The sequence below is a fragment of the Eublepharis macularius genome, chromosome 1 (genome assembly GCF_028583425.1).
Source record: "Eublepharis macularius isolate TG4126 chromosome 1, MPM_Emac_v1.0, whole genome shotgun sequence".
NCBI lineage: Eukaryota > Metazoa > Chordata > Lepidosauria > Squamata > Eublepharidae > Eublepharis > Eublepharis macularius.
Window position 1 is genome coordinate 63618237 of NC_072790.1, and position 144179 is coordinate 63762415.

The following is a 144179-nucleotide window of genomic DNA, read 5'->3' on the forward strand; positions in this document are numbered from 1 at the left end:
ATGAGATTAGGAGTCTCAAGCCTCATTTTCTATGCTGCTCTCTGGGACATTGGGGCTGTCAGTTATTTCCATTATGACTCATGGCTTGGTTACTTTTCAGTCTACAGGCCAGCTGGCACCCTCTTTGCATGGGGCCAGGAAGTGACTAGGACTTATGGCAAGGGGTTTTATGATGTTTCATATCCACAAATTTCCCTTGCAGTATGGGGAAATGAATAATGTTGCCATCTTCTATGAAGTTAGACATTCCTGCCATTCTCATATAGTTCCTGCACCTGGGCCTTGATACACTGCATGCAACAGTATGAGTTAGATGGTTCTTCTAATCTACACATGGCAATACAACTGTGTAACTGTTTTAAGCTCCTCTCCAAGGTTATTTTATTCTAGGCCTCTAGACTCCCTTACAGGCTATACACCTCCTTTAATTAAAACAACTTTAATGGCACTAGAGGCATTTTTTAAATTCAAAAATAACAAAATATTTTATTTAACATAGATGAGAAAGGTCTGGTGATGAAATTAGGGTTGAAAATTTCTGAGGTAAATCAATATAGATAACTCTGAGGTAAAATCAGTACATGCGCAGACTTAAAGTCTAATGTTTAAGACTAAAGAGAGTTTCTTAGGTTCTTCATAGTTACTTACACTTTTATGTTGAGAGGCTTTTGTTCCAGTATTTTCTCAAACACTCTAGTACATTTCTTTAAGTATTATCTTAAACTTTTTGGTTCCCAGGAGGCTGGTACCCTCTTTCCAGTATCCAAACCCCTTCTCTTGAAACACCAGTACTCATCTTAAGTTTTTAATTGACCCTTAATGGCCATTTTCACACACCTGTAAACCCTCCGGAAAATCATGCAGAACTCATGGCATGACGTCTTCATAGCGTGATTTCCTGTCATGATCCTGTTTAATGCCACAGTGACGTCAGAAATCGCGCCATTAAACGAGATCATGATGGGAAATCGTACTATGAAGACACTGTTGTGCTGTGTGTTTTTTGCGATTTTCCCAAGGTTACAGGCATGTGAAAACGGCCAAGTTCTCCAAAGGTAGTTTCTAACCACACCACACCAGGGATCGCTTAACTCTTCAGAGCTAACTCCCTGTTTGACTAGGTAGAGAAATTCTCCTCTCTCTAGAAGATCTATCCCCTTTCTTTGGCCCAAATGGGAGTCTGCGCCTACTTCCCAAACTTCCTTTCCAACTCTGCCTCAGTTCTCCTGTCTGTGTTAAACTGTTCTCAGTCAGGGCTGAATCCTGAAACTGTCTCAACTCCTCTCAGCTAGGGCTGAAATTAGACTCCCCTCTCCCCAACATCCAGTTCAGAAGTCTTTCTCTGTTCAATTCATGCTATCCAGTCAGATTTCTTGGAGTAGCCTGTCACTCAAGGCTCTCTGTTTCTTTGAGGCATTAACCCTTCACAGTTCTTCAGTTGTTTGTACAGCACTTCCAAGCTTTTAAAAAGTGCAGTCCATCACAGAGGTCTATCTAGTTGTGGGGCCAGGCTAGCCCTGCTTCTGTAAGCATAGGTGCCTTGAATAACTTGCTTGGTCATATCCAGCCATTGCCCCCCTATAGATCTAGCTATACCCATGACACCATGATAAAGCAATGTATATAAAACACTTTCTAACCATAAGTATGAAGCCTGTCAAGGGGTTCAATATCGGAAGTGGACGGTAGAAAATAGTCAATGCACCTGAAAGTACAAAAATCAATACTCTAATGTATAGTCAATAAATATCATGTCACAAAAATGTATAAAGCCTTAGTCAAAAACAGTAATACAAGTAAATGAATAGCAGGCAAGCCGCTCCTTATAATCCAATCTTTCTAGTCCAACAAGTGTAGTCCTCCACTTGTGCATAAAGATGAGATAAAGGAACAGGTAAGGAAAGGAACAGGTAAGTCCATACGAACGAAAGTATAAAGTTCCACAGTAGGTAATGTTCTAACCTCTTCCTTTCAACAGGTATGTTGTCCCAGATGTAATATGGACATATGAGCTCCCTGCCCAACAACCTGGGCCAGCTGTTGCCAGTTGTTTCATGGGCAACACCTCTTCAGGGGCGGCAAACACCACCACCTGTGGTTATCAGTGTAAGAGAGTCAAAACTACAAACAATTCATAATCAACAGTATGCTCAAAGCAAAGTCAAAAGGCGGCAGCTAAGCACAAGCGGAGGACTAGATCACCTTGTATGGCATTTGAAGTAATATGATAATTAGTTAGCCAAGAATGTGTGCCCTTATCAAGTAGGGCAGTTAGCTATTGTTAGGAGATGATTTAAAAATCTATAAATATGGGAAGACAAATTAATCAAAAGCTTCTTCTCAGATGGGACCCCTTGCTCGTGACCTGCCTGTCTTTGGGTAAGGTACTTTTATGGACTCATGTAATTGCTCTCCTATAATTATCTATGTAACAATAGTGGATGGTATTGTTTGTTGGTGATCTAGTTAATGTTAAAAAGTAACAGTTATGTTTAAATAAAATATTAAAATGGAAGCAGAGTCTTGGGTACTTGTGTACTGTAGCCATAACAAACCTAAGACATTACTGAGGTGTACGTCTTGCCAGGAATTAAATAATCTGATAGAGGAAAGCTAACTAGATGCTAACTAGAAGCCTAGGGATCCCTAAGTGAATGCCTGTATCTGAATCAGGCCTGATCAGAGTCATCAGGAACAAGCTGGATGTTGATCTGATCTGGCTTTAATTTTAATATTTACTGCGTTTGATCATATGTATCTTATGTTCTTGCTCAAGCGTTCCTATGACAGAAAAAAACATAACTGATACAGGCTATTGTCAAATTAGCTGAAATGTCACTATTATGTGTGAAAGTGATGCCTACCTCACTGCTCACATTCCTGTTTGTCATGCATTTCCCAGGTGATTCATCCCCTGGAAATGTTCATTACTCCTACATAAAATGTTGCGCTTCATCTTTTTTTCCTCCTGGATGGGTTTGTAAGTGGCTGGGAAATGAGCTTTGAATTAGTTGATAGGGAGAACACAATCTAATAAATACACACTGTTTGCAGTTGAATCCTTGTTCATTTCTGATACATAAAACTGACTTCACACAAATACTGATTACAATAGGAGTACTTTTGCAATAACGCGACATTAAAGAGTAAAATATGAAAACAAATTTAACAAATCTTTGGAAAGAGCCTGATCCTATAAGTCATTATACTGGCAATTCATTGCTATGGGGATCTGTACTATCTACAGGGTGCTATGCCAAATAGGCCACACCTATGAGAATATATGGTATTTACTTTTCATTGCAACTGTTGGCATATCTTCTTTTACCAAAGCAACTTTAGATTCCCATTCAGAAGGGTATATTAGCTAGTAATAAAAGGCAATGGTTTCATTGGAACATAGTTCTTAAACTAAGCCCCTAGCAATACAGTCAAGTCTCTACAGGTTGGCTCCAGCACTGAGCTCTTTGAAAATCAGTTGGATCTAGCTACAGATAATGGCCTAAAGAACCTTAGAACAAAACCAAGACTGCTCTTTTTAGGGCACTTGATTTCATAATCAACTTTTTAACCACTTTATGGACCATTCTTAAGTTCTTTAAGACATTTCTTCAAGATATTTCTTATGGAGAATTCTTATGTTCTTTAAGATATTATATTTTGATAGTCCTTGTAATGTATATCCTTAATTTTTTGTATATTAAACCTTTGTTCCCTTTTTCCTTTTCTGTACCCCTTTATTTGTTTTTTAAATAAATAATAATAATAAAAAAGATTTATTTAAAAGCATAGATATTTTCTTAATTAGTTTCCCCCCCCTTTATTTTTGGGTAAAATGTGAAATGCTATGTAACAATTTCAAAGATTTCACTGATGACTTTTAAAAATTCTTTATTAGGCATTTATAGCTTACCTTCCTTATTGAGACTCGAGGAAGATTAAAACTAAAAATAATGCAGTACTATGAACTTTTTGGGGGGAGAGGAAAATAGCTTTACACACCAATTTTGTACTTTAATCCAGGTTTTGGAACGATCTATGGCCCAATGCAGTATTTGGAACTGCATCTAAAACTATGGTTTTAGTTAACTGTGGGAAGAAAAAGGTTGCCATGTTTTTAATATGATTATTCAGCAATTTTATGATTAAACAGACCAAAAAAAAGGTTGTGAAAAACTGGGTGTGGGGAGGGGAAGTCACATTTGTAACACTATGCAGACAAGCTTGTACCTGTTGCTAGACTTCCATGTCATAGAGGTTATTCGTTTAAGTTGAAAACATTTTTATACTCCATTATAAAAGGATTGTTTGAATTACTCTTCACCGCCTTTTAAAATAAACCAATATTCTTTTTAGACCGGGACCTGAAATAGTGGTTTATAAAGCACGCTATACAGACAGCTATTTTTTTTCCTGTGACACAGTATAGTGTTATGTCTATTCTTAGAGTATCTCTACACAGGGACGCTCAAGTGACTTACTTTCTGTGCGGTCTTGTATTCGTGTGTACTCTGTCTCCCTAGTGGTGCATGTGTATCCACAATGGAAGAACAAGTGTAAGATTTTTCACTTGATCCTACTCGTGTAAGATGTCTTGTGTAGAGAGAATCTTACTGGAGGTAGAACTTGTTCAAGATTATATTTTTATAAGTGGGGACCCACAAGTACTTGCAGAGGGTATCTAATTTTCCCATATATCCCCTCCCCCACTATTTCCTCTTTCCCTTCCCTGGCAGACACTGTAGCCTGCTTCCTTTTCTCCTTCCCACCCACCAGCCAACCTACACTTATTTGCTCCTGTCTTCAGCATTCCCAGTAGGTCCAGGCTGGGCTGTATAGTGGCTGCTGGCATGGGACTTGACCAAATTGTGTGGGTAGTGGGCTCCAGGGGTTGCTTCCAGGCCTGATCAAGTCCTCCTCCATCAGAGAAGGGGAAAGAAGGTGGGGCATTTCTAGGACTGTTTTGGGCTCTAAATCCAGCCCTGTCCCCATGCCAAAGGTTTGCTTTACAGAAACCAAGTAACGCTCAGCAATATTGTTATGATTACCTATCTCTGAGAGCTCAGTATTATTTTCTTTAAGATGCAGGTGGTATTTCTAGTCTTTTGGGGAGTTTTAATCCTCCAGTGTGTTTTTTCTATATTTCAGAATTTTCTGCAAGCCTAGCCTTCAGGTCTGCAGAGAAATCCCTCCTATCTGTCCATAGCTCCATTTTGTGCATTTATTGATCATATATTCTATGGCATGGTATATGATTTGTTTCTCTGGCATTCATGTTGTATAGTTTTAAACATTAATTTTGTATTTAATCCAGTTTTTCCAACTATCCATGGCCCAGTTGGACAATTCTTCCCTCCACCTTCTCCTTATACTTCCTGCCTCACCCATGAGGCACCTTCAACATTTCAATTTCCGTATGTGTGTAATGTTTAAATAGGATGTGCACATATAAAATTTAATGTGTCTAAATATGTATTACATACATATGTATATATGTGTGTGTGTTACAACAGTCCATTGTTGGTTCCCAAATGGGAGGTGAGCAGCCCGACTGAACACTATTATTTGAAACAGGGGTGTTCAAATGTTTTGCATTTTAGGGCCACATTGAGATACAGACCAAGATGGGATCTGCCCCTTTTACGGAGGCCATCGTCTCAATATTGATGAAAATTAAATATGGCAATGCTCTCAATTACCACACCCCAAATTTAAAATTGCACAAGCTATATAAACTATATATAACCACCAAACAATTTAAAGAACTGTGCTTATCTGAGATTCGTATTAGAGCTATAAAATGGCACTAGTCAGCATTTTACATGTTAATATGAAATGTGAAGTTGTGACTTGTGGTACAAAATCTGTCCAGGATTAATGCCTTTTTTGTACTCTACTCTCTGTCGTCACTTTTAAGTAAGGCTCAAGTGCTTCCTCTCAGGGCTTTTGGCACATGCAGGAACTAGCTGATCCCAGCAGCAACTATGCATATCAAAATCCCTGAGGAAGGGCTGGGCCTCTGCTTAAGAGGCTAGACTGAACTGACAGCTCTCCAACCCTGCTGATCTGGGTATTCTGCAACCCCTAATTTGGTCAGGGTCTTTTATAATTTTTTTAATCATCTTTCATACCATAGTTTGGGCACCTCGGGGCTAACACATGTACACTAAATTCAAATATGCCGCAGGTGGACATCTAAAGGTGAGAGGTGAGAGAAATATACCCAGTGGGCAGGACAGGAAGGTGTGATTTTACTCTTCTATTATACTTTGGGATAAGGCTGGGAATAACTGGTCCTAAACTGTGGTATGTCAACAACGTTATCAGATTCATGTTAAAGATATGAATAACATTATGCTTCATGTTAAATGTGTCTTTACAAAAGAAAAGGGGAAAAAAGAATAGCAAATTGTAAGTGCTTTTAATATTATTAAATACTCATAGCCATGAGGTCCCGATCTGAGGATACTTAAATCAGGAGACTGGAGCCATGAATGGAAGACAGATCTTTGTACACACCTGAAAAATAGCCCAAGTTTGCATAAAAATCTGAAATCTTAAAAAAAATACATTGAAGGATTTAAAAAATTCCAAAATGATAAAAGGAGCACCTGTAGCTTTAACCAGATGCCCTCAGTGACTGTTGCTAGGCAACCATAACAGTTTAGTCAATATTCCAGGCTTGGTTTTTCTCAGTTAAAGGCAGGGGTAGAGTCCTTTTCAGGGCTGTTTGGGCCTTTAAGGGAGGACTCATTGGGGCAAAGCTGTACTGGCATAGTCCCCTAGGAAAAAGGAGCCAGATTGCAGAGGCCAGTCATGACCAAACAGCAAAGAGTTAACAGAGTCCAAATGTCCGGGGTTCCAGAAAAGCCAAAAGTCAGGTCCAGTCCAAAGGTCAGAGTTCCAGAGAAGTTACAAGTCACTTCCAATCCAAGGGTCAGAGTTCCAGAGCTAGGGTACCAGCAAGGTCAGTGGAGCAGCCATGAAGTGTACTAGTTTCTTCCACAAACTACTGCTCCTTCCAGCCATTTTTATGGTAAAGTCTTAATGAACTAAACTGTCAACCACTTATTGGCAGACATCCTGAATTTATTCATTCGTCTTAGTCATTTGACAGTTGCTGTTGGCTCATGAGCGGTGCACGCCTTTTGCGCTCATGAAGCTCTTACCTGTCTCGGACAGCACCGGTGCTGCAAGGGTGTCAGCAAAGAGGAAGGGGAAGAGCGGGTTTCTGCAGCCTTGTTGGCTGCGTAAGAGTTCCCTGACACTGGGTCTGTTACAGCTGAAGGTTGTGCTAGTTGATTAGTTTGTAAGTGCATCAGACTCACGGTCAGCTGCAGCTGGGTCAGTTTGGGGAAAAACTGCAGGCAGCTCTTCATCTGATGACTCTTCACTGAGCACAGGACAAGGCTGACTTACGACACAGGCCCAGAAGCAACCACCAGGTGACTTGATACCACAAGACTTTAATGACTCACCCAGGCCTGGATGCTTGCTACTGTTTAACAGCTCCCCCCCCTCAACAAAAGCCAGTGTAGTACACTGGTTAGAGTTTCAGAGTAGGATGTTGGAAACCCAGGTTCAGATCACCACTCTGCTGTGGAAGCTCACTGAATGACTTTGATCCAGTTATACACTCTCAGCCTAACCTACCTCTCTGAGTTGTTGTGAGGATAATATGGAGGAAAGCATAATAATGTAAACTGCTTTGAGTCCCTACTGTGGAGAGAGGCAGTATATAAATGAAGTAATTTAAGAAATACAGGTGAAGATGCGAGCCACATAAAAGGTAAGTGGTTTACTGAGTTTGAAAGAGAGAAGGATGGATGTAGGAAAAGGTAAGCATGTTGAGGCTGCCAGGAAGAAATAAATGTGGGGAAGGGGATAAAGGGAAAAGCAAAGTACCCCCTGCAAATCCATGCAGGTTCCTCACCATGAAACAGGGACAGGCTCGGTTGGCAACCCGCAACTGGGCCATAGGGGAGAGGCTGTGGTGGGGAGGTGAAAATTAGGTGGGGGGCAAATAAAGGGGAGTTGGAAGGAGAGAAGGAAGGAGAAGGGGTGAAGGGAAAGAAGACTTGGTGAGGAGTGGAAAATGAGATGCCCCCCAAAGTCTTGTAGGTCCACACTTGTATATACTAATAGCCAAGTGGCCCTAATCAGCAGATATTTAAATCCATGGATCGAGGCCACCTTGACACAACAGAGATTTTTCTCCAAACTTGGAGGACCCCACCCCCCCCAGGCTTGCAGAAAAATCTGAAAATGAAAAAGGGGGAGTGGGAACAGGCCACCATTGAACTTACCTGAGGGTTCCCATCCCAGCCACTGGCCTTTGTCTTAGGCCTGGACAACCCTGAGCCTAGCCATGTTAGCAGGGAGTCAGGCCAAGCCTGGATATGATGGCAGAGAGCTGCTCTAAATCTAGGCAAAGCGGCAGTGACCCAGACATCTCAAGGCTGGGTGCAACAGCTATGAGCAGCCGAGGCCCACCTGGGAGCCACAATGTAGGAGGGAGGAACTGGGAGGTGTCTTTAGGAGTGGGGGGGGGGCAAACCCTTTGCCACTCCGAATCCCAACACCTTTCCCCTTCATACTCAACAAACATCCTTCTCCTGATGAGGGGATAGGGAGCTCGCCAAAGCTTCCTGCAACCCCTCCTGTGATTCTTCTACTGAAGTGATGTGGGCAGCTACGTGGCCACCTTGCCACTTTGCTGCTCCAGTCTCCCACCTGCCTTCACTATTTCAACTCGGGAACTATGGGGGGGGGGCTACCATCCTCTGCTGGTAGTGAAAGTGATGGTGGGGTGGTGAGCCCAACGTGGCTCTCTGCCCCCACAATTCTCACACACACACCCTTGTGACAACTGTCCTGTAAAAAAATGCTTTGGGGTATATAAAGAAACACTCTATCGGACCTGTACTGTTTAATCATAAGAGCCTTATTGTAAAACTTGCTTTTCATATCACAGCATGATCTACCCAATGATTCTTGTGGCTACAGACTCATGCAAACATGTTATGATAATGCCATCCTAAGCAGAGTTACCTCTCTGGAAGCTCAATGGTATCAACATACTTAGAAGTGCGTAACTATGCTAAGGATGGACCTGCAAATGAGGGAATTGCTGATCCCAGGAAGAAAGGATTATATGGTTGTTTAGTCAATGGGATTATCTCATGACTGGAAAACATTTAATAAGAATGAGCTGTTAAAACATATGTTCTGAAACTGGCCTGTATTCACCTTTGCCTTTGAGTATTCATGGAGACAATTTCACAATACCGCTGATGCCTGGCAATTGTATGAATGGGTGATGATGAATGAGAAGCTACATTTAGTTTAGGAAATATCAGAAACAGGAAAGGTTATTTGAGCACTGGCCTTATTAAAATGCAATTATATTTTGTTGATATAAGTTAAAGAAAAGCTGGGAAACTAGATAAAGATTTTATTTGGGGCAGTGGTCTTTTTAGTTCTTCATAGCTGCATAGTACCTTAAATACTAATGCAGGCCTGTATCACAGCATTCTGGTATTTTCCACATGGCACTTTTTCATCAGTCCTGGCCCCATACTGCACTGATTTCTCTCCAGTCTATCTCTGTACAGTTATATAGCTCTGATCTATTTTATGGAGACATAGCCTCCCAATATCCCCCCGCCCTTGCACTAGTTATTGATTGAATAGAAATCTATTCACAAGATAATTTAAAATTATATAAAAATTAGGTCCTAAAGTCCCTACTAACCCCACAAATCTGGTGGGATAAAAATACTTTTAACCTGTTTATGATAAAAGACCAGAAATGAACATCTATGGACTCTCATATTTAGAGCCATCCAACATTATCAGTTATTTTTGTGTATTAAATGCATATTAGTTATGCATTATTAAATCAAACTGGCTCCGAAGTTAGCTTACAAAAAAATTGAAATTTCAGTGAGGAAGGATCAAACTCAATCAAAAGTAAAATAGTTAATACTTGCACAGTGATTTCTTTCTTCTTTGGGAATGGTATGGGATGCAGCAAGATCTGCAGGAAGGGGGAAGAAATTGCTTCCCCTTCTGGGACTCCACTTGCAGAAGAGGGGTTTTGCACCCATGCAAGTTCAAAAGCCATTACATAATCATATATACTTGTGCTTGCCTTAGGCACAGTGGATCCACACTTTCCCTTGATCTTTCAAACCCAGTACCCTTCCTCTGCAGGTTGGGACAAGAGCAACACTGAAAACAAGATCAGAGATAGATCAGTATTTATTAACATACATGTTTGTAAATTTTAATTGTGACAACCTTGCCAAGGTTATCTGAAACTGCAGCACTGAATTTTGTGCCTTTTAAAACCATAAATAAATGCAGCAAAATTGTTAGTCTGGCATTACAAGCAAACACAACATCAGACTTGCTGTATTTGTTCATCTCTAATTATTAATTCTAAACAATTAATTCATTATAAACACAGCCTCTTGCAAAATTCAATACTGTGCGTTTTAGTCATTGAGGACTTTTTCACGGACTCCTTTCTCTTGCTAACTGGTGCATCTGCTCATGAAAACAAACACATGTCTCAGTGCCTGACTGTCCTTAGTCTTTGTCTAATTCCACGTGGAGAATTTTCCGTTTCAGCCACCCAACGCGTGGGGGGTTTTTTTTGGTTTCCACACCACATTGTCCTCCATTCTTGCCCAAGTCATGCACAGTACATTCTTTCCACAAAAACTTTAAATCTGAAAAAAAGATCTTTCCCAGTATAATGTTGCCAGGATGAACAATTTCCTGAGCCCCAAAGGGAAGGTATACCTTGTGTCTGAGTGGAAGGAAATGTCCTCTTCCTCTGCATTCACAGTGAACTACCTGCCCGAGGGTTTATTTTTAATTTTAAGGGTGGGGGGAGGATCAGGGGAACATCATAACGAAGTTGCTAGAGTATGGCAATATAAAAGCAGGGAGACTTGGGAGGGGGAAATCAGCACCATTGTTCAATGCCGCAGTAGAGCCCAAATATATAGGATGAACACATTACACAGTGAGATTGGGGGGAAGGGAATCTGTCCCAGTGTCTTGTTCAGCACTGCAAATGATTGAATGCACTTTTTAAAGGGGGGGGGGGATTATGCTGTTCTCGAGCAGCTCTATACACACATCAAAAATAAAAAAGAAGGGTGGGTGGAGAAACATGACAGCTGCAGGCAGCGGGATGACAATACAATGCACATGTGGTGTGAAAGGGAAATCATGGCTAATAATTGTGGAAAAAAACAAATTACTATGAATCGAACAACCATCACACTGGCAGCTTGACCACCATGGAACAGCCTCCTTGTGGAATCAGCCTTGGTTGTATGTTTACACTGTGTGCGTGTGTACATCCTGCATCCTTGTTTCCCCCATATATAACTCATTGCTACTATCTTGAGCTATTCCGTTAAACCCAAATGAAGTCCTTGATCCTAAAATGTCCACATATGTTTGAAAACGAAAAGTGCTAAATTACATTTAAACTGACATGTAATTTCTAAATAATAAATATGATCATAACATACACATGTAGCAAGTGATGAGGAAAGGTGCATTTGTTGAATATTTGCCTGGTCATTTACTATTATTTATCAATTTATCTATTTACTACATGAGGCAGCTTACAGCATCTAACCAAATAAAACTGTAAAATAATCAATCTATTAAAATAACTATCCAGTAATAGAACCAATCCACATCAGCAGCAGTACATTATAAAATCAAAAACAACACAGTAATTAAAATAACAGGTACTGTAGAAAACCATGGCTTAATCAGGTATGTAGCAATATATTATAAAAGACTTGGAAAACCTAAAATGGCTAAGAAATAAAATAACTAAAAGGTGAGAGAGAATTTAGGTAAAGCCCTGGGCAAATAAAAGTAATTTAACTTGGTGACTAATATCCAGAAGAATAATGAGCAGGTGTGCTTCCACTATACATAGATCCAGAGAAGTTAGCCGTGTTAATCTGTAGTAGCAAAATCAAAAAGAGTCCAGTAGCACCTTTAAGACTAACCAACTTTACTGTAGCATAAGCTTTCGAGAACCACAGTTCTCTTCATCAGATGCAAACACATCACACATCTGACGAAGAGAACTGTGATTCTCGAAAGCTTATGCTACAGTAAAGTTGGTTAGTCTTAAAGGTGCTACTGGACTCTTTTTTATTTTTCCACCATACAGTATTCTTTACCTAGGTTTGAATCTCCCTGCCCTCTGTCTCAATTCATACAACCTCTCTTCCCTCCAAAAGCAATCTCATTTTATGGAATTGGCTCATGAATGGCATCTTCCTGGGTACGCATCTGTGCTCTTTGAATCCTCAGTGACCACTAAAGTAAGCTTTTGTCTAAAGTAAGCTTCTTGCCTGCTCTAGGGACACTTAAATTTTGTGAGCTATCTGGCACAGGACATGTGGCCATGTTGTTGTTTTTTGAACATACATTATCCTCTCCCTGGACTGTTGGTTTGGACCCTACTAGACTTCAGAACTTACAGCAATAAACCGCTCTTACCCTCCACTCTGCCTCACATGAATGGAATAAGTTGCTTTCTATGAGGTACTTTATTTTTATTGCTCTGATTTGCCGATTCCCCTGTCTTGAAATTGTATTATTTCCCTTAATATTGAGTAATTTTGATATGAGCTTGTTTTGAAAAAGACCATATTCATAGTCACGTTCTAGGGCACATGTCTATTCTGACTGTGTAGTAATACAAAGAGAGTATAAGGCTAGCAGAGAGCTAGAGGTAAGTGGTGGACTGCAGAACCTCACCAGTAATTTATATACAAGATGCACACGCAATTTTTCACTTCCTATTTTATTATTTATATCATACATATAAAATTGATTGTTAATCATAGATAGTGAAAGGTATTTACATAAGGGCTTATCTGACTTTTGGTGGAAAGTCGCAAAAACAGCATTTCATCAAAATGATTTTTTAGCAAATAGAATGATGCTTGGAATAAACTCACGAGTTTTTAGGGGAATTGTCGATTATACCATGGATGGCACAGATCTTAAAGATGTGTTTTGGAACAGATGACACTCAGAATATTCTTTACTTATACAGTGCTTTTAAAAGTTATTTAAAGAGACATTTTATTGTTGGTTTTGTTGAATATGGTCTGCTAGATAAAGAAGTCCTTTATGAAAAAAGATGCTGAAACAACTGTGGGCTGCTTGGCCGCAGAAGAGGAATGAACAGAAACATGCTTTAAATAAGGAAATATCAAAGGATGAAGTTGTTGTTTCAGATATAACTGACAACCACACATTGTTAATGGGACTACCCAATACTTTCATGACTGAAAACCAAATTTAGAGTACACTACTCTGGCTTTAAATGTTTTCATAAAGGTTGAAGAAATAGGACTACATCTCAAAATATAGCGATGAAAAAAACAAAATTGGGGAGATTATATTTTCTAAACAAAAAAGTACTTGCCAAAAACCGCCCTGCTTTCTACAAATTATTTAGAAATGGTTAAAATGTTACATGACAGTCATGATAAATACTCTTATTCAATCAAATTATAATAATTGATGAGATGTTTCAATATGACAGATGGACATGTCAGTAGCATGACATAAGTGCAACATTTATTAAGATGCATTTATCCTGAAGTTAACATTTCAACAGACACATTAAAAAGCCATGCCACATAAACAGTGGAAAAAAATCAAGGGGACTTGCTATGGAACTAATACAAAACTAGCTCTTATTGAAGGCAATTCTTTATTAAGGAAACTTATCAATGCTATGGTAGCTTCTTAATATATTGACAAAGGAAAGAAAGCCAGAAATAAAATATTAAAAGCTGTGGGAAGAAAGTCTGCAAGAGGGTTGCAGGCCCTCTTGCGGACTTCATATATTTATGAAAATATACCAAGCTATACAAATGACAATTGGATAAGTATCAAGTGGTGCATACATATGATGTTATCTATTTATCATTTTCCAAACATTTAGAACTATTTGTAGAAGAGATTTTAAATGTTTCTATTCTGGGTTTGGTGTCTATCCAGCAGTGTTACCTGCTGAGCTGCCGAACAAACCAGAGGTGCTAAAATATTTCACCTGGGAGTGCAACTTTGACAACTAGTAATGTTGTTATTAGAACAACTGAATATGTTTTAAATTCAGTTGTTCTTCTGCAAAGAATTCCATGGACCAAGACATGATAAATACTTTAAAAAATACTGATTGAAACAAGCGGTCAAGATTTTTAATGCTGTCAAGCAAAAAAAGTTAGTCAAAGACACATGAAATTCAACTGAGTGGCAGGACATGATTTGTTCAGTGGACATGCATTGAAACTTAACATTGAAAAATGTTTGGCTTGTAGGAATAACATCACAAGTTTTCTGTACACATGGCTGCACATCTTTGTGAAGACCTTAACTATCTCTCCAGTTCCAAATGACACCAAAGTGACAAATAGTTCAGATTAAGGAAGAATTCTCTAGTAATACTACTAGTGATAGAGGTCTCCTAATGCAATTTTGCCACTTTGAAGCAGAAAGCTTTGGTGTTGCTCCTGAGCCAAAAAAGGCTAATATAGCTGACAGAGAACATTTAACATATAAAACACAAGCAGGGTCAAGAAGTATGTGACCTATTACTTTCTGTTCACCCAGTAACAACCCATGATTCTGCTTTCAGATTACATGGTGTTGATAAAAATATGGCACTGATAATTATCAAAAAATGAAAATTTAAAAATAAAAACCTTTTATTTCAAACGAATGAAAACGTTATCATTACTGAGATTACATGGTATAATATTTAAAAGAACTGTAAGTGGGCTTTGCAAAAACATCACCAATTTCCTACAGCAAAATCCTCTCCATACTTGTAGCAACTTCCACCAACTCCTACTGCAGCAAATATCACTAGGCTAAATATCAAGTACAAATATGGACAACAGTCAACTTGTGACTCTGAAAAATGGCAATAGAAGATCCAACAGAACTGATTTATCCAGTTCTGGATTTGCATTCATCATTATTATCACTGCTTAATGTAAATCTAACTGAAAAAATAACATTGAAAAATCTAAGAACAGTTACAGGAAAAATGTATGCAGTTACACATGTAAAATTTAGCATGGCGTGGAATTCTCTAAATATGCAAAATGTACATACATGTGTGATAGAGCAGATGTTTAGAAAATACTCATTTGGCTACTGTTCTTATTAATCTAATGCTTACAAATGGCCTTCAAAATTTCCAGTCTCCTTTGCCAGAGATGTTTGAGCAATACATGCTACAGCTCAAATACAAAATATTTCTGAAGATCAGATGTGACTGAGACCCTCTGTGTACGCATACATCAATATATAAGAATTTAGGATTGCTCACTATAATGCTTACTTCATTTCCAACTAGTATTTGTACAGGGAGCGTAAAAACAGTTCCTAGAGTAGCATGTGTGAGTGTGCTGAATGGCTGGGGAAAGAACAGTCTTTCTCAGCTCTAATGTAGTTGCTGCCCCAACTGTGATGGATAGGGAGAGGGTGTTTCATGTCCTTTCTACCAGCAGCAGCAACTCCTATAGTTACAGAAGCAGAAAGTTACAGAAGCAGAAATTGGGCCCTCAAAAAGGTATAGAAACAATCTGAAGATATGTGATACTTGCTGACACTAAGCTGTGCTGAGGCTGCCAATTATCTGTATGGGTGACCTCCTGGGAACCTATACATGCAGCCTTGAATTCCATGACAGAATAAATTACATTAAGTAAATAAATGAGGCACCCCTAATATACAGAGGGCACCAGCTCAACAAACATGAGTGAATGGGCCATGTACATGGAAAAATAATCCCACTGGGACCCTGCCCTGGAAGACCAGTTGTCCCAGAATGGCACCCTCCAGCATTGTAGACAGACAAAGAACACATAGTGGTGTCGGCTGCACCCTGCTGTCCCAGGTGCAGCCACTGAAGAGGAACAAAACAGTGCCCAGCTGGCCTGGGTGTGGTGGGACCAAGGAGGAGGAACCTGATGGCAATCAGCTTCATTCTGCCACCCCAAGGAGGAGAAGCACAGCAACAGCATCACCTTGCTGGCCCAGGTGCAATGGAGCTGGCGAAGAGGAGCTTCACAGCATCCTGGGCACAATGGGGCCAGAATGGAGAGTGATGATGGCGATATCCAGTTGATCCTGGCAAAATTAGCACAGTGGGGCTGGCAAGGAAGAGCACAGCGACTTCTCATTTCCCTCCAACCACCTCTTTGGCCATCCACCAGGTGTGTGGGGGGGGGGGGGGCTTGCCATCTCTATGCCTTCTCCAAGAGGGCTCTGCAAATTGCATATGGATGATACAGGGTGGTTTGTTACTCCTTCTCTAGATAACGTACAAAAAGATTCTTCCTGGTAGTAACAAAATCTTCAGAGTGGGAAAGTAATCAGGACTTTCTTAAATCTTTGACGTTTTCACGAGGCGCAGCCCTCTGATCAATTAAGACTGCATTCACAACATCAATGTTCTGCTTAGCAACTGTATGCAACAAGGTATTTTTTTCAGTGTGGACAAGCCAGTCTCTTTGGAGCAACATCCAACCATCACTTGCACTGTGTAATACGCCTTGGATATCTGTGAGAAAGGCGGACAATATAATGCGTGGAAACAGCAGCACCTGACTAAGCACCTCAGTAAGGCTGGTTCGAGGGTTCTCCTTCTGTCTAACAAAACTCTGTTCCAACCTTTCCTGCGGAAGCCAAAACTTCCCCCTCCCCAGCCGCGGAGCTGACAACGGGCATGTCGTACTTTGCTCGGGGAAGGGCTGGGTCCTCTGGGTTCGAACAGGTTTCTGCTCCGTTTTGGCGGCCGCCGCCAGGGCAGGGTTTGGTGTGCAACACTTCGCTGACATGTTGAAACTGGTTTCCACGCCCGTCCCTGCCCACAATGCTCCTGAGAAAAGGGAAAGAGAGAAGGACGGGAAATACCTGCGAGGAGCTTTGTTTCAACTTGACGCTCTGCCCTGTTTCGAGCACCTCCATCCGCCTACCTCCACAGTCTCATGCTGGGAACGGCCTCTGAGGGGACTGCCGAGCGCGGGGACGCTGCAAAGTAAGTGGGGGCTTCCTCCTTCCCGCCTCCCCACCCTCACCTCAGTCGGCATGGGCTTTCCTGGAAAGGACGGACAGAGTTCGCGCTCGAGCGCCGGGCTGCCTGTTTGCTCCTTGTTTTGCTGCTTAGTTTCTCTCACTATATGGCGAGCCGAGGAGAGCTTGGGGGAGCGCGTCAGCTCCCGAGTTCTGGCTCAGCCCAGTCCTCTTTGGGGGTTGCTTGACGCAGAGCAGAAATCCTGGGGCTGTGGAAAGAAGTAGCCGTTAGAGCTGATTTGAATGCGGTGGGGAGGGGGGGGGGGACTAAAGCTGTTGTATTAAAAAAAAAAAAGTAAGGGGGAGAGGTCTTAGTATAGGATCTGCAAACTCAAATCCCCCCAGCACGTAACGGACGTTCTTGTGGCTTATGGCTTGTAAAAACGGAGGATGGTGTAAAATGGGCACGCTTTCGAAGTGACTAGACGTGGGCACTTGGCGGGAAAAGGAAGGCGCACAGCCCAATGGAGGGAAAGGAGAGAACCAAGCCAGAAACCTGGGTTCATGGCCCAAGGCAGGAACTCAGCAGCCCGAAAATGCTGTCTGATAGGAATGACAGTTGACTAGCTCTGGGAACAGCTCTCCTTCAACATTGTTGAAAAGACAGTGTTTATTTATTTAGATGTTTCCCCATTTTTTCTCCCTAATAGGGGGTTCGAGCAGCCTACAATATCATTCTCCTCGCCTCTATTTTATCCTTACAACAACAAGCCTGTGAGGTGGACAAAGTGACTAGACTAGCCCAAGATTACCGGGAAGTTTCCGTGGGGATTCAAACCTGGGTCTTCTGGATTCAGATCCACTGCTTAAACAATCACCCTGATAGTCCTTGAGGTGTCACAGAAATGTTTGTTGTCTTTTCGATGAAGAAAGGGGATTTCCAATAATAAAAGTTTGAGCTCTTGTTATGCTGGATTTTATTTATGTTGGAGTGAAAAATGAAAATAAGATACATATTGAATGCAGGGTTTTTTTAACTTAAGGAGCTAAAGAGGTACACAGAAGAAAAGTTAAACCTTTATCTTTCCCACCTCCTGTCAGTTCGCCTGCCCAAGCGCATTTCTACCAACCAGTCTCACTTCCAGTACTGGAGGTTTTAATATTTTTTTCTCCCAGCTATCCAGGCTATCTTTCAATATTACACCTTTGTTGAGGAAAAATTATATTTGGTGAGGTAATTCATGATTGGGGGATAGAAGCACTCTTCACTTGCTTTGCTTTATTAAACTTAGACACATCCAATTAACCCATTTCCTTTGTGTCTGAGGCCAGTCTGACTTTAAATACAGAGATCTGCAGTCTTAACATTTACAGAGCAATCCTAAGCAGAGTTGCACTGGTCTAAGCTCATTGAAATGAATGGGCTTAGACTGGTGTAACTCTGCTTAGGATTGCACTGTTAGTTTGTTTCCTGGGCCGATTCCAGACGGCCCCCCGCCTCGCGAAACGTCGCGTGTCGTCGCGCAGAAAACGCGATATTTCGCGTTTTCTGCGCGACAACGCGCGATGTTTCGCAAGGCGGGGGGCCGTCTGGAATCGGCCCTGGTATCCTCCCAAAAACGTACTTATTTAGGTTTTATAATTATGTAATATAATGAAATCTTTACCTATTGTTAGCAGAAATTACTTCAACTTACTGATATTGTTTGATTTTGTACACTTTATTTGTTTCAGAAGGCGCAAGTCTGAATAAATGTTGATAAAGAAGTAGACTTCCTGAGGTCAAATAATTAGAGGAATTCATACAAGCTATTGGATATGATGTGGGAAATGCCAAATTAATAGTATATTTAAATATAAAGTGTAGATTGTTTAGGCAGGTGAGAAGCATATAGATCACAGGCCTTTCAGTTTACTTCAAAACCTGTGATAATAGGGCCATTCCAAGCCAATCCCATGCATGTTTATTCAAAAATGTTCACTTTTTGAAGTGGTAAATATGCATAGGCTTGCAGCATTAACTTTTTTCTTGTTGTGAGGGGTTTTTGATTTATTTAGCATACATACTTATGAATCACATGCTCTGAAAATGGGTCCACTTTTTTTGGAATGAGATAAAGACAGTTGTGCAAGTCAGTGTGGCTTAAAATATTCCATACATTATATTTTGTATATCAAGACATATGGAAATGTTTGTGCTTGATAGTGCCTATTTCCTGAGTTCTCAGCAAAGTTTTTCCCATCTGCAATGCTTTTCTATTCTTTATGCTATACCTAACATGGTCTGTACTGTAAAATTAACATTGTAGAGTTTATATCTAAGAATCTATGTCTCAGTATATTGTTCTAGTGAGAGGGTAAACTAGGTGAGACACTTATTTTAAAAATGGAAATTAATGAGACTTCAGTACAAACAAAAAGAGTGTTTAGATCTAGCTTGATCTTCTTTATAATCAGATGAATTGAGAGAATTCTCCCAGAGTTCATATAGTCAGACTACATTTACTTAGTTCAAATAAAGTCATGCTTCCTTTGCCCTTGTTTCCATTTGAAATAGATGTGTACTCAAGTCCCTTTTAATATGCTTGTGTGAAAGTAAATTAGTAGAACTTCATAGAAAATGTGCATAGAATTGAAATCTTGATCTTCTATGTTTGCCATGAAGTTCTACTGATTTACTTTAACACAAGCATTTTAAAAACATTTTTGTTCTAGAGGAAGGGGGAATTCAATTTAAAATCAGTTTTGGTTTTTTTAGGAAGAAATCAGTCTATGTAAGATAATTAAGAATGGAAATAAGATTGTGATTTATTAGTGCTGGAGTTCTGTAGTTGATTAATACATCAGTGAAGTAGATATGATAGATGTGAGAAGGTGTTTATTTATTCTGTTACTAGTGTCATTCTTGTGCAATGAGGGCAAATGTCTGATCTGTTAACATTGGTTAAAGATGCATTGTTGTAGCTAGGCCCAGAAAATCCTCCCTGAATCTCTTGTTGCAGCAGTGGATGTATCAATATGCAGAGGATCACTATATAGGTACAGTTTTCCCTGTTATGTTAAATGGCGTGGGATGTGGTGTAACTATGAATCAGGCTTGGAACAGTTGAGACGTAAGTTAATTTCAACAGTAACACCTAACCCCTCTTATTGAAGCAAAGACCCTGATCTGTAATCCTGTGTAAAAGGGCAACTTTCCTTACTGCTGTCCAGTTTGGGACATTTCAGCATCTTTGATGTTCCTTAATTTAGTTGATTTTTAGTTTGCAAAGTAAAAATTTTCAACACAGTACACAGTGAATTTCTAAGACCCAGTCTAGATGTGGAGTAGAATGAGGTGGAAGAGTTCTGGTTAAAAACAAAACAAAAACAAAAAAAACCCCAGAATTGGATGTACCACTTCAGGTGCAAGTGTGCGTGTATGTCTGTCACATGCTTAATGTTCCCCTATATACCTGCAAATTGAAATCAACACATCACACAGAAAGCTTCTATTCACTTTTGTATGCTGTGCTCACTTATAAGAAACTAGCAACAAAGCCTGTTGTGGGGAAAAAAATACAATGGGCTCTAGAAAGAGGAGGATGGGCGGGCAGGCATTCGCTCCTCGTCTGTTACTGATTCTAGCTGGTGAAGGAGGGGGGTGGGCATTGTCATCTGCTCCATGCCTGATCTACCTGATCTCAGCCATGCTCCGCTCCTAATACCAACTGGGTTAAGGTGGGGGCTGGGCATTGCCGCCTCCTCCGCTCCTAATACCAACGGGGTTAAGGTGGGGGTGGGCATTGCCAACTACTCCAGTCCTAATATCAACTGGGTTAATGCAGGGGGCGGGCATTGTCACCTGCTCCACTCCTAATACTAGCTGGGTTATGGCAGAGGGCGGGTATTGCCAGTTTCTCCACTTCTAATACCAGCTGCGTTAAGGCAGGGGTGGGTATTGCAACCTGCTCTTCTCCTAATACCAGCTGGGTGAAGGCAGGGGTGGGTATTGCCACCTGCTCTGCTCCTAATACCAACTGGGTTATGGCGGGGGCAGGTATGCCATCTGCTCCGCTCCTAATATCAACTGGGTTACGGCAGGGGTGGGCATTGACAACTGCTCTGCCCCTAATACCAGCTTGGTTAAGGTGAGGGTGGGTATTGCCACCTGCTCCGCTCCTAATACCAACTGGGTTAAGGCGGGGGGTGGACATTGCCACCTGCTCCACTCCTAATAACAACTGGGTTATGGCAGGGGTGGGCATTGCCACCTGCTCCGCTCCTAATACCAACTGGGTTAGGGCAGGGGGTGGGCATTGCCACCTGCTCCACTCCTAATACCATAGTAAACAAAGAGAGAGTATCACGGTAATGTACAAATAAACAAAAAATACCAAGCCGTGAAATCTAACTAATGAGTGTCTCTATTGTAAATCAATCAAATTAAAGCAACTCCTAATACCAACTGGGTTAGGGCAGGGGGTGGGAATTGCCACCTGCTCCGCTCCTAATACCAACTGGGTTATGGCAGGGGTGGGCATTGCCACCTGCTCCGCTCCTAATACCAACTGGGTTAAGGCAGGGGGTGGGCATTGCCACCTGCTCCGCTCCTAATACCAACTGGGTTAAGGCATGGGTGGGCATTGCCAACTGCTCCGCTCCTAATACCAACTGATTTAAAGCAGGGGCAGGCATTGCCACGTGCTCCGCTCTAAATACCAAGTGGCTTAAGTCAGGGGATGGGCATTGCCAACTGCTCCGCTCCTGATACCAGCTAGGTTAAGGCAGGGGCGGGTATTGCCGCCTGCTCCACTCCTAATACCATGGGTTAAGGTGGTGGTGGGCATTGCCACTTGCTCCCATCCTGGGCTTTCCACCATGGCACTTTTTCTGGAGGGACATGGTGCCTTGCCTAGGCTTCCCTTCATGGGAGCGCCCTCTGGTGGTGCACCAGGGTATAATGTGTGTTGTCTGAAATACGCTTACTCAATTATATAGTAAGATTATTAATGTTGATATACTTTGAAAAATGTAATCTCCTCACCTGCAATCGAAAGTGGTATAGTCCATTGTGCTGCTTTAACATTCTGCTACCTCATTCTGTTGCATGTATAGACCAGCCCTAATACTATACAAATAGCATGAGTTTGCATCCTTGTATATAAATATTTTTACTTTGGGCTTCAATATGTCAAAGGGGTTTACCTCCATGTTCTGGAATTTAAACATGTATCTCCAAATCTCCTTGTTCATTAACATTAAGGTCCTGAAGCTTTTTTTCTTGCTACTGTTTTCATTTCAATGCAGGAACATTTTACTCAATTTCGTTAGAAGTTCCAGTGACCTTCATCCTGTTTTATTATTTAGTGGAAATATCATTTCAAATTACATTTTTGCAGTTTTCCATATAGCAGTTTTCGTAATTAAAATAAATTTAATAGAGGAATGTTTTTTGTAAAACATATTTTGGCACTGTTTGAGGAATCCCTGTTTTAAAATATAATTGTTGTTCTATAGGAGACTAATACAGAAGGCTAGCAGTTTTGTAAAATGGTATGAGGTATGCCACAACTATATAAACTATGATCTGTCTTCAGACACTTGCTCCAAACCAACTCTAAAAACATATCCCATAGTGTTGCATATGGTGGGTCCAAGGAATGGGAAGTATGATCTGCTGCATATAGGAACAGCCTTGTATTCCATTCTGCATCAAGAGATTTTATAAGTTTGTTCTAACAAATCTAATAATGACTCTCTAAGCAATGATTCCTATATATGCATCAATAATGAATCCAATGAGAAGAAATCCTTCAATTTATAATCTCCTTCCTTTGCTCATGTGCTGGGCCAAGATTGAAGACATGGTTTAGAATCCTAGTTTCTTGGCAAGAAACAAACTACCATTTGTTAAATTACCCAAACCAGGAAGTCTTCAATTCTGGCGCAGAGACCATAGGGAAAAGGAAAGAACATACATGTCCCCGAGGGCTTCCTGACTTGGTATTGTCTATAGGGCAGGAATGAGCTGTGCACCAAGAAGACTGCATCACTGCTACAAACTCATTATGCAGCCTTAAGACAGCTCACCATCTCTCTGGCTGTATTATAATCTCAGACTAAAAAAAAATAATAATCTGTTTTGAACTCAGTGATTGTGGGTGCAATGGCTCTTACACCTTAGCAATGAACTTAAGGTAACTTTAATCTGTGTTGTTGAATAAAAATCGAATAGTAAAGGAGGTGCTCTGCTCAACGGCTTCCCATATTTGCACATATTTTTATTTATTTATGTCATTTATAGTCCGCCTTTCTCACTGAGACTCAAGGCAGATTACACAGTATGAGATTAGTACAGTCAATATCAAGGACATTTCCATAAAAAATGTCATAGGGTAAATAAATGCAAGTTTACAAAGACATAGCATTAGCAAGAATCCAATTTAAGTCCATATTCATGAGTTTCTCTGTAATGTCAATGCCATATTGGTGCCAGTGAGTTGGATTTGGGTAGTTTGAACCTTAGCTTTATTAAAACATAAATTATAACCAGTCTGTGAATAGCTCTTTCCCCAAACTGGACCAGGGTCATATGAAATAGTACCCCTTCCCATCTCTCACTCTCTCATAGGAGGAGTTGGCTGCTTAGTTTTTAACACGGTGGCTAGAGAGACGTGTTCAAATCTAGCTTTAGATCTCCAGCCACTGTATGAGGTATCTGTGACAAAGTGACAAAGCTCAAAAGCAAGTCTAGAATGAAAACAGAGTCTGTAATAGTTGGATAAAGGGATAGATTATTGAATGAACTGTCAAAGCACACCTAGAATAATACAGCGTGTATCTAGCAGTGTGTGTAACAGGGTATAGAGTTAAGGAATCAGAAAGGGCAGCAACAAGAATTACATCACTTATCCTACTCTGGGTGTGAATGTTACTTGAGTTGGTTTAGGTGTCTGAAGATCCAGGTGGACCTCAGAGCAGAACAGACCAGGAGTTTTGGAGTCCCAGGAGAGCAGGCTTGGTGGGAGTGCCAAATGGGAATCCAGGTAGAAGTTAAAGGCAATAATCCAGAGAGAGAGAGAGAGAGATCCAGATCCAGAGAGAAAGAGCATGTGAGCAAAACTGGGTTAAGCAAATAATTGAGCTAGACCCCGAGATACACATTATTTGAAGCTGAGCACATTTTTGAAGCTGAGCACCTTTTGGGGGAGACAAGACAGCTCTTGAGAATTTTTCTCTGGTCCTTTTTTCCCCTGGTCCTTTTTTCTGTATCCCTTTTATTGTTTAGAAAATAAATATATATATATTGCAAAAAAATTATAGAGGCCAAAAAAAAGAAAGAAAAGAAAAAGAAACAAAACATTGGGGGTTTCCAGGCTGGAGGAAGGTAGAGAATTCAGGTGAAGTCAGAGGTATAACCAACAGAATCTCCCAACAGGGAATTTCCAAATAAGGAAGAAGGCAGGTTTTGAGGAAGGAGATGTGCTAAAAGCAGGGACTCCACTAGAACAGAGGCATGGTCCTACCCTGCAAATAAATTGTAAGGCAGGGTAGACAAGATCTGGAAAACAATAGCACTATACGTAAAATCACTTTGATTTAACTAAAGTGCCCTGAATAACAATTTTAAAACCTTTTGAGAGTAATTGGGTCATTTTCTCTGTGGGCTTTCAATTGAGCTAGGTGGCATTTTGTTACACATATTCTGGGATAGCCATTATGCTGCTGCATCCTTGATTAAAGCAGGTGGCCAGCTCTTTCCTGTTCTCTTACCAACCTGCCTTCTATTATTCTGCAAATACACAAGCCAGGGCTTGCAAAAAAAATTTCTGCAACCTGCCTTAGACTGGGACTTTACCAGATCCTGAGTTTTTGGCAAAATGACTGGTTGGTCATGGGCCCAAGAGGTAGACAGTACAAACCTACTCTAATCTAAGACCATTGAAACTAGCAGGATTAGAGTGGAGTAACTCTTCATAGGAGTGCACTGAGAGACTGAGGCCAGCAAAATGGAATCTGGTTATGGCAACTTTCCTGGCAAAGTCAGAATAGTTGTATAATTTATTTATTTTTCTAGATGCTAATTTTCACCCCTTACTCCTATGCATGATACATAATGGTTTGTATCCAACTGCTGTTTTGTGACAGTGGGTGAGCACTTCTGTTAGTGCAGGGGAAGGATTTTCACTGATTACTTTTTCCACTGCAGAACCTCCTGATGCTGCTCCTGCTGTTTATGAGGGTCCCTGAACCTCAGGAACAGAATTTTAGGAGGCTCATTGGGCTGTGATGGGAATGAGATGGAACAAAAGTTCCATTATGCAAGTGGAGCAAAGCTTGAAGTTCATTGGATGTACTCCCTAATGTATAAAAACAGCATCAATACTCCACAATACACCACTTATTCTTTTTGCACAGAGAGATGTAAGATTTAAAAATAAAATTGATATCTTTTTCAGTAATTAACATACCAGCCATCGGTTCACATAAAACTATCCATCAGCTCAAACATTTACATATCCATGGCATTACCAAATAAAAGATTCAATTACGGTATCACTTTACCTGGTTTGTTTCATTCTCTTTATCTGTTTTGTCATTTCTAGGGGAAGAATATTTGTCTACACCTAACAAAAGTGATATACAATTTAAATTCTTGCACCAAAAAAGAATTAAGTCCTCCAGATCAAAAACCTTTGAGAGTTACAACCTTATATTAAATTTAATTTCTAATCTAGTTACAGTGATTGTCTATATGATTTCTACCAGTAAGACCTTCCTAAATAGCATTGAATTCTATCTGTCTGCTGCAGTAATTCTTCTCCCTTATGCTTAAGGGCAGAGAATCTGAGATAATCTCATTTTCTTGATCTTGGAAAATGGATTGTTATTCAGGACATGCACTGACACCTTTCGTAGAATTATCATGTGTATTTACAGTGTTTTGGCCTTGCAGAACTACTGTTAAAATTTATGAAGTTTTTATTGTGATAGTTCAGAGTACCAGCTTTAATTAGCCGAATTCTTGCATATGTTGGCTGGTAAGGGCAGGATGTTGTTAATCTCTGTAAGGGCCTGACAGAATGTAATCTCATGGTAACCTTAAGATCTATATTAGGCCACTACTTGTTGTGGATATTTGGAATGAGATGTCATCTAATGACGTGCCAGTCTGTTTCTTCTTATCTGACTTCTGCTTTTGTGGTTTCATTTTTTAACCAGTGCCTGCCTATGGTCAGAGATTTGATGTTGGTGAGCAAATTGAAACTGAATACTGACAAGATTGAGGTCATGGCGGTTGGTAACGCAGTGCCTGTTAGGCTGCACTGGCACATACTTATTACTAAACCACCTGAGAAGGCTGAAAGGTTTTTCTCATTCCTTATAATTTCCAGGCTTGACAGCAGTAATGTGTTGTATATTGGACTGCCCTTGAAGATCATTCGAGGTGCAGAATAGAATGGCACACCTTAGAAATTTCTGTTTTCACTATGACCTCATTGTGCTTAACCAAGATCTTGTTAAAATATTATTCAAGTACCTCATTGCTGTAGCAAGGGCTTATATGCCACCTTCCATAATGAAACCCAGGGCAGCGTAAACAGGGTTCTCAGGAAGTTGCAGGAACTGACCAGACTTACAGTTGCTTAATGGCTCAGTAGTAGAGCATCTGCTTGGCATGCAGCAGGTCCCAGTTTCAGTCCCTGTCATCTGCTGTTATAAGGATGATATAGGAGGTGATGTGAAACGCCTTTACCCAACACCCTGAAGAGCTGCTATCAGGCTGTGTAGGCAGTACTGACCTTGGTGGACCAGTTATCTTACTCAGGATAAGACAGCTTCATCTTTCCATGGGCTTAGTTTCAGCAAGGGTGCCACATCGTGCACGTTCAGACCTAGAAACACCCTTCATGAGGGCAAACGTTTTCTGAAAACAATGTAGGACCTTTTGACCATTTGTGATTTGGAGTTAAAATAGCTTGAGATTATTTAACTTCGCTCTCTTTCATGTGTTTTGTACTTGAACTTGGCATACCATGAATCTTCAGAAACTGAGACTTTAAGATACAACTGAAAATTTAGAAAACTGTCAATTAATTAAATAATTTGTTAGCAGTCTGTCTTGGACTAATCTATTGACTAATTGACTAATCTATTGACTACATTAAAATTATGTATTGCATGACTTTTCGAAGATCCTCAGGGTCAAGGCTGGTAGAATAGCAAGATTGAAGTCCAATAGTACCTTAACGACCAACAGGATTTTCAGGGTATAAGCTTTAGAGACCCAAAGCTCTCTTCATCAGATATCCTGAAAATCTTGTTGGTCTTTAAGGTACTTCTGGATTTGAATTTTGCGTTTTCCTGCACAGCAGGATAGCTATCCAGTTGAAACTGCTCAAAGGAAAAGGTCAGTTTCTCTAAACTGTGATATAACTTGTCTAAAAGTTAATATTGCTACTCATGCTTTTAAGGAAGGGTTATTTTAATGGGTTTTTTTCTTCTGAAAAATTAAGAATAATTACAGTGAATTGCCAGAACCAAAAAGCCTTCAAAACATACAAATACAGGCCCATCAATATTGTAGATGATCTGGGTGTAGAAAATATAATTTGGTCTCTTGTTTGCACATGAACACCCACTGGGAATTCAGCTGCGGTCCAGGACAGAAAGCTAGCCTATTGTTACCATCTTTGACAAGTGAGGCTCCTCAATCTAGGCATAATTGATTTCTGACTAGTATTTGGAGCTCAACGTTTCTAATGATTCATATACAATCTGCCTGCCCTGAAAAAGAAGTATTTTTATACTGATAAAATTGTAGCTTTATGTGTGTATGACAATATTTTTGACCACTGAAAAAGGCCTCCAAGGCTGAAACATGTTTGATCTTTTGGTCAACATGTATGTGCAAATTTATTCTTTGCTGTGATTGGTATATACCATGTTCTGAATTTTTAAAGGTATTTCATTCATAACGTTTTAAATCTTATGAATCTGCACTGTGCAATAAATTGCTATATTTATTTTATTCTGTTTTTTTGTTGCTCAACATTTTGGTTCCTGACTGTAAAAACAAATTGACATTGATTTCAACTGAGCATTTGCTTGTGATCTTACACAGCAAGAGTAAAAATGGAAAGTATCTGCTACCGGTAGAAGCAAGGTGAACTAATCTATAAATTTCATCCTTTAAATTATGCCTGAAATTCAGGAATCCTACACACAGACAGGAGTCTTAGCATGGTGCCAATTGCCATAATTAATTGGGGAGGTAATTTTCAATCTTTATTCAAAGCTCTAATTAATTGTCATTTAATAATCATGTAACATGTGCAGCTTTGATCCTCTACTTTTAGGTTGACAATCCTTGCTAATGAGAATGATCTTTACCCAGTCTCTTATATAAGAGGTCATATTAAAGTTGTATGGAGCTCTCTACAGTCTGCATAGACTTCAGAAAGAAAGCAAGTAGTCTTGCAAAAGACATTGGGAGGTTTTTTTAAAAAAAACTATGATTCACAAGGGCATTCTGGCAGGACCAATTAAAACAGGAGTTGGAAAATTATAGTTCTAAATACATCACCTATTCTTAATAATATCTAGCAATGAATCATTTATATTTTGCATTGTGGGAAATCTATGGAAATGGTCTGAATTATATTGAGAAGTAAATTCTCAATATATGGTGTATACAGTGTCTGCATTTATAAAATATTGTGGACATGTAGTGGTAGATATTTTTGCCCCTATACTTGTCTTTAATATTAGTGGACTGAAGTTTCATTTTGTGACATTGTGCTTGAATTGTTTTTGGTAAGCTACAGCCAAAGTAATGTGCTGGTACTTAGTATATTACAGTTGGCATATAATTTTGGCTTTCAATAAAAGTTATTTGTATGCTGTAATAATGTTCTGGTTCACTTTCCTTTTTGTGTTTATTCTGTCAAATCCATCAAGTGTTCTTCAATCCAATCCTCAATACTTTTTGGCCATCATAAAATAAATTGCAGAACAAGAGCTATTGGTTTGAACTGAACAGATGCAACAGTGTGTCATTTTTGTGTTTCTGTCTGCCTGAACCAGAATATATAGACCATGCGTTTAATTACAGAATTCTGAAAGAGTTGCTGGAGTTGGTGAGACTAGTGCAATAAACAAAAAACCCTGCTGCACCAAGTAAACAAACAATCACCTGGGTCTTGGATTCCTATTACTGTTCATCTATAGATTTACTGGCCTCAAATCGGCAAAGAGAGATCTGCTTGTAGAAATGATTCTTTTCACTCAGATCACACTCTTCTTCTCCATACATATGAAAGCAGCCCACCTTCAAATATGGAAGTGGGGGGGGAGGGTGGAATTGGCTTGGTTCCCAAGCTCAAAGGGGAGGGGCCTCAAATTTAGACATTTGTTAATTTTTTGGACATTTAATAAGCAAATAATAGGGACCTGCAAAGTTGGACATGGTGCAGGCTTCTCTAGACCTCTGAGAGGGTCTGGAGAGTCCTACAGAAGTCCATACTCATAGCAACAGGATGAACAATAATTAATGCATTTTGGATTTCTCCCGTCACTGCCTTGTTCTTGGTCAAGAGGAAGAACACAGGCAAAGTCTTTGCTACTCTCCTCCCACTTATCCACAAGTGGAGGGGTGATATTGTTTGTAGGCTATCCATCTGTTGAATACCTTGACAAAATACTCTTTCCCATCAGCAAAGGAAAAAAAAATGAAACCTACCTTATAGAGTTGTAAATATGTATGAAATAAGAATTGTAGCAGGGGTAGGCACATGCTGACATCAGAACACCAGGCTGTTCTGCTTGGTGCCCAGGGTTGGATCTCCCCCCAAGAAACCAAGGCACTGGCAGCACTGCTGGGGCCTACAGGGTAGGAGAAGGCAACAGGGCATGGCCTCATCTCCACCCTCACCTCCCAGGCCTGCACAGTCACCAGCTGAGTCCAAGATGAATCTCTGAGATGATGGCATCACGATGTGACTTGGCTAGCACCAAGTGTTGTCCAGCCAAGTCACATCCTCTTTGTTTGCTGGCACACCATCTTCAAAGGTAGACATTGCATTGTTGTGTACTTTAGCCAAAAAACGCTGCCAGATCTCTGTTATGGAGTCTTTCATAAATCATGTGCTATGAAAAAAATTAGACAAATTTGACTTCAAGATTAACTCTAGTAGACAATCATATATTCTGCTCCTCTTTGGCAAACAAGTGTATTTTCTTGAGGCAACAGTACATTTTTTTCTGTAACAAAAGGGTTCCCCCCCCCTTAAAGAACAAGTTTTGACTAAACAATAGCACTGAAGGTAAAAGTTACTACTTTTGAGAACAGGCAGGGTGGATGTCTATCGTCACCTTGCTGATTCTGTGTCTTATCCCAGGTGTGGGAGAGGGAAAAAATTGTTAACAGTAGGTCTATTAATTAGTCATGCCAATGATGTAGGCAGGTCTTGGATGCGAGCAGAGGTGGATTAGATCAGCATGGGAAAAACAGAAAGAGAAGAATACAATTATCTCAGGGAAATGAGTTTGCTGAAACCAAAAGCCTGCGCTGCTTCTAGAAAATTATGATTTGAAGAGTGGTTCCAGATTGAGACTGTTTCCATACTATGATGCTGAAGGTTGACAGGCTGGTTGCTGATTGGGAACAGCACTATGTAAGCTGAATTCCTTAAGCTGGATTTGAGGAAGATTTCCTTTGCAATTAGATTCTACCTTGGCTCTTGTCAGTTTCAACTTGGATTCATTTCTTTAGAACCACTTTATTTCTGTCACAATTTTGAACAATTCTTGTTCTATGCTTGTAAATGATTTTGTTAATGCTTTGTATCATAATTGCTTGAATAATTTGTGCCTCTGATGTATATATCATTATAGTTTTGCTATATGTTATAAAAGTCCTTGTGTCATTGTTTTTTACTATTGTATAAGAATTTCTGTATATATAAGCTCATTATTTAATAGGAATTTTCCCCAATGGTTTTTTTTGTCTTATTGAGAGTATTCTAACAGCGTAAATCTCAATAAATTCTCCTAGCGTCCCACAGGCTTCAGAACTGTTATTAAGGGTGCCCTACATGTACAGTACAGTAGTGGTTACACAAGGCATGAACAGTGGACTCATCTGGAACTGAGAGGAAATACTACATCAGGACTGAGTGACTAATGAGTGTTAAATGCGATCCGTGAGAGGGGTCCCCATATCCCTCCCCTGACAAGTAACAGCAGCTGTCAGTCACATTCGTCCGGCATTTAAAAAAATGTTTTAATCTAATTTTGTCTAATCTCCAACCATATCTTAAAACTATCAAAAGCATGAAGGATCTGGGATATATGTGTCAGTAATGTACTGTTGACATCAAACTCTATATATCTTTAATACCATCTTACAGCTTCATTCAAACGAAGGCTGTCAGAAAGGGGGCGGGGAGAAGATTGGAATCAAACTAAATCATATTTGGTTTTACCAATAATTTTATTTCTTTTAGTTATGTGTTTACCTTTGTAACATTTTAAATATTTATACAGACTAGAATCTCCTGGCAAATCAGGTCTAGGTTAAAAATGCAGAAGTAAATCATGGAGTGGATCCAAGGAACCTTCCTCCATCTTAAGTGGCTCCCTCCAATATAAGAGCCACTTAAGTTGGAGGAAGTGTCTGAAAGCTGGAGGGAGGTTTCAAATTTGGCTCTGTGGAGTAGTAGGAGAGAGGCAGGATCTATCCCACTGTATATAAGCAAGTGTGGGAATATCACAGGATGCTCCCCTTTTCACCATTTCCCTGTCTCTTTCTGCCAGAAGTGCTGTAAAACAATCCCTTGAATATCTTGTCACACAGCTGTGCCATCAGAATTTCAAGATAAACATTATTAAAGGCCATTGTGCGGTCAACAAGGGTGTCGTAGTCCTTATCATTCTCTAGCCCGAGATTGGCAACCAGGGGCACGTGCAGTCTCAGACTATGCTCCACCCAGAACTGGACTAGCAGAGATCTAGCCGTGATAATAGCCTGGTGTGTCAGGAAATAGTGGGCGGTTTCTCAATTTGCAGTCTCACTGAGACATCACACAGACTTTCACCCCCTCCCTTATAAATTGTCTCTACCCTCATTAAAAAAAAACCTTTAATACCTAGTATATTTTGTCTACAGCAGATAACAGCAGTGTAGCAACAATTCACACATCGTATTTCTCCATCGGATCACATAACCAGGAATGGTCAGGAGGGATTATAGGCAGTGATTGGGAGACAGGACATAACTATGTTAATAAAAGTCAAAGGGAGTTCTGCTTCACAGATGCAACATTCCCTGGAATGCATAGCCTTGAGAACTCCTGCAGATCTCCTCTGACTTCAAGTGATCGACCAGTGAGGCTGAGAATATTGTGCCGTGCAATCCGAAGCAGAGTTATACGTGTCTAAGTCTGTCGACATCAATGGAATTAGAAGAATATAAGTCAGATAAGGGTTGCACAGTTGATCACTAAGCCGTCAGCCTCCTGAAATGCAAAGCCTCTTAGCAGCATCTAACAGTAAAGCTTCATTCAAGAACTGACCATTTCAGATTCTCCCAGCCCTCCACTGATGGACATGGCATGGCTTGTCATGAGCTCTGCTCCAGAGATTTGGGGGGGGGGGGGCTGCATGTGTGGAGCATTTTCCATGAAACATTTTCCAAAGCAAAAAAGATGCCATATTTTTTCCCAAGAAAAATATCCTGCCCCACATATATAAATATATTTATCTATGGTTGTTAGGGCTGTTGTGCTACAAATCAATCATGTTAGATGGGACAAATGTAGGAGATAAAACTTGGACAGTGCTTGTACATGGTTGGTCTAATGTCAGTCCTAAAATTGCTTATGTTCTGTTTCAGCATTTCTTCAACTTTCTATTGGATTATTGCTAACGCTATGTCTTTTAAACTTGTATTTATTTACCCATAGTATTGTTTATGGAAATGTCCTTGATACTGACGGTACTAATTTCTCACTGTGTAATCAGCCTTGATTCTCAGTGAGAAAGGCGGACTTTGAATGGCATAAATATATAAAATTTGCCTTCTTTTGCTAAGATTTACATTTTGCTAGTATTATTTATTTAAATTTGCATTGGAAATTTTTCTGATTCAGATTTTCTCAGAAATCCACATCACTGCTCTACTCAATGTTTTGAGCAATGGCTGCTCCCTTACCACTGACAAGCTTTTGATTTTATTAACAGCTTGGGGTTGAGTAATTCCTAAAGATTTGGGGGATGGAGCCTGGGGAGGATGGAGTTTGGGGAGGGGAGGGAGATCAAAGGGGTATAATGCCTTAGAGTCCATCCCTCCAAACAGCCCTTTTCTCTAGGGGAACGGAACTCTTTCATTTGGAGGTCAGTTGTAATTTTAGGAAATCTCCAGGCCATGCCTGGAGGTTGGTAATCCTTTTTGGACTGGATCAAAGGTGCCCTAACTTTGCTTGTGGAAAGATGTCTGATTTTCCGCTCACACACGGAGGAGTTTGCAAGTTCCATGTGTTCCTGGAGATGCAGACTATGACACCTTATGAGAGGGTCCTCTCAACCTCCAGGAGCAGCTTTTTGGGTAGCATAGGAGGAGGGCTGCAGAAAACCAGGGATTTGCACGAAGAGACCCTAATACAGTTCTTGGACTTGCAACTGTGGTTAGCTGGTTTCACTACTCCATTTTATTTCGGGAGGTGGGCCTGTGTATGGCCCTTCAGGAACAGTTAGCGTGGAGAATGTCAACCATCCCTGCTCGACATTATGTGATGATGATAAGTTCATCATGGGCAGTCACATTTCTTTCAAGGACTGCCCTGGTGTGTTGAAGAGACTATTAGTGAGAGACTCACATGGCTAGACTGTTGTCCTTTTTGCCATTGTTTTCCCACATGTAAAATGCTCTTTGACTGATGAATTCTATGATTATATCTGTTTCTGCTTAGATGTTGGTACCCTGGTTTCCTCCCACACCAAGGACAGTGACTAATATACCAATGAAAGAATGCAAAGCTTTCTTATTACAAAGCATTGATACTTTTTTTCCTCTCTGCTGTGTGGTAGTTTAAAATATCATTACAAATATACTGACAGTTTTCTGTTCCTGTTGTAGATATATCCCATAACGCATTAATGGAAGTTTAAGAAGAATTGCAGTTGAATAACAGAAGATGGAAACCTCATCTCTGCTGTCATCACTACATGATGACTGCAAATCGGACAGCTACCTTGAACCACACTACAAGGAATGGTACAGGCTTGCTATTGATGCTTTAATTGAAAGTGGTTTAGAGGCTTACCAAGAATTTCTTGCCAAGGAGCGATGCTCAGATTTTCTGGCAGATGATGAGATTAATTATATACTGAACACTGTTCAGAAAATCCCCCAAAACACAGTGTACGCCCCTGACAACACAGCTGATGATGCCTCTTCCTCGGGAACTTACTGGCCCATGGAATCGGATGTGGAAGCTCCTAATCTTGACTTGGGTTGGCCCTATGTAATGCCTGGAATATCTGGTGGTACAAATATTGAGCTGCTGTTCCATCCCCCGCGAGTACAACCTTTTACAATTAAGGAAACTGTTAGGAAGATGATAAAAGAAGCAAGAAAGGTAAATATTTGCATAATTCTTTAAAAAACACTGTTTTGATTTCACCGGGAAAGTTCTGATGAAGATTTATTTTCATGCCAGTAGTTGTCACAGTAGAGTCTCTGAAGCAGTTGTGAACTTTTGTGAGAGAGTCCTGAGAATGCACCACTTTCAGAAGTTTTCCAGCCTTCATGGTTGCAGTGATAAGCTGGAAGTATAAAACACCAAAATACACAGAGGCAAGCACAAGAAGAAATTCGATTTCCTTATTTTCTTGACCTTTTTCAAGCTGTGTTTAGTCTTAGTGTTTTTGATGAAGGCACCAAACATGTATTTACATGGAGCTTCAAAAGTAATTAACTCTGAATTGTAGAAGAGATTTAGAAGATGTTATTGCATAATGAAAGTATGTTTGAGTTTGTGGTTAGTAGAATGCAGTCCAATGTTTTTTAAATCTCTATTAGCCTATGTCTCCTGAGGATTGGGTGATCAGAATATGTCCTTGAGCCAATTTGAAGCCAATTGGTCATCAATTCAAAAATATGGTTTCTAGGTTATAAATTAGGTGGTGATGAGAACAACATATCATCTTGTTTATCAGGGTTTTAAAAACCTGAAGGATCCACTAGATCAGATGTAGTAGTTCCTTTAAGGAAAGTTTTTGTTAATTACAGTGGTATTTCTTTATTAGATCTTGTCAAGCTGCTGAGTTCATAACACCATTAAAATCTCCACCTACAAAAATGGTACCCGATGAAAACCTCTCTACTTTGATAGAGGACTATTTTATATAAAGTCAATTGTAAAAAAAAATCCTATATTAAAGTAAAGAGATTACTTATTCAGGCCATAAATGCAAACAAATGTTATATCCTGTCTACCTACTATTTCCTTAAACATTTTATAGTTACCTGTATATACTGTATTATATAGTTGCCTGTGTACTTCTGAAGGGTAAAATAACTTGCCTTAAGTCTAATGGCCATCCCTTGTTTTTTGCTTGCTGTGTGTGTGTGTTTGTGAGTGATGTGCTGTCAAGTCACCTCCAGCCTATGGTGAGCCTATGAATGAAAGACCTCCAAACATCCTATCATTAACAGACTTGCTCAGATCTTGCAAATTGGAGGACATTGCTTCCTTTATTGAGTCAAGCCACCCAGAGAGTCATTTTGGGTCTTCCTATTTTCCTACTGCCGTCAGCTTTTCGTAGCATTATTGACTTTTCCAGAGAGTCTTGTCTTCTCATGATAGCCTCAGTTTTGTCATTTTAGCTTCTAGGGTGAATTCAGGCTTGATTTGATCAAGAACCCACTTATTTGTCTTTTGGTTATCTATGGTATCCGCAAAACTCTCCTCCAGCACCACATTTCAAATGAATCCATTTTCTTCCTGTCATCTTTCTTGGCTGTCCAACTTTCACACCCATATGTAGTAATGGAGAATACTGTAGTTTGGATTATCTTGATCTCCAGAGAAACATCTTTGTCCTTAGGGATCCTTCCTAGTTCCTTCATGGCTGCCCTTATGAGTCTCAATCTCCTTCTGACGAAGAGAACTGTGATTCTCGAAAGCTTATGCTACAATAAAGTTAGTTAGTCTTAAAGGTGCTACTGGACTCTTTTTAATTAATCTCCTTATGATTTCTTGGTTGCAGTCTCACTTTTGGTTAATGGTTGAGCCAAGGAAGAGAAAGTCTTTAACAATTTCAGTTTCTTCATTGCCAACTTTAAAACTGTGTAATTCCTCAGTAGTCCTTACTTTTGCCTTTTTGATGTTCACCTGTAATCTTGCTTTGGCACTTTCTTCTTTAACCTTCTTCATTATTCAAGTCTGACTATTTTCTGCCAGTAATGTGGTGTCATCTGCATATTTCAAATTGTTAATGTTCCTTCCACCAATTTTCACTCCATGTTCTTCTAAATCTAATCCAGCTTTCTTTACGATATGTTCTGCATAGAGGTTGAACAGGTAGGGAGAAAATATACATTCTTGTCTAACACCTTTGCCAATTGAAAACCGTTCTGATTCCCCATATTCTGTCCTAACAGTAGCCTCTTCTCCAGAGTACAGGTTATGCATCAAAACAATCATATGTTTTGTGGCACACCCTTTTCTTTTAACCCTATCCATAGTTTTTCGTGATCCACACAACCAAAGATTTTGCTGTAACGCATAAAACACCAATTTGGTGTCATCTGCAAATTTAATGAGTAATCCCTTTACACCTTAGTCCAGCTCATTTATAAAAATATTGAAAAGCACTGGGACCAGAACCCAGTGGCACTCCATTGGATACTTCCCTCCAGTCAGATGTGATGCCATTGACAACTATTCTTAGGGTGTGGTTATCCAGACAGTTCTCTATTCATTTAACCATCCTAGAGTCCAGTCCACAGTCCACCAGTTTACCCATCAGATTGTTGTGAGAAACCTTGTCAAAAGCTGTACTGAAATCCAGATAAACTACATCAACAGCATTCCCGCAATCCAATAAGCCTGTCATAGTCATAGAAAGAGATGAGGGACAAATCCATGCTGACTTCCATGTATCACCATGTTGTCCTTCAGATGCTTGCAAACTGAGGCCTTTAATATCTGTTTCAGTATCTTCCCTGGGACAGAGGTCAGGCCGACTGGTCTGTAGTTCCCAGGATTGTCCTTTTTCCCTTTCTTGAAGATTGGGATGACATTTACCCTCCTCTAGTCTTGTGGCACATCATTTGTCCTCCAAGAGGCCTGGAAGATGAGCAACAAAGAGTCTGCAAGTTCTTTTGAAAGTTCTTTCAGCACTCTCAGGTGCACACCATCTGGCCCAGGGGATTTGTACACATCAGCTAGGTGCTTCTCTGCAACTTCTCTGCCCATGTCAACCAGCAGCCCCAAAGCCATGGTTTGTCATGTTTTATAATGCCTTGCCTTTGAATCTTCAGTTGCCCATATTTGAGGCTTTATGTTTCATATCAACACAGATGTAACCTGCTTAAAGAAAGCTTGCATTTATTCAGAGTTATCCAAATGTATAGCTACAGATTTTTTTTAGTCAGTAAAGCTTCCCTTTTGTATCCACCCTGCAGAGTGCGTATATTATCCAAAAAGACATATATTTTCCTCCTCCTGCTTTTTTCTGGTACAAGAAGTGGCCACCCCCTACCCAGGGCCACTAGGTTTTTGCAATTTTTAAAAAATAATTCTAACTTTCATATTGCTATATCAATATACCATTGTAATAACAGACACAGCAAGTTCTCTAAATCCTCAGTTTTCATTAGGAAAGAAGAATAAGTCTCTAGTCCATTGCATTGCAGAGAGCTGCCTTTTTCCTTGGGCTAGAGACTTCTGTGTAAAAAAAGCCAGGGAGGGCTGGGGATTCAGAACTATTATTACAATGGTACAGCGAAATGAAAGTGATATGAAAAATGAAATCTGAAGAGGAGGGTAAATAAAGATGGAGAAGGAGTGGTTTGACGATGACAAACGTCCAGTCATCAAAAAATAGGGTGAACTGGATGGAGTGGGTGGAGCAAACAAAACTGAAAGAAACATTACATATGAGGAACAAAGGCCACTCGGAATTGATTTCAAAAGATTGGGGTAAAAATCGTCTCAAAAGGGGAGGACCGAAGTGAAACCTAAAGGCTAGAAATTGCATGTGGAGATCAAGGGATGAACTGAAGCAGAAGCAGAACCTGTGCAGTAAATCCCTGTGTTCTATATTCTGTTTTCTTGCTTTCTTCAAGAAGGCAGGAAATGTATCGTTCCTGTTCCAGCCAAAAACAAATACAGAGGCTACCTCTTTCAAGAAGCTGGAACAAGCTACTGTCAGTGTATTAGAATGCAGTGGCCTGGTCAATGGGACTCAAACACAGTGTTCTGCATTGTGTCTCTCATTAATTGACCCCTGTGCCCAATAAACAGTGAGGCTGGCAAGACACATCTCTGGAATAGTGGCCAAGTTGATGCACCTCAAGTCCCCTGGGACCTGGGACAGTCTACTCTGCTCCATGTTCCTTCTATCCTTCTATCTAAGAAATGTATACAATATATGCTGTAAGGTACCTGTCTAGCCTAATGTGGGGTTCTAGTCAGCCTTCCACCTGTTTTCTGCTAGCTGAAACATCCATTAGAAGGATTCCCAGTGTTTAATCTTACGGCCTGTACAGAACACTGTGTATCGTCACGGGGCAGAGGGCCATACAGATCAGGTGAAAAATCCTTGGCTCTGCTGCTGTCTAGCCAGGAGCAGAGGCTAAACAGTGTCTCACTTGGAGGCAAACAATTCCCACTCAGTCCCTGCCCTGACTTCCCCATAAAGGGTAGGGGATGGGAGGCTAAGCTGAGTCAGGCAGGAAAGAGGGACATGTGGACAGCTTGCAGATTAATGCTGACAGGAACCACACCTCCAGCATGAATGCCCTTCTTGGCATGGCCTATGGCCCTTCCAATGACTAATGCAAAAAACCTTCTCTGGCTAGGGGGAGGGGGAGGGAGAAAAGGCATTCCTTGTATGATTTCTGTGACACTTTAGAGCCCTGTTTAGGGAGGTGCTGTTCATTCTCCCTCCCTCAAGGGGTGCATGCAGGGTTTGGTGGGCTCACTGTCTTTCTGTTAGATCCCTTGTAGTCACCACAGCCATTCATGCTCTCATATTTTTTTGATCTAGACAATCATTTAGACTCTTTTCTCAGCACCCTGTAAAACAACCCAAGGGGGGGGGGAATACAGTAGGTAGGAGTAGACCTTGCCTGCCTTCTCGATATTACCTAGAAAACCCCAAACATCAATGTGATTGCAGCAATGAAAGTATTTTCTAGGAGCAGTGCAACTATTCAACATGCCATAATACATGTTTCAACATGTATTGTGTTTTCTTTTTTTGCTTTCTTAACAGAGATGTGTTTTGCAAAAATTGTGTATATATATTTATTTAATTTATGCCCTATCTTTCTTCCCAGAGGAGACCCATAGTGGCTTACATCATTCTCCTCTCTTCTATTCTATCCTTACAACGACTTTGTGAGGTAGGTTATGCTGAAAGTGTGTGATTGGCCTGAGCTTCCATGGCAGAATGGGGATTCGAACCTCGGTCTCCCAGATCATAGTCCAACACTACCATGACACCATACTGGCTCTCTGCATGATGAGTTTCTCTGTGACAGTCCCCCTCCTTTCATTTTTACCGAGGCACTTTCTGTTCTGCTGTAATCGTCTTTCTGTGTTTCTGTTTCTTGAAATTTCGTGTTGGCCAAGTGCTGATGAATGCTTCCGCTGTGGATTATTTGGGTAGTGATAGCATTTTTATGGGATCAATGCTTCTTTACTTATGCAAGAATCAGAGGGTTTTTCCTATTTGTTGTTTATTATCGTAATAATGCAACATTTCATTTCAAATTAGAAAATGTCACAGCATCATAAATCTATTTCATTATAATATGAAGGAAACATCAGTATGTATGAAGAGGAAAGGAAATTACCAATAATGGTTTCCTTTATCTTACCAAGCATGATGGTAAAGCACATTAAATTATATTGGGCCTGATAAGTATATGCTATAAAAGAAATAGATGGCTGATTATGAATGGGTTATAATAGAGAACAAAAAGTAAAACAGGAACCCGTCAATTGTCAGTTAATGCACTGAGATGGGTGTCATTTCTTGTGCTCCTGATCTTAAGGAAGCATGGATATGTGCTAGCATCGGATAGGGTAAAAGTTCCTCCCTGACTTGCTTGCAACCTGTGTTTTGTGTGACTGGGCTTTTCAATCCTGTCCCCCCTGATTGCTGTAAACGTAGTACAGGGCTATCCTAAACAGAGATACGTCCATAGAAGTATCCTTGTTCCCCCTAAATGTACAAATGAACAGTACGGCAACCCCCTATTATTTGAAGAATTCTTGACAGCCTTTCCCTCTCTGATTTTACAGCCCAGTGTGGCTTGTAGATGGGAATCAGCACCACATAGTTGACTACCTTGGCTGAAATTGAGATACAGTATGTGCAAATATTAATTTCTGTGCAGTAACAGGAATAAAATTCCTCTTTCTGCTACCATAGTAGTAATCCATACTGCTAGTTCAGTTGTTGTAATCAGTGCTTTATGGTGGTACTCACCAGTACTGAGTACTGGCACTGGAGGAGGGGGGCTTTCCCAAGTCTTTAGGAAGGAATTGGTGGAATTAGTACAACCTTATATATGAGAACCAGCACTAAAAATTTTTTAAAAGCACTGTTTGTAATGTAATGGACCAGAAATGAAGACCTCACTGCTAGGAGGAAAAACATCTGCTTACTCAGATTTTGTAATTGCTAATCTTTGTGTGTTATGACCTGGATAGCTCAGGTGAGCCTAATCTCATCAAACTTCAGAAGCTAAGCAGGGTCAGTCTTGGTTGGTAATTGGATGAGAGACCTCCAATGAAGACCAGAGTTGTAGAGGCAGGCAATGTCAAACCACCTCTGTTTGTCTCTTGCCATGAAAACCTCACTAGGGGTTGCCATAAGTCAAGTATGACTTGAGGGCACTCTCCACCAATTCTTATGTGTAATTGCTTTCCTGAGATCCCTGTAAATTTAATGGCAGTAATGAAATTGATTCAACATGAATTCTGGTCTGGTCTAGTCGTTTTCACTATTAAACCTCACAACCGAATTAACTGGGTCGGGGGGGGGGGCGTTAAATCGGTTCAAAATTGCTCCAGGCAAAGAGAAAGCTGTTTGTCAACATCATTGGCAGTATCCATTACATGCCTAGAACTGAGTACACAGTAACAACAGCTTTTTAGTGGTCTGGAGCTTTCTTTGATATTCCCAGGGATCAGCATGAACCTATAAATAAAATCATTTTAAGCTGTGTAATCTATTTTCCCAGTGGTAGTCCACAATAATGAAACATGTATTGTAGGCAGTGGTATAGCCACTGTACTGCCATGTTTTTGAAAATCTGTTGGTTCTACACAGCCTTAGGCTACAGTCCTATGCATACATACTTCGTTAAAAAAAAAGAGTTCAGTGGTAGTTACTTTCAAATAACTTTATATAGGATTGGACTGCCTGTTATCTTGGAATGACTTCAATTTTTGTTGTTTTTCTTTTAACTTGGAAGGGCAACTCATAAAGTGTGAAAACCTAGGTTCTTTCTATGGATTCAAGTATTTCCTTCTTTTGACTTCCTCCTGAAACCATTTGGATTATGGGATAGAATCGAGTCATTTCAAGTGCAGCGTTATGACCAAAGCTCAATATTTAGCAAGGTATTTTTCTTCCCTAGTCTAATCATTATTTTATCTAAGAATTTGTGTTGCAATGACTACTTATATCCTTCAAGATTGACACAAAGCTTTCTTGCATTTTTGTCCAATGTGACATCAGTGACTCACCAAGGAAAGCTTTCTTTGTTGATCCTTATTATTGTATGTGCAACCTGAATGCTTATGTTAGTCTGAAAGGGGCAAAACATAGTTAGAAGTTTAGCTAGACGTTAAACTTTCTTGGAAGTTGTGCTATTCAAACATTGTAATGAATACGGAAGCACTGGGTTTGGGTTGAAATACATTGGCCAAATTACATGTCAAACAAGAAACCCAATCTTAGTTTTAACTCAAAGGACTTTGGCGGGAGAGCTGTGCTGGCAGCCAAGCCCATGTGGAAGCACTATTTAAATGTCTGGCAATTTTCAGTGCAATCCTAAGAAGAGTAACTCTTCATAGGATTCCACTGTTAGTTTCCTTGACGAAAGTTTATAAGGAGCAGGTGGAAGAAGGTGTGTTGAGGGGTAGGGGGAGTGAGCCAAGAAGAAAAGGTTAATCACTTCTGGCCATGCCACTGCTCTTAAAGAATTCAAACATGAATTTGATTAAAGTTGCATTGGAACAGAAAGAAGAAAAGACTAATCAAGACACTCTCTCCCAATATGTGTCGTTTGTGCCCAATAATTTTGCTCACTTCCCCTCTGATCAAGACAGCAGGAATACAATAAGGAATGCTAATAGATCTTATTTAATCTTGGACATTTCCCAGCTCTTTATATAACCACAGAGATCTGCCATATTGAACTTTTGTGCATGGGCTTTTGCTTTTAAAAACTCTTAATCGCCAGAATAAATATGCATGTGTCCCCATGAATTAAACCACAGAAAGAGCATGTATAGAACGTAATATCCCAGCTTGGTGTGATTTGGTCATATTTTTATTGTGTATTGTTAAATACAGATAAGCAATAATTTTGCAATGTTCAGCAAACAACAACAATTTATAGATTTTGGGTCTATAACCAAATGTTGTATCCCAGCCCCCTCTCCTATTGAACATATCAATAGACTTAAGAATCTACCCCTGCAGAATTGCAGACACTGCCATATTTCAGAAGAAATAAAGGTAACCAAGTTTTGGGGGGCTGGGACTGCCGATTGCACGGAGTCCCCTTCCTATCTACCAGTGACTGAGCCAGGGTTTTCAGAGTGTGTGCCCCTCCCCCATCACCCCTTCCAGGAACCCATTTCACATGGCAGAATCAAATACAGAACAAACCGTGAAGTGAAATCTTTGCTGCAGTGTGGCATCTGTTTGCCCTGGGGTAGCGTGTGTAGGTTTTTCCGCCGTAGGTATTTCATATTGTGGTGCAAATTAAAATCTCTCAGCTATTTCTGCTTGGAGCCATAGGTTGCATGTATCTGTAACTTGATAGGTACAGGTCCCCTGTGGCTCTATTCCCCCTGCTCCAGCCTTGCTTTTTTAAAGCCTTACATACCACTGGTCAGTGTAGTTTTTTGTCCTTTAAGTACAACAGCTGTGTATCCTTGGCAGCCTGCATTGTTTCACTGTAAGAATGGCCATCCCCATTTTCCACACAATGGTCAGCAGACGAGCAGCGCAGTCCTGAGGCCCAGTAACCACATGCCAACATAACTGGCACCATCCATTCCCTAAGGACTGTGGCAGGAGAGCTGTGCCGATGGCCAAGCGCAAAGCAGCCTGCAGAGAATGCTGCATAGTTGCCCTGGCAACACCAGCAGAATCCATCCAGGGGGGACCTCATCCTAGGGAGTCTGAATGGAGCTCCGGCATGGGCTGCTAGAAGCCCTCTCTCCTGAAACAGCTGTGTTGAGCACAGCTCCCTGGGCAACTGCCTCCTTGGCAGGCACAAGCCATGCTGGCTCGCAGGCAGGAGCTACCCCCTGGCGGTCCTAAACCGTAAAAGCCAGCGTTGAGGGGGCACTGGTGAGGGGGGAGGGAAATCCAGTGTGAACAAGCAAGCTGGAGCAGCTGTCTCCCCGGCTGCTTCTTACCTGTTGGTGCATTCTCACCCCTCCCCAAGCTGGGACTCAGGAGTCAGGTAACCTGCAAGGCAACTTGCGTGGTAGTTGTTAGACATTCTGGACTTGGTTCTCCTCCCCAAGTGAGTGCAAAGTATTCCCCGAATTTTGCAAAGTTCGCCCAGCGCGCTCGTGCTGTGCCTCTGCAAGTAGCCTCACGCCTGGTACTCTAAGGCCCCATGGCAGGGGGCTCTCATGCAGAGCCTCCAGACACCCACCTCTCGCCCTCTCCACCCCCGGATTGCACTGTAAGAGTATTTTTTTAAAAACCCCTTTTTTAAAATGTGGGATTAGGCTGAAGGCCAAAAGAGCTTTATCAGGAAAGGCAGGAAAGGAGTTGATGATGCCTCCTCTGATGATGCTCTGTACAAAGGAACATTGCACAGTCCTTCACTTCCAGCAGCAACTGTATTAATGCTCATCCAGTGTGACTTTCCAGTTCTATCTACAGTTGTTGTATAGATCCAGAGATCAAACCCACAGTGTAAACAAAGGACCAAATAGTCAATAAAAGTCTGTCTTAGGAAACACATTTAATGACAATGCTTTTATCATTGGAAATTATAGCTGTACGAGTGTATTTTGTTCCATGAGTGATCAGACATCCTTTCCCCAATATAATTGATGCCATCTAATGGGAAAGATTTTTCCAGTTATGATGCACGTGCACTCAGGTATAATATTACCAAGAGATATGAGCATTTACATACAAGATTCAAAAAAGAGATTTATTTTATTAAAATGTATCTTGCTTTTCTCCTGCTTCTCTCCTGCAGCTTACAAAAGTATAAAATGAGCAGTGCTCTAAAATCACAACAGTTAATTTCATTTATATCCTGCCTTTCCCCCCAATGGGAGCCCAAAGTGGCTCACATCATACTCTTCACCTCGACTTTATCTGGACATCTGTGACTGTGTGTGACTGGTTCCGTGGTCACCCTGCAAGCTTCCCTTGCAGAGTGGAGACTTGAACCTGGAGCAATACAATAAAATAAAACAAGAAGAGAATCCAGGAGGTGGGGCTGAGCAGGTAGAAAAACTCAGCACTTGATACGAGCAGAGCCACAAGTGACAAAAGGCACAGGTTGGACACTTGTCAGCTTCCCTCAAGTTTTGATGGGAAATGTAGGCATCCTGGTCTTGCAGCTTGGCTCTCCGACTGCTGTCCAATGGACTTTTCAACTGTCACTTGTCCAACATTCCGCCAAGCTGCCTACATTTCCCATCAAAACTTGAGGGAAGCTGACAAGTGTCCAACCTGTGCCTTTTGTCACTTGTGGTTCTGCTCGTAGTCTCAGGACTTGAGGGAATAGTCTAAATATTTTTTATGCCTTTACATTTCCCCACCCTTTCACAGTAGAAATGCTACTTTCCCTTGCAATCTACCTGCCATGTTGTTTTATCTTTTTTCTCATTTGCTGGCACTGCAGCGTATAATCATGAGAGGAATGGAGAGAGCAAAACGAGGCTTGGTTTTTCCTTGTAACCTAAAGCTTTGCAATTCCTATGCCTCACCAGAGAAGTCTGTCTGTTCCATGCCTCCCTTGGTGTCTGACCTGCCGCAAAGCAGCAGCCTGTTCACCTCTGTATGCTCCCTTGGCTTGATTTCTGACTGGCTGTTGGCATGCAAGTTAACCAGACAGCAAGAAAGCTTCCCCTTGCATCTGAGAAAAGACGTATCAGGTGGGGCAGTGAGGAGAAAGAGCTCACGCTGCCATTTTCCTTCTCAGTCAGTGGGAAAGAGTGAGCCCTGGGATACCCAGCCCTTGCTCTACAGCAGCTACATCCATAGTGGGAGTGTATTAGAAACAGATGGGGGGGGGGGGCACACTGGATCTCTGTTCAGGTGTACAAAAACCTGACATGGTTATTTATAAAAAAAAATGCTGTATTTAAGAAACTAGCAATGCGGTTCGAAGCACAGTTATACCCACTTCAATGGATTTTAAAGGGTGCAACTCTACTTGGGATTGCACTGTGACGACTGAATTCGATATCCATTTTAACAAACTATTATCAGAAAATAATGTTTCTTTCAAATGCTGAGGAGGCATGATGAAACTTCTGAAGTTGCCAGCTTTTCAGCAGTCCTCTCTTATTAAGTGCTTGTAATGGTAGTGGCTTGGTCTGCAACGATAAGATGTGGTAATATTTCTCTCTCTACAGAGAAAACTTTTGCCTGCTTATCTTTGCAACCTTTTTTTTTTTGAAGCTGTGACAGCACTGAAAAAGAAATACCATTTCTGTATTATTTTACTTGACAAAGATGCAAGCCCATGTAAAATATAGCTGTGTGTGCTTTCTTTAAACTCATTAGACTCAATTAAAAAGATCTATGTGTCAGCAATATAAACCATAAGGGGAAAAAACTCTATTTTTTATGAAGCTGGAAAGCCTGTCTACATTTGTTATTTTCCTTTTATACCTGTTGCGGAATTCAACTATTTAAAATATCTGTAAGTCCAACTTTTTTTTTAACACAGTGGGACCCTGTGTTGCTGATAACAAATATTGTTTAAAAAACAAGAATAAAAATACAAAATCCGATGGAAATGGAGACAAAAATTCAAAAAAACATTTTCTCAAGATTCACATTTTCCAAAGTCTGGTATAAACTGAATATATTATTAATTAAAAAGTGAGACTGTATTTGTATTAAACGTATATTTTTTTGTATCCAAAAGGAAACACATTGGAGGAGACAGATATGGAAAATTGAGTAGATCAACGTCCTCTCACCTTCTTAACATTACTCTTTGCCAGCAGTTTTGAATCTCATTTAAGCTCAAACCAGAACTATGATAACAAATTCTGCTGAAGGCAATGCTTGTGTTAAGCAAAGATGTCCTTTTTTGTCGGAGAGAGAATCTCGTTTTTATCATTTCTGCCCTTCCTAGTGAGTAAGGCCCTTGTGCTCGACTCTGAAGACTTCTGGTTAAATCTTTACAGTTCACACCCCACAAAAAGGCTATCTCAGTTGCAGACAAGAATCAACTGTAAGAGAAAACTCTACCAAGAAAGATAAAGTGTTTAATTTTTTATAGATATAAGTCACTCAATATTATTAAAGTGCAAGTGCCTAAAGTGCTTTACAAGTAAACCTATACATTACATAAATATCAAAATTCAATGAATACAATCATAAGAATCATCAGGACAATATTTCCTAAGTTAAATGGAAAGGGATGCAGCTTATGTATATGGCACTTTGCCCATCATCCTTCAACCAACGTGATTGTGCACCAGTTATGTTTAAGATGAAGTGAATATGAAGAAAACAAATTGCATGTTTGCATAAGTATTTTATTGATTGATGGAAACATTAGGATTATTGTACATTTTGTTGCAGAGTATTGCCTTGTAAATTGGGTTTACTGCCCATGAGGAAGTGATTTTTACACGCTGGCAAGCCTATAGGCACGTTTAGGATTCCAGTCAGTGAAGGCAAACTCAATGCTGCGCTGGGATAGCTGATTCTGTTTCTGTAAAAAAAAAAAAAAGGAGGCATTACGTCATTGTAATTCCTAAGACTATCTTCCCAAAATGAATGAATGAAATCCTGCCCTCAAGGTTTAGTTGACTTATGGCGACACATGGTGGGGTTTTCATGGCAAGAGACTAACAGAGGTGGTTTGCCATTGCCTGCCTCTGCAACCCTGGACTTCCTTAGAGGTCTCCCAATCCAATCACTAACCAAGGCCGACCCTGCTTAGCTTCTAAGATCTGACAAGATCAGCTATCTTCTCCAAAGTTTAATTTTAAATACAAATGGCATGGTGTACTTCTAGCCAGTGTTCTCTGATTCTCTAAATCTTCCTTTATTTGCACATTGAGAAGATATGTGTGAATCTTAGTTAAATCTTAATTAAATGAAAAAGAATTGCAGCTCAACATTTTCTATTTTGACCCTATTTTCTGGCACCTCTGGAAATAGCCTGTGAGGATTTTGTTAATGTGAATTGTAGGATTGTTGTGGGGTGGGGAATTCCTTTCCCCAAAACTCACTTTTTAGATATAGAATTGCTAGAGTTGTCTTTCTTTAATTCCCAACCTCTTTCCCTGTGTCTCTATATTTTCATCTTGGAGTGGAATGCATCTGGCCTCCAGTCTCCATCCCATGCATGTACCTCCAGTATCCCTCCACCCTGCCATACCATGCACTGATGAAGCTCATTGTTGATAATTATCTTTTTCTTCTGTAAACCTTCTCAGCATTTAGAGTACAGGAGGACAGTCCATTGCAAAACGAATGCATCAGAGTACAGCCTTCAACAATAGGTAATTGCTGCAGGGGTGTAATCACTATATAAGAATAGGAGCACAACCCTATTTTTATCTGAGAATTAGCAATAAGGCCTGTTGTTTTGGAAAATACAATGGACCCTAGCAGCGCTCCCCCCCACCTCGCCCTCCCCTGAGGCATCAGTTGAGGGGGGGGGAGAGATCAGGGACTCCCTCCTCCTACAGCCCCTCAGCCGCCTCTTGGTTTGTGTGGCAGCAGGCTCCTTGAAAGCCCCGAGGCAATGGGAAGGCCCAGTGCTGTGCCATCCTGCAGCTGCACTGGGCCTTTCCAGGCCTCTGGAGACAGCAGGGAGGCAAACCATTTTGCCCCCAACTGGCTTCTTATCCCTGAGTACTGTACTTGTGCGTGGATAAGAAGTGAGTTGTTGGAAACACGGTTTGCCTTTTATATCGTAGGATGTGAAATGTTGAAGAGGTATGCAGAAGAATAAAGTGCTTTATCACTCTCTGGATTTTGATACATTTCTGATATCGATATTTCACAAATGTTTGCCACCAAATCACTCTTCCGTTCATACAGTACTGCACATAGTCCAGCATCAGTATATTACAATGCTATCCAAAGCAAAGTTATATCCTTCTAATTGTATTGAAGAGTGCAGCTTTGCTTAGGATGGCTCTGTTAGTCTACTATGCAGATCCTGTGCAGAGAAATTGCTCCAGTCTGAGTAATTGAAATAAATGGGTTTATGCAAGAGTAAGTCTATATAGGATTGCACTATAAATCTAATCCAACACCTAAATGTTTATATTGTCAAATAATACAGCTCCTTCTCCATGGTTTACTGAAAACAGTGTGCTGAATGGTTAGAGTGCTGGAATGGTTAGAGTGTGGGAGAACCAGGTTCAAATCCCCACTCTGCCATGGAAGCTTGCTGGGTGACCCTTGGGACCTTTTCAGCCTAACCTATCTCACAAGGTTACAAGGATAAAATAGAGGAGAGGAGAATGAGAAATGGAAAGAAAAGACGGGGAATAAATAAACTGCCCTGTCATCTAGTGACTGTTTTACTTAGGTGCCAAAAATAAAGTTCGTCTCCATCGGTTGGCTTCTGTTGTGCATTTTGGTAAAATTAAAAAGCAAGTTCTGATACAGCTTTCTCACACACACTCTTGGGTAATTAGTGTTTATCAGCATGCAGCTGAAATGTTCTATTCCTTTAAGCAGGAATGATTCACTCCTTTGTCTGGAATGTTCATTTTGAATGTTTGCAGATGGACAGACTAAGCAGAAAGCTCATAAAGAGTGACCTTCTACTCTTATCAGAAAAGCAATTAAGGCCTTAACCTGATGCAATTCAGAAGGCATCTGGTGATGTGTAACAAGCCTCAGCTTTCCCCCAAGTTTCAGCTCTGAATTTCACTTCTGCAGTGGTGTGTGTGTAATAGGAGTAAACTATATCATTAAAGTAAACAGGGAAATTATGCATAATAGTCTCCTAGAATGTCATGAAAAATGGACTTGAAATACAGGATGGCTTGTTTATCAATAATTAACAATCCAGCGATACATCTGTTTAACAGCTGGCAAGTGGACGAAATTATTGGCAAAGCATACTGTCATTAAAGGAACGGCGATGGTCTTATTTGTTTATGCTCACATGTATAGGCAGCTATATCCCTAATCCTTAACGATATTAACAGATACTTCTTTTCTCCAGTGTTTATGTTTGCAAAAACCTTCTGATGTAGGCCCTGCTCATCCTTTTGTTTCCTCAGTAATCAATTACAAGACTGTTTATTTTTTAACTCCACTTTAACCTAAGAGTAGTTTATGGACTGAGTCTGAGATTGAACAGAACGGTCTGATACTATGTTCTGCTCGGCTGCTAACTAAGTTTCTTCTTTGGGTACTATAACTTTGGTCTTTGCAGATAGAGCAGCCGCATCCACTGGCACAAATGGATTTTAGGTTGTGGAGAACAAGTTGAATCTAATTCTGAACCAGGACCTTGGTGTGTAGATTATTAAATGTGCACACTTGGGATCAAGAAGGGAGGGGGGGTTTGTACAAACTTGAGTCAGCCCTGAGGTTGGCACAACATCCCCCCCGCCAAATTTTAAAATTCAATTCAGGTGCAGAAAAAGAGATCTTGTGATGCTAAACCATGATATCTTTTCAAGGAGCAAAAAAGGGGGGAGCTGCCACCCACTGCCACTTGAGCCAGGTAGGTGGCATCACTGGCACAGTGAGGGAAGGAGCAGAAGCCGCCACATGCCCACTGGTGCTGTGTGAGCCACTTGGTGGTGGCCCAGGAAGATAGGTGTAAACAGTGGGAGCCACCCACCCCCTGCTGTGTTAACCATTCAGGCTGAGGAGAGAGGAGATAGCACTGCAGGTGTGCAGTGGAGGGGAGTACAAATCAGGGCCCTTGCTACATGAACCAGGCAGTGATAAAGACAAGCAGGCTGCCTGCCAAGTGGCTTGGTGAGCAAACAAGGGGGGGGGAGGATGACATCCCCAAACTCGCATGAGTCTTGCAGGTCCTCCCCTTGTCACATGATAACAAAATGTCAGATTAGCCCACTAGTGTGGCAGATTGTCTTGCTGCTGTATTCTGTTTAGTAGAACTAATTCAGTGCTTCCTGTCCACTGTCCACCATAGTCATGTATGATACTGTGTTTTCATTTTGTGACATTTCTGTTGTGTTCTACTGTGAATTATTTATTCATTTTATACATTTATTTGAGATGAGATTAGCTTGATAAAAAGCAGTAAACAAACTGTGCATGTTCTCGGGCAGTGAGCCATGTGGATCTCATTGGTATCACTCTTACCCAATTGCCTAGCACAGGTTGCCTCTGTTTGTGTCACTTCAGCTAACAGCATAACAGCAGCCCTGCTGCACTGGATGACCTGTTTAGCCCAGCATCCTGTTTACAGTGCCCAACCAGGTGTCTTTGGAAGGCCTACAAGAATGGCATGGAGGCCAACACCTCCCTGTGCTGGGAGCACTGTACACTGGAAGCACTGAACACTGTACTGTGTACAGTATACACGGCACTGAATTCCAAGTGTAATGGCTCTGAATATAGAATTTTCCTGACATTATTACAGCTAATAAACATTGATTAACCTATCCTCCATGAATTTGTCTAATACCCTGTTGAAGCCAACTAAACTAGTGGCTATCATTACATCCTGAGGAAGTGAGTTCCACAAATTAGTCTAGTGCAGCAGCATAGAATTACATTACCTGACACAATTCTCTCCAACAAATGGCATAGTTGACCATTGGGGATAAGGGCATACAGTTCTGGCATGCATCCATCCTTCCTTTGGTACTGCATTCTGACTCACTGATTCTGTGTATACTTGTCCCATAATAGTTTATAATGTCAATGATAATTGTTGATGTGTGCACAACACTTTTCAGAACAAAATAAGCAACAGGACAGGCCCTGGCTCAAAGCTGTTTGTAATCATGTTGCAGACAAAAAGATTAATGGTCTTGTAATATAATTAATCCTCTTTACCTCTGGGTTGTCACTTATCTTAATACCTACTGCCAGGTTTATGGTGCATCTAAACTCTATTTCCTAGAAACAGATGACAATAAGCAAATTGTCTTTTAACAGATATTACAGATGATATTGTCTTTTTACAGAATTTTTTTTTAAAAAAATAAACATTCTTAGAATTGCTTAAACTCTGTTTCAGCGTTTCTTCAACTCTGTATTAAATTTCTGCAGGTTTTGAATCTGCAAATTTCCATTTATAGACCTTATTAAATTGTTTATTGAAATGTTCTTGAAATTGACTGTACTGACACACTCTGTTATCCACCTTGTCTCAGTGAGAAAGGAGGACTATAAATAACATAACTAAATAAAATTTCATTTGATGCTGAAGTTGCATAATTAGAATTCTAGGTATGTAATTTTCCTCTTAAAAACAGCTGCAGGAGAACCCATTTAGAATTGGGGCCACAGCACTGTGGATGGAGATGTATGTTTACCCTCCATACCATTTTCCTGACCAGAAATGCTTCCTGTCTGCTGTTAATCACAACAGGAAAAAAAGTCTTGTGGCTGTACACCTCCCCTCCCCCCCCCGGTGTCTAAAGCAGCTGGAGGGGAGCCTTTTTGTACCTGGAAACTAAATGGGGAGGGGTGATGGGGGGGAGTTAAACCCTCCTTTCCCAGTGTCGTTGCCTGATCTACCTCTCCTCCCCCACTCCCCAGATAATACATCTGATGTTCCAGTTATGGAATTTCACCTTCACATATAATTTGCCCCTAATATAATTTCTACATGGTCATTCTTTTCATACTTCAGGGGGGAAAGGTAAATAGTTCTTTATCAAATGTGAAATTAACATCATAATGATTTAAATTGTATTTTTAAACCTAATTGGGAAAATTGAATAGTTAACAAAATGGTAACTGGCTCCTGCATTAAAATCTACAGGGTAATGCGAGTAAATTACATGAGCATAGATACAACATTTGCATTTTAATATAAGGAACAGAAATCAAACATGGAGAAACTAACACGCTTTACCTGAAAGAACCCAGGCTACAATCCCATTACTATGAAATGATCTATCTGTTATATTTTATCCCATCTTTCCTCCAAGAAGCTGAGGATTCTTCATTCTCCATTTTATTCCTACTACAGCCCTGCAAGGGAGGTTAGATTCAGAGATGACAACTGGCCCAAGGTCATCAACCAAGCTTCATGATAGAACAGAGATTTAAGTCTCCTCTCTCCAGTTCTAATTCAACTTTAATTGCTATACTATACTGGCTTCCTTTTTATCATTTCAGAAAGAAAACAAAACATTTTTTTTCATGATTCATGGAACAGTATGTCTTAGGATCATGAAAAGAGCATGTGTTAAAAGTTTGTACTGGAGCCGGAAAAATTATATTTGGACCAAAGCAAGTGAATAAATTTTTCCCTTGCTGCCTCCTTCTGTTTCACACTACTGTACACATGTAATTTCCATGCGTTCGGTATCTTCCCTTTGTGGAGTCCTTTTCCCATGTGTGCAGAACTGAGCATGCCAACTTGAGCGTTGCTAAAGATGGAGTGGATCATTATCCAAGCTTGTTTTTTAAAAAAGGATAATGCAGTCTAGCTGTTTGATATTTTGTTCAGGCTCAAGCCTCTCTTGCTAGCCCTCAGTTACTTCTTTTTACAAATATCTACTTAGAGGAAACACTTTAGAGGAGAAGACATCTGTTTTCTCAGAGATAAAATTACATTATAGAATTCAGAGCATGCAGCACAAACAGGTTGTATGAAAATTATGCACATGTGCCCTCTGGAATTTAATTAAAAGAATTTACTCTACCCATCTGCCATTCTACCTGTTATTAACACATTCAGAGATGTCAAGCACCTATCATTGTAGCATATGTCAATAACTCCATTAAAATGGCTTATATGAAAATAAATGAACACTTTGTATAAACCTTTGAGATTCATTTATGCGCAAATTTATTTGCATCTCTCATTAGCTGATTGGGCCTCCTTTATATATTTATAAAGTGAGAATGAATAAATTTCATGGCATAGTTCAATCATCCCCAGAGTGGTAGTGATAGAATTGATTATACAAGGAAGAAAGGCTCAGAGAACAATCAAGGAGTGTTTAGATTTCCTAGTGATGCAAGGAGTTATACTCTGAAGGCCAAACAAATGCGCATTTGGAAATCCCCGGTCTCCCAAAGTTTAGATTTTCACTTAATAGTATCCACAGTACCCACCCCGGATGGGAGTACAGCAGTGATACCAATGGGGGAAGAAGGGTGGGGGAATCACCCTTTTTACCTACACAGTTTTCCTAATCTCAATAACTTGTTTGAAGCTGATATTAGATGTACAAGGGAAACCATATGGGTACGTACGCGGTTCCTGCATTTTTCCTTCAATGAATAGTTTTGAGCAGAAAAATGGTGCTGAAGGGAAAAGGTTAACTCTGCTTCCTCTGGTGCCACACCCCCAGTCCAAGGCTGCATTAACCACTATAATCTGTTTTCCCTAAACAAGTTAACATGCCCTCAGTTGTGGAGACCATGAGAAGTACCCATAGGTACATGAATTGCCAACCCACAGAATTCCACACAGCATGTCAAGACCATGTGCTGATGTCAACTGCGAAACTTCATGCTTCCATGCTCAGAGGTTAAGGATAGTGAGATATTCAGTGTCAAGGATTACATCTAGGACAGTAGCATCACAACTCGAATTACAACCAAAAACTGACCTGGACATTTTTCAAACTGCATGCTGCGTTTCCAACTCCTGTGGTTTAACGTGTGTGCCTTTTCCTAATCCATCTGTTAACTTTTTGACTCAGTCTAGTCTCATACCTATTTAGGAAGGGAAACACTTTGTGCTGGCTTCTTGTTAAATTGGGTTGCTTGCTACTTGTTACCGGGCGTTTAAGAAATGTGAGATAAGAACTTCTAATCTGATCATTGCAGGCATGTTTTTCATCGCTGTACATTTCATGTCTTGGATGTGTGGTTGGTTAGCACTAAGTGGTTTGATACCCTCTGGTAAAAGAATTACCAGGTACACAGGTGCACCTTTCCTCCATTTCCAATCATGTTGCAGAGCAGCGTAGCATCTAGGGTAAAAACACTGAGGTGTGGCTGCTTCTTATAGATTAGTTTGCATCATCTGCTCTGTCATCATATTGTAGCAAGCAGAGACTCTCTGTAGGTTCATACAGTAGGGGTCAAACTAGATGTGCAGGTTTTTAATGAATTGGGTCTGGATTCCCCAGGCCCAGCTCGGGTCCCCTGCAGCCACACAACAGAGCCCAAACTGCCTCAGAATGCCACCACAGTGGAAGAAAGAGCTCCTGCCTCCCTTCCCCCCAAAGCTGTATTCCCATGTCAAATTAGCACAGGGGGGAAGTTTATTCCCCTGTTTTTACTGCTCCACGTGCACAGAATACTCCACATGGAGAAGCAGAAACAGAGACCTCTCCCCACTCACTGTTTTGGAAAATAGCTTGAAGGGGGGAGGGAGAAGCCCTTCCTCAAACTGTGGTGGTGTTCTGAGAACATTTGGGGTCTCCTTTATTTTTAAATAGCCATTCCCCACAGCTGCTGTATGGCTGCAGCGAACCCAAGTTGACTCTGAGGAACCCGGACCTAACTCTTTAAAAACCTGCAGATCTAGTTTGACCCTAAGGCAGTTCCTGTTGGGATGAATCGCCATGGGAAATCCTGACAGGAGCAGTTTGAGCATTGTCATTAGATCTGTATCAGGAGATACCACTGTATCTAGGATCTAGGTCCCTATGAAGCATACCTGTCACCTGCAACACCCAATCCACACCCAACTCTCTTGTTTGTAGAAGAGGAAAAAAGCATCTGTGCCTGAACTTGGCAGAATGCAATACCTCTGGGCTGTTGTACATGTTACAGTTGAATTGGGTATTCATTGAAAGATTTAGTTCATACATATTTTCTCCTCCTATAGAGTCTGTTCATTTTATTTTTATTATGTTTTCAGCTAGGAGACATTACAGGGAGCTGTGACTGCCCACAACACAGCACTCCATGTTTCTGTAGTGGATGTGTGCTGGAATAAACATGGCCTTCTGCAAGCTGTTGCAACACTGGCTCAGGGAGGTGCCATAGCATGGGCTCCTCCGACATAACCTGCATGGTGGGGAACAAAAGCTTGGCCCAGCAGCAACATCACTATGAATGGAACATGAGAAGGACCTTTCATGCATGACTAACGCACAATATTGGTGGGCACAAAGAATTCACCCATGTGATGCTACATCCCTCTTTTAAACTGGACTGCCCTTCATGTTGCTATCCAGAGATCCAAATCTTTGTTGGCTGATGTGCTGCCTTGCTGATGTTGAACACATTGAGAGCTGCATGCATAGTGGCCAGCTTAAATGAAATTCTGTGCACATGCAATGTTGCATAGGCAGGTTCTTCTGGCCTTGAAGGCTGTCACCATGTTGGCCCGGGCTTCAGTCTGCCATCTCACTTTGCATAATGTTTAGAATAGCTGCCTGTTAAGCAATCATGAAGCAGTCAAGGTCACCTTATTCATGAGAAAAGCGTGCAAAAGAAATGTAGGGTGTTTAGTGAATTGGCAAGGCACAATAGTCATGGTTTCCTTTTAGATGAAATATTTTTCATATTATGTATACTATTTTTGAAAGTTCAGCTCACAATTAGAACCAGAATCCTATGGTCAGAAGAAGGCTAAAAGCCAAATTAAAGTGAGAAATCAGCTGTGCTTTTCAGAAGGTGATAGAATTTCCACAGACTTTTTCAATAGATCAGAAGACAAAAAAGAAGGGATTTAATTAACCTTTTAAAGAAAATGTTCTCTATAAAGTCTAAACAGTGGACATTTTTGGAATGCAAGTCAATATCTCTTTTAAATGCCTTTCAACAATCTATTCATATTGGATTTTTTTTCATTCATTCTTGTCTGGAAACCTTGGCTATTTCACAAATGTCATAGCATGTGGCATAAACTACAGAGTGGAAAAGAGTATTAAGTATTTTTATATCAGTTGAGGATCTTCTGGCAGCAAGTGATTAAAATGCTTGAAAAGAATTTATTTGAATTTCTTCTTGTAATGTTCACTTGTTAACGCTGAATGATTTCTTCAGGATTTAATGATACTCTGCTGCTGCATTGAACTTGCTCTTTAGGGACTTTTCATCTTCCTTTTTATAAGCAATGAACCTTTCCATAATGCCTTCCAGTGTACACATTTCTTTTGCTTTTCTTTTTCCTTGTGTATGTGGAAACTAACTAACTAACTAACTGTCACATTTACACCAGTCATTGCAAGCATGTGATTCACAGTGCAATCCTACGCAGAGTTAAGATGGTGGACAGAGAGCCTGAATGTTTCTCTAAAGGAGGTGGTAAGTTAATATTGCCTTGGTGTTCTGTAACAGAAAACAGAGTTGAGGGTCAGTGTTGCCAGCTCTAAGTTGGGAAATTACTGGAGATTTGGGGGGAGGAACATGAAAAGGCAGGGTTTAGGAGGGGAGGGATCTCAGCAGGGTATAATGCCACAGAGTCCACCCTCTAAAGCAGCCATTTTCTCCAGGGGAATTGATCTCTGCCAACTGGAGATTGACTGTAATTCTGGGAGATCTCAAGCTACCATCTGGAGGCTGGTAGGAAGAATTTTTCAGGTGGGTGCTGTGATTAGAATCCATATATTTGGTAGAAAGGGTGAATTTCAAAGGTGAAATGAGAATGATGGGAAGCTTAGGCAACAAGGGTATAATTTAATTTAATTTATTATATTTATATTCCGCCCTCCCCGCTTTCTCAGGCTCAGGGCGGATAACAAATACAAACATCACCCAACCATTAAAAACATTTAAAAGCGCTAAATAATACATTAAAAACATTTAAAAGCATTAAATATTACAGTTCATACTGCATAGTAGTTCATACATGCCTCTTTGTTTGCATAGGGGCGATGGTTTAACCCCCCCCTCCACGGGGGGGGCACCGCCCGGCGTCAACCATATGCCTGGCGGAATAGCTCTGTCTTACAGGCCCGGCGAAATGCAAGCAAATCTTGCCGGGCCCTTGTCTCGCAAGACAGAGCATTCCACCAGGCCGGGGCCAGGACTGAAAAGGCCCTGGCCCTGGTCGACACCAGGCGGGCCTCCCTAGGGCCAGGGACACTTGAAAGATTTTTCCACCAGAGCGGAGAGTCCTCTGGGGCTCATAAGGTGAGAGACGGTCCCTCAGATACGTCGGTCCCAATCCGCGTAGGGCTTTATAGGTTAACACCAAAACCTTGAACCTGATTCGGTACTCCACTGGCAGCCAATGCAGCTGGCGTAGCACCGGTGTAATATGCTTGATATATGTAATATATCGAGGCTGGCATACAACACTGCAGGACCAATAGTAGCTTAGGAACTTGAGAGAGTGTCAGTTAAAAGAGGTCACAGTTGTGACTACAGTTTTAAAAAACATGTCCTGTAATAATGGTGTTCCCATCACCATAAATGCTCTGAGATTCAAGATGCCCTATGATAAGGCCTTTAACAGAGCGGATACTCTTGACCTGAGTGTTATTGGACCTTCATGTGTATCCTTCCCACTGAAACCAAGCATTTCCCCCTCAGGGTGCATAGACCTCCACGCATTAGTAGTAAACTGTCATCTAAAAAGTAATTAGTATGTTTATGGATCCAACCCAAAAGTTATGACAAACGGGCAGTCTCAGTTAGGAATCAACTACTAGGCCATATCCAGTCTTCTGGCCCTCCAGTAAAACTAGTTGCTGGTGAGGGGTTTAAAAGGGAGCATAACCATCTCACAGTTACTTTCCTCTTATGGAAGTAACAGGGATAGAGGTAAAACACAGAGTGCGTCAGCTGGCCAGATATCCGCCCCCAAACCCACTCTCAGTAATTGGGAATACAACATTCTATTTTATATCTAGAGCTCTTAGGCATTGTTTCAATGTACCCCTTCTTGCTAAACTTTAGTAAGAGAGGAATCTTAAGCAGGTCAGCTCAGAATCCTACTCCTAGGAAAGTGCTCTTAGAATTGCACTATAAGAGAGTTACTTAGGAAACTATGAATTCATGGCGCTTTGGACATTCCCCCCCCCTCTAAGCAGCCTCTTTTGCCATTGGTGTATGATGCAATGCAGGAAGTGGCTGCTAAAAAAAACCCCTGAGTTGGAAATTCATGGGCCCGCTTAATGCCTTGTGGGGCTTTCAGACTCACAGCTAGAGGTGGGCACGATCCCAAAAAAAATACCGATCAAGCCGTTTGTGAATCCGGGCCGCCGCTGAACCCAGGTCAATGATTATAACCGATCAAGTCCTGTTTCGGATCCGGAATCGGGGAGGCCAAAGCGGTGATGAGCCGCCTCCCCTCAGGGAGGGAGGGGACGTTCACACACACATACACACACTCTTAGAGCAGGGGGGGGAGTTTTTAACCCGGCAATGAGCCGCCTCCCCTCAGGGAGGGGACATTCACACCAGGGCCGGATCTACGGTTGCCAGCGCCCAGGGCAACCGTAGTCAGGCTCTTGCGCGTGCACTCCTGGGTCCCCCCCCCCCGCCCATGCAGCAAGCCGGCTGTCCCGGTGCGCTGCCGAGCTGGCGGCAGCGCGAGTGGCTTGGAGGCTGCCTGCGCCATTCACCTGCCCCACAAGACAAGGGGTGGCCGGCTTGCCTGCGCGCCCCTTGTCCTGGGGAAAGACGAACGGCGCGGGCAGCCTCCCAGCCACCCGCGCTTCCTTTTGCCTTTCCCCAGGACAAGGGGCGGCTGGGGAAAGACGAACGGCACGGATGGCCTCCCAGCCACCTGCGCTGCCTTTTGCTTTTCCCGCAAGCCGGCCGCCCCTTGTCCTGCGGGAAAAACAAAAGGCAGCACGGGTGGCTGGGAGGCCGCCCGCACCATTCAACTTTCCCCAGGCGCGCTCCTGGGGCTGGCAACTGTGCCCGGCGCCCCCTCTTTGGCGGCGCTGGGGGCAGACTACCCCCTGTCCCCCCGTCGATCCGGCCCTGATTCACACACACACACACACACACACACTTAGAGCAGGGGGGAGATCTATCCCTGCCTCTCCAAACAGAGAGAGACACCCCGTCAACAGGTTTCAGCCAGCTTTTTAAAAAAAGCAGGGACAGAATCCTCCGTTCCTCCCCACCCGATTTTAAAAGCAAGCAGCCAGTCTTCAAAAAGCATATTTTAAACACACACACAGAACCGTGAATGAGGTTTCCCCACAAAATACAGTGTTTTAAAAGCAAGTTAAAAACAGAGAGTGACAGACAGAAAAACACCCATTCCTCCTACAAAGCCCCGTTTTTTTAAAAAGCAAAAAAACTTTGTGCCCATGGCTTCAGAACACCCCCTTCCCCCTCCCTCCCCTGAGTTGCTGCTCCGTGGTTGGAAGGAAGCCTGCTAATCAAGGAAAGTTGGGCTTCCATTCGGTTTTCTAGGGTGACAGAAGAAGGGCAAACACAGCTCAGGCTTTCCCCTGGCTCCATTGCTAGGGGAATAGATTATTGGCACCTGAGTGTCTGGCTCTCCAATTAGATCATGATGCCCCCCCCCCTGATCAAGCCCCCCCCAAACGCTGGATCAGTCACCGTGGACGGAACCGATTAGCTGAGTCCCGATGGCGCAAACACCATTATCGGGGTTTTTTTCACATCGTGAGTCCGATCGTGCCCATCTCTACTCACAGCCCACATTTCAAGTTATTCTGTGAATTCTGTAACTGAAATCTGACACCCTGAGGGTAGTAAGATTATGAGGTCAGCAGCTTTACTTTTGTGAGGTACATGAGTAAGCATGTAGGATTTAATCATTATTCATCTATTGCTGCAAGGTTTTAGAGTTCATTGGTTAGCTATCACTGACACACAGTCGATGAATAAGCACCAATTTCAATCCCTGTATTTTGTTGTTGTTGGTAGTTATCCTATTTTATCTTCTCTCTCTCTCTCTCTCTCTCTCTCTCTCTCTCTCTCACTGAGGCTGAAGGTGGATTGTATTAAATTATAGTAAACATCTGGGACATTCAATAAGCAATAGGGTACAGATTGCAGAAATTTAAAAATAGGTAGGAATCTCATACAGAGCTGAAACAATGTTGGAAAAAACAAGCAATTTGACATGATATAATTAGCCGCAAAAGCCATTAGGGGAACGGTCTCCACAACCGAGGAAAAAATGAAGCAAAGCCACACAGACCGTTGTGCTGCAAAATTTGAATCCTTTTATAAACTTCAAACGCTTAATATCTCATTTACAGGCATAAATAATCAAAACTGCAGTTGTAAGCATGCTGGAAATGATTTTTCCGCCGAGGAACACCCGAGTGCAATCCTGGGATTGCTCCCGGTGGGAGAAAGGCTACGGGTTTGGTACCCCGTTTCGCTGCAACAACGCTTCTTCAAAAGCCTTTACAAATTGCCAGTGTTTATAGTTGCCGACCACTAGACAGGAACAAGATAAATCAATGCATTCAAAAACGTCATCTACTTTCATTCCATAAGCCAATTTCTTCAGAAAATTGTCTAGTACATCATTCCCAACCAAAAAACTCTCTGATTTCAACTGTATATTAATCTTTAAAATCATCTGGGTTAATAGTTGTTTGCGGCCTAATTTTTTTTTTTGCTTTATTACAAATCCACCACATATGGTAAAAAGATGCTTCATGCTGAGCACATTTCCAGCATAAGTTCGATGAACCCTTGTACATTCTAGCCAGTTTCTCAGGAGTCATATACCAATTATACATGGCCACAAACCAGAAAAAAACCGGACCATGGGGTTGGGGTTTCCACAAACCACAAACCACGAACTGGCACGGAACTGGCCCACTTACAAACCAGTTCGTGGTTCAAGGGGTTTAAATGCCCCTTTCCAGCAAGGAAAGGGGCATTTAATCATTTAAAGGGCCCTTTCCTGCCACTTGCAAGTGGCAGAACCCTTTAAACTATCAGCTGGCAGGTGGGGGAATCCCCCCTGCCAGCTGATAGTTTCAAGGGACCTGCCGCTTGCAAGCAGCAGGGCCCTTTAAACTCCCCAAACCCCAGCACCCACTCTGAGCCCCCAGCCTCCCCAGCCCCTCACCCCCCCCCAAGCCCCAGCCCCCCACTTACCTTCCCTCTGATGGTGGGGTGGTGGAGGCCTCCGCTGCCTTGCAGGCCCGCGCAGCAGAGAAGGCCAAAAACGCCCTTTCCGCCCCTCAGATGGCAGCTGCAGCTGCCATTTGAGGGTCGGAAAGGACTTTTTCGGCCTTCTCCGCTGCCCTGCGTCCCTTAAATGGCAGCCGCAGCTGCCATTTGAGGGGCGGAAAGGCTGTTTTCGGCTTCCTCTGCTGCCCTGCGCTTCCACAAACCCTGGTTCACGAACCCCAAACCGGGCTGGTTTGTGGGGTTTTTTGGTTCATATTTAGGTTCGTGCCCATCTCTAATACCAATGGAACGTCATCTTGTAGAAATTCTCCTTTAGACTAGAACTTAATGTAAATTTCAACAGTTTTAACCTCATATTTTCCTATTGGTCCATTAATATATCCAAAATTTTGCCTAGCTCCTGAAAATAGTTGAGCTGCAGCATTTTGCGCCAACTGGAGTCTCCAAGTTAACTTTGAGGGGAAACCTATAGAGCTTATTGATTGCAGCTCACTATGTGCATAGCACCAGTTCCTATGATCAGTGATAATTACAGTAAAAGCATCGTGGAGTGCTGCAATGGCAAATCTTATCATGATGCAATTTGTAACATTGTGATGCAATTGTGCACATATATGCGTGCATACATAGACGTACATACATATATATTCCACCCTGATTTTCATGTCATGCTCAGCATGATCAATGTTGTACAAGTTGTAAAAAATCACTTTCTTACCAATCTACCACATAATTAAATTGTGTGTGTGAGTGTTGCATGTACTGTTGTTTGGCAAACACCGTAGGAATTTATTGGACACTTCTATGAAGTGTATGGTGGTGAGCAAGATAACCTGCCCCTGCACTGCTAATATAATTTTCTGAAGCCTTTCAATACACATACAACCCAAACAACAGGGCAGGTAGCGCCCCCCTGAGCCATTTCAATTTAGGAAAACAGCATGGTGGGGAAGGCTGTCTCCCTCTGCTCCATGATTCAAACCTGAATTGGCGGCCCATATACTTGGGAAATGTTTCCTTGCACCTGACGTGACTGCAGGCACTATACTGACTGACATTAAATCCTTTGAAAACCGAGTTCTCATGGTGAGGGAGGACTTTTGCTACGGGGAATTTGTTGCTCCCGTTACTTGACGGAGCCCAACTATCTGCTGTGGGCTTCATGAAGAGTTTGGGGGTTTGGCTTGATTAAATTTTCACGAAGTAAATTTCATGGAATGGAAGAAGTCAAAGAGAACTCACTTAAGGTAGACACATGAACAGACCAAATATATTATTTATTTATTTAGACGTTTACAGTCTCTTTCTAGTGGAGATCCACTCTATATTCTGGTCTATTTTATCCTTGCAACAGTCCCATATAAGCTGGGCCAAGGCTCCATGATTGGCCCAACATCACCTAATAAACTTCCATGGCAGCGTAGGGATTTGATCCTGGGTCTCTCAGAGTCTAACTATACAACACTGGTCCTCAATATAAGCTTAATATTAATGTTAGGCTATTCCCTAATAAAAAGGTCAGCACTAACGTGAGGAAAACTTCAATTGATAAGCCTATCATGTGATTAATTGCACTGATCTTGTAGCTAATATGATACCTCTTTCTCTGTGATACATTTCAGATTTACCAGTTTATTCCCAGCAACTTGCAGAGCACTGCTCAGGGAATGGGACTTTCCCTCCTCCTCTGTTCACTGCAGCCCACCATGCCTTTTAAATACTGCTTTCAGGTTTCAGGAGATCCCCAGGAACAGCAGATACCACGTGGAGGTCTGCAGTGGTAGGGAGGAGCTTACGGAAATTGCCTCCCTTCTGCCAGTGGAAGTGGTAGCAGCTATTGGATTCAAGCCGTTGTTGAAGTGGAGAAGGTGACTCTGTCAATCAACTATAAAGTGGTCTATTATTATTTGACAAGGCACACGTGGGTTATCAAAGCTGTGAACAAGACGCGTCCTATTCATATTTCATTCAGCTGAAGAAATAGATGAGAACTGTTTCATTTCCCTGTCAAAATAAGATAGAAATCATGCTGTTTTTCACTCCTGTCATACTTTTTCTACTGTTTTTATTCACTTCAAAACAAAGAGCTTTTTGACGGTCTGTCACAAAATTGCCAATATTTTTTAATGTTCATGGAAAAGCATACTAATTTTGTTGACCCAGATTGTCAGTTTATTATTTTCTGTGATTAACACAGTAATGTCAGTATATCTAATTCTCAACATGACCAAATTTGTGGATACTTAAATCTGGAGATTGGAGTGATGAACAGAGAAGACAAGATCTTTCTATAAAGCTTTGGGTGTGCATAAAAATCTGAAATCTAAAAAATTAAATAAATAAAAAACACTGGGAATTACCGCAGCAGCTATAGCTTTACAAAATCAATGCCTTCAGTGGCCATTGCTAGGCAATCACACAGTATTGCCAGTCTTTAAACCTTTGCTTCTGTCAGGTCAGGGGCACACCATCTCCAGGGATATTTTGGCCTTTAAGGCAGGTAAGGGAAGACTAGGGGTGAAAAACAGCCCTGGAAAAGGGCCTCACTCTGGCCCTGCCCCAGAAGCAGGAAAGGAGAGAGGATGAGGCCATCTGGGGTTTGGAGCTGGAACTCAGGGCTTGCTCTTAGTAGACCAGCTGATCCAGCAATGCAGCCCTCTCAAGCCTCAACCCAAATAGGCTGAACGCTAATCTGGCTCAGCTGCATTCATTGGCGGCGCCTGAGGCTCTTGAGCCTGGACTGTGCTTTGGTCAGAAACCTGCAAAGAGGCATGGCTGGATCAAGGCTGGGTGTGTGTGCTGCTAGTCTGGCTCTTCACTTCCATTACACTGCCTCAGCCCATGCCTTCTGCTAATGTTCTTGAGGCTTGGGAGCAGGTTCTGAGGGGCTATGGGCCCAGGTTTGTGTCCTGCCCGGTGGAGGCTTGGTTAGTGTTTGTGTCTTGCCCAGTGGAGACCTGGTTAATGGCGGGGTCTCTGTTGCAAGCTACTCTGCCATGGAAGTTCACTGAGCGACCTTGTGCTATTTGCTGTCTCTCAGCCTAACCTACCTTACAGAGTTGTTGTGAAGATACAATGGAGGACAGGCTAATGATATAAGTTGCTTCGGGTCCCCATGGTGCAGAATAGCAAGGTATAAATGAAATAAACATAGCGGAAGACAGAGAACATATAAAAGGTTGGTGCTGATTAGGTGAGTGGGAGGGAAGAAGTGAAGAAAACAGGGATAGCTGAGGGTATAGGAATTGCCAAAAGCAGAGAAAGATGAAATATTATGGGGAAGGGGACACACAGGAAAAATCCTTTGCAAGGCTATTTACATTCCACACTATGCAACTGGGCCTGGCCCGACTGCCGGCATTTCACAACTGGGCCTCTTCGGTAGAAGCTGCAGGTGGGAGGGAAAGCTGAAGATAAAGGTAGGTTGTCTAGTGAGTTGGAAGGTGAAAAAGAAGCAAGAAAAGGAGGAGGCTATAGAGGCTTTCAGGAAAGGGGAAGAAATTAGATACCCCCCCCCCCCCGCAATACTTCAGGTGTCTCCTTTCCATCCTTATGTCTAATTGATGGTTGTTGTAGATTTTCCGGGCTGTATCGCCGTGGTCTTGGCATTGTAGTTCCTGACGTTTCACCAGCAGCTGTGACTGGCATCTTCAGAGGTGTAGCACCAAAAGACAGAGATCTCTCAGTGACACTCACACTGTGACACTGAGAGATCTCTGTCCTTTGGTGCTACCTACACCTCTGAAGATGCCAGCCACAGCTGCTGGTGAAACGTCAGGAACTACAATGCCAAGACCACGGCGATACAGCCCGGAAAATCTACAACAACCATCGTTCTTCGGCCGTGAAAGCCTTCGATAATATTATATCTTATGTCTAATTCTTAACACAGTTGACAAATCTTTCTACAGACCTGAGAAAAACCCCACGTTTGTAGAAAAAAATGATTTTTTTAAAAAAAACCTGCCTGGGGGTGTTAACACCCACCCACCCCGCACACACACACAAATGATAGAAGCAGTACCTGTAGCTTTAAGAAGCTAATTCCCTGTCAGTGGGCACTGTGGAGGTTGATAGGCAACCATGACATTATTGCCAGCCTTCAAGGTTTGCTTTCTGTCAGTAAAAGGCAGGGGAAGATGCAGGCCTTTCCCAGGGCTGTTCTGGCCTTTGAAGAAGGATTCCTTGGGGCCACGCCCATCAGGAGCCACTAGGCAACTTGCAACTGTGCTATTTGCATGATAATCTAGGCCCAGCTACTTATTGCTGCTCAATTGCAGCAACCCCACGAAAGCCAGTGTTGTGCAGCAGTCAAAATTACTGTGAACCCCAGATTCTAATTCCCACTGTTGTATGGTTGACTGAGTGACCTTGAGCCGATAACACATTTTCAGACTAACCTACCTCACCAGATTGCTGTGAGGATAAAATGGTGGCATGGAGAATTATTTATCTTATTTATGTCCTCATGGTGCAGACTGAAAGGGTTGCTGTTGGAGACCAGCTATCTTCCCATATCTTCAGAATGGGAATTATCTTGTGCGTTACCGCAGGGCTCCATCTTATTCCCTGTGTTAATCAGCCTCTGTGTACAGCCTGTAGTAGAAATATTTCTTGGCTATGGAATTGGGTGTCATCAGTATGTGGATGACACCCAGCGCTATATCTGTTTATCCAAATCCCCTGGTGATGCAATAGAGGTCTTGAGCCGCAGCCTGTGGTAAAATGGCTGAACAAATTGAAACTGAACCCCGACAAAACAGAAGTGATGCTGGTCGGGGAGGTGGAGATATTGAAGGACAATGTGCTCCCCTTTCGATGGGGTTCAGCTGACCGTTTCAGACTCAGTTAAGAGCCTAAAAGTTATGGTGAATCCCAAACTGTTGCTTGAGAAGCAAGTTAATGCAGCTGCCAAAAATGCCTTCTCATTCTAGCCTGGAAGATATCCCCCTACCTTGATCTGGCTGATCTGGCCATGGAGACTACAGCAAAGCACTCTACGTAGGTCTCCCTTTGATGTCTACTTGGAGGCTCCATTTGGTGCAGAACACCACAGCTTGGTTATAATCAGGAGCTAGGTGGAACATGCATATTACTTCCATTCTGCAATCACTCCTTTGGCTACCATCAGTAACTGGATTCTATTCAAGGTATTGGCTATACATACAAAGTCCTTCATGGCCTTGGTCCTTCATAGCTACAGGAATGTCTCTCTCCCTGTGCCACACCATGACAGCTTTGCTCATCTGAACATGCATGTCCTCTATTCTGGCCTTCACCTTCGGGAATGGAAGGTTAGGAAGGTTGCCACTAGACATGGGCATGAGCCAAAAAAATTTATCAAACCAGCAGATAGTGGTTCGGTGCGGACCACGATCCCGAATTCCCGAACAGCAACAACCATCTCCCGTCCCCGAACCAAACCCGGATCGTGGATCGTGGAAAACGCAGCGGGGTGCGCCGCTGTTCCCAGCCCATGGCTATTTATAAGCATCGGTCCCATTCAGCAACACAGGAGGTCTGTGTTTGGCCGTCAGAGCTGCCTATCAGGGTTTGCAGGGATGAGATTGGAGTGCCCATGGCTACAGAACACCCCCTTCCCCCTCCCTCCCCTGGGAGTCTTCTCCCAACTTGTAACCGCTTTGCAGCTCCGTGATTGGAAGGAAGCCCTGCTGATCAAGGAAAGCTGGGCTTCCATTTGGGTTTCCAGGGCGACAGAAGGAGGACAGACAGAGCTCATGCATTCCCTTGGCTCCGTTGCCAGGGGAATAGATTGTTGGCCCTGAGAGTCTGGATTTCCGAACTGAGCCCGAACGCCACGATCCAGGCCTCTCCCGACCTCTGGATCGTTGGCCGTGGACGATCACGATCCGCCGGGTCATGATCGCGCGATTGCCATTTCGTGGGTTTTTGATGCTCGTAATGCGGTTCGTGCCCATCTCTAGTTGCCACTCTTGTAGCTTTCCATAAACTACGCAAAACTGAATTTTTCAAGAGGGCTTTTTATACAGGTAAAAGGGCTACACTGTAAGGAAATAGTGCAGAGAGATGCTGGTAAAAGGACAGGGACTGTATACTATACTACTGCATACCTACTGAGTAGTTTCTGTATTGCTTAATATGTCATGTTAAGTTGCTTAAGCTTTGTTTCAACATGGTTTCAGCTCTGTATCGGATTTTTGCTTGTTTTCAAATTTCTGCAATCCATACCATACAGCACTGGGGTTTTTAAAAATGTTTGATAGTTTGAAATGTTTGACCTACACTGTAATCCATCTTGGGTCTAAGTGATAAATGCAGGCTTTAAAGAAAGTAAGTAAATAAATAAATACCTAAGGAGGCAAGGCTGAAGACAGAGGGGAAGATAAAGCTAATTTAGCTCACATGTAGGAAAGAGAGAAGGAAGCTGGAAAAGGGGAGAACCTTATGAGGGCTTTCCAGGAAGAACAAGAAGAAAAGTGGGGAAGGGAGGAAATGAGAGCACAGGGGGCAGGGAGAGCAGCCAAGGGGCTTAGGGTTGGTCACATGCAGAAACCATCCTCATTCACCTTCACACCACTGCCTGCTGCTTCCACGGCGGGGGTTGCCTCCCTCCCTATGCAGAAGCAGCCTGTGACACGCTGTCATTCATTTCCTACCATTCTGTGAACTTTTAAAACGGTGTTGTTATTACTTCTATTTAGAAGTGTTGGTGATATGTCCCCCAAGCATTAGAGTGCTCACTTGGCCCCTTAAGTGGGGGGATTAATGGCAAAATTTCCTCTTCGTTGTTGGGAAACTGTAATCTTGCTCTAAATCTCTTTGGAGTTAATTCAATACGCTGATAAATAAAGGAAGCTTGGTTGTGTTTTGCTGCTGTTTGTTGAACTTTGACTATATGTTTATCATTCACCCACATTGCCATCTCATGTGGATACCGACATCCACAGTTATCCACCCTGCAGTGCACTAATGGTATACACAATCGATTGCTCGATTTAGAGACAACTGCAACAATGCTAGTTGTGTTCTCTGGTTGTGGTTCTCAAATGATTCTGTAATTATATGCTCTGTCAATCTTAGAAGAAATGTTAGTAGCCCAGTACATTGGAGACTGGGCTGTGGGGAAACATCTTGTATTTGAAAAATTCAGTCCAGTGTGTTTTGTAGGTTGAAATAAATAGTAGCATTAAATTGCATTCAAGGGAGAAGGAAGACATTAAGCACATTAAGAATTTGCTGTATCAAATTATCCTTCAGGAAGCAAAGACATCATTACAGATATGTTTTACATTATGTTGAGATTTTATGAGAATTTCCAAAGTGAACCGAAAAGCAACCTCTATTTGGACTGTGCAGGTTCCATATTGTATTAGCTATGGCTCAGTATGCTGTCTAAGCTACAGAAAATTGAAGAATTTGTATGCCACCGTTGTGGAATAGATAAGGTGTCTTCAACAAGTTGCTTGTGAGCTATTGGTAGCTTATTGGTTGCTGCAAGGTAGCTTGTTCATCGCGTAGTAGACACAGGAGAAGAGTGCAAAAAGATCTGCTCTAAGCTTCTTTTTAAATTTCTGTTTCATAGGATTCTTCTCTGTTCTGCTTAGCTGAAAGCTTCATTTCTGATATTCTTCCTAGCAGGGCTTTTTTTCTGGGAAAAGAGGTGGTGGAATTCAGTGTGTTGCCCTCGGAGAAAATTGTCACATGGCTGGTGGCCCCACCCCCTGATCTCCAGACAGAGGGCAATCTAAACTCCCCTCTGTCTGGAGATCAGGGGGCAGGGCCACCAGCCATGTGACCATTTTCAAGAGGTTCCGGAACTTTGTTCCACCGCGTTCCAGATGGGGAAAAGCCCTGCTTCCTAGGTCTAGGGCAGAACAACATTAACAGCACAATCCTAAAGAGATTTACGCACGTCTAAGCCCACTGATTTCAATGAGCTTAGACTGGAGTAACTCTGTTTAGGATTCCTCTGTTAGTAATGGTGGGGGGGGTGGAGGGGAGCTTGGGATTTTTTTCATTACTTAAAGGTAATTCTCATTAAAGAAAAAGTTGGTGACCAATGGTATAGACTCTTAACACATAAAAATCAAACCTCTCTCCAAATTTCCTTCAGTTTCTGTCTCCATTGTCTGCTGTTCTGATTGTTCCATCTGTTCGTTCTTTATTTGTGTGTGCGTCGTTAAGTGAGAGAATGCACACACTGAGAAATTTCCTCTTCCTTATATCCCAGAGCAAATACATGGCTAAAAAGGAGAGATCAAAACTCCAACTATATGGTTTGGGACCAACATGCCTGAAGGGCCATCTATTCTCTTATGAGCCCACCCTACCATTGCAGTCATCTTCGGAAGCCCTGCTTCAGGTGCCCCTATTCTGTGAAACTAGTCAAGTAGCAGTCTTACACTTTTAAATTTCACAAATATGCAAAATAGTCTGATTTTATATGCTAGTTATAAAGGATACATTGTATGTTGTTTAATCCGTAAAAGAAGTTTAGGTTTGATAGGAAAGTATGTATTGCATACATTTCAAATCCCCTTCCCCCCAAAAAACCTGAGGGATTTTTCCAGAAAAAAAATGCAGGGAAACTCTCCCCCACCCCCTGCCCATGACTTCAAAATTTATGGAAATTTTAATCTGACCCCCTCAAACAGTTACATGAGCCGAAATAGATCAAGTGACATCACCAGTCAGAACCAGGCAATACATGGGGCAGCCTATTTACCTCCAGTCAAACTCCATTATAAACATGCAAGTTTTACACCATTGGAGTAAGCCATGTCTGCTACTTCCATTAATGAAAGGATGCTGAGAAGTCACTCAGTGGTTGGGGAATAGTCCTCTGTGGCTCTAACTCTGGGCTTGTTCCTCAGTACCGTACACTTGGTACTCATGACAGGTAAGTGTACAGGTACAGTCTTCCTGATGTGTGATTGTGATTCACACAACTCCCTATTGCTTGCTTGAGGTTCAGTCGTTTATGCATGGTGGATCTCAAATCTAGAAATATCGTGTCCTTTGTCACTTTTTTTTAGCAGAAATGCTTTACCTTCATAAAATTATTTTTCCTTTTAGTTACTCCTTGTTAGCTTTCTAAAGAAAACTCTTGAACATCTATTCATTGGATTTTGCAAGTTATCAGTTCGTTAATTACAACTCAGTAATTAAGAAAATCTACACTTATGATGAATATTTAAACAAAAATTCAGAAGAAGAAAAGAAATATTTCATGCTTGGAGAGGTTAAGTGTGGTTCGTTGGAGAAATGAATTAGAAGCGTTATGTGTTGTGTACATTTCAAATGCTGTATCATTTTGTGTGTGTGTGTACATATATATGTGTGTGTATTTGTGTGTGTGTGTGTGTATTTATCTTTACTTTGTTTTTACCCCACCTTTCTCCCCAGTGAGGGGATTCAAGGTGGCTTACACAATTCTCCTTTCCTCCTTTATCCCCCAAACAACCCTGTGAGGTAGGTTAGGCTGAGAGTATGTGACTGGCCCAAGGTCAACCAGCAAGTTTCCATGGCAGAGTGAAGATTTGAACCTGGTTCTCCCAGATCCTAGTCTAACACTCTAACCACTATACCATGCGGGCTTCATAATACCTATTATCAGCCTATAATATGGTGTCATTCTTTTCTGTTCCTTTTTAATACAGGTTATAGCCATAGTTATGGATACATTTACAGATGTGGATATTTTCAAAGAAATTGTAGAAGCTTCTACTAGAGGAATCTCTGTATATCTCCTGCTAGATGAATCTAACTTCAGCCATTTTTTCAAGATGGCAGAGAAACAGGGCTGTCAAGTGCAAAGGCTCAGGGTAAGTAATTTAATCTACAAGAGGAGTAAATATTTATCACTCATATGTTCCCAATTAATTAATGAGGATTTTAATTGTAGAACAGCAAAGCAGAATGTATATTTAGCCATGGAAGCAGGGAAACGTTTCTGCCACACTTTCCAATTGCCACTAGCTTGTTAGCTCTGGAAAATAACAGTTGCCTTTAGAGTAGGCTTGCCATCCCCCCACCTGGGGTGGGAGAACCCCTGCCACCCTTCGGCCCCACCCACCTGGCCAGTGGGGTGGGAGGGAGAAGTGCATGGGTGTGCTGAAGCCCAGTGGAGTAAGAATTATCTTCAAAGAGGTGATTTTTACTGAACTGGACTTTAGCGCATCCCATGACTCCTCCACCATGTTCATTTTTGTTGTTGTTGTTATTATATTAGATTTTTTAGCGGGCTCAGGGCGGAACACAACATTTTAATTTACATAAAAACACATAAAAGCAGATAAAAACATTACAATAAAATTTAAAACATACAATAAAAACTTCTCAGATGGCAATGGAAGAGTTACTTCATTTCAGAAATGGCCCATATATCCATATCTATATATATATAGGGTGGTGGACAGATCTTTTCAAGTCAAATCAAGTATGGCCGGCAGGGGCCCAGCCTAGCCTCCGCCATATGCCTGGCAGAACATCTCTGTCTTACAGGCCTGGTGGAAGGTTAATCAATCCTGCCAGGTCCTGGTTTCATCAGACAGAAAGTTCCACCAGGCTGGTGCCAGGACCAAAAAGGCCCTGGCTCTGGTCGAGGCCAGGCGAACCTCCCTAGGACTGGGGACCACCACCAGGGACCATTTTCTGGTGCAACGGATTACGCTGAAGCCCACTTCAGTAAAAATTGCCCATTCATAGGCAATTTTTATTCAACTGGGCTTCAGTGTGCCCATAGCTCCATCATGCTAGAAAATGATGTCACAGGAGGTAAGTACCCCTCCCCCCCCAGCTCCCTGCACTTTAATTTTGGCTCCCAGGGCACCTGGCAACCCTACTTTAGCATGATTTAGCAGGAAAATCTAGTAAAGTTGGTTCTTCTTTAAGGTTAAATGGGGAAAGAATTGAGACATTTTTTGGAATGGTAACCTAATTTTATTTTGTGGATTTTTAATTGTCATTACTTACCTTATCTGTTGTTATGGGGCAGACTTACCTAAATAAATAAATGATGGGCCAGCACCACGCAGTTTTGATGATTCTATACTGATCCCCTCCCAGAACTCCCCTATTGACCTGAAAGCTTTTGATGAATTATTAAAGTAGAATGCTACTAATAGGAAGAGATCTATGGACCACATGATGATTCTTGTGTCTCAGTCACAACTGATTGCAGAGTCTTTGCAAAAAAATATTTGAAAAGATTAATTTTTTAATGGATCAATTTCAGGTCCTCCTGGCTAATTTGCAGGTGGGCAAGAGGATTAGACATGAGAGAGAGGCAACTAAAAGAAATACAGTTGATACCATGAAGTAGCCGGGAGTGCAAAGAATAGCAAGGATACCAGCAAGATAACAAAGGTTAATCAGAGACAATCTCTCTTAGTTCTGGAACGCAATACAGTTGTTCTAAATATTATTCAATACAAGGGACGTACGATCAATTGGTCAACAAAGCAGATGGCAAAATAATATCTTGCTTTTCTTCTGCGCTGTCACTTTTCATCAATTGATTTAAGATATGTTTCATGGATTCCTGGGCTTCTGAGGGGGGACAGGGTTAAGTTAGAATTTTTTTCCTCTAGGATTCCTTCACTAATTTTTTTAAGGCAGGGCTTGCTAAAAACATATGGGATTTTTCAGGTACAATCCTTTGTTCAAAGGGCAAGGACCCTGCTTTTTTCAATGCCATCTGTGAGAAAGGAATTTTGACCGGAAATAGGGGGACTACTGCCAGAGCAAATTGCGATTAAGAGTAATCCTCAAAATAAGGCACCTAGCTCTACTGTCCACTTGGCAGAGGATCAGGAGATGCTGATAGATTTGACCTCCCCTTTCCCTGAGGCGAACAAGACTGCTCTGCTGGCTAGCTCTCCTGCACAGGAAAGTGTACAGGGCCACCCTGAGGGCTTTGAGAGAAATCTGTTGGCATCCGTTGGCCTACGTCCCATCTTTGAGCAAAATGATATGCTTTCCAGATTGCAAAATTTAATAATCACTCTGGAAAATATTAGGGCACAGAAAATTCTGGATATTGAAAAGTACCATTTATAAGCTGTTGACTAGTCCCCAAAAATTCAATTCATACAAAGCTTCCAACATTTCAAGCCCCTTTGCCCAATTGGCCCTTTTTAGTAAGCCCCAGCTGGAGATAAAGGGAACCTTGCCACCTCTAGAGGCAAGAATGATTGACTAAATAAACAGAAAATACACTTTCTCTCTTGGAATATGAATGGATGGAATAACAAAATGAGCATGAAGGGAACAGAAGAACTCCTGAAAAGCTACGATGTAATAAATTATTCAGTTGTGTGTAGCCTGATGGGTTATTAAAAATGCTTGTTTGTAGACTTCTTTGCAAAATAGCTTTGTAATCATTTAATATAATGGAAAGTTTTTTTCTCCAGAATACTGCTCCCTGAAAGTAATCTGGATATTACCTCTCTGAAAGTATCGTTATTTGAAAGCCATATTTGTGTATATCTGAGATTATGTTGTTTCAGAAACTGCATATTGTAAAAGATATTTTCAAAGTAGACAGATTTTGATGGCATAATATTTCATCTTTTATCTTTGTTTTTTCTTATTTTTTTTCCTTTCATACAGTATGTGCCATTGTGAATATAGAAAACAGCTATATGCAATAGTCATAGTGTTGAATCACATCTAAATTCTGTGCCCAGAAGCACAACTTCCCCATTACCAAAACAGCCCCCTGCAATACAGCTCCTGGAAGGCAGGGGAAGATTGAAGGGCAGCTACAAGCGGGGACAGTTCTCCACCCCCCCTTACACACACACTTGCATTTGTAGATATTTCAACAAGATCCAAGATATAATTTTCCATGGAGGATGAAGAATGCACACTCGCCTGACATGCTGATATATAGGGGTGTGCGATTCGGGATTCTGATTTGAGATAAACACCCGAATTGGACTGATTTGGAAAGCTTCGGGATTCCCAAATCAGTCCCAGCATTGTGGGCCCAATTTAGAAATACCAAATCAAAGCTTTCGGAAGTGATTCGGATCACTTCGGAAAGCTTCAGGTCAAGTGGGAGCAGCCCGCAGCACTTTTCTGGCTGTTTGCATTTGCAAACAGCAAGGAAAGTGCTGCTTGCTTTCAAACTTCCCGCTCTTTCTTACCACAGTGGAGGGGAAGGAGGAATGAGTGACTCACTACCTCCTCCTTCCCTCTCCCATCTGGTAAAAAAAGGTGGAAAGTGCTGCTTGCTTTCAAGCTTCCCACCCCGCCATTTCCCCCCCCCCATGGAAAAAAGTGTCGGGGCAGGAAGTTTGAAAGCCACTCTTTTCTTGCCTCTTGCAAGCGGCAAGAAAAGAGTTGCTTTCAAATGCCCCGGCTTCTCCCCCTCCCAACAGTTGAAGAAAACAGTGGAGCGTTTGAAAGTGAAAGCGACCCTTTCCTTCCACTTGTAAGCAGCATGGAAAGGGTTGCTTTCAAACGCTCCACTGCTTTCTTCACCTGATGGGCAGGAAGTTTAAAGCAACACTTTTCTTGCCCCTTGCAAGCGACAAAGAAGTATTGCTTTGCACTTCGGTGTGCTCTATAAAGCTTCTCAAATTCCAAATTGTATTCCAAATTGCTTTCCCCGCTTCGGGTTTACCCGAAGTGGGAAAACCCAAATATTTTTCGGGTGCACCCCCCTATTGATATATCTTATTAGTCCTTCTGAGCTATTACAATTCAGATACTTATCCTTAATATCTGTCCAATTTAGCACATATTGTGCTGTACCAATGATACTCTACGCAACATTAATACTTCTGTGAGATCTTGTGACAGTAGCTTCCCTTCAGGATTAGTGTGCAAGACCTTTCAGTAGCTAATTGAGTTTTCTTTAGGTCTGTAATGAAGGATGGCAAAGATTGAAATTTTGCTTCATTAAACTTGCTGGCTAGTGCTCAGTAGGAAGAAGCTTGCGCTGCAATTTATTTCATTTCTGGTCCAACCTTTCCAGGCCTTCCAATCAATTGTATGGTTATTCAGATGTTAATTCTACTGTGACACCATTAGAGCTTATTCCTAAGGTGTGTTTATGCATAGGCTTACAGTGTTGCTTGGATAACTCTTAGATACAAAGGAATGATGTGTTTGTGGGTGGCAGTGTCTGTTTCTCTTCTGGACGTTTTTAAAACTGCTGGTGGCAGAAGGCTGATCCAAACATAATTGACAGGTAGTGGATTGCTAGCTTTATATGTGCATATTGTTTTCTTCTGGTGGCTGCCTCCCACAGAGATAATGAGCTTCCAAGATCTCTATGGCCACGATGAACAGATTGCCCATGAAAATGGTATGCTTTCTGAGCAATTATAGGTGGAATTAGTTTCCAGCATTTTCTCCTAGTTAACGATTACACTTTGTATAGATACTCAGGACTGACACTGAGCTCAGTTAAGGGTGCATAGGATTGGAGCTTTGATATCATAAATGATCCCATAACACTTGTCATTTACCATTAAATCCAATCTTAAGCATGTATAAGTACAAGTGCTGGACCTGTTTTGTTTTTTCAAATCTATAATTCCAGAGTGGTAGCTGTGTTAGTTCATTATAGCAAAATTAGACAGAAATCCAATAACACTTTGAAGATTGACACAATTTATTCTAGTGTAAACTTTTGCAAATCCGAGTTCACTGTCAACAATGTATGAGGTGAAATCCCAGTTGATGCTGGAATTGTTGATCTTTCAAGCACTTTAAGACTCATGTTCAAAATAATCTGTATTCATTTCTTAAATTATTTCTAGATTAAATGCTCCAGTTTGTTCTAGGTAGCAACATTTTAGTCACTATTTAGGCACCACTTGTACCCATACCATCAGTTAGGAGTTTGGGCATGATTCTAGACTCCTTGGCTATGGAGGGCCAGATTGCAGCTGTGGCTCGAGTGGCTTTTTTCCACCTTTGGCAGGCCCGGCAACTGGCACCCTACCTCTCGGCCCAGGACCTAACTACAATGATCCATGCAACAGTCACCTCCAGGTTGGACTACTGTAACTTGCTGTATACAGGGCTGCCCTTGGGCTTGATCCGGAGACTTCAACGGGTCCAAAATGCTGCTGTGCATGTCCTAACTGGAGCTTCGTGTAGGACACACATCATGCCTATCTTGCAGCAGCTTCACTGGCTCCCAGTAGAATTCCTGATCAAGGTGTTGGTTCTGACCTATAAAGCCCTAAACGGACTGGGACCAACATACCTAAGGGACTGTCTCTCCCCGTATGTGCCCCAGAGAGCGCTTTGTTCAACCAGAAAACATCTACTGGTGGTCCCTGGCCCTAGAGAGGCTTGGCTGGCCTCTACCAGGGTCAGAGCCTTTTTGGTCCTGGCCCCAACCTGGTGGAACTCTCTGTCTGAGGACACTCAGGCCCGCCAGGGTCTTGTATCATTTAGGTGGGCCTGTAAGACAGAGATGTTCCGCCAGGCATATGGTGGAAGCTAATTTTAGTCCATCATTGCCGAGCCTTCCACCGGTCTCCCTCTATGAGGGGTTATGGAGAGTCCACTGCTGGCTGCCCCGAAAAGGGGTACAGTACTCTAACTGTCCGTTACTACCTCCCCTTTTTGTGTAGTGACAGGCAGGAGTGCAGGATTACTTCGTCTTGGAATGGTTTTATTGATTGCTGTTTTTATGCTGTAATTATTGTTTTTATGTTGTATTTTAATCAATGTTGTACCTTGTCCTGAGCCTACTTGCAGGAAGGGAGGATTAAAAATATAATTAATAAATAATAATAATATTCAGCTTCTATCAAATAGAAAGAATACTTTCTTTCAAATAAGAAAGAAGTATCTAGCACAAGGTCACCGAGTGAGCACACATGGCAGAGCAGGGGTGTGAATTTGGGTCTCCAAGTACTGGTTTGACACTGTAATCACTACATCACACTGGGAGGGGGCACATGGAGGGGATGAGCTTTGGAATTGCTTCAGGATTTGGGGAGGGGGGTCCATTGTAGCTACAGCAGAATCCACCAGGTAATCCTGCCTGTCATTTCCATTGAGCGAACAAGCAAAGAACCCACTGCTGCAGCCACTGTGCAGTCAGTGCCCCCTTGAAGTCTAGCCCATGAAGGTGTATGGGTAAGTAAGTATCAGCCTTTAATGTGCCATGTAACTCCTTTTTGTTTTTGCTGCAACAGATTGACATGGCTACCCCACTGGCATTTTTAACCAGGGGATAAGCTAATATGGACATACCTGCAGCCAGAAGCCTATTGGTTCTTGAGATTTCCCAAGGGCCATCAGCACTGTGGGACAGACTGCTGGCTCCTTTTATCTTAAGGGACTGGCAAGAAAGAGAAGAGTAGGACTTTCTCCCTTTTTCCTGTTTCTTCTACCTAAGTGAATTTTCCAGAGCCCCACTTATTCTTAATCTAATAGATCTAATTAAATATACCACACTTTAATCACTGGAATCTATACATTTAGTTTACAACAACAGCCTGTAGTTCTTAATTCAAAAGAAAGGTGGAATAGGCTGGGACTCCACTTTCAAGTTGCAAGAAGACTGGTTTTATGTTGACACTTTAAGGCTGGAGATATCTAAGCTGCATCTCCATGCATGCAAATTAATTGGATTCTGTGGTATGATTGCATTGATGTGACACAATTGCCCTTATGTAGGTTGTTCCAGCTTCTTTAGCAGGATATAAGCACATGTTTCTGTTTACTGTAACCATACAAGCTATTTAAATTACACACTTTGTACCAAATTTGTAAGGAGTCTTACATCTGTCTATCTGCCCCACACTTTGTAAAACTTATACAAGGTGGCTTTACAACAATTTCATTAGAATAATAAAATAAAAAAGCAATAAAAAAGCAAACTATAAAATATCAGCCATAAAACATTCCCATGGACAACAGATAAAATAGATGACAAGGCTAAAACAAACAGCAGTCTTGTGACATCTTAAAGACTAACAAGTTTTTATTATAGCACATAAGTTTTCATGCACTTGTGGCCACTTCATCAGGTATATGTAATGGGTTGTTATTAGGCCTAGAAAGAATCCACAACATGCATCTGACAAAGTAAGCTCTAGTCCACACAACATTATGCTAGAATAAAATGTGTTAGTCTTTAACTGCTGTGTAGGGTGTTATAGGTTATAGCCAGCACTTTGAATTATGCAGACTGGTAGCCAGTACAGATTGGCAAGATATGGTCAGATATGAGAGCCAGTTTGATGTAGTGGTTAAGAGCAGTGGGACTCTAAACTTTGATTCCCCACTCCTCCACTTAAAGCCAGCTTAAACAGATGGAGGGCAGAATAGAAATTTTTGGGATTCTGTATTTCTACAGCCAAGAGACAAAGTAATTGTCCTCCCAGCACCACCTTCTGAAATTGGTCAGTCATGTAGGAATCGAACCACTGGAGTGTGGTGCCCCTTATGCCAGAAAGATGCCATGATCTGTGGTATCAGACTTGTATGCATGAAGGGCTCTGTTCAGATCTTCTACTGAATGAACAGGGACTGAAAGCAGGAGTGGCAGGTATGGCCTTCTTTCACTCTGTGTATGTTTTGTGTACATACAGTGAAATACCTTTGCCTCAAAATGCAAAGCTTAAGGAAGGCTAAGATTTCACTGAGACTGCTTATGATGTTGATCTACAACTTGCTCCAATGATCTTACATACTACACCCAGAAATTTAGGTAGATCATATTTTAATTCATTGGTTTTAATCTAATGGTCCACAGCTGCATTCACAAAGCCCAAGTTGTAGTCAACAACAGTATCAAAGAACCCAACCAATCTCTTGTTAGTGGTTCAGGATTGAGAAATAGGGTGCGCATAGTTTTCTGGATGCTGCCTTTGTTTGTTTGTTTGTTTAGCCTGCTGTTAGGTTAGAGATTTTTAGATGGTTGTATTCAGCAGAGGGTCATTGTATCCACCTAGCCGTTGGATATGTTTCTCTCTTTTCTCCCTCACCCGCCCCCTTACAAATGAATGCAGCCTAATCCACCAGAACAATTAGGTTTCTCAGTGTACATCATAAGAATTGCAATGTGTGCAAATAATTGCCTCTGAAGTTGCAGTCCTGTGCACACATACTTGGGTTTAAATCTTGCTGAAGTATTTATTTATTTATTTATTATTAAACTTGTATTCCGCTCTCCCTGTGAAATAGACTCAGAGCAGATCACATTAAAGTATAAAACAATAACAAATAATTAAAAATAATTTCAGTTAATAAAACCCAATGGCATTCCTATTTCACAATCCCTCAGCAACCAAGAACCCATGGGGTGGGGTGGCAAGCTGCTTGATGTTCAGCAGACCAGTGGGGGGGCATGCCCCCTCTGACAGGAGGCCATTTGAGGAGGGGCACTCACCTCAATCACTGTACGCCTGGTGGAATATCTCCATCTTACAGAAAGATAATAGATCCTGCCAGGCCCGCATTTCTACAGACAGAGTTACACCAGGATAGTGACAGGGCTGAAAAGGTCTTACAGTTAGTAAGTAAACACAGAATTGTAAAGAAAGTTCTTTAGTTTTTGTTATTAAACATATTTAACCCTTTTCATATTATATATTATCTCTTTTAGAACATGAGAGTGCGTACAGTAAAAGGACAAGATTATTTCTCCAAGTCAGGGGCAAAGTTTCATGGAAAAATGGAACAAAAGTTTCTTCTTGTTGACTGTAAGAAAGTCATGTACGGTACTTACAGGTGAGAACCTATGCGTATGTTACCATTACAGTTAATAAAAGGTTACAATTCATATTTTCTAAAACTTTAATATAATTTAAGATACGAAAATGCATTATTTGCTGTTTTATATATATTGTGTAATTCTCGTGTTTGTCTCTCTCTCTGTGTGAGTAAGATAATTTCTATCAGTTCCAGCACAAAGTGGGAAGACTAGTTTCTAAACTGGAATATGAAACTACATTTTAAACCAAAATATGTGGCTGCTCTCTGCTGAACAACAGAATCCAGTAAATAATTATCTACTTAAACTCCTTTATGTTCATGTATATATTTACCTCTTTCATTACAATGTTTATATCCCACCTTCCTATTCTAAAAAGAATGCCCAAGATAACTAAAGAATCATAAAATATCATCAACATCCACTGCTTCATAAGAACATTTACAAAGGTTTACGTGGAACTTGCCATGAACTAATCTGCTTAGCATCAGTGCAGCAGTAGAATTGGGTTCTCCCAGCTCATTCACTGGACATATGAGATCGTCCCATGGACACCATCCTGAATTCTTTGGAGGGAATCAGTAAAATACTTATTATAATAATATTTCAAATCTCACTGCATTCAGTTACTCTTGAAATTATGATTATTTGATACGAAATCTAAAAAGGGATAGCGTGTTGCGTAGTTTACACTTGCAATAATACTATGAACCCATGATTCTTAATTTGCTTCTCTTTTTTTTGTTACATTCGGATAAGACACAGGAGGTAAGGTAAACTATATTCTCTAACCTTCAAATTCCTGCACAAAGTATATCTTTATTTATACTGCAAAGTCAGATTGTAAAAATAAGGCAGTTTGGGGCTCCAGTACAAATTGTATTAAAAGTCTCTGCCAGCATAATAATGTTTAAGACTGTTTCCCAAAATTAGCTGTTATATAAAACTTGCTGGTATAATGTATAAGAATGTTAAATGATTAGATATCTCTCAACAGAACACTCAGTATTTTCATCACTATATTGCTATTTCTTAGCAACATGCATTTTGGAAATTTATTAATTTTTGCAAATGTCGGACCCTCTCTATCCCATTAGATTGCTGTAGACAATTACAATATTAAAATATTTGAATTATTTCAGTGTATAGATATATCTAGTAAATATGCATTACGAAGTTTCTTCTTCATTGTTACATAAACAAGAATATATTTTCTAACATTAATTTAGAGTTCTTTCAGATTCTGTGAATTCATCTGTGATGTTTTCAAAGACACTTTGGTATGTTATTTCAGGATCTGCTTCATACTTCAACTTTGGTATTTCTTGCTCCTGTGTGCAGAGTTTCCTATCAAGCAAAAAGCAGGATATCATGTTATGTTGTACATCTACACTTCACACACTGCTAGTATAAAGCAACTTCATGTCTTAGCTAGCGCTCATTACTAGGATTAGTCTGCAGTCAGTGTAAATTAAATCTATGAAAACATTTTATTTATTTATTCAATTTTTATACTGCTTCTCTTCAGTTAAGATCTCAAAGTGGTTTGCAACAATTAAAATGGTTGAAAACAATACAAAATATAATATTCAATAAAATCACAATAAAACAGCCTAATAAAGTAATTCAAAACCACTCTCTTCCCAACCCCAGCCTATAAAATCCTGCAAATAACATAAAAAATTGAAAGCAAATAAAAATGCACATCAATTTGCTCTGCCTCACAAAAGAATGTTAGATAGCAAAGGCATGCCAGAAGAGTTCTGCCTCACACATTGTCCAAAACATCAGTGGGTCCTGCTGAACACAATTGCCTTCCAACAGTGCATTTCAAAGGGAGGGTGCCTTAACTGTAAAAGCCCTTTTCCTGGTGCAAGAAAGTTGTGCCACCCTGGGGCAAGAAACCATCAGCAAGCCCTGTAAAAATGAATGAAGCAGGCAGTGGGGAGGGTATTATGGGAAAGGCAGATCCAAAGCTATGAGGATCTCAGAACATGAAGGGATTTAAAGGTGAGGACCAACATCTTGAAGGGGATGCAGAGGCTAATTGGTAACTAATGCAGCTGCTTCAAAATCGGTGTTATATGAGCTGACCGTGGTGACTTGATCAGCAATCTAGCAGCCATATTCTGCACCACTGAATTCTCCAGAACATCTTCAAGGGTAGCCCTATGTAGAGCGAGTTACAATAGTTTAAACAAGAGGTGATTATCACATGGATCGATGTGGCAAGGTCAGATATAGGAACAGTTGTTGGAATGGCGATGCTGGCAAAATGCTGTTCTAGCCACCATGGACACCTGTTTGTCTGTCTCTGTAGAACCCTCATAGTATAGTCCCCGTTGGGATGAGCTCACACCCCCAATGACCATCCTTATTGAATGTCCCTGAAGGAAAGAAGCAAACCATTGTAAGATGGTAGCTTTTACCCCCAGTGAGGCTAGGCAGTCGACCAGGACCAAATGGTCAACTGTGTCAGATGCTGCTGACAGATTTAATAAAATCAGCAGCTGAAGCTGAATGTTATCAACCAGAGCGATTAATGCAGTCTCAGTCCCAAAGCCCGCCTTGAAGCCAGACTGGAATGGAATGGATCAAGAGCTGATGTATCATTCAAAACCCTCTGAAGTTGGTCAGCCGCTGCCCTCTCAATAACCTTAACCAAGGAAAGGCAAATTTTGACACTGGGCTGTAAGTTGCTAGCCACCCTTTATCCAAAGAAGGCTTTTTCAACAGAGATCTCACTATCACCTCCTTGAGGGAACTCAATGCGAGAGAACAGTTTTTAAAGTACTAAAAAGAAATATATAGTACAATCCTAAGTAGTTACTTACTGCTTTAATGATACTGCTCATTTGACCAAAAGGCCTTGAGCAATGCCACACTAAATACTACCAAAATAAATATAAAAAATAAACCATTTTAAAATGTCCTGACATTACCACACCTTTGAATTTAAAAGCATAAGCAAAAAACTTGGCTACAGCCAGTATTACTCCTAACTAGGGCTGTGCGCTTTGGGTTTTGCTTCGGGTAAAGTTACCCGAAGCAACCGAATTTGGAATGCTTCAATATTCCCCGAAGCGGGGCCAGCTTCGGAATACCAAAACAAAGCTTTCCAAAGCATTCGGAAATGCTTTGGAAAGCTTCGGGGCTTGTTTAAAGGGCCCCACCGCTGCTTACAAGCAGCAGCAGGGACCTTTAAACATTAACCCCCCCCACCTCCCCCGCCACCTACCTTGCGGTGGCTCCAGGCTGGCTCCTCTGCCGCCGCCGCCCAAGCCTGCGGGGTGGTGGGGAAGGCTGGAGCCACCTCCTCCGGCCCTTCCTGCCCCTCAAATGGCCGCAGTGTGCCAGCACCGCGGCGACCATTTGAGGGGCAGGAATGGCCGGAGGAGGCAGAGAAAGCCCTTCCTGCCCCTCAAATGGCTGCCGCGGCGCTGGCAGGCCATGGCCATTTGAGGGGCAGGAAGGGCCAGAGGAGGCGGCTCCGGCCTTCCCCACCACCCCGCAGGCTCAGGCAGCAGCGCAGCAGCAGCTGAGGAGCCAGCTGGCTCCAGGCCACACAGCCTTGTGCTGCTGCTGCCGCCCAGTTAATAACCCAGGTAAGTGGGTGGGGCTTGGAGGGATCTTCCCAGGGTTGGGTGGGGGTGGCTTGCCGCTTCGGATTTCGGGGTATTCCGAATCAGTTTCCCAAATACCGAATCTACCCACCCATGCACAGCCCTACTCCTAACTCCACACCTTCCAGAAGTATATTAACCTTGTCTGGTATGGGCAACCCTTCATTGTCATAGAAAATAGAAAAATCCACACATCCCTTATACCACAAAAATGTTACATTCCAATAAACACTGCTTCAACATTTCTTGCATGACATGAGAAGGGATAGAATTTAGTCTTGCAAGGATAACTGTTCTGCTGTATGTGGAACAATTAAAAAATCTAAGTATGGTAAAGGCACCTTTGGATAGGATAATCCAAGATATAAAAAAGAATACCTTACGGGCTCTCTGCACAGTACTCAAAAGACCCAAGATATACAAGTATTCACCAAAAGGCATGCTGTTAACCTTCCCATGCTCACTAAGTCACTGCTGTTGAGCCCCAACAACTGAAGTCTAGTCTCTATTAATTTCCTCCATGGAGTGTCATATAAATCAGATTTTAATAAATAGAGACATCTGTTTGCTTCTGAAGCAAATAGAATTTTTAAACAGAGCCCAAAGCCATTGCCCAAGCCCACGCTTCCAGAGATCGCAGGCCCAGTTGCACCCTTAGGGAGACATTAGCTACACAATTTGGCACACCTGTGATCTTCCGCAAAAAAATTAGCAAAAGGGAATCTAATTTCTCTCTGCAGGCCTTAGTCCATATTGGAGCTCCATAAAGAAGATGACCACTTATTTTTGCATTAAAAACTGAAATATAACAGCATGGACAATCTGACCACCTTTATTACAGGAAAAAATGTTGCAACCAAGGCGCGGTTATCAGCATTCTTAAGATGGGCACTCCAAGCCAAATTAGCTTGAAAATAGACTCCTAAAAAACAAAACCATTACTTGCTCTACAGGTTTCCCATTAATTTGCCAGTTGTATATCTGTATATGAACAGATTTAGAAAATACCATATCCTTAGACTTCCCATGATTTATTGTCAACCCTTCTGCGTTGCAATATTCTGAAAAGGTCTTCAACAAATGCCAAAGGCCCACAGGAGACCTAGCTAGCAAAAGTCATCTACATATAACAACACTGATATTGAGGTATCAGCTAGCATTAGTGGATGAAATTTCGGGTTTATATAAAAAAAATTGCCATATCATTTATATAAAAATTAAATAGTAATGGGGCTTGTTGAATGCCTTTCTGTAAAGGGAAAGAATTGGACAAATGGCCTTCCAAACTATAACGAACCCAAGCTGAAGGATCATTGTATAACTTCTTTATTAACCATAGTAGACTTTGATCAATTGAAGATTTCTCAAGTTTGTCCCATAGATGGTCTCTTGGAATCGAATCAAAGGCTGCCTGGAGGTCCATCCTAAGCAGTTGCATCCTTCTAAACCCATTGACTTTGTTGGAATTAGAAGGGTATATTTCTGCTTAGGCTTGCAGTGCCCTTGTCCCAGACTGTACAGATGTGCCTCTCTGTCCTTAAATCACCACTAAAAGATTCAAATGGTCTTGCAAATTTTTAAACCAGGAAAGATTTCTTTTGCTATACAGAAAGGTTCTCAGGGGTCATTCAAGATATTCGTATCATGTGTCTGCCTATTTCTTATCTAATTATTAATTGTCAATTCTTTATGTTTCAGCTTTATGTGGTCATTCGAAAAAGCCAACCTCAGCATGGTCCAGATTATTACAGGACAACTTGTCGAATCTTTTGATGAGGAATTTAGGACACTCTATGCCCGTTCTTCTGTCCCTAGTTCATTTGCTCCAGAATTAGTTAGAGTTAATAGTCGGCGAGCTCTCTGGGACAATGATGCATACCAGCGTTCACAATCATCCTTAGCTTCAATTTCTAGCCAGCGTAATCTTTTGGGGAGGCAAGACAAGATTCACAACTTTGATCCCAGTTTTCTGAAAACCCGAGGAAGATATGGAATGAATGACATTGACAAATTTGGTAACAGACACCAACTCTTTAATAAAACTCAGTTTCTTCCAGGTTTTCATATGCAGAATAGGATCCAACAACTTCAGTCCAATGAAGAGCACTGGAAAAGACACAGTTATGCAGGGGAGAAACCCGAAAGGACTCCATACCTGATGCTCAATAGAGCAATTAACAGGACAAAAACCCCATCAAACGCTTGGAAAGTACCCTCTGATAGCCTCAGTAATGTATCTTCATTGCATGGAGGTCATACAAACCAAAATGTACCTCAACAGAGTTTAGCAGATCGATTTCCACAGTCGAAGCTCAATTCTGTGGGAAGGAATTCAATTGTTCGGAGGTCTTTCAATGGAACAGACAGTCACATCCGCCATCTACAGCAGAAAATGCCTACACTTGAACATACTACAAAATCATTTCTGCGTAACTGGCGGATTGAATCATACTTAAATGATCAGTCAGATTTTCCAGCAGATTCTAACACTTCAGGGGTAGGTGACAGATGTGAGAGTTATGATGCCGCCGAAAATATCAAAGCTCATGCCCTTTATGCCCATTCTCGCCTGCGTTCTTCATTTGTTTTTAAGCCTACGTTGCCAGAACAGAAAGAAGTAAACAGCTGTGCAAGTTCTTCTAATTCAACTATCATTGGTTCAGAAGATACCGAAACACCTAAAGGAACACCCAATCATCTTCCAAAACTGGAAGATGTGACTAATAACACAGAGATGGAACCAAACCCTAATGTCCCCTTGGAAGTTGATATAGTAAAAAGCCAGAGCTCACAAGTCTCAGGAGATAAAAAACTTAGTTTTAGTCCTCCTGTTATCAGAGAGCAGCCTGCCTACTTAAATACAAGTCCAGGTAAAAGCAGACCAGCAGAATTTCTGAAAAATCATAGAAATGAATATATACTGAAAAGGCGAAGTTTCCCGATATTTGACCATACAAAATCTGCTTTGGATAATGGGGATAATAAAGAGGAAAGTAGCTATATCTACAGCACTCTAAATAGGAACAGAATTAAACAACTGCCTATTGTAACTCCTCCTCCAGAGGATGCACTAAAAATCTCTAAAAGCTTGCACAATGTACCCAACCATCTAGTAGATGATGCTAAAAACCTCAGGACTGAAGCAAAAGGCTCTTCTACTGCCAAGTCCATCTCTGTTGCTGCTTTAGTTGAAGTGAGCAAAGAAGAACCTAGTAAAGATGCCTCGCCAAAGAAAGAGAGCAAGCATTCTCCAAATTTCCTAAAGAAGGGATCACAGAAGCTGAGATCATTGTTGAATCTAACTCCAGACAAGAAAGAAAACTTGTCAAAAAGCAAAGCTCCTGCTTTTTACAGAATGTGTAGCAGTTCCGACACTTTGGCATCAGAAGACGAAGGGAATCAAAAGCAAAAAGTGTCAGAGTTGAAAGCTGAATCCTCTCCAAGAAAAAAGAGAATGTCATCCTCTAACTCACAAGGGAGTTTACATAGGAGTAAAGAGGATGTTACTTTGAGCCCAACAAAGTCCCCCAAGTCTCCCAAGCCCCCCAAATCTCCCAAATCCCCCAAGCCACCAAAGTCTCCCAAGTCTCCAAAATCTCTAAAACCTCCATCAGATGAAAACCTTAAAAGATGTCCTGTTGTAAAGCCCTTGGAAAATATGCTGTTAGAACCAGCAGGTGATGCTTCAACACCCAGATTTAACACCGAACAGATTCAGTATCAAGATGTCAGAGCAACGTCCACAAACAAAACCCGGGCACCTGCCCATGCTGCTGCTGCTGTTCTTCCACAAAGAGCCAGTACACAAAGGGCCAATGCAGTGACAGTTAACCCTTCCAGCACAAAGCCTAAAGATGAGCTAATAAGATCTCGCTTGAGTGAAAGGCGTGTTTACAGTCGCTTTGAGCCATTCTGTAACATGGAAAGTTCTGCTCAGCAGCTGGGAGGAACTCAGCCAGGAGGCAGCACACCAAAAAGCAGTACTCAACTCTCAGAGACAAATAGCAAGACCTCCAGAAACAGTTATTCAAGGAGCAATCAGGTGGCTAATTACAACCCTGGCTTATACCATCAATTACACCCAAATGAAAACAAATTTCGGGGATTTATGCAAAAGTTTGGGAATTTCATATACAAAAACAAATAAACATAGATATGGAACCTTTTTAAAAAACTATCAATGCTTTAGATTGATAGGCAGCTTTTGTAAAGCTTCACTAAAGTTACTGCAGGGTTTAGATAACTGGTGCACATGTACATAACTTTACAATATCCAGAACTTTTGTTCTTCAGCTCAGGATAAGTTTCAAAATAGGAAGATGTTTTATGTATTTGCATTTTTTTATGGAGTTTGAGATGCATTGGTTGGCTTACAGTACAATATGTATGTTACAATTCCTAAGAATAGCAGCAAACCAAAGGAAGCACTGAAGACTGTATAGCCAAGGATAAAACCACTTGTAATACTTTACAGCCTTTGTATGCAAACATTTTCATGTACAATACATGCTCATTTGTTGCCCTTTTTTTAACATAGTCTTCCTGTCTACTCAAGGTTATCCTTCGTGAGGGAATGTCTCATTTTCTGAACACTAGATATACTTTATATTTGTACCAGAAAGAACTAAACCAAGGTCACCCATTATACACACCGTAAGTCTATGCAGTACATTCCTACCCCTGTCAAATAAGTCAGTTCCCTGTTCCTAAGGTATTTAAAGTATGTGAAATGTGATTGTGCATGTATCTCAAGCAGTGACTAGATATTCATTATGACAATGGAGTGTAAACCACTGAGTAAAGTTTGAAGCCGTCCTCCAGCAAAAGAAGACAATATCCAACTGAAGTAGATCTTAAGTGGAGGAAGGCTCTCTGAAGGAATGGTTGGGCCCATCCCATTATTGGTAACAGGCAATTCAACTGTTTTATAACCATTATGTGTACATTCTTTTTAATTTTATTTTTAAATGTTTGAAATGGTTATCAGAAAGGGTTTTACACTCAGTAAGCATTGGCTTTCCCAAAAAAGTGCAAATCATTTGAGAGAAACCCACACAATTTAACGCCTTCCAAACACCTTTTTGGCAGTACACGCAGACGTTTCACAGCCACATGGAAAAGCACATCAGGGAAATGGCCCCCACCTGGTGCTATGTGAATGAAAAGAGACCCATGTGATCCCTCCCACAGAGCAGCATGTCTGGTCCCCCCCCCCCCCAGCAACTACTCTTGTGAATATGGACAAATTATTATGCTTAATGGTTTTAAGACAGTGTGCTTCCTATCTCATGTTCTGGAATACGCATCCAACATAATTGTAAAAGGATGGGGGAGACACCACAAAGATTAATTGCAGCAAGAGTGTTCTTTCTAGAGATGGGCACGATCCAAAAAAAATTAACGATCCAGCTGATCATGGATTGGGGCCAGCAACGATCCCAAATAAACGATCCACACCGATCACCTCCCGTTCCCGATCCGTGGATCGTGGAGGGGCGCCCCGCTGTTCCCAGTGATACAGGAACGGTGGGTGATGCCGGCAGCACCTGTGTTTGTGTTTGGCTGTCAGAGCTGCCTATCAGGGTTTGCAGGGATGAGATTGGAGTGCCCATGGCTACAGAACACCCCCTTCCCCCTCACTCCCCTGGGTGTCTTCTCCCAACTGGTGACTGCTTTGCAGCTCCGTGGTTGGAAGGAAGCCCTGCTGATCAAGGAAAGCTGGGCTTCCATTCGGGTTTCCAGGGCGACAGAAGGAGGGCAAACACAGCTCAGGCATTCCCCTGGCTCCGTTGCCAGGGGAATAAATTGCTGGCACCTGAGTGTCTGGATCCCCGATCCGAGCCCGATCGCCTCAATCCAGGCCCCTCCCAATCGCTGGATCGTTGGCCGTGGACGATCACGATCCACTGGGTCACGATCGTGCGATCGCCATTATGAGGTTTTTTTATCGTAATGCGGATCGTGCCCATCTCTAGTTCTCTCCTTCCATTTTGCACTCATTATGTACTATTGAGTTAGTAAATTTTTCTCACTGGATAATGGCTTATGGGAATAAAATGGAAAGATGACCTTTATGGATGAGGAGCTTTTGCCTAATAATGTAGAAAAGCATTCAGCCTATGTTTATTAACTGGAATTGCCAACAGGCCTAGAGAAAAAATGTCCTATACCTTTAATAGAGGCTTAATGGAATATTATTTACCTCCATGTCTGAAAAGCTTCAGCTGCACATTTCTGCACATTAAGCCTCTGTTAAAGAGACAGGGCATTTTTCTCCAGGTCTGTTGGCAACCCTATCACTAACTCCCTGCATTTAGACTTGTCAAAGATTTCAAAGCAAATTACAATAATGAACTACCTCTACAGTGAAGTGACAAGCTATCTGTAAATTGTGAAGCGTAAAATTTCTAGAGAGATGTAGTGCATTCCTCTTCCAATAGATGAATTGGGACAAACACTTTTTGTCTAATAAGAGAACTGGATGCTGAAAACAATAATCTTCATCGTTTCCAGCAGCGCCCAATTGCTTTCCACTACAAAGTTCTTCATTTAGCATTAGATATTATTATATGTATGCAGCTGTTGCCAAAAACAACCATTTATCTAGTTTTTTCCTCTTTCTCCACAATTACTACAACTTTACCATATCCTTATGTCATACGGTATGTTTCCTCAACCTATGCCAGCATAACAAATGATGTTCAATAGGGATGGGGAAGTTTACAACACTGAGATGATAGAGCATGGAGAAGTTGTATTGCCATTTACCAGGGGTCATTTCCTAGAAAAAGAACTGCAGGAACTCATTAGCATATCTCATTAGCATATGCCACACCCCCTGCCATCACCAGAAGTGTGTCAGAAGGCAGTATCCACTCCTCAGGCCCCTTTCCCCAAAAATCTCCAGGTATTTCCTTAAAGCAGAATGAACTCAAAGTAGCTTACCCTCTTCTGGAGAGCCAGCCCTGCTTGCTTGCACGCATGCACGCTCTCTCACAAGTCACAAATGAAAATAAAGCAGCAGAATGAATTCAAAGCAGTTTACATTCCTTTGGAGCCCAGCCCCACTCAGCTTGCACTCACTCCTCTCTCTCTCTCCCACCAGTCACAAATGAAAATAAAGCAAGCAGCAGAGCAGAATGACTTCTAAGCAGCTTACGTTCCTTTGGAGCCCAGCCCCACTCGGCTTTCACTCACTCATTTTCTCTCTCTCTCCCACCAGTCACAAATGAAAATAAAGCAGCAGAGCCTGCTGCTAAAGACGAGGACAGCCAGAAGGAAAAGGAATCACGTGGGTGGGGCCAAAACCCACGTGACTTCTTTTCAGAGCTACCAGAATGCCATTCCGGCGCATTCTGCCTCCAAATGAGCCCTGCCATTTACAGCGGGCACCACGTGTAATGTCTAATTCCAGCAGTGGTAGACTGCATGTACAAAAATTAATGTGCATGTAAAGTAGGCTGTATAATGTTTAAATATGTTCTAATAGACTTAAAAGCTGCCCCTTAAAATACGTAAAATGCTGAGATAATGTTTGTAGGTAGAGATGGGCACAAACCAAAATACGAACCAAAGTTCGTGATGAACCAAGCCGGTTCATGGTTCGCAAATTGACAGTTCGTCAGAGCCCATTTCTGATGAACCGCCACGAACTGTAGGCTGGTTCTTTTTGGTTCATCACTGCAGACAGCCTGGCTCTGATCAATCAGTTTCCTAGGCAACGGGCTGGACTTCCTGCAGACCTTCTGCTGACCCGGAAGTAGTCTTCTGCTGGCCCAGAAGTGACCTTCTGCTGACCCAGAAGTGACAGTTTGCTGACCTGGATGTGATATTTTCATGAACCAAATGAACTGGTTCGTGAACTGGGGCAGTTTCATGAAAGTTCTTGGTTCGTAAAATATAATGAACCACAAACAGCATGGTTCGGGGGGTTTTCCGGTTCGTGCCCATCTCTATTTGTAGGTAAAATGGGGCTTACTCCTAGGAAAGCGTTCTTAGGATTGCACTATAATTCTGAGTGAAATCAGTAGGATGTATGTTTCATTAACCCAGTTCAGATGTCAGAAATGCAATTCTCTAAACCTTTGGAAGCTTGGAAATATGCCAGTTTCCTCCTACTCATCCTCCATCCTATTTCACATATATGATCTCTTCATTTCTTGATTTTCTCTAACAATAGTTTATCATGATGTCTGAATTAACTTGCAAACTAGCTTTAAATCAAGGTTCAAGTAATAGCAAGAAACAGACTATCGTTTCTTGGTTCATACATCATGCAAAAACCAGGAAGAGGAAACCTGAAAATCCTGGCCCTGTGTCATGTTTCTCAGATTCAGAGTCATGGTTTATACTTTACAGGAATGAGTTTGTGATGTTTGAACTGGGCCATTGTGCACTGAACCACACCTTACTGCCTTTTCAGCATTTAAGCATTCAAAAGAGTGAAAAGTAATTTTATTTTAGCAAATGAGAATTGGGATGATATTCATCCAAATTTAAGCACTTTTAAATCCCTCTGATACACTCAAGCGCAAACTGAACTCTTCATTTGCAGTCCAAGTAATTGAAAATTACTGACCTTTGGCTGAATAATGTTCTTAACTTTTAAAACTAATTTTGAATGCTTCTTAGCTGTTTATGTGATTTTATCCAAGAGGGGCTATTGATTTGTAAGATCAAAATAATAAACAGTAAACCTACCTTACTTTTAAAAAAAAATACTATTTGTTTGTTTGGTTGCTTTTCTTTTTTTGCAAATCTTTTGATTCCTCAAAGTTGTCTTCTGAAATGTTAGTGCCATACTTATTGTTTACACTGTCTATGTAGATTTTTTTAAAAAAAATATATTGTTTCAGTGGCAGCTGCCACCACAGTGTGGGTTTTGTTTCCTATCTCACATTCTCTCAGTGTAAAGGTATGTAAGGTATGTAAAGCCCCGTGGCACAGAGTGGTAAGCTACAGTACTGCAGCCCAAGCTCTGCTCACAACCTGAGTTCGTTCTGGGCGGAAGCCAGGTTCAGATAGCTGGCTCAGGGTTGACTCAGCCTTCCATCCTTCTGAGGTCGGTTAAATGAGTACCCAGTTTCCTGGGAGTAAAGTGTAGATGACTGGGGAAGGCAATGGCAAACCACCCCATAAAAAGTCTGCCAAGAAAACGTGATGCGACGTCCCGTCATGGGTCAGTAATGACTTGGTGCTTGCACCTTTACCTTCCCCGCACTTGGGTTTTGTGTCTGTGTGTGTGTGGCTTTACCTCCAGCAGCAATGTTTTGCAATTGGTTCCATCTCTTACGGCTGTCATTTTGTGATAGCACCTACCATACTGTGAGAATTTCAAAGGTAGTCACAGTCTCAAAAAGGTTGGGGACTTCTGGTCTGCATAGTGGTAGATACCAGATTCCTCTACAATGCACACAGGAAGAAAGTGCAAGATTTAGATAGCCATCCCTAGAATTAATCCAATTTATATCTCACCAGTCTCAGGAATTCTGGATGATATAAATAGGATTATCACATTTTTATGTCTAAAATAACCTATCCCTACTTACTCTTTCCTTGCTAGATTTCTCTCAGGGCTGTAGACCACAAAAATAACCTTCATAGAAAGCAACTTCCTCCTAATTTAAATTATTGGGAGTTTTTTCCTGTCTGGGAGCTCAGGTAGGTATATGTGATGCTTCCTTATTTTCTTCTCTCAACAACCCAGTAAAATATATTAAGCTAAAAGTGAGTGGTTTATTCGAGAGTACCCTATGAGTAGTGAGGTACAATGGTATTTGACCTCAAGTCCTCCCAATCCTAATGTAACCATGATACCACACCTGGAAAATTAAGAAACAAAACTAAAATCTCTCCGTTGAGGATCATGCCCTTGAGGGATATGGGAATGGAAGGCCTAGAAAAATAATATAAACATCAGAACATTCCATAAGTTCCATTAAAAAAAACACTTGAACCTCAAGAAACAAAACTACCTCTCATTTTTGTTGCCTAAATAATATTATTACCTCTTCAATATAGTATAGGCAGTAATCTGCATTAAGAAAATGTAGGGTGCTCTGTGTATTGAGGAATCAGTTCCTACAATCCCACATATTTTCAAAGAATGTCTCGGTTTCTTCTTTGCAAAGTTTGGTGATGGAGCAAAGTCTTGTGTCGAATGTAAGTAAATTCTACTAAAAACATCTTTATATGATTTTTGAAGAGATGTTATCCATTTTTTTTAAGCAACAATAAAAGTGTCCTTATTTAGAAATCTGTCTTGATTGCCATGCTTTGGAAGAGTCTTATTCCGCCCCCCCCCCTCCCGAGGAAAATAAAAGGAAACTATGTTGAAAGAGATTCTCTCTACTATAGTCATTGCTTAATTTTTTAAAAAAGAGCCTGTTATCAAAAAAATGAGACTGGAAACCGTTAAAGGGTTTGGGTGATAGGAGGAGACAGCAGAGTTTGAAATTTTCACTTCAGATAGCAGCTATCTTGGGCAGGATTTGAAGACAGACATAGCAAAAGATAGTTTACAGGAGAATATAGGTGTATGTTCATTATTCTTTATTTTCTCACATAAGATAGCTGAGTTAAAGCTATTCCACAGAATGTAAGACATTCCAGAGAACCATTTCCCCACACAAATGGTGTCAGTCTCTCTACAGAGATATCCAGGTTCCTTAAAATTCGGGTGAAAAGAGACAAGTAACACCAGCAACTTTTCCCTAGACTTTTATTTGAGGTTGGCAAACAGATAAGCATATTCAAATAACCAGTAACAATACATAATTCCACGTTATTCATATGGAACTTTCAAAATATTTTTCTTTTTGCCAATAAAATATCTTTTACACTGAACTAGCAGCAAAGCCTGTTGTGGCAAAAAATACAACAGGCTGTAGAAAGGGCAGGCTGGGCATTGCTGACTCTGCTGTGCTCCAGTGAGGGCCGGGGAGGGCAGGGCTGGCGGGCCTTCATTGCCACCTTTTCTGCACCCTGATCAGGGCTGGTGGCAGGCAAGGTATTTCTGCCTCCTCTGCGCCCCAACCAGGGCCAGAGAAGGGCGGTTAGGTATTGCCACCTCCTCTGCGGCCCGATCGCAGGCAGGGGAGGGCAGATTGGGCATTGCTGCCTCTGCTGTGCCCTAACGGGCTGAGCGGAGGCAGAGCAGGCAGGCATTGCCGCCTCCGCACCACGATCCCAGCTGGGAGAGGATAGGCGGGCGGGCTGGGCATTGCCCCCTCCTCCGTGCCCCAGTTGGGGCTGGGGGAGGGGAGCACAGGCATGCTGGCCCTTCCCACCGCCTGTGCCTGCACAAAAATAGAAGGTGAGTTGTTGCCAATGCAGCTCACCTTTTATATAGTAGGATTAGAAGACTACAATCCAGAGACCTGATTTATGTGCATCCAAACACTAGACAGTTTGAATAGTATTGTGGCCATGATCTAACCCTTTATACACAGTAGTGGAAAATGAAAAGTGGCTGATAAGGTGGTGGGGAGAGGAAGAAGCAGTTTATTGCCCCTCATTCATGCTGCCCTTTCCATGTTGTGTCTCAGAACTGGTCTAAACATTACATTTGCTATAGGGATTGGCGTTCCGGTGGCCAGCCATATAATTTTATTATTATTCATGTATAGCTTACTTCTCAGAAATGCTACATTATTTGGAACCATCATATAGTGAGTAGACTCTTGGGCAAATGGATATTGTTCTACATGTTAACAAGAAACTTTTGCCTGATCCAGCACGGGCTATGTCTGTACAATCTATCTTGTTGCACAGTTTATGGGTACTGCTTTTCAAGCAATGAGACCAGTGCCTGGAGAGCAGGTTATGTAGTACATTCATGCTACCAAATGGATTTCTGGCACAAATAGTATTGATCACCAATTTAGGGAAGGACCTCTTCTGATCTTCTCAGTGTAGCCAAGTTTGACACCTTCCTCTTGTGCAGTACAAATCATGAACAAGATACAGCAATATACACAAGGATGTCATACACTTCCAAATTATCACACACAAATCTAATCACTAGACCTGCTTGGTCATTGGAAAGTGATCTGTATGACATCCTTGTGTGTATTGTTATATCTTGTTCATTATTATTATTTGGGGTCTGGTCCTGACTGGTATGACGCTGAGCCAGCTATTTTAATGTATTTTAATATTTCAACTTAAATTTTGTTACTGTTCTTATGTTGGTTTTTAACTTACTACATTGTTAAATGTTGTAAGTTACCTCAAGATGCTAAGATGAGTGGCAACTAAAAATATAAATAAATAAAATCGGGTATAGATTTCATGAATTTGAAAACAAAGAGAGACTTAGACATACATTGTGAATGTATATGTAGGTCCATATTGACCCTTAACAATCAGAACATACTTTGTCATAACAAATATCTCATGGCTTTCACAATATTTTAGTGCAGAAACCTAATCTTTTAAAGTGAGAGCTATGAAAAATACTCCCAACAATATCTAGAAAATCTGCGGCGATAAATTTTGAAATCATAATACTGTAAAGGAGGACTGTTGGTGGTTGGTGGTTTTATTACCACTCATTTGGAGTGCTGGCTTAGTTCTCTTGTGATATTGCAGCTCATAAATTACGAAGAAGGAAGAGAGTTGGAAACACCAGTCTTCAAAATATTTGTACCAACAGGATCTTGAAAGAAATCAGTACAATCAGAGTTTCCGATCCCAGAAAAGCACTTCCTTGAGCAGTGTTAAGGTCTCATCTACTGCCTATTGTTCGTTCCTGAACACTACCTGTTTAGGAAGTGTGTTGACAGCCCACACAGGCACGCTTGACTTTTACCTCACAATTTTACCTTGTGGTTTTGAATGTCAGGGTAACATGAAGTGGAAAATTGCCTCTCAATAATAAACAGCCACTAATTGATATGGGTTGGTTCTCTTTTTCCTTCCTGTTTACAGCAGCCTCCCTATGGTGGCCGTAATAAGTCTGACTTGACTGACCTCTTTACAGTAAGAGGTCATGTCAGACTCCAAAGGGAAACCACCTGAGCAAAGAAAACAGTAGAGGTTGATAGCGCCAGGCACTGCACGGGGGGAGGGGGGAGGACTAACACTTTCTCAGACCACTAACACTAGTTCTTCCTTTAAAAAAAAATTATTGGTGAGCATAATTTCAAACAATATTTCAATTAAACCCTATCTGATTAAATCTAACCTAACCCCCACCCTTTCCCCCCCTCCTTCTTGACTTCCAACAGCTTTCCAACCCTCTACCCCCTTTATTACTTAACATATCCTATATTAGACAATCAAGCATCCCTACATAGCAATCCTTACTCTAAGCCCTAATTACTCTATAATCTATACATACAATATTAGTTTTACTGATAATTCTTCCCAAAATTAATAACATACTTATCAAATTAATTTTACTAATACTTCTTCCCATAATTAACAGCATACTTCTCATATCTTATACTTAACCATAATTCAAACTTAATGATAGTTAAGTTAATATTCTAACTTAATAACATTTATTACTCTAAATAATTTCCTCTTCCCTTACTATATGTATGCTATATTACTTTTTCTAGTACATCAATCCCACTTCTAAGTATCAGTTATAAATTCTACCCCTCCTATAGTTAACTATAATCCTAGTTTAGATTAATATAAACACACATTTCTTCTATTGGTAAAGTCACTTCTCTCTTCTGTTTGTAATATCATAGTTTAAAAGTTCTCAAACTGCCACAGTTCTCCTTTCACATCCCATTTTTTCTCCAAATATTGTTTCATTTTCGCCCAGTCTGCCATAAATTGTTCTGGGTCTTGGTCTTTAAGTTTTCTTGTCATTTTGTCCATTTCTGCCATGTACAGCAATTTGTAAATCCAGTCCTTAACACTAGTTCTTCCTAGGGAAAACGTTTGGAGTTTGAAATGGAAATGGCAGGTGGAAGAGTGCGCGCGCACTCACCCACGTGCCATTTTCCCACTACAAATCCCTTCAAGACACTTTTTACCTTGAGAGTTCCAGACATTTATTTGGGGAGCCAAACCCCATGGGGGATATTTAGGGATAAAGTCTACTTCCACCATTTCTTTAGTCTTCCCAAAGAGTATTGTCCCCCCTGAGAAAAGCCAGCATTGGGCATTTGTTACCTATTTAAAACCTATTGCTCAGCTCTCAGAGCTGAGGCTGTTGCCCTTTGAAACCTCTTCCTTGGGCAGTTTTAGTGGAGGTAGCTGTGTTGGTCTGCAGTATAACAGCAGGATTTGAGTCCAGTGGCACCTTAGAGACCAAAAGATTTATAGAGTGTAAGCTTGAAGAAGGGAGCTCTGATTCTGGAAAGCTTACACCCTATATCTCTTGTTGGTATCTAAAGTGCCACTAGACTCAAATTGTGCTCTTCCTTCAGGACAGCAGTTTTCAAAACACCTTTACCAACTTTCTCTTCTGAAATCATTTTATTTTGCCAGACGTGGAGTCAGAAGGGACTGCTGAAGGAAGCTGAAAGTGGGCAGATCCACATGTATGATTGCTTTCCCCTGGTGGATTACTAGATCCAACTCAATGTCGTAGAGCCAGTTTGGTGTAGTGGTTAAGGACTCTAATCTGTAGAACCGAGTTTAATTCCCAACCCCTCAACTTGAAGCCAGCAGAGTGACCTTGGGTCAGTTACAGCTTCTCAAGGGCTCTCTCAGCCTCACCCACCTCACAGGGTGATTGTTGTGGGGATAATAATAACATATTTTGTAAACCGCTCTGAGTGGGTGTTAAGTTGTCCTGAAGGGCAATATATAAATCAAATGTTGTTGTTCTTATGTTAAAAGATCCCCACAGGGAGGAAGAGTAAATCTATCATCTGTCCCAGGTTTGCAGAAAAATTTGAAAACTAAAGCCGGGGGGGGGGGGGGGAATTAACAAAAACACCAAAATATCAGAAAAGTTTACTATGCTAGTGCAGAGAATTTGTGTCTCTTAAATTTGAAACATTGCATAGTCATGGTCTTGTTGTACATGTCATTAGCTTATGGAACTGCTGTGTTGGTTTGGGGTAAATGTATTATCTACTTTGCATCCTTGGGAAAAATAGGGAATAAATCAAATAGTAGTAATTGCTAGGATTAAATCTGTTTTATTTTCACTTGCTACAACTAAATGTGTCTCCTGCTGGTACCATGCAATTAAGTTAAGCTTACAAATGTACACTGCTTGGCAAAAGATGTGTACTTGTGCAGCAGTGCTTATTGATTGGCAATTCCTGGAAAAGAAAATGCCATAACAGCCTGAAATTATTTCTCTTGTTTATATTCATTGCAACTCACCATAGAATATTTCATTATGCATTGCAATTAAGATTGTTAATCTGTCTGGTAATTTTGATTGTGCTATTGTTTTGATGTTGATCTATAAAAGAGCCTAACATTTCAAAGTGCTATCTCTGCTTAAGACCATCAAAGTGTATGGACTGACCTGCCCAAAGTTTGACAACCCTTCCATTTTTACAGTCAAAATCCATTTTACATCAAAATCAGGTAATTTATAAGTCTGCATCAATCAAATTATCAATGACAAACCTGTTGGTTGACTGAAAATGTTCCCCCTATTAACAATTTGTAACAATAGAAGTGTAACAATTTTACAAAAACTGCAAATGCCAAGTGCAATCTTAAGAAGAGGCATGCCTTCTGTCACACGGGAGGAAATGTCTCCTCCAGTCTGGTATTTGGTGTGACAAATGCATCAACTGTACAATAGCAAAGAATACTTTTTAAATTCAGAAGTATTATTTTATTTAGATGCAAATATAGGTGTAATGAATTAAATGTAAAGGTAGTCCCCTGTGCAAGCACCAAGTCATTACCCATAGGAGGACGTCGCATCATGACGTTTTCTTGGCAGACTTTTTGTTACAGTGTAGTTTGCCATTGCCTTCCCCAGTCATCTACACTTTACCCCCAGGAAACTGGGTACTCATTTTACCGACCTCGGAAGGATGGAAGGCTGAGTCAACTCTGACCCGGCTACTTGAACCCAGCTTCTGCAAGGATCAAACTCAGGTCATGAGCACAGCTTGGGCTGCAGTACTGCAGCTTACCACTCTGTGCCACAGGGCTGCTAATGAATTAACTAATGAATTAATTAATCAGTAAAACTTCATTGACTAAAATGAAGGAAAAATGTTTAGAGCTACCACTGGTTATGCTGTCTGATGAGCCACTATACATTGCTAGTGGCCTGCTTTTTACCTTTGCAGAAGGGGAAGTCACAAGTTGCGCAAGGCTGTGCTACTTGCTAATTTATAAAGATCTTTTCATTAAAGATTAAATAAAGAAAGCTAGGCATTTAAATGATCGTAAACATAAACTTTAGTTCCTACACTTATTGTTTCCTAAGATTCATTCTCAGAAGCTGTTTGAATAAATGACAATCGTGCCCAATACTGCCGTTTGCAACATTTTATCAGATTGGGAAGTCAAACAGATAACATTTATTCCAGGATGCGCTGAGGAAATCTTTGGGTGTTTTCTTGTGTACATCTGGTCTCCTTTCCTAGGACCCGTTCACATATTAGAAAAGGATTGTATGAAACTTCGTCTTAATGTTCGCAAGGAACATTATTTGAAAGAAGCCTCCTATGGTTGCATCTACAGCTTTGCACTAGTATTAACCAAGATTTCAGCAATATAATTTTCATTTTTTATAGCGACTGGGATGACCTCCAGGAAACTGCAGATATATCTATGGAAGGTCCAGTTCCTGTGTGATAGTTTTTAATGTGAATGTAATTCTGAAGAAGGTTATGGAGCTAAACTGGCTATTTTCATCCTTTTTAACATATGAATTTTAAAAATTGTCACTGATAGAAAAAAAATCGAGTCCAGTGGCACCTTAAAGGCTAACAAAACTTTCAAGTATATAAGCTTTCACAACTCCAAATTCTCTTTGTCAGATACATGAACACACATGAAGCCTTATACTGAGTCAGGCATTTGCTTTAACAAGGTCAGTATTGTCTACTCTGATCGACAGTGGTTCTCTATGGTCACAGGAAGAGGTCTTTCACATCACCTACAAACGGATCCTTTTAACTGGGGATGCCAAGGACATAACCTGTGTCTTCTGCAAGAAAAGCAGATGCCCTCCCATTGAGCCATGCCCCCTCCCTATATATTGGTTCTTGGTATCTGAAGAACTGAGCTTGGAATCATCAAACCTTATACCCTGGGAAATTGTGTTGGTCCTTAAGGTGCAACTGGATTAGAATTTTGATCCACTACCACAGACTAACATGGTTACCCACCTGAAACTGTCAGATATTGAATTTTGAAAATCATAGACTGCCCTGTTCTTACATGATCTGCTGTAAGGAACTTATAACCGGCTGTAATTAAAAAAAAAACACAGATTATCCCTTTGCTTAAATTACCATCTCCTGTTTTATATGCTGATGCTGAGGGACTGTTCAAAGATGGGAGATGTAATGGCAAAGTTGTACCAAAGCAGTAAACAAAATATTGTTACAAATTCAAGCAAGCTTCCTTCTCCCCAGAGAAGAGAAATATAACATTGCTGTCATGATGATCATATTATCCCCATGCTATTTCAAATCAGAAACGCTTTTGTAATACCACACCCTTGCTGGCTAAGGCACCAAGCCTTCTGTTTACAGGCATGACTGCATAAATCTGAGGAAACTCCCTGCTGAATCATCTGAAAATGCAACTAGCAAAAGAAGTGCTTAGGCGCTGCCAGAATCTTAACCAGCTCATAAATGCTCTATAATGCAACAAAGTCATACAAAAGTACAATTCTGTGTAGGGCAGCAGACAATACCTCAGGAAACAAGACTTCTTATTAAGTCATTGTACAGGATTCCAGTACAAGATATAGACACTTTATGCATGAATTCCCCCTGACACAGATACTATATCTATGTATGATGGAATTACATGTTACTAGGTAAATGCAGGCCATGTTTGCTTCAGAGCTATAACACAGGGATGGCTAGGGAACATTTGCAAGGAATAATTAGCAGGAAGGAGGGAATGCTTGACCTTTCACCTGCCAATTAATGTTTCCACCTGAGGAGCTCTAAAGCCAGGAACACACTGAGCCAAATTACATGAGATGCCAGAAACGTGTTCTTCACTTGTTGGGTCCCGCAAGGTTCCCTGGGTAGTGTAGTCTTACAAAGAACAGCCACTTGATGCAATTTTCCACTGGGGGAAGAGTGATCAGAGAGATTCTCTCTCTTTCAAAAAGCCTTGGCTCGAGTTTTCCTCCAGGAGCTCAGGGGCGGGTGAAGGGACGTAACAGAAGGCAGGAAAGCCAGGGCGGTTTTTTCAAGTGAGAAAAAGAATCCCTCCCACTGCTCTTCTCAGCAGAGAGTTGAATAGTGGATTCTCTATCTTGCAAAAAGCCATCCTGGATTTCCCGCCTCCTGTTACAACCCCCAGCTCCCAGAGGTAAACCCAAACCAAGGCTTTTTGCAAGAGAGAGAGACAGATTCCTTCCCATTTCTCTTCCCCCAGCAGAGAATTGCATCAAGCGGCTGTTCTTTGTAAGACTACATCACCCAGGGAACCTTGCGAGACCTGATACGCGCCCGGGCGTCTTATGCAGTTTCCCTCATTGTAAGGTCCTAAACCAACATTCTAATCACTATGCCATGCTGTAGGACTGCAATAGTATGGTAGTGTTCACTTAAAGATTGCCCCAACCTATGCATCTATGGCAATTTCTCCTAAAGGTTAGAGAGCAGTAAGGTCAGAGTCCAGGGCATTAGGTAACTACATTTCCATGATTTAGAGTCTTGCGTTCTTCTTACAGTTTGAAAGTTCATGTAATAGTGCTTGGAGAGGAATAGCTACCTTTGAAAAGTGCTATTACAGCTGACTTTTAAAAAATGTTATTAATAGAGAATAGATCTTTCAATTGTTATTAGTCATGATAGCTCAACAGAACATTTATTTACGTTAAATGATGGAAACAAAAGTAGTGATGACTCCTGTGGAAGCAAGGTGTAAACGGGTCTCCACCTAAATGTATCCTGCTACTCCTTTTGCCTTTCATCATCAACATACCTAATTCTCAACATAGCTCCGTCAGAGAAAAGCCTCATTGTTTCTCACGCAATCTAAAGCCCCTATATCTGTTGCCTACGATGTCTATCATATTTACTCTTCAAAAAACCTCTATTTGTATCAAAAGAATTCCAGACTGCACCCCATCCCAAACCCACTTTCAAATATCGTTATAGCCCAAATAATTCACTGTATGCAGTTTCATCCTATTTGGTCACTTGCCGACTTCAGACAGGTTATGAGAGAGCTGCCGTCCCCATAACCAAAACCATTGTTTCTGACCAACTGCTTCTTTATTCTTCCAAAAGTTAAACATTTCAGCCTAAGATCAATGATGACTTGAGCAAGTTCTCATGGTATCATAGCATCTTTTATTGCAAATAGTGCTTTATTTTTAAGCACTTCTTTGCTTTACATGAATCTTATGGGAATGTGAGCAACATTGCTATTATGCTTCTTCATTAGCTTAGTAACAAGCAATACAGAATTCTTTGCATTATACAAATGATCTGCTGAAACAAAGATACTGCTTTATTATGACTTCCTATGATTCTTTGTATAAAGAGCTCATCTACAATAGAAGGTTAATTTAAACCCTCATGTGCCGGTAAATAATCATGTTACAAACATCCTTCGAATTAGATCAGGAAGAAAACATCCTCCATATACAGATTATTTCTTATCTGTTCACCATAAAATTTCCCTGCAACTTCCTTCAGTTCTGGCTTTTAGAATAAAGTATGACACATGAAATAGTAAAGAAATGGGTGCCATATGTCCTGGGTGTCTATATAAGCCTCTTCTTGTGCTTTGGCTGCCACGTCACACTTTTTCTTCATTTTTGGTCAAAATGTTCCAATGACAATTTGTAGCAGCTAGGAGAATCTAGGAATCCTAATGAAAATGGCTGATATTTCCCTTGATACAAACATTTTACCATGTGTGGTAGCTATCATGTGGGAAAGGGCTTGGATCCAGACTAATGTTTCTGCGGACCCAAGACTTCTATCTGTGGAGTGCAATTTCCACCCTCTCCTCTCCTGTAACAGCTCGAAATGCCCCTGAAATCTTGTTCCTATATGTCTCCTCTGTGTTGCCATCAATACAAATCAACTGAATTTCATTTTGGGCTGCCATAGAAAGGGAGAGGTAGATAGAAGCCCTTGCACCCATGGAAAATGTTCTGCATCCAGCCCAAAATATCAAGCAGCATTTAACTGGTGGCTATTTATGTGAAGTGGGTCTATCTTATTGAAGTACTAGCGAACTTACCATTGTTGATTTCTACTGCAAGTGTCCTCCCTCATTTCACAGATAAAAATAGACACGCTGTAATGTTCGTATTCTCAGATCAAATGTTACCGTATGAATGCTTTTTTCCCCAGTACATATTTGCTAAAGAATCTTCTCCATCTGAAGTATACTTTACTTATTTTATGATAATCTGACCCACAGTGATCTAAAAGGAAACAGGATGCTTCTCCTTCTGGTTATAAGTGCACTAGAAAGACATAAGTATCCTGTGTTACTATAATTGACAGTCCAGCATGAACCTCATTTGCAGCAGCATTTGAAAGAAAGCTGTTTGGGAAAGGAAGGTTTCTCCTCTAAATGGATGTATATAGCAATATAGGAAACTTTGGGTGCTCTTATGAGTCTCTCTCTGTCTCTATAGTGGAAAGAACTATTTACATTAGAACTAGTGTGGTGTAGTAGTGCCAGATAATGGTGTGCATTGGTTTTAAAAACAAAAGGAAATGGCAATGAATAAGCCTCATTTAATTCATTTTTTCAAAAGAAATGAATATGGAAAACAAAAATGGAATATAAATTACAAACCATATATTTTTTTCATTCATTTCGTATCTTTATAGTGACAATGCAAACCAATACAAAGGAGGTATTTTACACTGTGTACATTGCCTGAAATAATACGTAAAGTTCACGCAAAGGGTAGAGGGAGAACAGGGTATAACTAATAGACTGGAAAGTCCTCTGATCTGCAGCTGAGACAAAAGATTTCATAGAGATCAAGGAATTACAGACACCAGAGATTTATACCCCTCCTTTCTCCCCAATGGGGAGCTTACATCATTTTCCTCTCCTCCATTTTCTCCTCACAATGAGCTTTTGAGGTAGGTTAATCTGAGAATGTGTGACTGGCCCAAAGTCACCAAGTATACCTCTAAGGCAGATTCCAAACTGGGTCTCCCAGATCCTAGTCCAGCAGCACTCAAACCACTGAATTACTTAAATATATCAAAAAAAGTTAAAAAATAATTAAAACACAATTAAAAACAGAGTTAAAGTTAAAATCCAACCCACATTAAAAAGCTGTCCTGAATAGAACAGTCTTCACCAGCCTCCTGAAGCTAGAGAGTGATGGAGATATGCTCCATCACTCCAAGGAGATCGTTCCACAGTTGTGGAACTGCCACTGAAGAGATTCTCTACGGGGACCCGGCAACCCTCTGTATGGGGAGAAGCCGGTTTTTCAAATATCCTGGTCCCAAGCCATGTAGGGCTTTGAAGGATAGAACCAGCACCTGGAAATGGGCTCAGGAGTGGATCGGTAGCCAGTATAGTTGCTGTAATATCTGGGCCACCTGTTCCCAGTAGCTGGCCCCAACCAGCAATTGAGCCAGAGAGATCCAGCAAGATTAGCAGGGTCACACTTCCCCTGTCCAGCTCTCAATGGAGGTCATCAACCAAGGAAACAAATGCAATCTCTGTTCCAAGTCCTGACTTGAAGCCAGATTGAAATGGATCCAGAAAATCAGCCTCTTCGTAGAGCTGAGAAGCAGCCATTCACTCTAACACCTTGCTTAAGAATGGAAGATTGGAGACTGGTGGAAATCTCTCCAGCATAGTAGAGCTTGGGGGGGGGGGGGGTTCAACATAAGTCAAATTACTGATTCCTTGAACATGGATGGTGCCATTCTCATTCTCAAGGAAGCATTTATCACTCCCCTTAAGCAGTCAGGAAGGACAAGAGTTGAGAATACAGGTAGTCAATCTCACCTTAGCAAGTATCTTGTCCACATCCTTGGGCTCCACAAGGTGAAAGGTGTCATATACATTGAACAAGCAGATGTCAGAGGCACATCACCTGGCCATGCATCCATGCCAGCATTAAGCTCAGAGTGGATATGGGCTATTTAGTCTACAAGGTAAGCAAATTGTTCACAGCAAGATGTTGGGTGGACAGCGTCCAATTCTATGGGGCCATAATGCACACACAGTGTCTCCATAAAAAATATCAAAGGTACAAAACAAAAAAATACACGATTCCTAATACCTCCATGTAATTTTGGGGAAACAGCAGGCAATTCAGAACTCTAAAATCTATTGAAAAATTTAACTGATGAGAACCACAGAATCGTATCTAATAACAACAGTAACCTGCTTTATAGGTTGGATGCTTTTATAAGGATTACTTAAGACAATGCATTGGATCCAGTCTCCATTTCCAGTGGTGAAAAGGGGAGGAGGGGTTCCCTTTAACCCCCAGAGAAGCCATGCTGGAAATTATGGTACATACGTGAACAAAAGGCATGTGGCATGGGGACTGCAGTACGGAGGGGAATTATGTGAGATTGATGTGAGATTCGTTGAAAAAGTTGACTGGACCCAACTCAATATTTGTACACTCTTTTAGTACTCAAAAAGTTCTTCATAAAAGCAAAGTATTAGAGTCATCAACTCCAACCTGGAAAATTCCTGGAGATTTGGCGACAGTTTCTAGGGAAGCCAAAGTTTTGACAGTGGACTCAGTGGGAAGTGATGCCAGACAGTCCACTCTCATGTTCTACCATTTCCTTCAGGAGATCAGTTGTAATGCTGGAAGAGTATCAGTCCAAACCTTTAGGTCGGTAACCCTAATTGCAACGATCATATAGATTCCAGAAACAGTGGTTAGCTATACTTCCTTGCTTTAAGCTCCCCTTACCCTCTGCAGAGATTTGTTTTCATTTTCTTCTTGATCATCTTCAGCACTTATCCAAGTTAAGGGGGTTCTCTGGCACATGTGTTCATATCTGCATCACAGTTAACAAGGAGTGGGTGTTCCGTGTGATTTCTATGTACTATCTCACTGTGGTCCCCAATCTAGATAGCATGATGCCAAATAATAGCTCTGCAATGTGTTGGCAAATTGCATGGGTTTGTTCTATGATTGGGTTGCCACAAACAAGCAATGCATCTGCTGTGTGTTTGTCTACAGCAGCTATCATCAGGCATGCAATCAGGATGTCATAGTAATTACACTTCAATTATCTTTCAATTGAGACCTCAGTTCAGATACTAAGAATATTTTATTACGCACTCGCTTCAGTGCCTGCTTGTATTTAGAGCTATGGCACTGTTTAAAAATGGAAGATCAAATTCCAATCAAACATGAGTGAGTGTAGCTTGCTACCTTAAACATAGTGGAATGGATGTGAATTATGAATTATATTCATAAAACTATTATTTATATTGATTCTGCAGTTTCTAAGGCAAAGATACTGTTGCGTTTTTAGTTGCCGTTCATTGGCTGATGTATCAGTTAAAGCTTTTTGTTGATTAATCAGTATAGGTTAATATTAATCAATGGATTAGTATTTGGGAAAGGCTGTGGTTGTTTTCCTGCTTTGTATGTAGAAGGCCACAGGTTCAATCTCTGGCAATTCTAGTTAAAATGATATCAGGTAGCAGTTATTGGGAAAGAACCTTGCCTGCCTAGACTAGTTGCCAATAAGAATAGACAGTACAGAGCAAGATGAATCACTGGCCTGACTCATAACTAGGACTGCCAAGCATGGCAACTAGTGGGAGATCAGGTGGGGCAGGGGCATGGGGGGAATGGGGCTGTCAGGACGGTGTCAGTCTTGTCTGTGAATCACCCCAAACTCTATGGTTTTACTATAGAGTTTCTGACAATTCCTAAAGTGGCATGACATCACTTTGGGGTTTTCCTGGAAGGGATGTCAACGCTAACTCCAGCATCATTTCCACTCCACTTTATCCTGCCAGCTGCTGTAGTGCCAGTGGACAAGGCCTTCTGCATGTAGGAGACGTCTTGCCCACCCACCCCCAATCCGTGGGCACATAGCAACCTTCATTAGAAAGCCGCTTTGTACATTCATGTATCATGAGAGAAAAGTTTATACCGTGAAGTAGGGAACTGAAGAGACACTTGTTACATCCTATTTTGGTGGTGGTTGCAATAGTAACTTTTGACTATTAAAATGAAGCATCTGTATTTCAACAACAGACATATAATTTGATAATACGCACATTTCTTTACATTTAACAGATATGTAATAAGTCCTTCTCTTAGTTGACACCCTTCATAAAAAACCAATAGGTGCAATATTATTTATCTGGAGCCCTTTTACAATTTAAATGTAAAAGGTAATGAAGAAGCAGTCTTCACTTCCATGAGTAGCAGTCCAGAGTAACTGTGGAGAAAACGTCTGAACAGGTCATCATCAACCAAGCCTCTCGAGGAGGGATCACTGAGAAGATGCTGGTGTGATGATTGATGAAGCTGGAAAGTAGTTCCATACAAGGATGTACAAGGACAAGCTGCCCTTCAGAAATATGGATCCCAGGCTTTAAAATGAGCCCAGAAATTATTTGTTTTGGTCAGAAGGTGAGCCATTGTATTCTGAATTAACTGAAGTTTTTGAGCTGTCTTTAAGAGCAGCCCCACATTTAAGGCATTGCAATAACTCGGCCTTGAAAGCAACTGAATCAAGGATGGGCATTAATTTCCACATCAATTGCCATCATTACTGTACTGACACTGAAAGGCAATTTTTAAAAAAAAATGCACAGGAAGAAATTTAATTTCTTCCAGGGAAGGGTCACAGATTGATAATGATAACATGCATTTATGCAGAAAGGCACCACCCTGAGAAACTGGTTTCTTCCGGGGTAGAAATGAATGAATGAATGAATGAATGAATGAACTTTGCTCAGTGGAGTGGTAGGATAGGGGTAGGATTCACCCCAGTATATTGTGACTCAATCATAAAAGAAGGAAATACAAGAAAAATACCAAAAGGCAAGAAACAACTGAAAACAGAACACTGAACATTAATCATAATGAAATCAGAAAGCCCTCATTTATATTCGAAAACAAGACTTAACCACTAGCTTTGAGGTTTCAGACACCATCTGTGACTAGTGCACTGAATTTTAGTAGACTGTCAGCTGAAGCAGTCAAAACATTCAAGACTTCACTTAATTCTGGAAGGAGATGTTTATGTTTCATGTTTGCCTTTCACCGTTTTGCATACATTACCCTAGCTTCAGTGAAGACATATAATAGAGGGAATTAACTGAACACAGTACAATGAGGTCTAACCAGAACAAAGTGATACTATCACTTCATGTGATCTTGAAACTATACTTCTTTAGATGCAGCCCAAAAGCACTACTCTAGCACACCACTGTCTCATGTTCAGTGTATGTTCTACAAGACTACTAGATCCTTTCCACATATACTACTGCCAAGACAAACCTCACTCACCCTATAATTATACATTTGATTTTTTTCCTACCTAAATGCAGAACGTGTTTATTGTTATCTCTATTGAAATTTATTTTGTTAGTTTTAGCCCTGTTTTCCAGCTAGGGTTGCCAGGTGTCTGCTTTTCTCCCTGACAGTCCAATTTTTGTTGGACTGTCTGGGGGGAAATAGTAAAGAGTCCAGTAGCTCCTTTAAGATTAACCAACTTTATTGTAGCATAAGCTTTCAAGAACCGCACTCTCTTCATCAGATGTCTGGGGGAAACAGAGTTAAAATACTGGACACCTGAGCCAGTCTGCCTGCTCAGCTTTCTGTGCACCAGGGAAGCAGCCAGCCCACCTGGCTTCCTGAATTCCAGGGAAGTGGCCAAGCCATCTGGCCTCCTGGGTGTCAGAGAAGTGCCCCACCTTCTTACCTGTCGGGCCTCCTGTGCACAAGGGGTGCAGCTGGCTGGCCCACTCACCCAAACACCTGGCCCCCTGTGCACCAGTAATGACATCACTTCATCACACTGGGACCAGGAACAAACATGCTCCTTGTATGTGCAAAGGCATAAAAAGGGAATGCAAAGGCAAACCCATTTTCCACCTGTTTGGTTCTCTAATCTGTAGCTGAGGCCTGGATTTTCAACCAAGGCCAGGAAAGTGGCAAACAAAAATGCATGCCTATTTCTCCCCATTCAGTTATCCACTTCAGAGATGGCTCTTTGGCTTGAATAATAAAATAGAACTGCTTCTGCTGCCATCTGTAGGGAATATAAGGTTGTATGGATAAAGAGTCTATCATCCAGTCTATCATTCTACTTGGCCAATGGCCAGATCTCTAGGCTTTTTACAACAAAGGTCTCTAATGAAGAACCTTATTCTCCATTGACCATTCTCGGACTCCAAATGTCAAGATTTGGAAATGAACTGTGAACTGCAGTGATCCTTCTGAATATCCTGTGCAGCTGAAAGCTTATGAAAGTGGCTGATTCTGATTGCGCCTAGACCCATGTTGGTGCTGGTCTTTTGAGTTATTACCTTCCCCGCAGCTGTAGTTATTTCAAAACAGCCTACAGTCATGGTCAGTGTTTACTGTTTGGATTTCTTTTATTTGTGAAAACTTATTTTATGTATTTGGGGGAAAGAAATAACTGGATGTTATGGAGAGAGGAGGAGAAAAAAAAAGAAAAGCAGGTAGGGCCAGTGATGTCATTTGGGGGGGGTGGATGAGTGCACACACGTGTGTGTGTGGACATGTATGCAGGTTTTCGGAGCTCTTTGTAAAATGCTGTCCAGTAGGCTCCCTTCCAGGTGTGGCCATGATACAGAAGCAGTGGTCAGGCAAAGAAATGGCAGCTGATGCTTGGAGTTGCTATTGTTTCACGATCACCTGCCTGGGAGTATGATCAGCTGTCATGACTAGAAACAGCAGACCCTTAGTGGCTGCCAAGGCTGCTCTTGATAATGATCATTACTCCGTTTGCAGGCGAATGAAGAACTGACAGTGATATTTATTTATTTATGTTGTCATTGAGATTCAAGGCAGATTACACATCGACATCCATTAAACAATGCAATGGGGTATAGATTTCAGAAATTTAAAAACATGTAGGAAACTGATATAAAGCTGAAATGATGCTGAAACCACACATAAGCAATTCTGGCATTAAGTAACAAATGCCAGTAACAGCCAGTACACAGTAGTGTCCCTATCTCTTCATCAAAGTATCTCTTTACGGCACAGCCCTGTTACCTGGGTGTGAAAGCCCTCCTGAATAATTTGGTTTTGCAGAGTCGGCAGAAGGCCAGGAGACTGGGAGCTGACCTCTTGTGGCAAGCCATTCCATAAGGTGGGGGCCACTACAAAAAATGTCTGTGAATGGGTAGCTATTGATTTGCAAGGCTACGTCCTTGTTAAACACAGACTTCTCTGAGCCAGTCGCCAGGCGAAAAATTAACACTGATGGAAGTCCTCTTGTTGCCACTGTCTTGCCTTTCCTCTCCTATTGCAATCCAAATCCACACCCCCTACCCCCGTAGTGCTCTAGGGGATGGACAGTGGAACAGTATAGTCAGAGTTAAGAAGAGGAATTGACAAAAATCGCCCCTCCTTCCCTCAGTGGAAATGTTAGGTAGGATCCAACCTAGAGTGAACAAGCCTTTTACACTGAAGGAGCTGCCCCTAGTCCTGATCACAAGTTACAGTAAACAAATGTACAATTGGTACACAGTGTACACTTGGTTGTTGTTTAACATATGCAGCAGGGTTGCCAATCCCCATGCAGGGCCTGGGGATCTTCTGGAATTACAACTGATCTCCAGAAGACAGCAATCAGTTCCCCTGGAGAAAATGGCAGCTTTGGCTAGTGGACCTTGTGGCATTATACCCCACTGAGGGCCTTCCCTCCTCAAACCTCACCCTCGCTAGGCTAAACCTCCAACTCTCCAAGAATTTTCATTCCCAGAGTTGGCAACTCTGAGTAATTCTCGTATTACACTAAACATGTGATTTAAATCCCACATTTATCCAGGCACTGGTCCCCGTTTCATTTGTAAACATGACCATGTGTTTGGTCTTTCTTAAAAACATGTAGAAAAGAGTAAGAGTCCAGTAGCACCTATAAGACTAACAATATTTGTGGTAGGGTATGAGCTTTCATGAGTCACAGCTCATAGCTTCTACTGCTACAGACAGACTAACACGGCTACCCATCTTAAGAACATGTATACACATATACAGGCAGGGTATAGGTGCATTCAGTGTAATGTGTGAATGGGACTGATCTCTGCCCCCTCTGCCAGGATATGAACGTGTGGTCATATATCTGGGCTGTACCTATCTGAACATTTCCCATCTAGTCATGTTGCTATTCTACTTACTGTTAATAAATTTCCTTTTTGTTGTATCAGTGTGATTCTTGAATGTGTAGTCTTCCTGGGAACTGAATTACACGTAATACTGCCTGAGTTAGTAGGACAAGAATGAGTAAAGGAGGTAAGAATTTGGGTGGGGGGGGGATACTGGAAAATACTTGCTAGACATTGACTATCTAAATGGAGATATGTTAGGTTGCCCTCAACATTAAATTCTGAACCATTTTTAAGAAAGTAGTTGAACGATGCCTTACTCAAATGTTGGCAAAATATGTTCTTTTCCACATTCTCCTTCTACATACACCTTTTATGTTACGCTGAAATTTATGAGAAATCATTATTAAAGGCCGAACTAGTCCTTCTATGGGAGATTCAAGATTTTTAAAAAATAAAAAACAGTCTGAAGGAGCAGAAAAATGGTAAGGAGGGCCTTACCGACTGTACCATTGGATTGTGCAAACTCACCCTCAAATTGCTTTTCTCTCCATGGGAGAAAAGGTACAGGGACTTTTCTGGCAGAAAAGCAATTAGCTACACCATGGCTGGTGAGATATGAGGTGGGCCACATGAACTAGTCTGTACTGGAACTTTGGATGATAAGTATGCAAAAGTAAAAGTTTTAATATTATTCCCAGAGTCCATCATAATAATTTATCATGCATGAATAGCTCTTGCCCAGACAGTGGACGACACACAGAACTAGATGTCTACCTTTTGCTGGCTTTTATTCACTTTCAAGATTTTAATGAAGAATGTCATTAAAAATATCAAGGATTTATTGACTGGATTTATTCTTCTCTTTTTACATGGCTCTATATGTGTATGGGTCAAATCAGGGCCTTAATTGCTCTGCTGTTTCTGATGGAACACAGGTTAGGTAATAAATAAATTATCCAGAAATCTCTGGAGCCTGAATTTGGTATTCTGTGTGCCTTCCTATGAATTACCAGTCTAACCTTCCTAATATTGAACACCATATATTAAATCCTGTGTAACGAAGCATACATTTCATGGACTGTTGAACATCCCGCTGCTGTATCCATTTGGGAATAAAAGCAGCTCAAACTGAGTGACTCCTCCAATTTAAGCATAGGAAAATAGTCTTTAATACCAACATTGCCATTTAGAGAAACAGATCTTGGTGGAAAGCCCCACTAATCCATGTGCTTTCTCTATACTGTTTCTCTGAAGCTCTAGTAGAATCTGACACTTTCAGGTTTACACATGTAGGGACTGTGTAAATGGTCTAACACATAGGCCAGGACTAGAGATGGGCACGAACTAGGAAAGTGGCAGTGCATTGCAGTTTGTGGTTTGTTGCGTTTCATGAACCATGAACCAGCATGAAATTGCCTGGTTTGCGAACCGGTTCGTTTGGTTCGTGAATATGTCACTTTGGGACAGCAGAAGGTCTGCAGAAAACCCATTCCCCCCCCTCCCCACATTGCCTAGAAAACTGATTGGTGCCAGGTTGTCTTCAGTGACGAACCAAAAAACGAACCAAAGGAACAGGACTAAAAATTGTTGCGGTTCGTCACGGATTGTCAGAAATGCCCTCAGATGGACCACTGGTTCACAAACCAAAAAAGGCCCAGTTTGTGATATAATTAAGCATATTTCAGACAACTCACTTTATACCCTGGTGTACCACCAGAGGGCGCTGCCATGAAGGGAAGCCTAGGCAAGGCACCATGTCCCTCCAGAAAAAGTGCCATGGTGGAAATCCCAGGACATGAACAAGATGGGAGCAGGTGGCAATGCCTGCCTCCCACCTTCACCCAGCTGGTATTAGGAGAGGAGCAGGAGGCAATGCCCACCCCCCGCTTTAACCCAGTTGGTATTAGGAGCGGAGAAGGTGGCAATGCCCACCCCCCATCTTAACCCAGTTGGTATTAGGAGCAGAGCAGTTGTCAATGCCCACCCCCCATCTTAACCCAGTTGGTATTAGGAGCAGAGCAGTTGTCAATGCCCACCCCCACCTTAACCCAGCTGGTATTAGGAGCAGCAAGTAAGGAGGGCACCTCACGGGAAACACAAAATAACTTTGTGGTTACAAAGGTATAACAAAGTATATTTAAAGTGCAAGTGCTACATGTGTTTAGCTCATTTTGACAAAAGAAATTAACCAAATAACAAAAGCTTCATAGCTAGCATGATAGAACAATCACCGGGTACAATCTACATCCATGCTTATCGAATGGTAAAGAGTCCAATAAATATTTCAAATTTGGTTGTGTCTTCACAAACGGTTATTATTGCTTAGAAGCGGTCATCTGTAGAGCCAAAGGCAGCGTTTCACCTCACACTCAATCTCTCTGGCGCGAGAGAAAGCTCAGCCGCCATGCTCCGGGTTCATGCTTTGAATTTTTTGCCTTGATTGAAGAGGAATACATGCTCCTGATGAAGCGAGGCACGAAATCTGCATTTTGCAGCCGGCCTCAGATTGAGCGTGAGGTGGAACCCTGCCTTCGGCTCTACAGACGACCGCTTCTAAGCAATAATAACCGTTTGTGAAGACACAACTACATTTGAAATATTTATTGGACTCTTTGCCATTCGATAAGCATGGATGTAGATTGTACCTGGTGATTGTTCTATCATGCTAGCTATGAAGCTTTTGTTATTTGGTTAATTTCTTTTGTCAAAATGAGCTAAACACATGTAGCACTTGCACTTTAAATATACTTTGTTATACCTTTGTAACCACAAAGTTATTTTGTGTTTCCCGTGAGGTGCCCTCCTTACTTGCTAGTCATTTACAAGAACAGCCATTCCCCCCACCTGGGTATTAGGAGCAGAGCAGGTGGCAATGCCTTCCCCCCTCCTTAACACAGTATTAGGAGCGGAGCAGATGGCAATGCCCACCCCCATCTTAACCCAGCTGGTATTAGGAGCAGAGCAGTTGTCAATGCCCACCCCCACCTTAACCCAGTTGGTATTAGGAGCGGAGAAGGTGGGAATGCCCACCCCCTATAACCCAATTGGTATTAGGAGCGGAGCAGGTGGCAATGCCCGCACCCCCTTCACTCTTCTGGGATCAGGAGCAGAGCAGGTGGCAATGCCCGCCACCCATCTTCACCTTTAAGGATCAGGCTCGGAGAAGTCGGCAATGCCTCCCTTTACCCAGCATGTATCATGCACGGAGCAGGTAGCAAAGCCCACCACCCCTTCACATGGCTGAGATCAAGCAGTTCAGGCATGGAGCAGATGAAAATCCCCACCCCCCTCCTTCACCAGCTGGAATCAATAACAGAGGAGGAGAGAATGCCTGCCTGCCCACCCTCCCCTTTCTAGAGCCCGTTGTATTTTTTCCCCACAACAGGCTTTGTTGCTAGTTGATTCATATTTTGGTTTGTGCCCACCTCTAGCCAAGACTTAACCTCACATACTTACATGCAGTAACTCTTAGTGCTTGAATTGCATGAAAAGGGCACAACACTTGTCTATAAAGGAATCTAAAGTATATTCTCAGTTGGCTAATATGTAGCACCTCAGTCTTTTCTGGATTGATCCTCAGTTTATTAGCTCTCATCCATCCCATGACCAATTTCAAGTATCTGGAGTTATTCAGAAATATTCATCTTTTAGCATGCCAACAACTCCCAGTCCGATTCACACAAATACTATAACATGGATGAGTGAGATCTTTCTTTCTTTCTTTCTTTCTTTTTCTTTCTTTCTTTCTTTCTTTCTTTCTTTCTTTCTTTCTTTCTTTCTTTCTTTCTTTCTTTCTTTCTTTCTTTCTTTCTTTCTTTCTTTCTTTCTTTCTTTCTTAAAATATAGGCTGCTCTGAGAAGAAATGAATCAGGCCTACCAAACACAGTTTCTCTCAAGTGCAGATCATAGTAATTTGGCATCATTGCTCAACCTACCTAACTTCTTACCTCATTTCATACGTTTCTGGCAGCAGAAATGGATAACCTGGGAGTCAGTCCATCTCTGTTATGCGCTTCAAAAAACATGTGACCCAAAGCCTCCACACTGAGGCCCAGTCATATTGAAAGTCCCTGCTTATAGTGCTTTGAAATTTGTGATTATGTTGCAGATGACAGATTTGCTGCTTAGATTTGAGTGAGAAATATTCCCTCTACATTCCCCAGTGTTAATAGCCCTAGAGTTCCTAGTTGCTCCATGGGGAGTGGGGGCATTCAGGTACAATATGAGAATATGTGTTCCTCTACAGAAACCGCCATTTGGAGAGGGAATTTAAATTGGGAAGGCAGTACATGGAAAACGATTTACTTCTTCTTTCCTGGCAGTACCATTACACCAATCTCCTGGGATAAATTAACATTTTTAAAAATGGCAGATCGTGGATCTCTCAAAATCTTGTCAAATCTGACCCCTTAGTTAATACTAACTTATAATCATATGGGCCCATTCCAAATAGGAAGTTTTTCAGTAAACAAGTTAGTAACCAGTCTTGGATGAAGGCCCATGGAAACTGTACAACAAATCTTTCAAATTGTATGGAGAACCTCGTTCTTTGTGCTGAAATCACTTCATAGTATAAGAGAGAAAAAAACATATTCTCCTGTTTCACAGATTAATTCTCCTAATTGGACTGACACTTCCCTCTATAATAATAATTAAAATAGATGTTTCATATTATAGTGCATGAGTGAATAAATCTATTTTATGGTGATTTTCACAGGCAAATTAGTTCATTAAGCTAATTTTATAGCATTCATCTAGTTAATAAAAACAGAGAGCTACTAGTAAGTAACTGCTGCCCAGTGAAGTGAGTAAATCAGCATCCTTCAAAGTAATTCATGTTGGGCTTAATCTTTTTGACCTATGAAGCTGTCTTATACCAAGTCAGGCCATTGATCCCTCTAGATTTAGTGTTGTCTACTCTGACTAACAGTAGCTCTCCAAGATCTCAGGCAGAGAAAGGTCATTTATAACACCTGCTACCTTAACTGGAGATAATAAAGACAGAACCTAGGTCCTTCTGTGTGCAAAGCATAAGCTCTATCACAATATACTCCTGCTATGTCTAATGCTGTCCATGGGAGGGCATTGTATGTATGAGGTGATAGAACTTCAAATTAGAATTAGTTCCGTGATGGCCCAATTACATATGTAAGTTATCCCTGTATGTTGCAGTTACCAAGTGTTGAGCATGAATTAGATGCAAAGGAAAGAGGCGGAATGCAACTGCCCAATCTGAGACTTTATCATGATGCAATCTGCCTAGTTTGGTTGAAAGAATGGATGACATTAAAGAACAAGAAACTACTAGCCCTAGAGGGATATAAAAAAATATTTGGATGGCACGCATACCTATGGCATGACAAAGTAAAGGTCAACTCGATGTTCCTGCACCATTTTATACGGAGAAGTCTATATATAATCTGGAAGAAGTACAGAATTTATTTACAAGAAGGAACTCCCTTGTGGGTGGTTCCATATGAGGTGATAGACCCAAGAGCTGTTGATAATGAACAACAATGTTTAACGTATAAAGAAATAACTAAAACGGAAGCATCCAAACTTAGAATAAAGACGCAAGAGGAACTATCACCTAATTACGACTGGTTCCAGTATAGACAGATTAGAGACTTATATAACTCGGACTCTGTAAAGGGAGGTATACGAATAGAGAATTCGGAACTAGAGCAGACCCTTTTTAAAGAAGACAAGAAAAGAATATCCAAGGTATACCAAGTACTGTTGAAATGGTATACCGAGGATGAGACAGTTAAAACACAAATGGTGAAGTGGGCTATTAATTTTAATAAAGAAATAACAATGGAGGCATGGGAATACTTGTGGAAAACTACAATGAAGACAACGACATGTACTAATATCAAAGAGAACATTTACAAAATGATTTATCGTTGGTACATGACACCAAAGAAGATTGCGCTAGGGAATCAGAACACTTCTAATAAATGCTGGAAATGTAAGAAGCATGAGGGCTCCCTCTATCATATGTGGTGGTCGTGTGAGGTAGCCAGGCAGTACTGGGGGGAAATAATAAGAGAAATGAGTGAAATTTTACAATTTCAAATTAATAAGAACCCAGAACTCCTGCTACTGAACTTGGGAATGGAGGGAATCCCAGCTCAACACAGGACGTTGATATTTTACATGACAGCAGCAGCTAGACTTTTGTATGCGCAAAAATGGAAAATACAAGAAGTGCCAACTATTGAAGACTGGATTTACAAATTGCTGTATATGGCTGAAATGGATAAGATGACAAGAAAACTGAGAGATCTGGACTCAGGGCAGTTTAACACAGACTGGGAGAAGCTGAAACAATATCTGGAGAAGAAATGGGAGGTGGGAGGAAAACTGTGGCAGTTTGAGAACTACTGAAGTATTGAAGTTGAGGGGGGAGACTTTACCGAGGGGAGAAGAGATAAATGTGAAATAATAAGCAGTTAGATTAATAGATTGATATATATATAGATATATGTAGGTTAACAAACAGAATATAGACAGAAAATAATTAACTATAAGGATTAAATATAAGGATTGATTAACCAACAATATTTTCTTCTTTGGTAAGATTTGGAAAATGTACCAAACTGAATGTCTGAAGATATAGATGAGTTAAATTGATTGTGATGAGAACTATACAGAATTATTACAAAAAGATAGAATGAGTAATATATAAAGAATAAGTCAAATTGTTTGATTTAAATGAATGTATGATTTACATGGTTTATGATATATAGAAATATTTGAAATTGAAAAATGGGATAAATTGTTTATCTAAGACTGAAACATAGACTTACAGTTTGGGCATACAAAGTTAAAAATAGCTAAGGATGTACTGCTTAGATTAATGGAGAATATATATTTGTTTTAGATAGATGAATCTAATAGAAGTAAGGGAAAGGGGACAAAGGGTCGGAAAGCTGTTGGAAGTCAACAAAAGGGGGGGAAAAGGGAGGGGGTTAGAGACGAAAATTGGGGAAAATTGAATGTAAATGTAAAAATAATGGATTCTAACCCAATAAAAAATTTTTCAAAAAAAAAAAAAAGAACTTCAAATTAGAATTAGTTCCGTGATGGCCCAATTACATATGTAAGTTATCCCTGTATGTTGCAGTTACCAAGTGTTGAGCATGAATTTGTGAATCAGCTCACAGATAAAAACGAGTGTGTTTTTATCACACACACAAAGACTCCTAATGTCAGTCCCTGGCAGTTAGACCCCCAAGTTCTCCACAGTTAACACACAGGTGTTCCAGCTGAAGTAAGTTTATTAGAGATGCTCAGACAGTGGAATTGGCAGAAGTGAGATACGTGGGGCTAGCAATGTTAGTTATAGGGAATATTCCCGCCTTTGGGAAAGAGGACCATTAACAGGGCGGGTGTTGGAATGAGACATTGTTTTATAGTAGACAGTGAGAAAGATGAACTTATCTTTGGTTTTCAAGAACGATACATTTCGAGCCAGCTTCAGCTGGCAGTCAAGGACACTGGCTCAGCGGAGCAAAAAAGAGAAAGTAAACATTTGAGAAATAACCTACTGGCATTGCAGCAATAAAGAACTTCCCATACTCTCAGAGACCAGAGGCAAAGCCAATACACATTCATGGCAGATATGCAGGAGGTGTATATGACACCTTCCAGGAGCAACAGCCTGATGTACACAACCAATACACAACACACACGAAACGGCTTTTGAACTACTTTTCAGGTGAGGGAATCCTTGATTGAACGTTCCTTTGTATGAAAAAACAGAACTCCTGCATGGAGGGAAATACATATAATAAATGACAAGAGCGCTCTGCTAGTCTTTTCCCTAACATGCTTATTTTCTGTGGGCCTTTTCACACATTCATTGAACATATGATCATGTCTGCTTTCTCTGCTCCCAATGTATGCATATTAGCTCAATATGGAAGCTTCTATGTGTAAAAGTTGCATGCTTGCTCTCCCTGCACTTGAGAACTATCCAAAAACCCTACATGCATACAGTTTATGTGCCAGTGTGAATTTATCTGCATGTAAATGTTATGCTGTTGTTATGCCCTGGCTCATTATATGACATCAGCCTGTTTTTAAACAGTTTTTAATAGTTGTGTTTTAATGACTTTGTTGTATCATCATAGCTGTAAACCACCTCAAGTAGGTGTCTAGAGAGGCAGCATATAAATTCTCTAAATAAATAAATAAAACAAAAAGTAATGAAAAAGACATGTTAATATAACCTCACTTACTATTTGCTTCTGTACTCCCAAGTTCTCATTATTATCTTTTGAGTCCTCTGGAACCTGGGATCTACATACTTGAAGGACCACTTCTTCCTGTATGAATCCATTTGTTAGCTTAGGTCCTTCAAACAAATGTTGTGAGTGATACTCTCCAGCTAGGGTTACTCAGTCCCCTTACACTCCTGGCGGGAGGCACTTACCTTCTCAGTGTCCCTCTCAAACATGCGCCCCTGCACCTGCGTAATGATGGCATTTCTGGTGATATCACTTCCGGTCAATGTTATCATGCAGGCATGCTTCTCAGCTAGGCACTGTTGCACTTATAGCACTTTAAAAAGGTTTATAAAACTTTACAATTATTAGATTGATTGTTGTGAACTCTGGGATTTTTTTCTTGGCTATGCTTCTCAGCAAGCCAATTTGAGCCTCAAACAGGCCCAATATGGCCCATTTGGGGCCCAAATTGGCCTGCTGCAAAGCGCGAGAGCACTCTTGGGGAGGCGCAGTGACGTCACTCCTGGGAAGTGATGTCACACAGTCCTGGGAGTGTGCCTGGGAGGCCTGTTCCTGCAACTTTCCTCCTACTGGGCAGGTCAGTGGGGCGGAGGGCAGAGGTGAAAGCAGGGGATCCCCTGCTACTGCAGGAGAACTTCTAACCCTACCTCCATCTGCCATGTCCATACTTCATCAGCAAGGTATCATTGCCTTTTTGGTTGTCACTCCACCTCTATGGAAAAGAAAAGGTGTGTGTGGAGGGCACTGCCGGCGCCAGGATTTCTGGCGCCTGTGGCAACCACTGTGCGTGCGCACGGGCCACAGACTGCGCGATGACGTCATCGCACGATGATGTCATCGTGCAGCGCAAGCCAGGGTCATTCGCTGGTGGATGGCTGGGGTGGCGGGCGGAGGCTGTTCCGTGCTCTGCACGCCACCCCGACAGCAGCTCGTGGCTGCTGCGCCCGGCTGGGTCATGTGGCGGTGGCGGCAGCGGCACGGGGCTGGCTGCAGTCGCTGCAGGCCAGCCACACCAGCTCCACAGCACACGCCTCCGCCCCCGACACCCCCTCTGGCGCCTCTCCAGGGCCCTCGCACCTGAGGCCACCGACTACCTGGCCCTGGTGGAGGGTCACCCACACTGGCACTTGTTTCAGGCTGTTCTCTTTCAAGGGACTTGGCTTAGATTGATCTTTTTGATTAATCTGTCTGTGGGCACTGGAACATTTGTACTCTGAAATGTTACTGCATTAAGTATGACACATTTTCCCCATTTTTAGAACATGTATTTATCCTTAGAATATGTAGAATTCTTATATGTCAACCATCTTGAATATGAGAGAAGGCAAGGTACAGCATTTTAAATAAATAAGTTCACCACTGATGAAATTTGAAAGGTTCTGGATAACACTTTGGATGTTCACACCCAGATAAATTTAAAAGCAGTGTGTAAATTAGCACTTAGAAGCAGGAAATACTTGGTCAATTAAACTATATATGGAGAGAGATTTGAGATACATGCAGATAAACTCAAAAGAAAAGAATCTAGTTTTTGCTAATCACACATGAAATGAACATAATTTTCTCTTAATTTTCTTTATAAGCAGCACTTTCTGGATTGCACCATAAACGAATATTCTGACTCTATTGCACAATTCAGTTTTCAGGAGCTTCATTTATGGGCTTATAAATATTTATTTACCTATTCATGTGAAAAATGTTTTAATTAGAAATGCAGTTCCATTCATTACCAAATATCATGTTAACTACATAAATGTCAGATCAATCATTATTTTCAAAACAAAATGCAAAATTTAAAGGTGTATTTGACACTGTTAGCAGGAAATTAATGTCATGTTTGTTAATACTACATGTAAATGAGTCAGATTGCTTATCAACCAGAGGGGGAACCCACCAAATCCCTAGGCAGCCAATTCCACTGCTAAATTACTCTTAACTAGAGATGGGCACGAATTCAATTACGACCTAAAAAAACGCACGGACCAGGCCGGTTCATGGTTTGCAAACCATGGTTCGTGGAAGCTCCTTTCTATGAACTTCCATGAACTGGTTACTGGTTCGGGTTTGTTTGGATCGTATTGAGAAAGGGACAGTTTAAACTTTTCCTGCAGCTTGGAAGTGGCAGGTCCCTTTAAACGGCCCACAAACCCCAGCCCCAGCCCCCCACCCCACCCCAGCCCCAGCCCCAGCCCCAGCCCCACACTTACCTTGATGCCTCCTGCGGCATGCAGCCTCATCCTCTTCCTTCTGCAAGGGGCTGCAAGGCCATTTTCGGCCTCCTCTGTACAGGCCTCTGTACAGGCCCGCAGAGCGATGGAGGAGGCTGAAAACAGCCTTCCTGCTCCTTATGGGAGGAGAGGGAGGACGCCGCCCACCGCAGGGGAAGGTAAGTGTGGGGCTGGAGCTGGGGCTGGTGTTGGGGCTGGGGGCTAGGGGGATGGGGTTTGGGCAGTTTAAAGGGCCCTGTCATGGGCAGGTCCCTTTAAACTATCAGCTGGCAGGTGGCAAGGGGGAGATCCCCCACCACCTGCCAGCTGATAGTTTAAAGGGACCTGCCGCTTGCAAGGCAGGAAAGGGCCCTTTACATTGTTAAAGGCCCCTTTCCCTGCCACTGCTAAGCAGCCAGAAAGGGGTATTTAAATACCATGAAACACGAAACACAACCTGGTTCGTAACTGGCCCGAGTTCCGTGCCAGTTTGTGATTCCTGGTTCGTGAAAATCCATGAACCACAAACCTCATGGTTCGGGGTTTTTTTTGGTTCGTGCTCATGTCTACTCTTAACATGAAGAAGTTCTTCCTAACGTCCTGCTGGAACCTTCCCTTCTGTAGTTTGAACCCATTGTTTCAAGCCCTATCCTTTGCTGCCAACAGGAATAGCTCCCTTTCCTCCTCTAAGGGCCAAGCTACACATGACGAAAGACACTTGCCTGGCAAGTGGATTGAGTGGAGGGCAAGTGAACAGGGAGAAATACACTTGCCGTTCAATTGTCATTTGTCACTTGTAGCTTGGCCCTCTGTGACAGCCTTTAAATACTAAAGAGAGCAATCATGTCTCCCCTCCATCTCCTCTTCTCCAAGCCGAACATTCCTAGGTTCCTGAGTATTTCCTCATAGGGCTTGGTCTCCAGGCCACTGAACAACCTTGTTGCTCTCCTCTGCAACCGTTCCAGTTTGTTCACATTCTTTTTGAAGTGAGGCCTCCAAAACTGCACAAAATATTCCAGGTGTGGCCTGACCAATGCAGTACATAGTGGGACAATGACATCCTGTGATTTAGATGTTATGCCTTTGTTGATACTTCAAGACTGCATTTGCCTTCTTTGCTTCTGCATCACACTGACTGCTCATATTTATCTTCCCATCCACCCATACCCCAAGATCTTGTTTTAACACACTGCTATCCAGAAGTTTATCCCTCATCAAGTATGCATGCTTCGCATTTTTGTTACCTAGGAGGAGAATATGGCACTTATCAATGTTAAATAGCATCTTATTCAAATCTGCCCACTTTCCTAGTGTTTTCAAATCTTGTTCTATTTTGCAGTTCCAGCAGATCCCATGGAAGTTGTGGAAACTATGAACAGGTGCCTGGAGGTAGTTTGGGGATGAATGAGGGCTAACAAGCTGAAACTTAATCCCAGCAAAAATGAAGGTGCTACTGGTGGGGGCGGGCAAGGTTAACTGAGGGATTGGAGATATCTCTCATTCTGGATAGGGTTGTACTCACCCAAAAGGAGCAAGTTTGTCGCTTGAGGGATGTTGTCTGACCTGGACCTCCTGTTGCATAAACAAGTGGCAGTAGTGGCCAGGAGTGAACGGGCTGTAGCCTTCTTGGACAGGAAAGGTCTTGCCCCTGCGATGTATACCCCAGTAATGTCTAGATTAGATTACTGCAACGCACTCTATGTGGAACTGCCCTTGGAAGCATACCTGAAGAATTGTCTTCTCCAATATAAACTTACCTGTCTACCTTCACTCATTTCTGGAGGCCTTGCTTTGGGTGCCTCTGTCATCTGAGACTGGATGAGTGGCAACTCAAGAAACAGCCTTTTCAGTCATGGCACCAACACTTTGGAACTCCATCCCCAGGAGTCTGTCTCCCTGTATCATTCTATTCCATCTGTGGGTGAAGATTCTGTTTTGTTTTGTTTGGCGTACCCCCCGTAATTTATATAGGCTCTCTTCCCTGGTTGGTTTGAGTTTGTATTTCTGTATGTTTTTATTGAAGGTTTAAATATTTTATATATCCCCTATTTTAAATGCTGCTTTAATGCTTTAAATGTTTTAATGTTTGGATGGTCGCTGCCTTGGGGAAACTGGGTGGAAAGGCAGCACTGAAATGTTTTAAATAAACAAACTTGGCTATGGTCTGCTCTGAGGCTACATGGTAAGGAAAAGTGACTATCACTTTACTTGTATAAGTAACTTTAAGGTGTAATGTTTCAGTGTTTGGTCTTGTCTTTTGTCTTTGCATATTGAATGTCTTGAAGGGAAAGCAAAATTATTATTTGGAATAATATATTATGACACAAATCAAAAGTATACTCTATAAGACCTCTTTCAATGTTATTGTTCTCTATAAAATATTAAATAAAGATCAATAATTTCAAGCTAAATTTAGGATCCTTTGAAGTGTTGTTGGGAATACAATTGCCAACTATTTCTGAATCCTTCCTTTGATCTATTGTGCTCAAAACATATTTTACAAAGTATATTGTGCATGAAATGGAAACTGGTCTTTGATCCTAAGCTGCACAGCTCCTTAATAGGTGGATTTGAAAAGCAACACACAAAACAGTACCTCTGAGAATAAACCATGGAGGAAGAGATTGCTGTTCTGGCAGAAAATGCTATGAACCACAAAATTATTTTGGATAGCATCTCAAGAATTCTCATGGCTTTCGATTTTATATAAAGCTTTTTCATCTTCGTTTACATTGACGGAATAAGTGACGCTTCAAGAATCTATGAGCTCAGACACTTTTTCGATAGATAGTTTGGTTCTCAGTTTCTACTGGAAATAAGATGGTTTTTATGGCGGGATTTCAGCACATTACTACCAGAATTCAGACAAACTAAACAAAATTCTGAACATCTTGTGTTAAGGCCATGGGAGAGATGTCAAGTTAGGTGTCAATAGCAGCAGATCACTGTTGAGATAAAGCACTGCTGTTTACAATTTGACCAGAGTGGCAGAAGATCAACTCTTCATATGTCAATTGCAAATAAAATAGCTGGAACTTGGATGGAGGGCAGAATTAGATTTCAGCCTTAGGTCATAGAGACCCACGGATTTAGATTTATGGCTTTGGATAAGGGATTTATGCCTTTATGGCTGCCCTAGCCTCCCATCAGAACCTTAATCTTTCTGAATCAAAAAGAGTCCAGTAGCACCTTTAAGACTAACCAATTTTATTTTAGCATAAGCTTTCGAGAATCAAGTTCTCTTCGTCAGATGCATGATACAGAGACTGGTCAAACACAGAAGAGCAAGAGAGGGAAGAGGCAATTAGGGGGGGAGGGGGAGGGAGCAATCAAAACATTCCTTTGCTAGTATATGTAAACATCTCCTTTTGGTGTGTGTATCAGTTGGCTTCAAAGGAGTTTGCCCTGTTAGTTTGTAGAAGCCAAACAGCTAGACCATCCAATTCCAATGCAGTATGGGCCTTCGATAACTACAGCTCTCCCTGCCAGATGCATCTGACAAAGAGATCTGTGGTTCCCGAAAGCCCACTCCAGGTACCACTGAGCTCCCCCAGACCCCACCTCTGTAAAGGAAATCTGTTACCTGTGGTAATGTGATAACCATTCATAGTCCCTATTCAGTCCCAGCTTGACAGAGTCAAATTTGCATATGAATTCCAGTTCAGCAGCCTCCCGTTGGATTTTGTTTTTGAAAGGTTTCTGTTGAACTACAGTGACCTTTAAGTCTTTGATGGAATGTCCTGGTAGATTGAAGTGTTCTCCCACTGGTTTCTGGACGTTTCCATTTCTAATGTCAGATTTGTGTCCATTTATTCTTTTGCGTAGAGGTTGGCTGGTTTGTCCAATGTACAGAGCAGAAGGACATTGTTGGCACATGAGGGCATATATCAGATTGGAGGATGAGCAGCTGTAAGAGCCAGAGACAGTGTAGTTGATGCCATTGGGTCCTGTAATTGTATTCCCTGGGTAGATATAGGGGCAGAGCTGGCATCTGGGTCTGTTGCAGGGCCTGGTACCTGTGCTGGTGACTCTGCTGGCCGATTCATGGTTGTGAGTGAGAAGTCGTTTAAGGTTGGGGGGCTGTCTGTAGGCAAGGAAAGGTCTTCCACCCAGGGCTTCTGAGAGAGAGGTATCATTTTCCAGGATGGGTTGTAGCTCACTGATGATACGTTGGATGGGTTTGAGCTGGGTGTTCTGTTGTTAGTTCCTTTAGGCTTGTCCTGGAGCAGGCTGTTTCTGGGTACTAGTCTGGCCCTGTTGATTTGTTTCTTCACTTCATTTGGTGGGTACTGTAGTCCCAAAAATGCTTGTTGTAAATCTCTTAAGTGTGAGTCTCGGTCGAGAGCATTGGAGCAGATACGGTTGTAACGTAAGGCTTGGCTGTAGACAATAGACCGAGTGGTATGTTTAGGGTGGTAGCTGGAGGCATGTAGATATGAGTATCGGTCTGTTGGTTTCCGGTATAAGGTGGTATTTATTCGTCCATTATGTAGTTGTACAGTGGTGTCCAGGAAGTGTACCTGTTGTGTAGCGTGGTCCAAGCTTAGGTTGATAGTAGGGTGAAAGTTATTGAAGTCTTGATGAAATCTCTCAAGAGCTTCCTTCCCATGGGTCCAAATGATGAAGATGTCATCCAGGAATCTTAAGTATAGTAGTGGTTCCAGTGGATGGGAGCTGAGGAAGCGTTGTTCCAAGTCCGCCATGAATATGTTAGCATATTGTGGTGCCATGCGTGTGCCCATGGCTGTGCCATTAATCTGTAGATATAAGTTGTCACCAAATTCGGAGTAATTGTGAGTGAGTACGAAGTGACAAAGTTCAGTGGCGAGGTGTGCTGTGGTTTTGTCCAGGATAATATTCCGTATGGCTTGCAGTCCATCCGCATGTGGGATATTGGTGCATAAAGCCTCCACATCCATGGTTGCTAGGATGGTGTCATCAGGTAGGTTGTCAATGGACTGTATTTTCCTGAGGAAGTCAGTGGTGTCCCGTAAATAGCTGGGTGTGCTGGTGGCATAGGGCCTGAGGATAGAGTCCATGTATCCTGAGACTCCTACCGTGATAGTGTCTCTTCCTGAGACGATGGGGCGTCCTGTGTTACCCGGTTTATGGATTTTGGGTAGTAGGTAGAATTTTTCTGGCCGTGGTTCCTGGGGTGTGTCCGTATGGATGCATTCTTGTATGTCCACGGGAAGAGTCTTCAATATTTTATTGAGTTCTCTTTTATATTGCTCTGTAGGATCAGCAGGTAGTATTTTATAGAATGTTGTGTTGGAGAGTTGTCTTTCTGCTTCCTGTATATAATTCTGTTTGTCCATGATGACCACTGCTCCACCTTTGTCGGCTTCCTTGATTACGATGCCAGAGTTGTTTTGGAGGCTGTTTATGGCATCTCTTTCTGCATGGCTGAGGTTCTGCTTTAGGTGTTGTTGTTTGTCAATTATTTCAGCCTGGGTGCGTTGACGGAAGCATTCAATGTAAAAGTCCAATGAAGAGTTCCGGCCCTCAGGGGGTGTCCATGTGGAATTCTTTTTTCTGGAGTTTTGTAACGATGATTGTGTATTGCTGGGTTGGGAGAGTGATGGTTGCTGTGATGGTGTCTGTTCAGTGCTTTGTTCCTCATTTTGTTCAGCAGAGTAGTTGAAGAATTCTTTCAGTCTTAGGCGTCTGAAATAGGCCTCCAGGTCTCCACAAAGTTGTATGGTTTGTGTGGGTCTGGCATCTGTTTTAAAGCTACTTGGTCTGTCTCTGAAAGAATATCGTTTCATTTTTAGTCCTCAATCCTAAATGTTTAGCCCTCAATCCTAAATTCTTAACAGTGTTTTTTTATACATGAATGATCTCCCATATCATTGTGAATCCCTCATGTGAAGTTTTCTGGCAAATGGCAAATGCCATGTTATAATTTGCATCCATCTTGCATTGATCAGAAACTTTTAAACATTATTTTGGATAGGATTATGAGTAATCTTATATCTAATTCTGAACTGGTACTTCAGCTTTTGGATCATTAAATCCTCACATTGAGGTTAGGTACAGAGTGCAGAGAATCCACCCATCTCCTGTCATTTGCAAGGGACAATTGCCCCTGTGAGAGAAGGATGGTGGACATTTCCTCAGCCACAATAAGTTGTTAAAATATTTAAATATATATTTTTTAAAAATTAACAAACACACACACAGAGACCAGATTGGCCAGGGATCCTGGAGGTTTTGTTGCCTCCTCTGGGCATAGAACAGGGATCACTTGAGGGAGGTGAGAGGGGTGGAAAGATAGCTGTGAATTTCCTGCATTGTGCAGGGGGCTGGACTAGATGACCCTTGAGAGTACCTTCCAGCTCTATGTTTGTATGTTATTCTATGTTTATTTATTTATTTTTATTTATTTATGTCATTTATAGTCTACCTTTCTCATTGAGACTCAAGGCGATAGATATAGTGATAGATGGGTGATAGATGTAGGAGCTTTGGCTGGCTGCTGTGTGTGTGTGTGTGTGTGTGTGTGAGAGAGAGAGAGAGAGAGAGAGAGAGAGAGAGAGAGAGAGAGAGAGAATAACGAACTTACATTTAGCATAGGTTTAGAAAAGAAATGAGAGTTCTTTATTGTAGAACTCCACAGTTTGATAGGAAAAAGGAAAGATAGATTCCTCTCTCTCTCTCTCTCTCTCTCTCTCTCTCTCTCTCTCTCTCTCTCGCCTGCCTGCCTGCCTGGACTCAGGATGGGACTGGATTGCAGGACAAATCCTGCATCCATCGTTCAAGACAGAGAGGAGAGAGGATTGTGAGAGAAAGCATGTCATGAGGAGGAAGTCCTGAGATTAGCAATCTACACATCGAAGGATAGTAAAGAGAGTAAACAAATGTTCTGACCTTTCTCACTTTCTGGTTTGTCCCCCTCTGAAACCTGAGGAAAGAGACAGTGTGAGCCTCCTTTTCTAACATTCCGTTCCCCAACTGTCTTTTCCATTTTATTCTCAGGATTGTGGGGCCCTCACAGAGCAATAGCCATACAGGTAGGGAAGCTGTAATGGGAGGGGGCTGAATGCAAATCACTCCATCCTGCTTCTTATGTGAGCTCCACTGATGAAGGAAGAAGTCAATGATATTGCCTCTATTCTAGGGCTGGAAAAGACTGCTGGGGAGGGGAAAGCCTGGAAGATCACCAATCCTCACAGGGTCCTTGAGGCAGACCCAATCCATGAATAAAAAAATTGGTCTAGGATGTGGAAATGCTACTCAATAACTGTGTATTGGTTTCAAATCATATAAATAATCGTTTGCAGTATGCAGCCATGCTTTGAAGATATTTCTTAGCAACCAAAACCGCTGGAAATTTCTCTGTCCATTTTATCAGCGAGCACCTTCGATTCTCAGACTATTATTTCCAGGAGATGCTTTGTAACAAATGTGATTTCATCTTTGAATCGACAAGCCTAAGCTCCAAAGCAAACAAGCAAAGGCCCCTCTTGTTGCATTTGCTGTTTGAAATTTAATCCTGCTGACTACGGTAAACTCTATACAGATTTAATAATGATGAAATATCTGCTTATGACTGGAATTTTAATATCGTTTCAAGTACCTTATCTTTTCGTATATGGAGAAAAATATACTTCTTCCCCCCACCCCCAGACTATGCTCTCTCTCTAATCTAATTTATAGTCTTCCTGTGCCAGTGATGGCATGCAGGCAAGAAATGAGTCTCTTGTTCATGTTACCATTCTGCTGCTGCTGCTGCTTTCATTACAATGGATTGTTCTACCTGCCTGCAGGTGGATGCTGTTGAGGTTTCCCATTCATGCCTTTTTGATTTCACCGGATAAATCAGCTCAATGTCTCTGGGAGGAGATGACATTATCTCATATACTGAAAGGCCTTCCTTGGGATATTTTGGTGCTCCTACTGAATGGTGATTTTTCTAGAGTTGTTGTGTTTGAGTAGCATAATTAGCTTGTTACATAATATAGGTTTCTTTTGTTTTTGGTTTAATGCTATTGAAAACTTTCCAAATCAAAGACAGGCTGAGCAAGGTTAAGTTCTAATTTCTAATATTCAGTCGATTTCCATATTGTATCCTGTTTGCTACATGTTCAGAATGTCAGCTTAGGCTGTAGCCACACAGCAAGATTTCTCTGTTTGCCCATCATACTTGCCACAAATGCATTTGCCACAAATGCAGAGGTAATTTTGCACTGGCAAAAGAGCATCTAAACTGAAACTTTGCATACATTGTAGTTCTTCAGCCACCATTTCCCCTGCTTCTTCTTCCCCATGCAGTGCAATGGGAGATCTTTAGTCAGAAATTGCTCCATAGATCAGTTGATCTGTTCATATTTCAGCCTTCATTTTCAACAAATTCTGTAGCCCTTTTCCTTGCAGAGTTATAAGGGGAAATGTTTATTTATTTTCTTTTAAAAGCCTGAAAAACTCCTCCACTGGTGTAGGGGAGACTGTGCCAGTGGAAGGCTGAGACAATAAAATGGGCCAAAGTGGGTGGAACCTTTAAAAATGCATACCATCTTTGACTATGATCTCTCCAAAGAGGTTGTATTAAGTTAAATTTGAAGAATGGAGCTAAACACAGGAAATTCCAGAAGCAGCCTCTTTTAATATGACTATATAGGGCCAAAGTTGCCATGGACTAGTAACTTGGCAGTTACTAGTCACTGATGTTGACATACTTGAGGAGGTTACTTCTGTTACTGTTTGGTGTTTAGATAAGATTAGAAGTGTTTTATACTGAAACACATCATGTAATGTAGACTTAAATGCAAAACCATGGATCTCTGCACAAAGTTTGTCAGTTATCAAGAAGTACGGTTGGCATTCCCCCGATGGGGGTGGAGGATCCCCTACTCCCATCCTCTGCCCCCACCACCACCACTCACCTGGCTGGCAGGAGGAAAGATGGGGGAATAGGCCTCCAAGATGTGCTCTCAGGGTGGCGCGATTGTCACTCCTGGTGGCATTGTTGCGTTGCCCCAGGAGCGCTCCTGTGCTTTGCACTGAGCCCATTTGGGTCCAAAACAGTTGAAGACAACAAAAAAGGTGAGTGCCAAGTTCCCCCTCCCACCAGAAGGGAAAAGAGACCTGGCAACTCTATCAGAAAAACATCAAGGTAATTACCATTTATTCCTTAAAGGTTTTTGCTGATTATCAATGCTGTACATTAGAGATGGGCAGGCAGTTCGTATATTTTGGAAGGTGTTGTGTCTTTAATGTCAGATTTAGGAATAGCGAGGCAACATTGTTTCCAACAGGTTCAGTTTAATTCAGTCTCCATTCCTTCCCTCTCTCTAGTTGCAGCTACAAGGACTTCCTTCCACTGTCCCTGCCCACCCCTAATCCTGGAGTGGACTAGGGCAATCTCAAACATGGGAATGTGATTGCCAAAACACAGAGAAGGCTACTCTCAATTCAGTGTTATGAATGTACGAATATGTCCTTTTTGTTGGTTTTTATTTCTATATGTTGTCACTGTGAGCGTTTTTGTTTGTCCAGTGTTGTTGTTAGTGTTCCTAATTTATTTGTTTCTTTTATAGAAATCACACTGATTTTGCGCCATTTGATGCAGTTGACACAGGCATGCCATGCATTTAACAGGAAAATAGAAAACAGCCCAAAAAAGAATCATGTACTCAATTCACACAAGGAGAAAACAAGGGGAAAATGGGACTTCAGAAGTGAAACAGCAGGGCTGTGAAATTTAGCAGCATCCCTAGACGACGGCTCTGGGACCCAAACTGAACTTTTCACAGGTAGTAAGTCTCCCTAATAAAGGTAGCATCGTAGAGCAACCCGTGCATCAGGACATCCTAGTGGGTCACTGAGCCCCTCTTTGTAAGCCGTTACAGAACTGTTTTGTTGCCTTTTGGAAAGATCTGCAACCTAGTAACCTCGTACCTCTCTTTGCAGGTCAGTGAGTCTCATATTGAGGGCATTCCAGGGTTGGAATGGGTTGAAAGACCTCTGAAACTACCTCCCTGCAACCCTCATGCCACCATATAACCTTTATGAGGGGGTTAGTTTTAAAAAAGTGGCCAATAAAAGTGCTTTTTAAAGCAATAAAAGCACAACAATTACATATTTACATATGCCTCATATGCTAAGAAATAACGTGGGCCAAAAGGAGTTTGGAAAACTTACTGGGTGACTACAGTCAAATTGTAGCGGAATTATAGTGCAATCCTAAACACTGCCAATGGACTTAAGATGATATAACACTGTTTAGGGTTGTGCTGCATCCACTCACAGGCACACTTGAGCACGTATATACCTGATAGACAGAGCAAACACATGCTCTCTCAGTCTTTAATGAATGCACACACAGACAAACCATACATGGCCCTCTCTGTCTTTCTCGGCATGACAGTCAGCAGTCAACGGGATTGTTTTAAAGATGGGAGGGGTGGACTCCTTGATTCAACTGAAAGGGGCATTTTTTTACAAATTAAGGACTACTGCGAAACTATTGTTGCTATGACAACCAATTAAGTGTTAAGCCCTGTTAAGGATGTAAATAAACAAACCCATCTGTTCTTCTGTAATCCTGTCATTTGCACCTCAAGTCATGTTTACAAATAATTAATCATTCTCTACAATAACAAACCCACATTAATACTGGTATCCAAATAAGTCTGGGTTGCAATGGTAGGCTTGCAAGGCCATGCCTTGCAACCCTACCATTGTTACTTACAGCTAAGATAGCAAGAACTCACCCAAGGGGCTGAAGTGGAAACAATGCTCTGTTCATACAGCAGTGTAGGGTTTGAAGTAGCAATAGGATTGCCAGGTTCTCTTATCCTCCTGGCGGAAGGGTGGGAGACCTGGCACTCACCTTTTTGGGTGTCTTTGTGCAAACTGTGTGCACATTCCCCAAGGTGGCATGATGACATCACTTCTGGGAAGTGATGTCATTGTGCATGGGCCAGGAACATTCCTAGGGAAGCACGATGACTTTATTCCAGGAACTGATGTCTTCATGCTGCCCTGGGAGTGTGCCTGCGGCCTATTCCCCCCTCCCCCCCCGCTGGCCAGGTGAGTGGCAGCAGGGGCCAGAGGATGGGAGCAGATGATCTCATGCCCGCACCAGGGGACCTGGGGTCCCTAAGTAATAAGTGGCACAAAGCTCCATGATTGCTGTTTGTATTTGTTGCTTGTCTCTTATGAAATCATACAAAGATGGCTAGTCTCCTTTATTATTCTGCCATCCAGTCACTTGCACATTTTCAGGGAGTCTATTTCAGAAGATGGCCACCAATCAGAACAAGTGTTTGCATTTATATTCTTCATTGCTCACAACAGGACTGGCTCAAACGGTGTTGATTTGACAGCCGTATTCATAATGTCGCTGCTGATGTCAGGTCTGATCTCGTCACCTTCTCCAACAGAAGACCATTGCATGCAGACAATTTTTGAATGTGTGCATGTGAACCACTGATCGACAGGCCACCAAGGAAGAAAGGATTATGATGACGCCCATGCATATCCTGAATAAATAAACATCCTACGCCCCCTGCCACCCTTCACTTGGCTATCTAAGGACAAGGGCCAGGCACAAAACCACAGCCCCCAAACCCAAGACCAGCTTCCTAATAACCAGGCCAAAATGGAGGTTCAAAGAAGGCTTGCCATCAGGCATTAGACACTCCACTGCAGCCCTGACATCATCACCAGGCGCAGGGGGTCAGGCAGAGACCATTACCCAGACAGTCGTGGCTCAGTGGGAAGGCACCAAGAGAGCATGGCCAGAGGCTCCTTGCTCAGTCTCCACAGGGGAAGAGGTAAGAGGCAGGCAAAAACCTCGGAGCTGAAGTTTTGCCCCTACAAAGTACAGAAGAGGTAAAAGGACACCCCAGCTGATGGGGCACCCAGAGCGCCATCATTATGGCAGGAATGGCAGGGATGCTGCTCCACAACCCCTTAATGCTGCACCCATGGCAGCAGCTCCCTTACATCCACCATGGGTCCCTGAGAGGCCACTCTGCACTGATAGGCCACATAGTTTATCAGATGTAGCAGTGCAGTGGGAAAGCATGGGACCCACAGACTGCCTCTCCGTGCCAGAGCTGCCACATATCCCCTTGAATCACCCACAAGCCCATTCCCCATGCAAGCTGCACACAGCGGCCAGCAGAGTATGTGTACAGGAAGGGGTTGGGGACCAGTATATGGGGTGAGCTTTCAAGGTGCTACTGGACCTCTGCTGTGTTTTCAACTGAACAAAACAGAAGTCCAGTGGCACCAGAAAGACCAACAACAGCAATCCCATTGTGGGCTTCCCTGAGCCAGAGCCCACCCTCTTGGGTGTGTGAACGGGCAGCCCTAAGGGGAAATAACAGATGCAGGGAGGAGCAGTGGGACAGGGAGCCAATCTCAGCTACTCAAAAACAGGCAGGGACAAGCTTTGTTAAACTCCAAATCATGAAGCAGTCCAATGAACTGTGTTGCCAACTCTCTCCTTCCAATATGGCTCCTGTGCCTTTGTGAGCTGCTCCCAGGGGCCATGGAGAGTCAGGCTGAGCTGTCTCTAGCGCCACACACATCTCAGTGAGGCAGACTTGCAGGTCGAAAAGCTGCCCAAAGCAGGATGCTTCAGGAGCCAGGCTAGAACTGGGGGCTGAGCAGAGGGGCAGGAACTGCACTGGTCACACTCCCAGTTCTCCCTGTGGAATCACCACCTGCACAGATGCTAAAGAGAAAACTGTGCAGTGATGGCAAACAGCACAGACGCCATGCTGACAACAGCCATGCCTGCGGAGCCCCAGCAGTGTCTGCAGTTCCACCCCAAATGACACTTACTGATCCCATGAGGAAGTGCTCTGCAACTCCAACTGCTCCTTCTGCTGCCACTGCACAGGGGCCCAATCTAGTAGGGCAATGGCCAACTGATTCACAGAGCACAGTGGGGCAGCTGTCAGGCAGCTCAAACCATAGTTGCTTCCTGTCTCCCATTTGGTGAGAGGGGGCACCCTGGCAAAAGAGTGTGCAAATGTTCCTTGACCCCACCACAGGCAATGCTTCCAGGTTCACTGACCTGGGACAATGCTCCATTGCATGACACGGTGTATGGGGCAAGTGGGCCTGATCCAATCCCTACCAGGAAAGACTGAGGGACCTGGAAATGTCCAGTTGGGAGAGGAGGAGGTGGAGGGGAGACACATGATTGTTCTCTTTAAGTATTTAAAAGGCAGTCAGTTACAGGAGGGAAGGGAGCTGTTCCTGTTGGCAGCAGAGGAAAGGACTCAAAACGATGGGTTTAGACTACAGGAGAGAAGGTACCAGCTGGACATTAGGAAAAACTTCTTCACGTTAAGAATGATTCAACACCGGAATTGGCTGCCTGGGATGTGGTGGATTCCCCCTCATTGGCAGTCTTCAAGGAGCGGCTGAACACTTGTCGGGGATGCTTTAGGCTGTTCCTGAATTGGGCAAAGGATTGGTCTAGATGTCTGTAAGACCCCTTCCAACTCTACGATTCTATGAGGGTGGTGCCCAAGCATGCATATGGGGAGCAGAGGAGGCAGGTTCAAACGTCCTACCTAGGGCAGCCGGATTCCCACCCCTGCTTACCTCTCAGTGCGCAATCACCCCTTCAGCATGAGGTTCCAGAGATGGGCCACCTGTTAGGAATCTGCAACAAGTCACATTAGCCACACAACATGGACTTTGCTCTCCCTCTTGGGTGTTAGTGCTAAGTGATTCCTCAGTTGTGCTAAGTGCCCTCTAGGCCTCTCCTGCCATCAAAGTGCAATCCTGTGCATGGCAGGGACCTCTGATAGAGAATCCCTTGCCATGTGCTCTACATACTGAACTATGGGGTGTCCTGGCTGGGGCTTATATAGCGTTGGGGGGGGCTATGATTGGGAGGAGGGGGTTGGGTGCTACTGGGTTGTGGCTGTAGGCACTTCCAGGCCCCCCTCAGGTTTGCTCTCGAAATACGTGGATGTTTTCATTTTAAAGCTGTGTTTGCATTTTTTACAAAAGTGTGTCAGTATTGCAATAAGGCATGATGTGAAAAAATGGTTAACCTCTTTGTGCTTGATTGCAATTTCTACTTGAATGCACTCAGTGAAATTATTCCTTATTTAGACATTTTTTAGACATATTTTAGACATTCCTTATTTAGACATTCCTTATTTAGACATCATATTCAATTATGGAAAATAGAATTGTCTCAAAACAGCTAATAATTAAACAACATCCATCAAAATGATATGTAAATAAAAATACTAAGATTCAACAATACCAACCTCCCAACAATAAAACAAGTGAAGAGTACACAGTTAACCATCACTGTAATATTGAAAAAGACAAAAGCAGCATGATTTGAATAGTATATTCAAACAGTGTATTCAAATAGATACAGTACCATATAGGGATTCCAGCCTGAGGCCTGAGGTTGTCAACTAGAGGGAAACTCACCTTACAAGGAGGGGCCCTTCAAGCATGTTCTGGAAGCGACTTCATCATGTAGGGCTGACATTCAAGCATTCAACAAAAATTCTATAGTTAAACCATAGAGTTGTCTGACGTGATGAGGTCTCTTATGGGTCATGCTGAAAGTGATGTAATGGTGTTCGCATAATGCCGATTTCCTACATTTTCCCCACCGTTCGGCTGAGTTGAGGCAGGAAGAGCCAGTGAGGGATTAGAGATCTCCAGCCAAAGCACGGCAGGCAGCCCTAGTACAATACAGTGAAACTGGCAGCACATCACGTGTGTGCATTCTCATGCAGCTCAATGAAAGGCCTGCTTCCCCCCTCCCCCACAGACCTGTCCTTGCTTCTGCCACTCACCAGTGAATAGTAGAGATGATTGGTGGAGAAAATTAACCCATCAGCTATAAATGCTGTATTTTCGTTGTTAAAGTCAGTGTGAATTTTTGAACAGCATTATAAGAATCAACAACATACCTCCCCTGCATTATCTAATCACCTTACCTTACCATCCATGACCCTGGGGAAGAATCTATTTTATCTAAGGTACAGATGCAAAAGAGGCTGGCAAGGCAGAAGGAAATGGACCTCAACCACCACAGTTATTGTGCAACCACAAAGCAGTTCAGCAGCTCTTTGAGGTGGGATGGTACACAGGTGAAAAGATGTGAGTCTTGGCTCATGAGTGATTGTGGCAGTTGACTGCAATATCTTCACCTGTCAAACCTGTTCATTGGAAAATAGATCCTTGGATAAATAGGGAGTTCAGAAAAGGTCCTATGAGGCTGATCTGAGAGAATGGGCAGATTCATATGGGATTTCATGTTTCTTAAAGTGGCCTGAAACAGACCAAACAAACCAACACTTCAAAATTCCTTGTAACTTTCCATCCTGTTTGTGCCATAGATTTGGGATTTTTGGCTCATCATTGAAAGTGGTGAAACTATCAAGAAGCTGTCAGTAATAATTTTTCTTAAAGTTCATGAAATAATATAACTGATAACCAGTTCAATAACAGAAAACCTCTGAGGGCCAAGCTACAAGTGACGAATGACACTTGAACGGCAAGTGTATTTCTCCCTATTCATTTGCCCTCCACTCAATCCACTTGCCGTCCAAGTGTCATTCGTCACTTGTAGCTTGGCCCTATGAAACTGCTCGGAGAATGCCACGGTAATAATGCATAAAATATGTAGTTATGAAGTATTTCACATAGTGGCCTTGTGGTCTCTGAGGAACCAATTTCGTTAAAAAGCATAGTTATTTTTCTTATCCTGAAGAGACTAGATAAGATGTGTGAAGAGAATAATGTTGTCAAGCATAGCTGTCCCTTGGCACTAACACAAAAGTATACTATTGTTAAGCAAGAGAAAAATAGGAGAATACAATCAGGTTTTTAGAGTTGAGGTCAGACTTAGCTCTTCTTTTAACTGAACAGAAGGTGTGTTTAATACTTTTTACAAAACTTAAGTTGCTGTTGGGAATATATCTGTCTTCTTCACAGAACAAGTTGGCCATAGATCATTTCCTTCTGACAGTGTGACATTCAGAAATCATCCAGCGTGGTCTCCATCCTACTGGGCAAAATCTTTTTTTTTTAAATTTCACTTGGGTACAGGACCTAAGCACTTTGCCTCTGTTGTGACATTTTAAACAGGGTTGAATAGCAAAAGTACCCAGAAGATCAGGAAGGATCATGTATTTTGCCAAGAAAGACAGTAATCTACATGTGATTTATAACTGCTATGATCCAGATGGTAACTGGATACCTTCTGGCATAATCCTATGTAGTTACTCAGTGGATTTAGACTAGAGTAACTCTGAGTGGGACTATGTTTTGTACCTTGTCCCAAGATAGGTTCACCCAGCTCAGTATTGTCCATTATGACTGGCAATGGCTTTCTGGCTCTTCAGGAGATTCATCTTAGTTTCAGTGCTCCCTATCTGTAAAATGGATAATTGTGTTCTAGAAGCACCATCTTTTGCCTGTATGAACGTGTGTGACTTGTCCTATAGTCTGTATCTTGGCATTCTTGAGTCATCTACTATGCATATAGGGTTGCCAGCTGGCCTCTTTGATCCAGCACAAATCCAAAAGAGGTGTCCCCAAGGGAAATCTACAATCCTGAATGGAAACCACACTTTGATCCAGCAGGAGCAAAAATGTGTACAGGCATGGAGCAATGAAGTGATATTGATTAATTGTTTTAATTTATATTCCGCCTTCCCCATGAATGGCCTCAGGACGGATAACAACAAAAGTTAAAACTACAATAAAATCATAAATACAAACAATTCTTTTCAATAAAACATCACCCAAAATGGCAACTATACTTTCTTGACCCCAATCAACACACCCCACAGGGTGGTGGAGGTAACCAGATAAGCCGATAGACTAACCGGTAGGAACAAAATCAGGGAGTTGCATTACCTCTCCCCCAACAGGAGATCGGCTAGGAGGCTCGTCCCTGCCCCAGAATCAACCATTGTACCTGGAAGTGACATCACAGCACTCTAGGAATTTCTCCATCTCTATGCTAAAAACTATAGAGATTCGGAGGAATTTCTAGAGCAACAAGATGTTGTTTGCAGATACAACCAAAAGTGATGTTATGACTAGAGATGGACATGAACAGCCATATGAAAAAAAAGTCATGAACAGCCCAATCTGCTGTTCGCAAACAAGCTGTTCGTGAGGCCCCATTCTAAACGAACAAGTGGTCGTTGCAAGCCTCGTTCGTTGTTGTTCGTCAAGCCAGACAGTCTGGCACCTGCAATCAATTCCCTTGGCAACTTAGGCAGGGATTGTCTGAACTCTGTCTGAACTTCTGCTGTTGCCCTGGAAACCCCAATCTAAGACCAATTTATCTTGATAGGCAGGTCTTCTTTTCAAGTGTGGAGCTCCAAATTTGTTACAACAAGGGAGCAAAGACCAGGGTGAGGGGGGCTCCCAGCTCTGACTTTGCAGACAGTGGAGAAACAGTTGCTGTTGGCATTTTGATAGAGTGCATTGGAGCTTGAATTTTCTTTGTGTGTGGTGGGATAGGGATCTATCCCTTCAAGTTCCAAGGCTGCTGCCAGGCTCTGGGGCCAAGCTATTATTTATTATTGGTTCCTTTCCTGGTGCCTGGTCAGGTCAGGTTTCTGGGAGTGGCGTAGTAGGGATCTTGACTTGAATGATGGCTGGAGGAGAGCCTGCTGGCCCCCACGAACAGCCAACCACGAACATGTTCCTGAATAGGGCCATGTTCATGATTGTTCATGAGTTGTTTGAAATAATATGAAAACAGTCCTGACCTCTAAAATAGTCAACAAAATGTAGATGCACCATTTTGTGTACCTATTATTGAATAATTCTGTTTCACATCAGTTGAGTTGGATCAGTTCCAAATGTACTGTTTGTAGCTGAATGAATCACGTGGAAGATTGCATTCACCAGGCAAAGTAATTAAGCAGCAAGAGAAGTAAAAAGAAGCAGAGAAGAAGAGGAAGTCTTTGGGCTGACCTTTTCTGTTTGTCCATTCCCCTCATTCATCACTCTCCTATCACATTCTCTATATGCTGTCCTCCATTGTGGAAAGACCAGATCATATCTATTATTATTAGTTACAATTATAGCCATTGTTTTATCCACTGCCGTGCCTGTAGCCCTTTGGTAGACAAGAATCCTACATCTCAATCCTCCTTTAGAGTGTCATTTGGCACCTTTTAGTAAGTCTGGGAAATGACAGCTCATTGCATTGTATTTAATAGACATGATGGCACATGTTTTGCTCCAAGGTATTATTACAATTTTTTTCAAGACTTGTGGTAACCACGCTATTTCTAAACACCTACTGGTGCTCAAGCAGAATGTGGCTTGGGATACCAAGTAACTACTGAGTGATGGCCAGAACTAACAAGAAAAAAGAAAGATATAATGATTGCATCCTCCAGCTCCTGCAAATGGACCTTGGAGACCTTCACACAAACAAAGAGGCAAGAAAGACGTTTTTATGGGAGCATTAAGATCCCTTAACACTTTATGTTTTACTATTTTTGAAAAAAAATGCCCTTCTCTTGCCGAAATGAACTTTTAATCTACAGGTATATATTCCCTTTGTGGTGGCAGTTAATCACAGCTGGGTCAGGAGAAGGTGAATGTCAAGGAGCTTCCCTAAAAAGGAATGTCTAAGGGCCAAGCTACACATGACGAATGACACTTGAACAGCAAGTGTATTTCTCCCTGTTCACTTGCCCTCCACTCAATCCACTTGCCGTTCAAGTGTCATTCGTCATGTGTAGCTTGGCCCTAGGAATAGAATCATCAATTAGGGAAGAAGGATCATCCAGTGGCCATGCCTAATGAGGTAACTTCAAATGGAAATGCATGCATCCGGCCCCTGGAGTGACAGCTCATCTTCTGCCCGCTTGCCCATCTTCCCTTTCTGTCCCTTCCCCCAATGTCCATGTAAAACAGAGCTATGAGGCTTCAGATTGTTCATGCTGTTTGCCTTCAGGGCAATTTAATACACATAAGGGCTTAGGAACTGACTCAGTCAGGACTGGCTCAGAAGGTCTCCCAGGTTTCTAACCCATGCCTCAGTTACACTTTAAAATATTGGGATAACTATAGCCTAAGACATTGTGATAACTGACATGAGGAGGCTCCATACAAAAGAAGTCTCAGCCCACAAAAAAACCAACAAATCAGGATGAAGGACTGTAGACTACCCTTTCCCCATTGTATTGTGTGTAGAGAAATCTTTGTGAGGTCACACTTACAATGTGAACTGGTACAGCCCAAACCAAGTTCAGATGCCTCAGCAAGGTCTTAATTGAGGCATATCTACTTGAGGTCCAGTGGGGAGCATCTCATTCCCCACCCTACTATTTCCTCTTTCCCTTCCCTGAAAGGCTCCATAGCTTCTCCTCTTTTCCTATTTCCTTCTCGCTTTCCCACCCACCCACCCACTAATCTACCTTTATTGCTCCCCTATCTTCAGCTTTCCCTTCTTCCCCTCCCCCTAGCAGCATCTGCCTAGAAAATGATGGCCCCATTGTGCAATTTCGGCCATCGTGTGAGGCCCAGTTGCACATTGGAGATCCCTTAAGGACTTGTGGAGGTCACCTCACCTACCCTGCATCTCCTTCCCCACATCCTTTTCTTTCTCCTGGCGAACCTCTATATCCTCCTCACCTTTCCCTGATTCCTTCTTTCCTTCTTACCCTCCAGACACCTTTTATTTAACTCTCATAACTTCCCATATATTATTTCATTTATACTTCACCTTTCACCATGGAAGGGACGCAAAGCAGGAACATTGTGATTGTTCTATCCTCCATTTTCTCCTCACAACAGTTTGAGAGCCAGTTTGGTGCAGTGGTTAAAAGCGCGGGACTCTAATCTGGAGAGCCGGGTTTGATTCCCCACTCCTCCACTTGAAGTCAGCTGGGTGACCTTGGGCTAGTCACAGTTCTCTGGAGCTCTCTCAGCCCCACCCACCTCACAGGGTGTTTTGTTGTGGGGATAATAATGACATACTTTGTAAACCTTTCTGAGTGGGTAAGTTGTCCTGAAGGGCAGTATATAAATTGAATGTTGTTGTTGTTGTTGTTATTTACAACCCTGAGTGGTAAGTTAAGCTGAGAACGTGTACCTGGCCCAAGGTCACCCTGTCAGCATCAATGGCAAAGTGGTGATTTGAACCTGGGTTTTGTATGGTGGCTGCTGTTGAACAGCAGCAAGCAGCTGGGCCTGGGTGAATTATGCAAGTCACATGGTAGCAAGACACTTCAGGGCCTGGCCCCAATGAGTCCTCGCTCAAAGGACAAAACAGCCCTAAAAAGGGCCCTCCCCCTCCCAATGCCTTTTACTGACAGAAACTAAGCCTTGAAGACTGGCAATACTGTGTGACAAATGAGAGCATTTGTTTCGTAAAGCTACAGGCACTACTTTTATTAATGGGGGGATGGCTTAACCCCCCAATGAGGTTTTTTTAATTAGATTTCAGATTTGTCTGCAAACCTGATGTGTTTTTCATGTTTATTGAAAGATCAGTCTTATCTGTTCATGGCTCCAGTCTCTGGATTTATGTTTCCACAGATTGGCCACGTTGATAAACTCTGCATTGGTGTGAAACTTGATCCCAAAAACTTTACACTATTGGACAATCTTGGTGCACAAGATAGTAGGATCCCAACTGACCATAGCCTTTGCAAAGAAGAATTATAGATCAAGGATCATGGTCTTGGATCATATAGTAATAACTCAGAATACTAAATGAGTGTCTCTAAGCTGTTGTGCAAATGTGGTTTAGATACCTTTAGCCAGCCATTTTTTGTCAATCCTTTTTAATTTTTTTCTGTTAGGTCTATTTCCCAGGCCTGCCAGTATGAAGGAGTATTATCCATATTGTCTCGAGTAAGTACAATTTTATATAATTAATTAAAGCATATCCTTCACACCCATGATAATAAAAGCCATTGATTTTTTACATATTCTGTTAAAAGGCAGATTGGTTGAAAACGGACACACTGTTGATTTTTGTGGTGTTGTAAATAATGAAGAGGAGAAAAACTAGAGAAAGATGGGAAGGAAGGAATCAGCAGTAAGGGAAGCTACATCAATTTCCCTGTTCAGGGATGGACTGGCCATTTCAGTTACGGGGAAAGTTCCT

At 41.7% G+C, this 144179-nt stretch overlaps 1 protein-coding gene across 1 annotated transcript; it reads left to right on the plus strand.

The window, feature by feature from the left end:
• The first annotated feature begins 16984 nt into the window (after window positions 1-16984).
• Window positions 16985-93382, plus strand: FAM83B (family with sequence similarity 83 member B). The gene is made up of 5 exons (XM_054980312.1): window positions 16985-17113; window positions 34208-34709; window positions 71592-71756; window positions 80519-80643; window positions 85948-93382. The coding sequence occupies exons 2-5, from the start codon at window positions 34266-34268 to the stop codon at window positions 88394-88396; spliced, it is 3183 nt and encodes a 1060-aa protein (XP_054836287.1). The 5' UTR covers window positions 16985-17113; window positions 34208-34265; the 3' UTR covers window positions 88397-93382.
• The last annotated feature ends 50797 nt before the right edge of the window (window positions 93383-144179 follow it).

What these genes read in the sequence shown, in the direction of transcription:
- FAM83B (XM_054980312.1), top strand. Translation starts at nt 34,266, where the DNA reads ATGGAAACCTCATCTCTGCTGTCATCACTACATGATGACTGCAAATCG. An exon ending in TGATAAAAGAAGCAAGAAAG is followed by an intron (nt 34,710 to 71,591) that starts GTAAATATTTGC and finishes TTTTTAATACAG; the next exon opens with GTTATAGCCATAGTTATGGA. An exon ending in GTCAAGTGCAAAGGCTCAGG is followed by an intron (nt 71,757 to 80,518) that starts GTAAGTAATTTA and finishes TATCTCTTTTAG; the next exon opens with AACATGAGAGTGCGTACAGT.